This window comes from Vipera ursinii, assembly GCF_947247035.1.
Source record: "Vipera ursinii genome assembly, chromosome: 3".
NCBI classification, from domain to species: Eukaryota; Metazoa; Chordata; class Lepidosauria; order Squamata; family Viperidae; genus Vipera; species Vipera ursinii.
This window is the reverse complement of record NC_139516.1, coordinates 108,866,120-109,010,298: the sequence shown is the minus strand read 5'-3', so window position 1 is coordinate 109,010,298 and position 144,179 is coordinate 108,866,120. Positions and strand designations below refer to the sequence as shown.

At 41.4% G+C, this 144,179-nt stretch overlaps 1 protein-coding gene and 1 long non-coding RNA gene across 2 annotated transcripts; both read left to right on the top strand.

The window, feature by feature from the left end:
* Nucleotides 1-53,541: 53,541 nt before the first annotated feature.
* On the top strand, nt 53,542-108,007 carry LOC310638897 (centrosome-associated protein 350-like; the record flags this gene model as incomplete). The annotated part of the gene is given in 22 exon segments (XM_083360259.1): nt 53,542-53,778; nt 54,297-54,382; nt 55,167-55,189; nt 55,984-56,095; nt 69,230-69,353; nt 69,984-70,570; nt 71,215-71,328; nt 71,580-71,693; nt 72,972-73,118; nt 74,235-74,869; nt 75,680-75,801; nt 79,253-80,241; nt 80,653-80,806; nt 86,056-86,210; nt 88,572-88,770; nt 97,211-97,416; nt 97,529-97,692; nt 98,470-98,574; nt 101,747-101,891; nt 105,974-106,698; nt 107,660-107,692; nt 107,696-108,007. Coding segments are annotated over 21 exon segments (5,238 nt in total). The 5' UTR covers nt 53,542-53,778; nt 54,297-54,309.
* Nucleotides 108,008-109,975: 1,968 nt separating this feature from the next.
* LOC310638027 lies at nt 109,976-113,167 on the top strand. The gene is made up of 2 exons (XR_014492014.1): nt 109,976-110,609; nt 110,705-113,167. It is a non-coding gene; the product is annotated as an uncharacterized lncRNA (long non-coding RNA).
* Nucleotides 113,168-144,179: the final 31,012 nt, after the last annotated feature.

Below are 144,179 nucleotides of genomic sequence, written 5' to 3'. Positions count from 1 at the left end.
GGACTGACTCTGCGGCAGGCCAGCTAGACAGGCAATGGGAGCCGGCCTGGAAGTGTCCGCACCACTTGCTGGGCAGGATCTGGCCAACTTCGTGAGTCCATCCTGAGCGCTCAGAGACCCAGCCGAGTCCCAAGCAGCACAAGGCGGGGGGGGAGGGGAGTTGACCTATCCTGGCCAAGTCCCAGCGCCACTGTGGTTACCCAGGAGACCCTCGGCCCTTTTGACCTTCAGCTGAGGGCAGGGCTGGCTCCCTCGAAGCCCTTCAGAAAAGAAGTGGAGAGGGGATGCGACGCTAAGGTACCTGTCAAAGATAATTTTACCTATGCTCCGCCTAACCTTCCCCGCCTAGCCTTCCCTTGACCTGAAGTGAACCTAAAGGCCCTCCGCTTTGGCTCCCTCGGGGCCTGTCTGGGAAGACTCAAGGTTCCCTAAGGCGCTCCCTCCTTCCGGCCAAAGCGCATCCGCGAGGCCCTCCGTAGGCCACGGCGTTGAGACAAACTAGCGGAGGCTGGCAGCCCGCGGTGGAAGTCCTCCCCTCTCCAGGGCGACAGTCTGTTAGAAGCGCCGCACCCTTCGGGTCGCAGGCGGCTCCTTCTGCCTAGAAAACGGAAAGGTCCCATCTGCACCGTGTACCGGTATGTATTCCTGGCTTGCTTAAGCGGTCCTCGCAAAGCAACTAATTTTTACAGAGGCCAAACCCTGGCTCTTTCTCCAGGAAGAAGTTTCCCGAATTCCCTTCCCCCCCCGCCCCCGAAGCAACCTCTTGGAAGCAAGGTTGACGCACCTCTAGGAAGGCACTTCTAGGAAGGCGCCTCCGGGAAGGCGAGCAGTGCCTGGGAGGGCTCTTTCTAAAGGTCCGCCCCCGTTTAAATCACAAAAGACTTGAGAATCGATGAGCAGATCCGCCAGGAGTCGGGACACAAGGAAGGGGAACCGAGGCCAACCGAAACTTGTTGCTCACCAAGGCCCAATTCATAGCAGAGCTCAGGTTGCAAAAGTACACCCATCGGAGGAGAGAGGTGGGCACAGGAGATATTCTCGAGAGACCCCCTACCCTTTCCCCTTATTCGTTGCATGCGTGTGCCTTGAAGGCCACCGGTTTTCAATCCACTTCCCGCTTCCTTGACGCACCTCGTGGGATCCGCGGAACCTCCAAGGGGAGATTTCAGCAATTAACTCTTCCCCTCTTTGCAGGGTGAAAGAGATGCCTTCTCACGACGCAGCATAGATGCTCCTCATTTTCTCCAGGCTGCAGCAAATGCAGGCCCGGCTGTTGCGATGAGCGACCGGTCAGGGTTCTGGCTTCAACTCTTAGAGCCCCTTAACAGGGGTGGGAATTTAGAGGGACCCTCACAAGGGTGATCACCTTGAATATGGAAGGATCTGGCCCTTTACCACCGACCCAGCATGCCGGAAATTCCAACGGTCATACTTGGGAACTGCGATAGTTTAGAGCAGAGTCCTAGGACAGACTGAGACACCAACACAAGTTTGCTCAAGGTGAGAGCACAGAGTGCTCGGGGAAGATGTTATGCCCCAGAACAGTTCTGGCGACCCTCTTTTATTAGGCTGTTTCATTTGGGAGGGGGGAAAAATACTCATGGAAGGTCAAAGGGGAACATAGCTTATGGTATACAATTGCTAATGAAGAAAGCAAAGGTCATTACAGGAAACAATAATGCATAGCTATCTTATACAAATGTTGACAGGGATTATTGCAGGAAGACATAACTTGAGGCAGAGATATACAAATGCTAACAGGGAAGACAAAAGGTTATCACAGGAAGACATGACTTGAAAGACATAATCTTGAAACAGAGACAATTTCAGGAGACAGAAAACTATATATCTTGAGGCCTGGGCAATTTAAATGAAACAAGTCTTTGTTGTATACACATGTGAATCAGAGACAGGAATGTGGTTGTAAATAAGAAAAGAGTTTTATCATCAGAGGCAGAGATGGAATGTAGGAATGTGACTTAATCGATTACTAATTGGGGAAAAGTTTGAAGTGTTGAACTTTTTCAAAGAAGGTCTTTTGCAGGCAGAGGAAAGCAGATTTTACACTTGCAGAAATATCATCACTGGAGACAGGAAGGGAGAACCTTGTAATTTTTAATATCTTTTGTAGGTCTGGGTTCTCTACAACTCCTCTTTTTCTGTTTTTTAAAGCCAATTACTGAGAAGGCCCCTCAAAATCCAAAACTGTCTCTTCTAGGATACTTACGCTGGAAAAAGAGAAATCCTCCGACAACTCCTGTGCCGGCCAGTATTCCTTTCAAAGAGTGTTGGTGTGAGGGTGCAGCAGTCTCTGGGTCAGAAGTGAATTCTAAAAGAGGATGTTTGTATTCACTGTCAACAGTGTGTTTCATCAACAGAATGTCATCGCTAATGCTGCTCAGCCTTCGTTGTAGAAAATTTAAAAGTTTACCCATAACACATGGGCCAATTGCACATGCAAGTAATAATAAAATTAAAGGACCAGCTATAGCTGAGAAAAGGGTGGTCAGCCAGGGAGAAAAGTTAAACATTCCTTGATACCAAGTATAATTCTGCCATGGAGTCAAGCACAATCAAAGAAATACTGTTAGTAATACTTCTGATAAAAATAGGCAAGACACAAGGTAAAATAATACATCCTAATACAATCATACTAATAAAAGCTACAATAGCTTGTAAACCAGGTACTTTGGGAAACCAGGAGCCAAGTAATTCCTGAAAGTTGAAACCATTTCAAGTTTGGACAGGAACATGAGCTACAGAGTTCACATAGATGATGATAGTAGACTCGTTGTTAACAGGTTGTTCCCTCTGGGTCCATGCGATAGGCAAAAACAGTGTGAAAAGAGTCATTTTTGACTGGAACCAATGTCAAAGGTATGAGAGGCGGCAAGACTTTGACGTCTGGGGTTAGCTTTCAGATGGAATTGTGTTTTAGCAGCATCAGTCAGTGGTGTTAGAGCTGAAAAAAGTCACAAACCATGCTGTCATCTTTAATGGGTTCTGCAGTTGTGTTTGTGGAGGCATGATACGAATGAACGTGGTGACCTGGGATCCACAGCACTTTGTCTGGCAGTTGAGCAGCTGCGTAGCCTCTTCCCCAAGTGAGAAGGTCTGCAGGGCCTTTCCAAGTTAGGTCTGGAAGTTGGCGATACCAAACCTGTGGCTTAGGGGGATCTGAAGAAGAAGAAGAAGAAAAATGCTGCTCTGCAGCTGTGGTTAAGGGATAGCCAGTCAAGTTAGAAAAGTTTAGAGTGTAGAGGCAAAGATTTTGCACTGCTGGGAGGTTGGGGTTTCGTTTTCCCCTGTTCTGATTTTTATAGTGATCTAAGGCATGTTTCAAGGTTTGGTTAACCCTTTCCACCAAGGCTTGGCCTTGGCTATTATATGGAATTCCAAATTTGTGTGTGATTTGCCAATGATGACAAAATTTTGCCATGGCTTGACTGCTGTAGGCAGGGCCATTATCTGTTTTGAGTTCTTTTGGACATCCCAGCACTGCAAAGGTCCGAATACAATGATTAATGACATGTTTGGTGGCTTCTCCCCTTTGGGGGGTAGCCATGATGAGCCAAACTGCTTTTGCAAAGCTTTGGAATTTTGATGAAAATATGAATGACTTTCCCAGGGGGTGAGGGGTTGCAAAGAACAGGCTGAAGGTCCGGAGGCAGCCTGATCTGCAACAGTGTTTCCCTCTTGCAAAAAACCTGGAAAAGGCTCATGACTACGAATGTGAGCAACAAAAATAGGATGTTGGCGTTCAAAAAGCAAATTTTGCAAGGTTAAAAAAAGTTGTAACAAATCTGGTTGAATGGATGGGGATAAATAAGATCCATAAATCACTTGAATTGTGTGATAAACATAAAAGCTATCCACAATAAGATTCAAAAGTTGAAATGAAAAAATTTGACAGGCCAAAATTGAAGCAGCCAATTCAGCTTTTTGAGCTGACCGCTGGGGTGTTGTTTGCTTGGTTATCCATTGACCATTTTCCAACCAGGCACAGGCGCCACACTCCTTGCTCCCATCTGCAAAAACTGTAACAGCCGAATGTAGGGGGTGAGGAGACAAGGGTGACAACCAGTCAATGGGTACAGTGCGAACAATTTGCAAACGATAATTCACTTGAGGTTTGAAAAAATGATTCCCAAATTTGCAAAGACATAGGCACAAAAAAAGTGTCTATCTCCAGGATTTTAAAAATCAATGGAGCTAATTGTGCTTCTCTGGTTAAAATAGAAACTTTGGGCGTATGGGATAAATGAATCCACTCCAAAATTTTCAATTGGTTAAACAATAGCAACATTCGACTCCCATCATGCAACGTCTACCTCTCACTTTCTACTACTTCCCATGTTTACATTCTTGTTCCTTCAGCATTCTAAGGCTTGTGTTAAGGCATACAATTCATGCATGCAATTCACAAATCTGTGCAAACCAACTTAAAACCACTTTTCTGTTTCTCCCTTCTATATCTATTCATTCACTGCCCTTCTGCCATTCTGGCCTAACTTCTGTCTTTTCTGCTTCCAGCTTCTATCAACGTTTGCATGAGCCAACTGTTTCTCTTAGCTATTAATCAATCCTTTTCATTAATCATATTTGGAGTCAGTGTATCTTTATTAACAATCTCAGAGCCTGTTGTAAGGCATAAAATAGTGCAGATTAAGGGAGGGAAATTCTCCCAGATATCACCTTCTATCAATGTGTCCTGCACACAGACACAAAAACATCAAAAACAAGAAAACAAAAACAAAAAACAACTCCACAAAAAGATCAGAGTAATTTCTTTTAGGTGAAGTTTAACTAAAACTCAAAGAATTCCAAAAACTTCTCCAGCAAAGAATCTCTCCTCTTTCGAGTAAAAAAAATTGCAAGCTGAAACTGCAAGAGTGGGCATCAAGCTTCACATCCACCCCCCCTTTCTCAGACTGGAATTCTAAGCAGAGAAAAAAAAATGGTTAAAAGAACCAGCCACCCCCCCTCCTTCTGGCTGTTTAGGATATCTTGTGGAAAGCTGCTAAAGCCCCTTCAAATTAAAAGCATCCCTTGGGCTTTGAGCCTGTTGGTCATTAGTAATGAATTGTCCCGTGCCAAATAATTGATCCCTATTTACTCCTTGAGGCAATCCAGCAAGAATTTTTACTTATTAAAAATCCTTGCACATAGTTGATCAATTCATGATGCAAGGGTGGATTGGTGAACCTCCGGCTGCTGGTGGTGGCAAAAAATTAACAAGATAACAAGATGACAAATCTTCCTCATAAGGAGGGGGAGGTGGAGAAACTGAAAAGGCTTAATGAAAAAGAGAATCATTAAGAGGAAAGGAACAAAAGGTGCCTCTTGAGTGAGGAGAGAGATTTGGAGAAGGAGGAGGAGGGAAGGGGGGAGGGGGGGGTTTAGAAATAGCAACAAGCTCAGAGGCTTTTTCCTCTTTGCCGAGAGCAGAAAGAGAGACAGGCACAGCAGGGCAAAAATAAAAGGCAGAAGGAAGATTCTCCGGAGGCAGAGCAGAGGGGGGGACATGCACAGCAATAGGAGGAAGTTTCTCTGATTTTTCATAGGGTGGGGGTGGCACGGATGAAGGCAGAAAATCAGAAGAGTGATCAAGAGGTTTAGAGATAGAAGATGTTAGATCTAAAGGAGATGGCAAGAGTTTTAATGCTGCCATCACTGCTTGCCATGCGGACAGAATGTCAGCAGGCACCCTGGGATGATTGTGAAGATATTTACCTAGCTTTTCCCAGGTTATAACAGACAAAGTGCCTGATTCTGGATAAGCCAGACAATTTTTGTTAATATATCGTAAAAGTTTTGTTAAAAGTCTCTTTCCTACAGGATGGACCATGGTGCCATTGTGTTTTTGAACAAAATTAGCCTTCTGCATTATATTAAAAAGTTTGTCCCTATGACCCGACGAAACTTTGGAAATTGGAGAGCCCGTTTACTCACGATTTGAAGCCTTCTCCGAGGTGCGTGAGAACAGGGAATGCAGGCAGCACACGCCTGGACAGGAGTCGTGCTGTGGAGTTGAAGCCGCGATCCAATGGACGAGCCCCCAGTTGTTGCGATGAGCGACCGGTCAGGGTTCTGGCTTCAACTCTTAGAGCCCCTTAACAGGGGTGGGAATTTAGAGGGACCCTCACAAGGGTGATCACCTTGAATATGGAAGGATCTGGCCCTTTACCACCGACCCAGCATGCCGGAAATTCCAACGGTCATACTTGGGAACTGCGATAGTTTAGAGCAGAGTCCTAGGACAGACTGAGACACCAACACAAGTTTGCTCAAGGTGAGAGCACAGAGTGCTCGGGGAAGATGTTATGCCCCAGAACAGTTCTGGCGACCCTCTTTTATTAGGCTGTTTCATTTGGGAGGGGGGAAAAATACTCATGGAAGGTCAAAGGGGAACATAGCTTATGGTATACAATTGCTAATGAAGAAAGCAAAGGTCATTACAGGAAACAATAATGCATAGCTATCTTATACAAATGTTGACAGGGATTATTGCAGGAAGACATAACTTGAGGCAGAGATATACAAATGCTAACAGGGAAGACAAAAGGTTATCACAGGAAGACATGACTTGAAAGACATAATCTTGAAACAGAGACAATTTCAGGAGACAGAAAACTATATATCTTGAGGCCTGGGCAATTTAAATGAAACAAGTCTTTGTTGTATACACATGTGAATCAGAGACAGGAATGTGGTTGTAAATAAGAAAAGAGTTTTATCATCAGAGGCAGAGATGGAATGTAGGAATGTGACTTAATCGATTACTAATTGGGGAAAAGTTTGAAGTGTTGAACTTTTTCAAAGAAGGTCTTTTGCAGGCAGAGGAAAGCAGATTTTACACTTGCAGAAATATCATCACTGGAGACAGGAAGGGAGAACCTTGTAATTTTTAATATCTTTTGTAGGTCTGGGTTCTCTACACCCGGCTGCTTCTCATTCTCCCCTCCGCTGACAGGAAGCTTTCCCCCCTCCCCACCAGCCCAAGCCGGAGGTGCCCCAAACGCAAGCAACATCCGGCCCAGTAAAGGGACTCAAAAGAAGACTGCAATTGACCTGAAGGGCAATGGAAAAGGGTCGGCCCGCCTGCTTCTCACAAGCGAGAGGACAGAGGCAAAGTTCTGGCCAGCCGCTGCTCAACCCGCCCTACTCCACGACAAGGCCATTCTCGTGTCTGCCCAACATCCTGATCATTAACCTCCTGCCCACCCCACCCGCTTATCTGGGAGAGAGAGAGACCCATGAAACTCAGCGGGACTCACTCCTGGGTGAGTAGAGTAAGCGGGGAGCTGCTGTCACTGGCCATCTGGCATGTTGGTGTTTCCAGCGCTGGGATTTATTGATCCATAAGGCAAAAAGACAACCCTGCAAAACAACCTGTCCTCCTCCTGGTCACAACCTTGGATGATCGCTTGCACAAAACAACACCCCCCCCCAAGAAGAGAGACACGCTAATGTACACAATATCGCCAGGCAGAATCTTCTACCCTCGTTCCTAACGTGGACAACGCAGCTCTTTTAATAGCTCTCCTCCCTGCACCACTCAAGCTCCCCAAATTGCACATTTCTTTATTATTAAATTAACGTGGACGAGAGAACGAGGGAGTAGGGAGAAAAAAGATTTCTTACGTTGCATTGGCACACCAAGAATTTCTGGAAGCGCCTTGACAGAGCCTTCCGTGGCGAGTGCTGAGCTTTGCATCATGTTAATTCAATGGACAGAAAAGGCGAAAACGCTGGGTGAAGGGGGGGGAAAACACCCAAGGGGATTGTTACTAAAATAAATAAATAAAAAACTCAGAATAAAAAAAAACGAAGTCTATTCGGGACCGATCCTTCTCGATTTGCAGAAGATTGGCCCCAGTTGGTTTCAAATCCCCTTGGAGTCTCCTGCTATTCCAGCTTGGCCGTATCCTGGTTGGAAAGTGATGCTGCAGCAGTCGCCTGCTTAGCCGAGTGCTGGTCCAGAGAACGCAGCTTTGATTCATTCACACTGCAGGGAGAGGGCGTGACGTCACTTTCCGCAGGGAAGCCCCGCCCCCACAGCCAATCCCGGTGCGCCTCCTTTCAAAAAATTCTGGGCGGGGAAAATGGAGCCCAAAGGATCTTCGAGAGTCCCTTGGATGCGAGCCGAGAAGATCCCCGCAAGCCGCGTCTTTTTTTTTTTTTTTGGCCTTTGGACTGCCAGCAAGAGCGTCCCGTCCCGCCCCGTCGGATCCCTCTTCTTTTCGTCCTTCGCATCACAAGCGAGGCGTCCGGAGAGACTCTGGAACCCTTTCCGGGGGGAAGGGGGGTGTTGTCGCCTTTCGATCCCAAATCTTTTCCCTGGATTTCCTCTCTTCCCGAGCTGCCCAGCCAGAGAAACCCAAGCCCTTTCCGCTCCGCGCAGAAGGAGGCCTCCGAAGCACCCCTTTCTTCACCAGCCCAGCTCTTCCAGCCCCCGCATCCGTAGTGGTTTTTTTAAGGAAGAAATCTAAACGCTCGTCGTAGCCCAGGACATCGGTGTAAACGCCGCACTTTGACGCTTGGTTGAAATGCAACGAGACTAAACTCGCCTTCCTTGCCCACCCCGCAAGGACCACCGCCGGCGAGAAGCGCTTAGCGCAGCCGGTCTCTGCCAGGCTCCGCGAAGGGCGTTTTTCCTTCCCTCTCGGCGAGCACGAAGTCTGAGCGTTTCGGCCTCTCCTAGGCCCTGAGCGCAGAGAAGCAGGTTCGCGCTGGGGAGCCTGGACTGTTCTCCGCCTCCTACCGACCTTCGCTTCGACCCCCCCCCCTTTCCCTTTCTCAAACCAGGCGGGGATTTGGACTGGACTAAGAAGCCTGACCAAAACTCTTGTTTAAGACTTTAAGACTTAGTCCCAGCTTTTCTCTCTCTCTCTCTCTCTCTCTCTCTCTCTCTCTCTCTCTCTCTCTCTCTCTCCTCTCTCCCTCTCTCCCTCTCTCCCTCTCTCCCTCTCTCTCCCCCCCCCACACACACATTCTTCGGTAAAGAGATTCACTCGATCCATGGTTTCAAGGTTGGGGTTGGGGTAGAGAAAATAGGTTGAGCCTATCCCGGTTTGTTTCAAGAAACCGGGGTGGTTTATGAGCCTATAGACTTTAGACTTTGCATCTTGTTTTGCTTCCTCAGTTCCCACGAAGCCCGAAACTCTTTTCCCCCCCCTCTGGCTTCTGCCCAACTGTCAACTCGAGGCAAAGCAAACAAACAAACAGAAAGCCCTTGCCTCTGGTTCCTGAGGAAAGAAAAAGTTGAGGCGAGAAGTGGAGAACATTCCCTTCTTCGCTGAAAGCTGAAAGCAAACGCGCTGCAAAATTCGTTCATCCTCATCCTCTCTCTCTCTCTCTCCTTCTCCCTCCCTCTCTCTCTCTCTCTGGCAAACGAATTGAACAGGCACCCAAGCTATCAGGTGACGGCGTTCACGCTTGGGTGTTTGCGCGGATCAGACACGGAAGGAGAAATTCATTTCTGCTTGCAATTCACTATCTCGGGCATCCCTGAGAGAAGAGAGCTTTTAAAGAAGCAGCCACTTCCCATCTTTTTCATTCTTAGTTCAACTGCAGGGACCGCCGCCTTTCGTTCGGATCCCCAGGCTCTTTTGCTGGCCGGGCTTCCTTTTTTTAGGGTTCCTGGGATTGCGCGGTAAATGCGCCTTTCCGAAGGGGAGTAAGTTTGGCTTACGCGCTTCTTTTCACCGTGTGGGATCGCCTGTCGTTTCAAGGGTTCTAACACAGCCTTTCTTTGCCGTTACCTTTATTTGTAACCCAGTTCTTTGTGTGTAACTGCTCTCCTCCTGTCTGGCTTTACTCAGCAGGGAAACGGAGGCAAGTACCAGGTAGGATGGCTGGATATGATCAACCACAAATAACGCTGCAATTAAATCTGCAGAAACTCTCCACCGGTGATGAGTGAACGAGGCTGGAAAGAACAGCAAGAACCAAGAAAAGACAACGGAAGCTCGTGAAACACAGCTTTTCTTTTTCGCAATCGAAAATCAGAACTCAGATGGAGGATTGGAAAATGAAATTTTTCTCTGGGCAACATTCTGGCTCCTTTGAACAATGCTGAGCCTCCGCTTCTGTTTTGTTTGGCTGGAACTGAGCTGGTGGGTTTAGGAAAATTGACAAGGGAGCAAAACCTTCCCTTTTCAATCAAAGGAAAGGGACATTTACTTCCGTGGTGTTAAAATGTTAAGGTCAATGGTTACAAATTGCTCGATTCTTCTCAGGCATTAGATAAGTGAACCAGGGGAGGCAGAAGTAGGATCTCCCAGAATAATTAAGAATTAAATTCTCAGAATATTTGAGTACCATAAGGAGACAGCAGGGAGAGGAACCTATGTGAAATAAATTTGCCAAATAAAGTGTCAACACATTTGGTTAAAAAAAAACAGTGACTGCTGTTTAGGTTTAGGTTTAGGTTTTATTTAATTTATATACCGCCCTTCTCCCTGGGGACTCAGGGCGGTTCACAGGGCATATATAATTACGATACAAAAGTTAAAATAAGATTAAACCAATGCCCAAATAAAAACAATAATACAATAATAAAAACAACTATTTTAAAAACCCATATTCCCCCATCAGGCCAGACCAGCTAATTCGAATAAATGGGTCTTCAGGCCGCGACGGAAGGTTCGGAGGTCTGATGTCATCTGGAGCTCCACCGGCAGTTGATTCCAAAGTGCCGGAGCGCCCACAGAGAAGGCCCTCCCCCTGGGGGCCACCAGTCGGCATTCTCTGACCGGAGGCACCCTGAGGAGGCCCTCTCTGTGGGAACGCACAGGGCGGAGGGGAGTTGACGCCGGCAGCAGGTGGTCCCTGAGGTAACCCGGACCCATGCCATGTAAGGACTTGAAGATCATAACCAAAACCTTGAACCTCACCCGGAAGACAACTGGTAGCCAATGCAGCTCGCGGAGCAAAGGTGTAACATGGGAGTACCGGGAAACTCCCAAGACAACTCTCGCGGCCGCATTCTGTACCAGTTGGAGCCTCTGAGTGGTCTTCAAGGGAAGCCCCATGTAGAGAGCATTACAGTAGTCAAGGCGAGAGGTCACGAGCGCATGAGTGACCGTGCACAGGGCATCCCGGTCCAGATAGGGCCGCAACTGGTGCACCAGGCGAACCTGGGCGAAAGCCCCCCTAGTCACGGCCACTATATGGTCTTCCAGGGTTAGCCGTGAATCTAGGAGGACTCCCAAGTTGCGAGCCCTATCCACGGGGGGTAAGAGCTCACCCCCCATAGAAAGAGATGGAACATTTTGAATGTCCCGGGATGCCGGAATGCACAGCCAATGTACTGTATAATTTTGGTTAGAAACAAATTAACTCTTTATCTTATTTTCTAAATTGATGCTTTCCACACAAATTGGAAGTAGACATCACTTTTTTCCCCAGTTTGGAATTAGTTGCAACCCCACTGCATCTGAGATCAAGTTGACAGAGTGTGTATTGCTATGTAAAATGATCAAGACTTCATTCAAGCTAGCCGTGGAAGAGCTTAACTTGTGCACACCATGAGGAAAAGTAAGATCTGCATTTATACACAGTATTTGTGAGCATATGATGTTCTTTTGTCCTAGACATTTGGAGAAAGTCTTGGTTTTTGAATGTACCATTCCACACCCAGTATGGCTCTAAAACACAGAAAGCAGGTCTTATCTAAATACCCCAGAGCCTTTTAATTATCCTAATGCTTGTTATACCAACTATAGCTTATAACCTATGGTTTGATTCTTATTTACGGAATACTGCAGCACATCTATTATCATGACAATCATCAACAATTTATTAGTAATATTGGGGTATTAAGATGGGGAAGCAGAGGTTATTATTTCCCAGAAGATATTTTCCCAAGCAAATACGGATTTATATTTGTTTTCTTGATACTGTAACTGATGATAGATCATGGGAATGCAGTCAATGAGCAAGCAGGAGTTGTGACATACAGAAGCTCATATTTCTGACCCTGGAAAACCACTTGGCAAAGCTGCTATTGTAGGTTCAGTATAGTTAATTGAAACATCTGTCAACTAAGGTCTTGGTAGCAATTAATGGATCGATATTGGGCTGTGCATCTAAGACATGCATTCCCCACGATCTAGTTATTTGAAAATCCTTAATTGTTTAAATGTACAGATCTCCCCATATGACTTTATGGTTGGCTGCCTTCCTTTTAACAGAAGCTGTTTGTCCTGTTGTCCTCTGAATAATTCAGTCTATTTTGTTTTTGTATTATCAGCATACGCAATTGTTTCATCTGTATCATTGAAGATTACACTAAACTCAGAAATGCGGAAACATGGGATTATGCTGTAGTTAGTACACCTGTCAGAGTTCGGAGAAGAGGCAACTTCATTTCATAGCTGGTTGCAGGTACTCATGGTATGCTCTGGTTAATCTCTGATCCATTCATTTTGGTTAAAAATCAAAGGCAATAATCCCAGACTGATGTTACTCAAAGCGGTTCAAGCTCAAGCTGAAATGGACAGTGAATTGCTACGAGAGACTCCTACAATTTGATAGTGAAAATTTATGTATCTATTTATTTTACAGATGTCTTATCCTGCCGCAATAAATAAAAAAGCAAATTATACAGAATATAAAAAACAGTTAAAGTATCCACAATAAACCTTTGACAAAACTATAGAAATAGCCAATGGTTTATTAAGTACAAACTTTGCTTTAAAAAAGCACCAACCAAACATAAGAATGAAAACAAGAAAAAAATAGTTGGAAATAGCATGATAAAATCAGGGAAGAACCCTTTGAAACAACGGTCTTTAGTAGCTTTGAAAACATTAGCAAACAGGGGGATAGCCTGATCCCTACTGGGTGGTCACTGCATAATATTGGCATTGCCATAGAATAGTAGTGCCTTCTCATCTCAACCTATGGGTCCTCTCCAAAAATGCAGGATCAATAACAATTTCTCCCTGATTGATCTAATAAGTTAGCCCAGAACTGTTTGCAATAAACCGTTCTGCAGATATTGGGGCTTCAAGCCATAGAGGGCTTTAGATGTTTTGAAAAACAGCATCTTAAATGGTAGCCTAAAACCAAGCAAAAAGCTATACAGGATTCACAAAACTAGCATTATGTGCCAGTGCCAGAGAGCTGGTAGGCTGCTGCATTTTGATCCAACTCTAATTTCTGAGTGGTTTTTGAGGGAAGGCTCAGGTAGAATGCATTACATAGTCCAACTGGTGACCACTTGGATCGGGGAAACTGTCAGTTCCTCATTGCTGGGGTGGAGTTCCAAAACCTTGAAAGAGGCTGTTTTATTGTATCTGGATCCACTTGCTTCAGGGAAGGTTGTAATTGACACACCAGCTGGAACTAGGCATAGGCCCCTCTGGCACACCTTCTATTTGCTGTTTCAGTAGGAGTCCTGGATCCAAAAAGATCCTCGAAGTGAGCTTGCTTCCTAATATCTATACTCTAACATAATCTTCATCTCAAACTTGGATCAAGGGATGGCTCTTTCAGGAGTGGGGGGGGGGAAAGACCACAGTCTCTTTCAAAGTTCTGGAACTCCACCCCAAAAATAAGGAACTGACAGTTTTCCATTCCCAAGTGACCACCGCTTTCTCCACTTTCTGAGCAAACCAGGAAAGGCAGGAGTCCAAATGGCATCTGCCAAAGGGCATGCAAGACAACACCCTATCCATTTCCTTAGAGGTCACAGACTAAAAGAAACCCCAGACAACAGGATGAGCTAACATCCCAGGCACCACAAGTGATTGACTTTGTTGACAAAATGCTATACAAGTTGTTCACTTATCACAGCTATCACCTCTCCAGAGGGGAGCGTTGAAAATAAGGAGTCCAAAAATGACATTTCTTTTGGAGCCAGAATAATTTGGGGGAAATACCAAACTGGGAGAGAGAGAGAGGTGATCTGTGGAGAAAAAAAAGCAAGAAAGGGAAGCTCCCTAATAGTGTAGAGTATTAACTGAAAAACTCAGCCCCACTGATTCCCATTGCTATGGAAACTTCCACTTAATCACTAAATGTGACGATAGAGATAGATAGATAGATACAAGATAGATAGACAGATAGATAGATAGATAGATAGATAGATAGATAGATAGATAGATAGATAGATGATAGATAGATAGATAATGGATGGATAGACAGAATTATATGCTGTATTATTTATTTATTTATTTATTTTATTATTTAAACTTGTATACCGCCCTATTCCCGTAGGACTCAGGGCGGTTTACAGGGAAAGATTAAAAATACATACATACAAAGTTAAAATCGATTAAAACTAAGATTAAATTAAGTCCCTGAATTTAAACTAAAACCCCATTAATAAATAATTAAAACCCCTCAGTCTGGGCCAGACAGCTCAAAAAACCAAGTTTTCAAATCCCTGCGAAATGAGCGAAGGTCGGGGGCAGTCCTAAGCTCCGTGGGAAGTTGGTTCCAAAGGGCCGGCGCACCCACAGAGAACGCCCTTCCCCTGGGGATAACCCGCCGGCATTCCTTGACCGGCGCTACCCTAAGAAGGCCCTCCCTGTGGGAGTGCACGGGATGATGGGAAGTTGATGCCGGCAGCAGGTGTTCCCTTAGATAATCCGGACCCAAGCCATTTAGAGCTTTATAGGTCATTACCAGCACCTTGAATCTCACCCGGAGGGCAACCGGAAGCCAATGCAGCTCACGGAGAAGAGGTGTTACACGGGAGTATCGGGAAACTCCCATAACAACTCGCGCAGCTGCATTCTGCACCAGTTGAAGCCTCGGAATGGTCCTCAAGGGCAGCCCCATGTAGAGAGTGTTGCAGTAGTCTAGCCGGGAGGTCACAAGCGCATAGGTGACTGTGCGTAGGGCATCTCAGTCCAGATAGTGCTGCAACTGGCGCACCAGACGAAAGCTGGGCAAAAGCCCCCCTGGTCACGGCTCCTATATGGTCTTCAAAATTGAGCCGTGAATCCAAGAGGACGCCCAAGTTGCGAGCCCTATCGACAGGGGGTAACACCTCACCCCCCCATCATTAGTGGTGGAACAACCTGGTTTATCCGAGATGCCGGTATGTACAGCCACTCAGTCTTGACAGGATTGAGACGAAGCCTGTTTCTCCCCATCCAAACCCGGACCGCTTCCAGGCAACGGGACATCACATAGAGTGCATCACTGGGTTGGTTCGGGGTGGAGAGAAAAAGTTGGGTATCATCAGCGTACTGATGATACCCCACCCCAAAACCACGAATGAGCTCGCCCAGCGGTTTCATGTAGATGTTGAACAGGAGTGGAAAGAGAACCGATCCCTGGGGGACTCCACAAATGAGAGAACTCGGGGAGGACCTCTGCCCTCCCGTCAACACCGACTGCGAGCGGCCCAGGAGGTAGGAGGAGAACCACCGTAAAACAGTGCCTCCCACTCCTAAACCCCTGAGACGCCGCAGTATGATACCATGGTCGATGGTATCGAAAACCGCTGAGAGATCTAAAAGGACTAGGACAGAGGAACATCCCCTGTCCCGAGCCCGCCAGAGATCATTCACCAGTGCGACCAATGCTGTCTCCGTGCTGTACCTGGGCCTAATGTATTATAACGGTTTACACACCATACACCAGGTCCCCAAGGCTCCAAAACAAAGGCAAAAATAGTGATTCCAAGGGACTTTCAGGGAGAAGATTTGAGTTTAAAGTGCAAGTAGATTGTCCTACAGAATGCAAGCAAGATAATAATCTGGAAGTCTAAGATAACAACTGTATTTGGAGAATAGCACAGCATATTTCTCTCTGGCCTAGGCAACCCAGGGAACAGTTCAATTCATTAGAGTAGAGGCTGGGGAGGAAGTGGTAGGAAGGGTCACAAAAAAGAGGCTAAGAACAGGCTCCTGGTTCTTAATGTAAAGCAACTTAATGGCTGGGGAATTCTGGGAGTTGAAGACCACACATCTGAAAGTTGCTGAGGCTGAGAAATGCTGATATAGAGCATCCTGGCATTGTAAACTTGGATCTGCAGCCCTTTCCAGAAGAAAATAATTATTTGATGTTAGACTGATGCCAAGAAAATGTAGAACAGCTACATATTTGCAGATTTCCAGTGCAGCTGGTTAAAAAAAAGAATTCCTACCCTGGAAAAAGGTAAATTTACAGGCACAATGGATAAATATGGGAGACAGGCTGCAAGAAGCTGAAATATTAAGAGATTGAAGTTCTGAATCTTCTCATAGTTTTTTTTTGCCAGTGATCTAGGTGATCTAGCTACAAACAGCAACTAACATCTTCTTATACTATTAGGATCTGTTGTGCTTTGGTTGAAGGGGCATTTCTTAATTGGTCCAGGGTAATCATGTTTTGGAGGTCTTACATATCAGATCTTGATACTAAAATCTATCGTCCTGTTTGTAGTATTGAAGAGTTTCTTTTTCAACAAATACTACATACATACTATGTGACACTGTATTTAAACTGTACTTCTTACAGTTTTTCTTACATACCATGGCTGGATTTACATTTACATTTACAACTTGTCTGACCAAGTTGCCTTCACTCAGCATGGTGATTTTGGTTAATTTTAACATTGGTTAATTGGGGGGGGGGTAGAGATAGTGTTGTGAAAACACAGACCTTTCAGTTAGTTAAATATTCAACAAATTAAAAATAGGTTAGTTCAGAAATTGAATTAATGGATTGATTCAGTAACTGAGTTAAGTATATTGCTCACCCATAGAGAAACAATATAGAGCAGAGAATCTGATAATATTGAGTGGCCCTGGCTGATGAGTAACTACAGCCAATCTTGCATTATGAGACATTTTTTTAAAGAAGAGTGTATTTCCATAGTAAAGTATTATTCTCAGTCCTAAGATTTTTCACTGAGATTAAACAACATAGTCATTAGCAAAATAAATATGATATGCTTTCACTAGGCTTAATATATCTATTTCAATTTTTTTTTAAAAAAAAGGCATTTCAACCTCACAAAAGCCAAAAATCTCATACCATTTTTAGTGATGTCGTCATGTGAGAGTCACACCCTATAGCTTTTGGAGCAAATATATAATGAAATGATTTTTCTCATGGGGCAACATTCCAATACTTTCTTGACAGTAGCATCCCCTCCGCTTATAATGTATTCTGACCAGGGTCCCCCAACCTGTGGTCCCTCCTGTTGCAGATCCACAGATCTACAATGCTCAGACTAAGCTGCCTAGAGATTGTGGGATTTCAAGGCCAATATCCTGGTAAGACCTAAGTGAGAGAAGTGCCCTTGAGCATTTCATTATCTTTTCTGCTCAGAGCTACCAAGGTTAATGGGTCTACTGTTATGGAGGAACATTTATACCTACTAGCTGCTGTCATGATTACAACCCTTGTGGGTATAAATGTGTTTTTGACCCTCCAGGTGTAAACAATCAGTTTTTATAGTTTATGAAATGGAAAGTAAAGGATTAAAGAAATTTTGGATGGATGGCCGTACATCTCCCTTTCTCCCTCCCTCCCACATCCACTTATATATCTCACTATAGAATGTAAAGTCTCTGACCTTTTCTTTTGTAGCTGGGTTTTGCAAGAATTTATCTTCCAGGGTAGGTACCATATTCTATGTAAAATATTACTGGTGTCAACGTGGGTTGCTCTGATGTCTTTATAACCCTCTGAGATCGATTTCTAGTTTTGTGCCATAGGAATGTATTTTAAGCTCATTCTATTTAAAAACAACAACAACCAAAAACAGGGCTATCAAGGGTCTCTGTACTCACTGTTGCCATGGTCTGATCTTCTGGATTCTTGCAGCCCAGATCTAACAACCCTATTTTTATACATACGCCTCCCTCTTCCCCCCCCTCTAAATGGCCACTTGGCTTATTTTGCAAAAGAGCATCTGGAATTCAGGCTGAAAACAGCTGCCAAACTCTTGAAAATTACATCTTTAAAACCCTGCATTCAATTGCTGCCTAATGAAAAAGAAAGGACTCACTGACTAGAGCATTCCCCACTGATGTATAGGATCATCATCCAGCCAGCATGAGAGCATCAAAGCTAATGACTCTTAGCCCAAGTCCGCCTCAGAGTCAAGGCATGCCAGTGGAGGCCCAGAGGGCCCAAAATATGAATCTACTGGGAATTGAGCTGCAGACTTTCCAAGCATGATGAGCTCTAGGAGTCAGCTATCCAGGGGAGGCCCTTCTCATACAACAGCCTCCTAAGTGTATTGACATATAAATTTAATTTATGTATCTATTACTTACACGCACACACACCACTCTGCAATAAGGATCAGCACTCCTTCTAATGCAGTTACATCTTGGCAGGAGAACTATAGTCAATTTCATAAAAGCAATCCTAGCAACAGCTATGAGAATTAGATAGCCATACTGGAGCTGATGCACAAGCCAAATCACTAAAACACAGTTGTCTAAGAAATAATGCTATGGCAAGTAGAACCCAAGTTCTGCACCCCCTGCTGAAGTTCAGGATTGAAAGAACAGGCTATTAATCACAATGACTGTATGTTACCTCCAGTATGAATGATAAAAAGTTTGTAATATCAGTTGCCTGGACACATTAGCAAGGAGGGTGCAATGGCAGCTTGGAGGCTACCAATTGCCATCAGCTCACTCACAGTGAGTAGAGGAATAGCAACTGTGTTTGATCCAATTAGCCTTTGTTTTTGGCCCTGAGAAAAAAGAATTTTTAAAAACTGCATGTTTGTATTTGTTCCATATGAAGATTATTAATCCTTTCTTATTCATGACTTTGGAATTTTTAGAAGGTATTGATCAGATCACAGAAGCTCATAAAGGCACCATCAAGATGAACTCAGACCCATTTTTTCCCCTGAGAATGCATTATTGAGAGTTATTTCATTTAATGTGAGATACTCAATATTTGCATCCAACAGAGGCAGGAGGTACAATCTGACGGATCACGTACATACTCTGGGAAAGCAGGAACAAGAAGAGATGACTTCATGGGACATTGGAAATATTGTCTTCTCAAAATATTGCTTCTCAAAATCATCCAATAGACCAGTTAAAGAATAAGTAGGTCCTCTTCAGTCTCCAAAGAGTTTTCTCTAGCCCTTTCAACATTTTAGGACTACTAATCCCAGAATTTCCCACTGAGCATATAAATTCTGAAAGTTATGGTCCCAACAGACCTTACAAGCTTATAGTCACCTGATACTATGTGTGCGTGCCTGTGTGGTGAACAGTGCTGGCCTTTCTCTATAGAGTGTGCTTTTAGCAGGCCTGTGGCAATCAAGCCTGGACTGATTCAAATGGTTGCTGTGAAAAATTAGTCTGATTTTTTTAGACATCAGAATTAATTAGAATCAAATAGACAAATCAGGCTGATACAATTCATGATGCTAAAAACACACAGGTCAGTGACTTTCCACAGAATATCTGAAATATTTATATAGTTCTGCTCTTACCCAGTTGTTCCTGCATTTTGGGGCCCATTCAAGCATCTTTTGTCCATAAGGAGCAGGGGCATAGAGGAGAACCTCCACACCCATTCTCTTCCTTGAATCAGTAAGGAAGGAATTGCAGTTGGAATGTGCGTGTCAGACACATAAGACAAAACTTAATTCATGGAGGGATTGGCTGACCTCTGATAAGATTCTGCATTCACTGACTGACAAATTTATTTAGAAATCTACAAAATTGGACTTCCGGTGGCGACGCGACGCCGAAAGACAGCCGTTTTCGGGCTGCCCGCTCCGCAGCTGTGTTTTTCCATCGTAAACAGCGCCAATCAGCTGTTTAGATGGATTTGAAGCCCCCTCCTCAGGAGAAGAGGAGGGGGTGAGGCCCCAGGTAGGGGTTGAGCTCTCTGGGGCCGCCTGAGCTGAGAGCTAGGGCGGCTGAAAGATGAGCCCCCCCCGAAGCCTGGGTTGCTCCGAGCTGTGCAGCGCCTCTGCTCTGGGATTCTTGGAGCAGAGCCAGGCGTTAGCAACCACCCCTGCCAAAAGGAAATACTTTTGATTATCAAGATGCAGGCAGAGCGGTACAGGAGGTCAAGGTGAAGTGGACTCTTTATCTTTACTCTCTAGCTCAATGGATTTTATAGCTTTAAAGTGAAAGTGCGTAATAAGTGAAAGTGGGGGAAGATGGCGGCTAAAGCTTCTAAAGCTCTTCGGAATGCGGGGTCTTCCCTGGTGCAAGAGACCTCACTGCAAGCTTTGCTTCCTCCTGCATCTCCCCCGGTATTGACGCTTAAGGATTTACAAGATGCTCTTGGAAAGCACGCACAACTGATGTCTGATATGATGGATGAAAAGTTGAAAAAGCTGGAGGAGAAATTGGAGAAGAAAATGGAGGAGAAAATGGAGAAATTGGAGAAGAAGATGGAAGAGAAGCTGAGAGCAATGAGGGTGGACATTTTGTCTATGGTTGAATCCGTAGCTGAATGTGTGCTACAGCTGGATATAAAAGTGGAGGATCTCAGTCAAAAGAACTCTATATTAGTAGCAAAGGTATTAGAAAATGAAAATATAAGGGATAAAATGGACGAAGAATTGAGCCTTGTTCAGTATAATCAGATGCAGAATGCTATTAGAATTAGGGGTTTAAAGGAGAATGGTAAAGAAATCTAAAGCAGCTGATTTCTGAGGCTCTGGAAGGGGTACTGGGCCAGTCAGCATCTGAAATTGAGGGAAATATGGACAAAGTTTTTCGTGTAAATTCATGGATTGCAAGACAGAGGAAGTTACCCAGAGATGTGGTGGTCTATTTTGCAAAGAGAGTAATTAGAGATGAAGTCATTCAAGCTGCTTATGATACTAATTTGGTAGTGGCTGAGCAAGAAGTTTTGGTTTTAAAAGAGATTCCTCCGAAGATCTTAAGGAGAAGGAAAGATTTCGCATTTCTAGTACAGGAACTTAAGAAACGTGATATTAAGTTCAGATGGGAGATTCCAGTTGGGTTGGTGACAACGCACGAAGGTAAAAGACATCGTTTGGTTACTGTGGCTCAGGCACGTGATTTTTATAGTAATGTGTTAAAAGCAACCCCCCTGTCATTTTTGGAAGCTGCAAAAGGATACGGTGTGGGAAAGTTTCAAGATGTTGCAGATAGACAGACAGTGGACAATGGTGTTGGAGGGGATCAAGCTACAGTCTCATCGGTTGCTGCAGGAGGCCAGAAGATGACGCGTGCCGCCCTAAGAAGAGCGAGACGAGAGCAAGAGCAAGACCAGCGGAAAGTTATGGAATCTTCAAAGTGTGCTTACAATGAAGATGTAGGAGGAGAGCGGTCTAAAGAAGTTTTGGGGGTCATGACAGAGGTGCTCCAAAAGTTTTGGGGCGTTAAGATTGCTGATTAAATTTTTAGATTAGAATGTCAATGGAGTAAAATTATTATAGAGGAGAAAGAAAGTTTTTTTTTCTTTTTTTTAAATATTTTATACAATTTAAGATTGATGTTATTTGCTTGCTAGAAAAGTATATTAGGGTTATGGACTTAAAGTATGTGTTGAACTAAGAGTGGGTATGTAAACTCCTAATTAACAACAAGTTGTCTTAGAGATTGCCTAATTTTTTTTTATATATACTCTTTTTATTTGAACTTTTATTTGAACTTAAGGATGATTTGGAATTGTGAGACATTTGGCGTGATATATGCAAGAACTATTTTTGACTATAGTTTAGTTTGGTTGGAGATTATTAAGATTAATAGAGATAAGCGCTTTTGGTGCGTAACTGAGAATTTGTTTGGAAATTAGAGAAAGGTGGGAGAATGCAAATAGCAGGTGAAAGTTTTTTTTTCTTTTCTCAATTTATTTTGAGTAAAGATCTTTTTCTGTTTTCCTCTTTTTCTTTTCTACTTTATTTGTAATATTAATATTGTTTGTACTCATTTTATATGAGCTAGAGAGAGATAGAATTTATAGTTTATTGTTGATAATATAGGGGTGTTTATGTTTGTTTTTTGATTTTATGCCCTGTATTTAGCTCTGGGAAGTCGGGGGGGGGGGGGAGTGGGGGAGAGGGATAGGGGTGGGGGAGGGGGGGATTAAAGTCAAAATGTATTGTAAAACTTTTTAAATAAAAAAAAAAGAAATCTACAAAATTGAAGTTCTGAGGTAAGAGGCATAATCATCATTGGCATCCTTCAGTCTCGAGAGACTATGGTATCGTGCTCTGGAAAGAGGTCCTAAAGCAGCATCTGGTGTGGCTAAAAAGGCCAATTCGAGAGTGGCAGTCCCTTCCACAGTGAGGACTGGTACAATCTGTCCCCTGTCCAGCCCCCAGATTTTGCTGGTTCCGGGACTGCCTCTTTGCCTCAGCCTGCCGCACAAGTGTCTCTTCGAATTGGAGGAGGCCATGCTGCGTCTTTAGCCTCCAAGCTGAGCGATCAGAGGTCGAGGTTTCACAGCTGTTAATGTCCATTCCCAAGGCCTTTAGATCCCTCTTGCAGATATCCTTATATCGCAAGTCTGCTCTCCCTCTGGGACGCTTTCCCTGCACTAGTTCTCCATACAGAAGATCTTTCGGAATCTGACCATGAGCCATTCTCACGACATGCCCAAGCCAGCGTAGACGTCACTGTTTCAGTAGTATATACATGCTAGAAATTCCAGCACATTCCAGGACTGCACTATTTGGAACTTTGCCATGCCAGGTGATGCCAAGATTAAAGCGCATATGAAAGGTGTGTAACTTTCTCTCCTGCTGTGCGTAAAAGGTCCAAGACTCACTGCAGTACAAGAGTGTGCTCAGGATGCAGGCTCTATAGACCTGGATCTTTGTATGTTCTGTCAGCTTCTTATTAAGCCATACTCTCTTTATAAGTCTGGAAAATGTGGTGGCCACTTTACCAATACATTTATTCAGCTCAGTATCTAAAGAGAGAGTGTCAGAGATGGTTGAGCCGAGGTACACAAAGTCATGAACGACCTCCAGTTCTTGTGCAGAGATTGTAATACAGGGAAGTGAATCCACATCCTGACCCATGACTTGTGTCTTTTTCAGGCTGATTGTTAGTCCAAAGTCTTGGCAGGCCTTGCTAAAAACAGTCCATAAGTTGTTGAAGGTCTTCGGCAGAGTGAGCAGTAACGGCAGCATCCTCAGCGAAGAGGAAATCCCGTAGGCATTTCAGCTGGACTTTAGATTTTGCTCTCAATCTAGAGAGATTAAAGAGTTTTCCATCTGATCTGGTCCGGAGATAAATACCCTCTGTTGCAGTTCCAAAAGTCTGTTTCAGCATGACAGCAAAAAAGATCCGGAATAAAGTTGGCGCGAGGATGCAGCCATGCTTCACCCCACTTCGAATGTCAAAGGAATCTGATGTTAAGCCATCAAAAACTACAGTGCCCTTCATTTCCTCATGAAAGGACCTGATGATATTGAGGAGCTGAGGTGGACATCCAATCTTGGGGAGAATTTTATAAAGGCCGTCCCTACTAACCAAGTCAAAAGCCTTCATAAGATCTGTGAAGGCTATGAAAAGTGGCTGTCTATGTTCCCTATTGAAGTTCTGAGGTAAGAGGAATAATAATAATTAATTTATTCAATTTGTGATGACACCCAACTCTCAATGACTCTGGGTGGCTAACAACAATCAAAGAAACCAAAGTAAAAGTTGGCAAGCGTGACCGACCAGATGGAATGAAGCAAGGGGTTTCATTCACCCTTGCCAAAGGGCTGGGTGAACAGCCAGGTCTTCATGACTTTTCTAAGAAATATAGAATGGGGATCATCCTTTTCTCGGGGAAAACCTCATTCCAGAAAGTGTACTTCCAGGATTACGATAAATGACATTATTTAATGAAAGAAAACCAGAATCTGCAGAACTGAATTGGTGGGCAGATGCTAACGGGGGCAAGCAGTCCCTCAACTAAGCCATGTAGGGCTTTATAGATAACAACCAGCACCTTGAATCACATCCAGAAGCAAACTGGAAATCAGTGCAGCCTGAAAAGCTGATATGTTTCATGGGCATATCAAAGCATGTCCATCACTGCTTGTGCTGCCACCTTCTGAATTAACTAAAGCTTCTGGGAGGCTTTCAGGGACAACCCCATATAGAGCATGTTGCAGTAGTCCAGCCATGAGGTAATTAGGGCATTACTATCTAAAGCCCCCCAAATCTAGGAAAGAGTGCAATGGGCACACCAGATGGAGTTGTGCAATGGCCTTTCTAATATATGCAACTATGGTGCTCTAATGAGAGGGGGGGAAAAAGGTCAGAGTGATCAACCGTCTTTTTCTTTTAGACATGCACAACCAGGACTACCATAACTTGGCTGAAAAAAATCATGCAACCACTAGATGGCAGCAAAGAGAAATGGGCCATTTGAACTCCCTGCTGCCTTCTAGAGTACATCCTGATTTTGCAGCACACATACAGCAGTTCAAATGAACATATTTAAATGATGATATCAATATTGCAATTTACAAGAAGAGATTCATTTTCTAAGAGAAGACATTTCTGCAATGAAATGGAGTTAAAAAGAAGTCAGCAAACCAGGCTGAGTGGCTATACTGCCATTTTTTCTCCAGTATGCTCATTTTCAAATATTCACTGTTGCTAGGGTCAGGTTTTTGGTTTTGTCCGCCCAGATTTAAAAATCCATAGTGATGACCACTACAGAAAACTTTATGAAACTCATGGTTTTTATTTTTACTTCCAACCAATATCTAATGTGTGTGTGTGTGTGTTTGTGTGAGTGTGATCAGAAAACACACACAGAGACATATATTTAAAATAGCCATAAATCAGATCCAAGAAATATTATGAAGGGTTACATTTAGAGAAGGTGGAAGAAAAATCAGAAGAGTAAAAACCATACCTCATTCTTCTGCAGTGAAGGTTCTTGCCCTTTACTTGCGTATGGGGGGGGGGGGGAAATCTCCCTTCAAAGCTAGCTCCTCTGCAGTATTGCACTCCTGGTTGCGGTGAGTAATATGGACCAGGGCAGAGGGTCTATATCAATCTAGCAAAGCAGAAAAATGAATGAAAATTGAATTCCCCTGGGAGAAAGAGGAAGGGGAGGAGAGAGCTGTGCTTCAGACAGAAAGATAAATCAAAGGATGCTGGGAGGAGAAGAATGATGAACCAGCTCCTAGGCAGAATGGAATAATTAGGGGAAACTGGTTGGAAAGGCAAAGAGGAGGGAGAGATGGGAAAGGCAGTGATTGTCCATTGTCACAGGAGAGGGACACCTTTGCCCAGAAGATCCTTTCAGTTTTGATTTGGACTATATTAAGACCACAGAAAGATCATCTCTGAACTAACAGAGAAGGTACAGCATGGTATCTATACTGTTCTCTGTACCTAGCCGCCAGAGAAGTATCTGAAAGTAGAACACTCTCCCTCCAGATTGATTATTTTGCCTGTGCTGGTGCCAGAGAAATAGGATGTGTGTATGTGTGTGTGTGTAGGTACAAATACAAAAGATACACTTTTATAGTCATTCCTATGATTCTCCCTTGAGGCTGCATACCTGTTCTAGAATTTAATTTGCTGGAGAGCTGGGAATATTTTAACTATACTGGGGGAAGAATTGTTCTCCACAGCTGCTAATTCATCTGTCTTTCAATATTGCTTTTCAGAATCAGAACAGATCCTAACCTTTTCACCTTTTCTTCTTCCCAGGCAGACCTCAGGTTTAACAAGTCACTAGATTAAATGAGTTTCCAGGGGATAAATCTATCAATGAATATTAGGTAAACACTGACCCTCCATGTTCAGAAACAATGCCCTTCTGGATCCTAAGTACTTTGAAAAGTGAACTGTGTCCACAAGAACGGCTAATTTTGATGTTATCTGCATTCTGAAGTAGAACAAACCTTGATCAATTTGAGCAACACAATTCTTACATTAAGAATTACATTAAACCCATGCCTCCCAAGGCAGTTTTCGGGAAGGACCGGATGACACTGTAAGCTGAGATTTCCTGATTTTTCTGTTTGCTTGTTTTCTTATCAAAGGAAAACTGTTCAGCAAAGAGAAGGCAAAACAGAAGTAGAATCCTTCTGCGGGAGTACTATATATAGGACAGTGCACAACTGAACCACAGAGGAAAAAGCAATTTCATGGAAGGTACCTACCCTTGGTTGGGATAATTGTTTTCTGTTATTTATCCTGCACTTTCTACTTCAAAGTCACTTTACTTCTAGTTTGTATCCTAATCCTGGCCAGCACAATTTGCAAGCAAGGTTGGTGTCTACACAACCCCAAAGGCAAAATATAAAGCCATTTTTTTTTATAAAACTCCTGATCAAGAAAAAATATTTTAAAGACTTATGCATGAACCACATCATTTTGTGTCCCTTATGCTCCATTCAAAAATGTATTATCATGATATGCATGTAAGAAAAGAATTAACCTTCACATAAACTATGAATTCTTGTATGGTTAAAACCAGTTTATTTTATAAATTAAAGATATCAAAATCATTTTCTTTTCTTTGAAAGCAAATACAGTAAAATATTGAGAAAATATTTTATGAATTTAAGTACACCAACATCATTACTTTAGGTTTCTCTCTGAATGTTTTACTTTGACGCACATTGGCTATTTTTTCCAAGAGACAACATTTCCTCATTTGTACATTAGTTCATTATTTGAAAAAGCTATTTTTCCTTTCCATTACAAACTCTCAGAAACCGAGTACAGTATAAACCATATATAATCATGTTTAAAAAAGTAAAGCTAGATAACTGGGAAACCACATATTGTAAAAGTGTTTTCAAAATTTAAGATTTTGGATTCTATATTGCCCCTTCTGCAATTCCTCCTTCTCATACTGTAATTAATCTACCTACCTATGAAAAACCTTAATTTAAGATCTGCAACATAGAAAATAAACTCATTTTCTTTTATTATTAATTATTATTGTTAAGGAATTTATTGTGCAGAGGTCTCCTTGTGCTACCAAAGAGTTGCACAGACAAGGAATGGTACTGAGAGCAGCAAAAGTCACACAAGAATACACTGAGTTATAAAAGTAAAAAATAGTTTACTTTTGAGGTGGTGTAAGAACAAAAATGCACAGTCAAAAATAAACAGTCCAGGTCATAAACAATAGCAACAGTCCAAGGAGTAATCCAAACTACAAAGTCTTCTTACCAGTCCAGAGGTCAATACACAGTTCAGGTTTACAACAGTAGTAAACCAACAGCAGAGCAAAAACAGTAATAGTAGAGATCAGTGAATTCAGAGAGAGAGAGAAGCTACGTTCCTAGCTTCCTCTTATGGCCATGAGAACACTTACACACCCATTGGCCAATTAACTTCTTAAAGACATAGCATTATGGTTAATATATTTTCAACCCAACATTGTAGGCTAACACCATATGCCTAACATTCTCCCCTTTGGGTAGAATAATATATAACTCTTACAATCTTATGCACATTCTTTCACAATTAGCATTGTGTTTCACAGCACTTTGTACCTTCGTAAAATGGCCTGCAATATTTACATCAGATGAACAATACTCTAGCTGTATTAATTTGTCCTTGATACATTGTCTGACATTTAAATAACGAAGATCAGTATATTTAGATCTTGTTCTTACTGCAGCATTATTAGCCATCTTTATCGCAGCTTGATTGTCCTCATATACAATGAATGGATCATTTACATTTAAACCCATATCTAACAATAATTGTTTGTACACTAGCAGTTCTGTACTGATAGACATGAAAATTCAGCCTCCATTGTAGATAAGCTTATGTGTTTTTGCCTAATGGACTTCCATCCAATCAAAGAATCACCCAACATTACAGCCAATCCTGAAGTAGATTTACGAGTGCTTGTATCAGAGGCAAAACTCGCATCTGCATATGCTGTGAGGATTAACTCACGATTTGGCTCTAAATATAACGAGTAGTGAATAGTTTGCTTCAAATACCTTAATACTCGTTTAGCTGATTGCCAGTGTCTAACAGTTGGATTATTGTTGTACCTGGCTAATTGGTTTACACAGTAAGAAATATTAGGTCTAGTCCAATTACTAAGATACATAAGACTTCCTATCAAAGATTGGTACATAGTCTTATCAAATACAGGACTCTCAACATTAGTGTCCTTAAAATCCATAGCCATCGGAGTTTTTGCTGGTTTACACATTTCCATATTGTATCTCTTTAATAACTGAGATATTTTACTGGCTTGCGACACCTTAAAACCCCTATTCGTTTTCACAATATCTAACCCCAAATAGTGGCTTATTCTCCCAAGATTTCTAATTGTGAATTTATTTTCCAATCTTGAAATGATAGTTTGTGCTTCTAACTCAGTTTTTGTTATTATTGCAATATCATCTGTGAATAATAAAATAAAAGATAATGCTCCGTTGTGTTCTCTTCTAAACAAACAAGGATCAGCATTACTGGCTACAAAACCTATTGCACTTAACTCATTTACTATACATTTGTTCCACTCATAGCCTGATTGTTTCAATCCATAGAGGCTTTTCTTTAACTCCCAACAATCATGGTCTCTATCATTGGTCAATCCTGGTGGTAGTCTTAAATAGTATGTTGCAATGGAGCATGTAAATATGCAGTTTCAACATCTACATGGTTAACCATATATTGGTTTTTAGCCGCCCATACTAAAGCTGCTCTTAAAGTAGTTGCCCTCAGACTGGGTGCAAACACCTCGTCATAATCCTCAGTAGTTTGGGCAAAACCTTGTGCAACCAAACGTGCCTTATGGGTTACGGTCCCATCTACACCCTTCTTTATTTTATATATCCATTTGCAAGCTATAGCTTGCTCACCAGGTGGCAGTTTTGCTTTCTCATAAACTTTAAGATCCTGCAAAGACTTCTATTCCCTGTTCATTGCAGCTTTCCATGATGCCTGTTCCTTTTCAGGATACATCCTGATCTCATCATAGTTAGAAGGCTCTACACTAACTTGACATATACTAGCTTCATAGCGATCAGGTGGATGTCTGATACGCGTTGAACGCCAAGGAATTACAGGGCTTTGAATTTCTGACACCTCTCCTTCCTCTGATTCATCTATTATCTCCCCTATATCCTCTTCATCTTTTATATTTACAGGAGATGTATTATCATTACTAGTTACGTTATCAGAGGAGTCCTCAAACACTAGAGGATCAGTATTAACGGTTTCTTGCTCTAACCTATCCCAACCAATGTGCTCAAGGAATTTTGCACTAGAACTGTTATATACATTAGTTGTGCCTCGTTCCCAGAAACGATATGATCTGTGGTTAGCTTCGTAACCTACGAAGTATAATTGCCTAGCCTTATGTTGGCCTTTACTCCTGAGTTGTGCAGGAATGTGGACCCAAGCTGGGGTGCCAAACGTGTGCAGGTAATCAAGGTTTGGTCTTCTACCATGCCATATTGTATATGGTATTTTACCAGTAGAAGTATTAACAACTAAATTCAGAACATGGTTTGCACATTTTGCTGCCTCCCCCCACAGTCTATCTGTTAAGCCAGAATCTTTTAACATGGTTCTAATCATGGCTTGTAACGTTTGCCCACGTCTCTCAACAAATGCATTATGTTGAGGCCTCTAAGGGGCTGAACGTTTATGCTCAATGCCAGCAGATTCTAACATATCAACAAAACGCTTGTTTGTAAATTCAGTACCATTATCAGTAATTATGCACTGAACCTTTTTCTTTGTTTTTCTCTCCACGAATTTCAGCCAGTTTGCAAATTGTTGGAAAGTGTCTGCCTTTGACTTAAGCAGATAACAAAATCCATAACGATAGTAGTGATCCAATATACTTAAAATATAACATGACCCTCCTAAACTTGGTTTCATGGGTCCAATTAAATCAGCAAACACAACTTCCAAAGGTACAGTTGTTTTGAAGCCGTTTAACCTGTTTGCAGGAGTTGCCTTACTCTTTTCCTGATTACAGGCATTGCAATTCAAATACTTACTACATGGCTTCAGTTTAATTCCTTCTACTAACTCAACTGTTTTACGTAGTGAGTTAAAGTTTACATGTCCTAACCGCCTATGCAATAAATGTATACATTCATCATGTGGCTTCTTGTTCTCACATATTGAGTTTGCTTTAACTGTACTAACCTGGTTACTTGTGAGAACGAATAAACCATTTTTCAAATTAGCAGTTACACAGGTTCCATTCCTCTCAATAGTGCATTGCTCCCCTCTGAATGTTACCACAAACCCAACTTTAACCAATTCCCTTACAGATAACAGGTTGAATCTTAGTTTAGGTATATATAACATAGGTAACTGTTCATCAATGCATGGACAATAGGAATTACCTTCACCAGAGGCCTTCATCCTCCAACCGTTTGCCAGTGAAACATATTGGTTGCTGTTTTTCATATTAATAAACCTCTTTTTCTCTTTAGTAATGCATTGTGAAGCCCCATTATCAACAACCCACAATTCATTATTTCTGGATGTTGATTCATCAGAAATAGCCAAACCAATGCTCTTCTTAGCCTTCCCACTGCTATTCACATTCTGTTTTTTACCCTTTCTACAGAATTTGGCTATATGCCCTCTAGCCCCACAAGAATAACATTTCTTGATGTTGTAAGCAGTGGTGAATTGCTGCTCCTCTTGTGGCTGTGTCTCTCTCAGCTGGTCTCTGTCATGCCTCCTTCTGGACTCTTCCAGCAGTCTCCCAGTAATGTTGGTCAATGTCAGTTCCTCTCTGGTCAGGACTTCCAAAGAAGAAACATACCCATCAAAACTCTCATCCAAAGATGACAAAATGATATACACCTGATGCAACTCTGAAAAAATCAGCTCCTTTTCATGAAGCTCTTGAAAAGTTGCCTTCATGTAATTTAAATGGGTCAGCATATCTCCATTCTTCTGCAAACGAGCCCTAAACACCTTACGTGTAAGGTGTATATGTGCACCCACACTGTCACGAACATAAAGCCTTCGCAAAACGCCCCAACACCTAGCAGCAGACTCCTCACCATGAATATGGACAAGCTGCTGGTCATTCAGTGTTAGTCCAATAATGCAAAGAACTTTCTCATTGCTTCTTTTAAAGTTGTCTATCCTCTTTGCATCCTCTTCGTCATCTGGATCCCATGCAGTAGTATCTGGTGGGTTATTTACAACAGTCCATAGTCCTTCCTTGCGCAAAAGCAAGCAGCATTTCGTGGACCAGGAAACATAGTTTGTCCCATCCAACCGGGTTATCCAGGAGATGCCTGACAACAGTTCTTGTGCAATTTTACACCAAATAGCTAACACAAACTCAGCTAGGAATACTGTGTGTACTAACTCTCAGTACAGGCCTGGGCCCATAACCAGTGTTAAGGAATTTATTGTGCAGAGGTCTCCTTGTGCTACCAAAGAGTTGCACAGACAAGGAATGGTACTGAGAGCAGCAAAAGTCACACAAGAATACACTGAGTTATAAAAGTAAAAAATAGTTTACTTTTGAGGTGGTGTAAGAACAAAAATGCACAGTCAAAAATAAACAGTCCAGGTCATAAATAATAGCAACAGTCCAAGGAGTAATCCAAACTACAAAGTCTTCTTACCAGTCCAGAGGTCAATACACAGTTCAGGTTTACAACAGTAGTAAACCAACAGCAGAGCAAAAACAGTAATAGTAGAGATCAGTGAATTCAGAGAGAGAGAGAAGCTACGTTCCTAGCTTCCTCTTATGGCCATGAGAACACTTACACACCCATTGGCCAATTAACTTCTTAAAGACATAGCATTATGGTTAATATATTTTCAACCCAACATTGTAGGCTAACACCATATGCCTAACAATTATTATTAATTTTATTTGTATACCGCCCTTCGCCCGAAGGACTCAGGGCGGTGAACAGGGCAGTACTTGTTAAAAGACAAAAGACAAAATACAAAAATACAAAAATTAAAAGAGAATTAAACAGAATGCCCACAATTCTTACAATTAGTTAAAACACATTAAAATAGGTTAAAACACATTAATAAAACCCAACCCCATCCCATCAGGCCAGGCCAGCTTGTTTGAAGAGGTGAGTCTTTAGATCGCGCCGGAAGGAGCGAAGGTCGGGCGCCATCCGGAGCTCTACCGGAAGATGGTTCCATAAATCCGGCGTGCCCACAGAGAACGCCTTCCCCCTGGGGGCCACCAGTCGGCATTCTTTGACCGGTGGCACCCTGAGGAGGCCCTCTCTGTGGGAACGTACTGGGCGGAGGGAAGTTGATGCCGGCCGCAGGTGCTCCCTAAGGTATTCTGGACCCATGCCATGTAGGGCTTTGTAGGTCATTACCAGCACCTTGAATCTCACCCAGAAGACAACTGGAAGCCAATGCAGCTTGCGGAGCCGAGGTGTAACATGGGAGTATCAGGAAACTCCCAACACAACTCTCGCGGCTGCATTCTGTACCAGTTGGAGCCTCCGACTGGTCTTCAAGGGCAGCCCCATGTAGTAGTTGCAGTAGTCCAAACGAGAGGTCACGAGCGCATGAGTGACCGTACGTAAGGCATCCCGGTCTAAATAGGGCCGCAACTGGCGCACCAGGCAGACCTGGGCGAAGGCCCCCCTAGTCACAGCTACTATATGGTCTTCTAAAGAAAGCTGTGAATCTAGGAGGACTCCCAAGTTGAGAGCCCTATCTACGGGGGGTAATAACTCACCCCCCATAGAAAGAGATGGATATCTTGAATATCCCGAGATGCCGGTACGCACAGCCACTCAGTCTTGTCAGGGTTGAGTCGAAGCCTGTTCCTCCCCATCCAGACCCGAACCGCCTCCAGGCAACGGGTCATCACGTCGAGGGCATCACTGGGGTGGTTTGGGGTCGAAATGAAAAGCTGGGTATCATCAGCATACTGATGATACCCAACTCCAAAACCACGAATGATCTCATCCAGCGGTTTCATGTAGATGTTGAACAGGAGAGGCGAGAAGACCGACCCCTGAGGGACTCCACAAGCGAGAGGCCTCGAGGTCGACCTCTGCCCCCCTGCCAACACCGACTGCGAACGTCCCAGGAGATAGGAGGAGAACCACTGAAGAACCGTGCCTCCCACTCCCAATCCCCTGAGATGCCACAGGAGGATACCATGGTCGATGGTATCGAAAGCCGCTGAGAGGTCTAATAGGACTAGGACAGAGGAATATCCCCTGTCCCGAGCCCTCCAGAGATCATTCACCAGAGTGACCAATGCCGTCTCCGTGCTGTACCCGGGCCTGAAGCCCGATTGGTACGGGTCTAGATAATCCGCTTCCTCCAGAACCAGAGGGAGCTGATGCGCCATCACGCTCTCAACAACCTTCGCAAGAAAGCAAAGGTTGGAGACCGGACGAAAGTTATTTAGTACAGCTGGGTCCAAGGCAGGCTTCTTGAGGAGAGGTCTCATCACCGCCTCCTTCAAGACGGCAGGAAAACTACCCACACTCAAAGATGCAGATATAACTGCCTGGAACCAGCCTCGTGTCCCCTCCCGGGCCGCATAAACCAGCCAGGAAGGGCACGGGTCCAATAAACACGTGGTGGAGCTCAGCCTCCCCATAATCCTGTCCATTTCCTCCGGAGTCACAGGATCGAACTCTTCCCAGATAACATTGACAAGACCACCCATGTCCTGATCGTCAGACTCTGCCCAGTCGGAGTCCAAACCGGTCCGAATCCGAGCGATTTTGTCCGACAAATGTTGACTAAACTCCTCGGCATGCCCTTGCAAGGGTTCCTCCCTCACCTCCTGATTAAGGAGGGAGTGGGTCACCCTAAACAGGGCGGCCGGGCGATTATCTGCGGGCGCGATAAGGGTAGCGAAGTGATTAGACCTCACCACCCTTATCGCCGCGAGATAAGACCTAATATAGGTTCTTAGTCGCAATCGGTCGGATTCAGATCGGCTGGATCTCCAACAGCTCTCTAGGCCCCGTCTCTGACGCTTCATCTCCCGGAGCTCCACGGAAAACCATGGATCCTGCTGGGATCTGCACCGGGTCAGGGGCCGCAAGGGTACAACTCGGTCAAGGGCCTCTGTGGCCGTCCTTTCCCAGGCTTCCACTAAGGCATCTGACGAGCTGTGAGCAGAGGAGGCAGGTGGGGACCCCAGCGCTGCCTGGAACCTCTCAGGGTCCATTAAGCGCCTGGGGCAGAACCATCTATTTGGTTCAACACACCCACGGTGAGGAGCGGCAAAATGGAAGACCAGCCTCAGGAGATGATGGTCGGTCCATGACAGGGGCGTAACAATTGGAGAGCCCCCACCAAGATCATCTAACCACTGTCCGGATAGAAAAACCAAATCAAGGGTGTGGCCTCCCACATGAGTCGGTCCATGAATTACTTGCGTCAGGTCCATGGCCATCATGGAAGCCATGAACTCCTGAGCTAACTCAGAGGATCCTCCCAGGGATGGCAGATTGAAGTCACCCAAAACCATAAGTCTTGGGAACTCAATCACCAGCCCCGAGAGGGTATCGAGAAGCTCAGGCAGGGCTGCTGCTGTGTGACTAGGCGAAAGGTACACCAACAGCAAGCCCAACTGCGCCCTAGGACCGCATCTCAGGAGAGACTCACACCCAACTATCTGAAGAACGGTGGCCTCCTGCGGACACAAGGTCTCCCTCATAACTACTGCCACTCCCCCACCCCTACCCTGAGCCCGAGGCTGGTGCAGCACCCGGAAACCTGGTGGGCAAAGATCAACCAGGGGGATACCACCCTCTGGGCCCAACCAAGTCTCCGTGATGCAAGCCAGGTCCGCATGCTCACCCTCAACCAGATCCCGGATGAGAGGAGCCTTGTTAACAACGGACCTGGTATTCAAGTACACCAGCCGGAGCTCAGGTGGCTGCACATCCCCGCTCCCAGAACCTCGGGCTGAACACAGAGGGTTGGGGCGCCTCACCGCTTGTAAGTAGCGGAGATGCCCTCTGTTTGTACACCTGCCGCCATTCCCTAACGTCGTGGGAATAGGTAATCCCACGACCTGCTCCAGAGCTCCGGAGGCAGTTAACCCCGGCTCCCCCCCTACGCGATCAATCCCGGACTTGGCCTGGACAACAGTTGGTGGATTACCCCCCATTTCCAACCAACCATGACCCTCCCCCTCCCTAACCCCACAAAAAATTTAACTAGAAAAGTAACCAGGTGTTTTAAAGACATCAAAATGTGAAGTTGTCATAGTGTTCATACTCAAGGTAGTAAAGATCTACCACCTTGGTTAGAGCACATCACTCTATGTGTCACTGAGAAATTTGCTAAAGTTAGTCTCCATTCTGTTTATTTAATTTGTATCCCCACCTTCATTGTTTTTACAAATAACTGAAGGCAGCAAACATATTCCAACATATCTTCCTCTTCCTAGTTTCCCCAGAACAATAACTCAGTGAGGTCGGTTGGGTTTAGGGAGAGTGACTGGCCCAAGGTTACCCAGCTGGATTCGTGACTAAGGCTAGATTTGAACTTACGGTTTCCTGCTTTGTAGCAAGATAGAAAGCACTAGACCAAAATGGCTTTCATAGATATTTCATAGACATTCGATAGAGGAGGATATCCATCCCTTAAGAGAAGAAGCACATCTGGACCAAATATGCTACAAGACTTTAAACCAGCAACCCTGGCATATATATATATTCAGGGCCTTGAACCATTCATGCTCATCTTTATCCTTTTATTAATTAAAGCCTCCTGAGATTATAATTTGAGGAAAAAGACTGGAGCCACTTAGATGTGAGACTGACTTGGGGCAGCAGGAAGAACGTTGGATACAGAAGAACAAATCCCTGGTCTAAATTCCTGTTAAGCCAGGAAATTCCCTGGGTGTCATCATCTCTCAGTCTTCGCTTCTTCACATGGCAGGCCTGTGAGCATGGGATTACTTAGCATAATTAGTCTAAAATTCATTAGTGTACTTGATTATTAGTATTGCTCATAGATTTCTTTTCCTCCCTGGCCAGCAGCCATTAATTCTCTCTCATCTAAAAAGGCTGCAGCACACCTCATGTCAGCACTGAGAAATAATTTCAGAGAAATTGGTATGAAGATTTGGCAGCTGATGGGATCGTTCTAGTTGTTTAAAAATGCTTCTTTTGCTTTAACAGAAACCAGGGACCTATTTCTTGAAGGTCTTTGGTAAAATGATTGATTGCATTATATTGTTTCATAACAAAGTGCTTTTATTCTATTTTCAGTTTGTGGAGTACTGCCTTGGTGACTTTATCAAATGGACGTGATATAAAATACAAATATAAATATAAACCAAGCACCATCATCCCACTGGAAAACCTCCTAACAAGGAACACGTGCAAATTGAGCAATAGCAATGCAGAGGTACAGAAAATGCTAAATACTACCTATTATGAAAAAATAATTACATCTCAGTAAGCATCATATAACCATGTCCAGTCCCAAACACCACAGAAAAGATCCCCAGATCTGAGGCTGTTCCCCTTGGTCTTCATACAGGAGGAAAAATGTCACAGAAACACATTCAGAAGCAAACCCAGAAACACGCACTCAGAAGCACACTAATACAGGCATTTCTGTAAGCCTTTTTGAAATACAGCCTCCATCTTTTCTTTGTAAGAAAAGTGCAATTACTTGCTGATAGAAATATGGAGCTCAAACCATCAGGAAATTCTTCTACACTGGCTCCATCCAGAGCCTAGTTTTGGTACAAGAACACGCCTGTATTTCTTTCTAAACTTGATGCCCCTCAGTTTAAATGGTTCCATTCCAGAAAACTTTCAGGTGTCCAAAATTAGCTATACGTAAATAAGAATGGCTGTACTTACCAGTGATAAAAGGAAGGCAGGTCTTTTGTTTCAAGATATGTAGAGGATGATGATAATCTAACCTTGAGAAGTGAAACTTGTTTGCATGCCAGACCTACTGCCTGGCATTTAATTCCCCTTCCCCACCGGGTGGGCTTGTTTTCTTGGACAGAAATTATGAAGGCACAGATTGATATTATGGGGGAGACTCTGACTTGAAAGGGGAAGAGAAGCCAAAAAGTGTGAAAGAGGAAGAGGCAAAAGGCGTCAAGTCTCCCTGCTGAAAAGGTGCTGTGATCTCCACTGTGTAGAGTGGAGAAAGTGATTCTCTGTGTGGGTCAGTAGAAGAGAAAGAAGGAGGGGGTGGAAAACAACCTCTGAGAAAATTAAATTGCACTTGAGGGCAAATTCTATTAGGGAATAGTGACTGTCTCTCAACAGCCTGCATCCATTTAGGTAATTAGTTGCAGGACAGGAATAGCCATCCAGGAGTTGGTCCTGCAGGCCTGGTTTGACTGATCACAGGCCTAGCTTTGTCCTGGCTTCAGGGAGGCTTTCCACCCCCAGCCCCCTAGTTGCTACCAAGGAGTTATGTTTGGTTTAGGAAATCAAATGCACCCTACTGTAAATTATAGAGCCTGAAGTCTAAATTTGTCTCATATGGTTACAGACCCAGTTGCCAGCGTTCCATACTTAAGTTTCAATTAAACATCTGCATAAATTAAACATTAGTGGGATTTTTATGTCTTTCAGATTTTGCTACAGGGATTGGCCATTTGTTGAAACTATCCCTGCAAAATGCTTAACTATGATGCAAATAGCCCAGGCCTCTTAGTCTGTAAACTAATTTATGTCCAAAGGGTCCTTCTAGAATTGCCTGGAAATGTCTTGGTAAGATTTGTTCTAGTGATCTTTAGGTTCTGCTCCACATGGTTGGTTGAAGGTTACCCTATCAAGGTAAAAGAGATCACGAATGGCACTCATTTAGAGTTCTAGTTGCACTATATTCATACAACATGCATAGCTCGGTTATTGAATAAACTCATTTTTAGAAGGATTATACAATTCTTTGAACCGAGCAAGAAGAATGGAATCACACAACACATTAAAATATGTGCCACAATTCAAACAAGTTTCATAAGTTGAAATGTAGTTGCCTGATTGCTAATTGGCCTGATTCAGTGTGTTCTGCAAATACACCCACATGTAGGGCGGGAGTTTAAAATGGCACTGCTTTTAATCTCAGGTTCTTGCTCAGTGTGTTATATCACCCAATCTTTGATCCTGTAAAAAGTGATTTTCTAGCCCTTCTTTTACTAACCCACTCTCGCTTGCGGAGTTCCTCAGGGGTCGGTCCTCTCGCCTCTCCTGTTCAACATCTACATGAAACCGCTGGGTGAGATCATTCGTGGTTTTGGAGTTGGGTATCATCAATATGCCGATGATACCCAACTTTTCATTTCGACCCCAAACCACCCCAGTGATGCCCTCGATGTGATGTCCCGTTGCCTGGAGGCGGTTCGGGCCTGGATGGGGAGGAACAGACTTCAACTCAACCCTGACAAGACTGAGTGGCTGTGCATTCCAGCATCCTGGGACATTCAAAATATTCCATCTCTTCTTATGGGGGGTGAGTCCTTACCCCCCGTGGATAGGGCTCGCAACTTGGGAGTCCTCCTAGATTCACGACTTACTCTGGAAGATCATATAGTGGCCGTGACTAGGGGGGCTTTCGCCCAGGTCTGCCTGGTGCGCCAGTTGCGGCCCTATCTGGACCGGGATGCCCTGTGTATGGTCACTCATGCGCTCGTGACCTCTCGCCTGGACTACTGCAATGCTCTCTACATGGGGCTTTCCTTGAAGACCACTCGGAGGCTCCAACTGGTACAGAATGCGGCCGCGAGAGTTGTCTTGGGAGCTTCCCGGTACTCCCATGTTACACCTTTGCTCCGCGAGCTACATTGGTTGCCAGTTGTCTTCCGGGTGAGGTTCAAGGTTCTGGTTATGATCTTTAAGTCCTTACATGGCATGGGTCCGTGATACCTTGGGGACCACCTGCTGCTGGCGTCAACTCCCCTCCGCCCTGTGCGTGCCCACAGAGAGGGCCTCCTTAGGGTGCCTCCGGTCAGGGAATGTCGACTGGGGGCCCCCAGGGGGAGGGCCTTCTCTGTGGGCGCTCCGGTGTTATGGAACCAACTGCCGGTTGAGCTCCGGATGGCATCGGACCTTCGCTCCTTCCGGCGCAGGCTGAAGACCCACTTATTTGAATTAGCTGGTCTGGCCTGATGGGGTTAGGGGTTTTTTAATGGGTTTTTAGTATTTTTATTGTTATGGTATTTTAATTGGGCATTGTTTAATTTTCTTTTAACTTTTGTACTGTTATTTATATATGCCCTGTTAACCGCCCTGAGTCCTTCGGGAGAAGGGCGGTATAGAAATCGAATAAATAATAATAATAATAAAATAATAATAATAATAATAATAATAATAATAATAATAATAATAATAATAATAATAATAATAATAATACTCCTAAACTTAAACTGCAGCCTCCTTTAATTCCCTTGGCTCCCGCCCTCTATATTTTGCTATCCAGAATTCCTGCTTCCCTTATTTTCTGGTGACAAATCTTTTTGTCTCTGTGAGCACACTGATAAGTTAAACATATGCCACTGGGCAGTGCCTTGTGAGGGTGGGTGGGTGGTGGTGGTTCACAGAATTCAACGTCCCTTTCTTTATACATTTCTATAGAAAGACGCTTGCCTCTTTCTGCATATATCTTTACTCCTGAACACTATCATAGTTCCACATTTCTCTTATTGATATAGAAAGGGAATCTGGCTGAAAGAATTAACTCAAAGTTTGGTGCTTGCTTGATTTATTTCACAAAATCTTCCAACATGCAATATGTGCCAGCATTTTAAAAAAAGTAACCACCCTTTCAGATTTAGTAACTAGTTGTCCCACTTTTAACTGCAGCTAAATGCTTCCTGTAATTGGTGATCAGTTTCTCATGTTGCTAGGTTCCTTCTTGATTGGCAAAGTTCAATTTACTAGAGTTTTCTGCGTATGGTGTGAACTGGTCCTGCTGCATGTCTAGGCAGATTAATCAGTAACCACCTGGTAAAAACGTTTACTTTTTACCTGTGGACAGTGCAGCCGGGGACAGTCCTACCCATTTTCCCCAACCAGATAGCTGACCAAGTTCCAGATCCCTTGCTTCCTTTTGCTAATGGCAGTAAGCAAGCAAGGTCGGTTCACTAGAAAGGAGAAAGCCTGTTGACCCGTCTTTCAGTGGCCCTACACAGAATAACTGGTTTCCTACCATAGAAAACCCTTTGAAATAAAGAGATTAAGCTCTCGGCATTTTTTCTATGTCCATAAGAGTGGGGGAGAAGAGATAATTGAAAGACACATTGACCTGGAGATGCCAAATAGCCACTGCAGCATCTCAATCTGAAAGCTTGGAAGGTTCTTTTTAATGCAAGCTTCATTGAGTTATTAAAATGCGTGTTAGCAATGAGAGCCGGTATGAGTGTGTGTAAAGGACATATGATTATTTCTTTAAAAAATTAAAATTAAATTACTAAATTAAATTATTATTTAAAGTCCATCCTGCTTCACTTTAACTTGGCATTGATCTTTTCTGCTATAGTAAGATATAACTAGATCTTTCCTACTCTTCGAGAACCCAGCATTTGGATCTTTCTGAAGACTATACGGGGTAGGGCAGGGAAATTAAATATTTTCAACTGTGTTATCATTTAGCTTGCCAGTAACTATAATTAGACCTTCAATACATGATTGATTGGTAGGATATAAATTATAAGATTTTAAAAATTAATTTTGTATTCTTTTAGAATGCAGCAACCCAATTCAATTCAGTGGTTGCACAGAGAAAATAAGTCATCCCATCAGATGCCGAAAACTTTGGAGTACAGGTTTTGGTCAGCTTTATTGATGTTTTTGGGGGAAATGCTGGGACCCACATTGTTGGTTTCACCATAATGGTTTTAATCTTCACAACTTCTCTGGGTTGATTTGCAGAATTAATTCAAAGGCAGTTTGATAGAACGTCTGAATCAAAAGATTTGATTCAATTTGAATCCTTAATAACTGAAAGGAATGCCTCTGGAACCATTTGATTTGGCCCAAGTCATTTGCCACTAGACCACATGAGCCCAACAATGCCTGAACCAAATTCAAGCTTATCACATTACTAGAGAAGAGAATAGAGGGCCTGGAAGAATATCTGGCCATACTCAGCCTAACTGGGGAAGATGATGACTTCCTTGACAAGGTAAAGAAAACAGAAATCCTAGAGGAAAAAGCCTGGCAGCACATAATTCAGAAGACGAAGAGAACCAAGAGACACTCTCGGTGAGTGAAACTGTGTAGTCAGTTCTAGGTCTTCCCCTCGGAGAACGACTTGCAGGCCCAAAGAGAAAAATGCATGTGGTGATGATGGGTGATGTGATGCTGAGATGAGCAGAGTCTGCAGACCACATTGGATATAATGGAGAAGCTGACCTGACTAAACAGACATACTGACCACTGTCCCTTTTTTAAATTTCATCTTGGAATAAATGACACTCCCAGAAATAACCTGGAAAGAATATCAAGGGAATCCAAAGAAGTAGACAGGAGACCAAAGAGTGTTTTTGTCTACAATTTTGAATGGAGTTCCTGGCCCAGGAAAGAACAGAAGATTCTGGAGGTGAAACACTGGATCAAGAGATAATATTATTAAGAAAATACCAGATTCCTGGACAGTCAGGCATTCTATTGAGAGGTAGACTGTCCCTCATAAAGTCTGTGAAGAATCTGTTTGGAAGATTATATTCCTCATATCGTCTGGTAGGGGGCGGGAATCATGAACACATAGAACCACTCTGAAAGAATAAACTCCAAGGCAGTAAACCTTATAACAGGGAAGGAAGTGATCAGAAGGAAGGAATGCTCAGGAATACACCAAGAAGTACAGCAGCCAAATCTATGAAGCCAGTTGCCTGTACACCAACATGCAGAGTATGAGGACCAAAAGTGGGGGGAGGAGCAGACAAAGTTGACATTATTAGTATTAGTATTCCTGAAACCTAGCGGAAGGAACTCATGATTGAAATACAGCATTAGAAGGAAGTAGTTTGTTTCACAGAAACAGAAGTGGAAGAAGTGGGGGGAGGACACATAATATATAAATAATGTATACTTTGATGGACATTCATTACATCAAATAAAAAACCATGCCAAAGATTTCTGGGTGAATATCAAGGGTAAAAGAAGTGATAATGGCTCTGTTGATATATTTTAAAGGCCAGGCGAATGATAATGAAATATTAGTTAATTACATGTTTGAGATATTGATTTGCTGGTTGGAGAAGTTGCCAAGATGGTGAGAGAGAAAGTAAGAAGGTTGAAGTGCTTAATTCCTGTTTTGAATCTGTCTTTTTGCAAAAGTTAAAAAAGGTCCTCTAAGAACTTGCTCAATGTGGGGCAGGAAAGAAATGCATGTCAGCCTTGGCAGCTTGAAGAGGGGTGGACTCAACCTTGGCAGCTTGAAGACAGGTGGACTTCAGCTCCCAGAATTTCCCAGCCAGTTCCAGTTTTGTTCTCCAAAATACAAAAAGGATGATGAGGAGCTGGAAAGAGTGCAAAAGCAATTAACAAAGAAGTTAGGGACTTCTATGATAAATCCAGGGCTTTTTTTTCTCATAGAACGCTCAGAACGGAGTTCCGGCACCTTTTTTGGATGGAACCTTGTAGGGTAGGCTAGGCGGGTTGTATGACATGTGTGAGTTCCGGCACCTTTTTCTTTTACAAAAAAAGCACTGGATAAATCCCATGAAAGAACTGTAAGAACTGGGTAGTGCGTATGGTCAGTCTAAAGATTACAAGGCCAAGGAGAGACATGGTAGCAGTCCTCCAATGTTTAAAGAAATGCCATAGGGATATGGGCATTGATTTATTCTCTGTAATCTCCAGGAGCAGAACAAGAACCAATGGGGGCAGCTTTACACAGAGAGATCGAAACTCGAAACAAGGAGCAATTTCCTCACAAAAGTTTGGACAGCCATTTGTCTGGAATGCTCTGAGGATTCCTGCCCCAGGCAGGAGGTTGAACCAGGAACCTTCCAATGTCCCAAAGATTCTGTAAGTGACAATCAATAAACATGAAAATGAGGGGGCGGGGATGTCCCGGTCCACTTTTAATTATGTAATAAGCTTCTGGCATTTGCTAAAACTGGTAGAGGCTCCCTGTTACCATTACTGTAGGGTACTGCCAGGGGAGAGATGTCTTAAATGTGATTACATCAAAAGGGACTCTTGGCACGTTTATTCCTGACCACACAGACCTAGCATTCCAGAGGACTACCGATGTATGAAACAGGATGATGGAAATTCCACTGATTAGACTACTTTTCTTTCCAATTTCATCTTTCCTACTTGGTTAAATCTCAGTATTTCACAGTCTTTGGGGCCAGAATACCTGATGAAAGTTAGCCTGTTTCCTCTGCTGTTGCTGCCTGCTTTTTTGTTCTCTTTTTCGTAACTGCTGTCCACTCCTCTAAGCCTGTATATTCAAGGTATGTAATAATTACTCTGAGAAAGCCATAAACTATAGTAAGCCTATGCCTTTTAAGGTACTATGCACACCTAACTTGGAATTCTGGATTAAGTGTTCGGATGCCATTTAAAAGTGTATATAATTTTAGAACAGATCACAAACAGGGTGATTACCAAAAAGCATGGATTTGTCAAGAAGACAGCTGCCAGGCTACTCTTCTCCCAGATACACGATAGGAAACATGACCACGTGAACTAACTCTACTTTATTAGAAAAACGCATCAAGAGAATCTTACAAGTCTGAAAGTACAAATCTCCCACCAATTCTTTTTAATGCCTGAAAAGTCAGGGAAGTTGTTATGTATGCAGGCACCTGCATAGCAACAGCCACCAGGGGGCGTTGGCCTGAACGGTTTTGGCGGGAAACCCAGTTTCGGCGGGAAACCTAGGGCCAACCCCATTGGCTGTCCGCTTACCTGGCTAGGTATTTAAGGAGGCCAGGTAACCCTCACTCCCCAGTACGCTACCCCCTTCCAAATAAAGAGCTGAACACGTACTCCGGCTGGCGTCTCTTCCTTGCTTCGGACCCACTACACAATAGAAGTTACTTTCTGATTTTCTTTCTCTTCCAGTTACGCAGCTGTGCTCCCCGCCACCCATCAGTTGATTCTCTAGGGCAGGGGTCTTCAAACTCGGTCCTTTTATAACTTGTGGACTTCAACTCCCAGAATTCCTCAGCCAAGTCCACAAGTCATAAAAGGGCCAGGTTTGAAGACCAGTGCTCTAGAGACCATTTCCTCCCCCAATCCCCAAAGTCATTTATTGATTATTTATTTGTATCTCACCTTTATTATTTTTACAAATAACACAAGGCAGTGAAGATATCTACTTCCTCCTCCTATTTTCCCCACAACAACAATCCTGTGAGATGGGTTGGGCTGAGACAGAGTGAGTGGCCCAAAGTCACCCAGCCAGATCTGATGTCTAAGGTAGGACTCACCGTCTTCTGCTTTTTAGCATGGTGCCATACCATATTTGCACATATTTGCACATATTTGCACACTTCCTTACTAGATTGTGGGAATGCTGGTGGTATAACCTGATTTCAGCAAAGTATTAACAAAGTACTTCCTGATAATTAATCTAATTAATTAATTGATAAAATAAGATTTTTTGATGCCACATTTATACCAACTCTTCAACAAACCTATTTTGGTGTTATTTTAAAAATAACCAGATTCCATAATAATATTTATTATTTCCTAATAGTTAGAGGTGCTTAAGTAAAACCCAGTAGAAAAATATGCAGTTTTTAGCAATAGGACATAACAAACTATGACATCTTTTGTAAGAAAAAAAAGGTTGGCAGCTACAATGTAGAACTTTCATTAAGATTTCATTTGTACTTTTTCTTATGTATGACTTAGACCTAGATATAAAATTCATAACACATCTTGATAGTTTACCAAAATGGGCTGAAAAAAAACTGTATGGAATTTACAGACAGGCAAGTAGAAAGTTATTCATTTAGAAGAAGGAAAATGAGATGCAAGGGAAAAAGGACGGGGGATGTTAAGAATATTTGTGAAAATGATCTTAAAATTATCATTGATGTCAAACCAATTTGCTAATAATTCAAACATGGGCAATACTGAATAGGGAATATGTATATCTGTAGGAATTTTGATTTTACATTTCTGGGTTTCCTTTTGAAGTTTCCATTAGTCGTATCCAATTTCAAATCATAATAACACTAGGCGGATCTGTGGCTCTATGTATTTGTGGATGATCCTTAGTCTGGCCTCAATAGGTGGAGGCATGCTTTCCCAAAATACCATTAGACCTCCTTTTATGCTGCTCTTGTATCTTCTTTGGTTTCAGCTATAGGTACCAGCTGCCTCATCTATTTTTAGGAGAAGTGTGCAAGAGTACTATGGAGTGGAACATTTTCCACTGCCCTTCTCTAAGTTGTAATAAATCTGACTCATGTAAAATGATAGCATGTTTCTTTACATATCATCCTTCTCTCCCTTCTACTCTATTCCTTCTACTCTCTGGTACATGTTATTTTAATTTTCCTGGCTGTGAGTCACTTGTATGTAAGCCTGGTAATAACTCATTAAAAAAGATTTAAAATGAGAGGTCATTTGGTTATCTTCCTTACCATCTCAGATTGTCTCCAGCAGGTAAAAGTTTTAATGTGTTTTACTACGGTATGTTTTATATTTTAAAAAGATGATCACAAAAAGAACCTTGCTAAGTGTTCCATGATCTTTTTTTCTTAATATTTATACCTTGGTTTCATGCATTAATTTTAAAAAACTAAAATATTAAGAAAAGGAGTTCTATGGCTACCTCATGGAGAGGCTTCAAAGAGGGAAATTGGAGAGAAATTATGGTGATTTTAGGTATGTTGTTGAATTAAATTTAAAACTGTTTCTGGTGAAGAAGTTAAAATCAAGAATACAAATTATCGCTGGACATGGAATATTTAATAATAACAGTAAGTAGGAATTTAGAATGTATACGCTTTCAATAGTGGTATATATATGCATATGACTTTTGTTTAGAGTACTTGTTCTTTTTTAATAATGATTATTTTGATGTAATTTTATTAAAATCCAATGTGTATTTTGTGGCAGAGCAAATTATACAGCACTTGGTAGAGCAGCCATGAAGGCATTGTAAACCACAGCCAAGGGGAAAAAAATCCCAAACAAAGCAATCCAAAGTTCTCGCCCAAGGCACAAATAACTAGGTTCTTTAGAAACCAGATTTTTTTCTGCAGAATTTAAATTATAACTTTAGTAAATGTATATGGAAATTTTCAGTTATCCAGATCATGGTTGTCCCCAAAGTGCTTTGTTTGGTGGGGGGGAGTGCCACCATACACCAAATTCTGGTTATTCGCTGTACTAAGTATTAAAATTATACTAAAGATGCTTTTTAAAGAGGCAACTGGATTTTTCGTTGCCTCTTGAAAGAAGGTCCAGTTTGCCTCTTGAAAAAGCATCTTTAATATAACTTTAATACTTAGTACAGTGAGTAACCAAAATTTGGTGTATGCTGGCACTCCCAAAAAATACTGAGGATGACCCCAAATGCTTTGTTCTGTTTATAAGTGAATATTGGTAATTGTGCTTTGTGACCTAGACTCCTTCAGATTTAATGGTACGAAGGGGTGGTAGAGCATGCAAAAGCATTCATGTTTAGCAGCTAGCTAGATCTTTTCTCTGGATTCTGATGGTTGCCCACCACAGCATATTTCTGGTAAAGGACATATTTGTTTAAGGAACTGAAGGCTGGTTCTGTGTAACCAGCTACAGACTGTACATCTCAAAGAACCTTGTTATATTAGAATCTCAGGTGGTGTACAGCCCTGTTGCACACGAATGTCATTGTGTAACCAGGTTTTCACTTATGCCTTGTTTAAAAAGTTTTCAAACACCAGTTCACCAGTTTACATTAGACTTATACAGTAGAATGTTAGAAAGCAGGCAATATTAATGGGAATTATCTCAATTTTATGTTTCATTCTAGATATAGTATATAAGTCATTTTGTGGATATTTACTATTTTTTAATTTGTTTTATAATTTTAGAATTGTAAGCTGCCCAGAGTTGCTTGGTTGAGATTTACCTATGGTGCTGGAGAAGACTCCTGCGAGTCCCTTGGACTGCAAGGGGATCAAACCGGTCAGTCCTAGAGGAGATCAACCCTGACTGCTCTTTAGAAGGCCAGATCCTGAAGCTAAAACTCAAATACTTTGGCCACCTAATGAGAAGGAAGGACTCACTGGAGAAGAGCCTCATGCTGGGAAAGATCGAGGGCAATAGAAGAAAGGGGCGACAGAGAATGAGGTGGCTGGATGGAGTAACTGAAGCAGTAGGTGTGAGCTTAAATGGACTCCAGAAGATGGTAGAGGACAGGAAGGCCTGGAGGAATGTTGTCCATAGGGTCGCGATGGGTCGGACACGACTTCGCAGCTAACAACAACAACAAGAAACTGAATAACCAAATAAAGTCATGTGCAATATGTTTTGTTTTTGCTCAGTTTTCGTTTTTGTTTTATAAACCATGGCTTATAGCTTAGTATAAAGTGTGTATTCAAATACTTCAGCATACAGCAGTTTAACTTCTGCATGCCACTATCTACAGTTTTTACTTCTCAATATTTTTTTGTACTGAGGGACACAGTAATGTAGAGGACATAGGCAACAAGGAGAACTACAAAATACTAATGGAATAACTGCAAGGGATAGAAACTGGAAAATCACTGGTTTCCACCTGGCTTGCTACTAAACCATTTTCTTTTGAAAAGCAATATAGTGCTCAGGCATTGCTAGTTTAAACATAAATGAAGAATAAAATCCAGGAGGTTGCAGTATAAGGTGTTGTGTCTGTAGATAGTTGCAAACATGTAAATAGCAGGTTGCAAAAGAAGGTTCTTGAAGCGGGAGATTCTGGTGCAACTATTGGTTAAAGTTGCAAAGAAGCGGGAAAATAGCGATTGATGATTGGTTACAGTTTAAACAGTTCTAGTATAAAAGCTTGAAACATTTGACAGTTGTCAGTTGACTTATGTGTATTGAATAAACTCTTTCATTGTAAACCGCTCTGAGTCATTGTCTACCTGAACCAAACAACTGGCGACGAAGGTGGGATAGACGGCAGACCAGAGTAGGTTCGGTGGAACAGCTGCGCATAGGCGGCAAATTTGAAAAGAAGTCACAGTCAACCACAAGCGGCCGCGGCGGAATCAACAATCCTCCGAATGGCGCAAATCGGGTCCTTGAAAGAATTCGACCCAAGCTTCCCAGAGGACTGGGAAGAATATGTAGGACAGGTCGAGGGGTTCCTGCTTGTTAACGGGATAACGGATGACCGGAAAAAGGCGGCAGCTTTACTGACCATATGCGGCACACCAGTGTATTGGATCGCTGTAGGACTTTGTCAACCACAGCCGGTCTCAAGCGTACCGTATGCCGATCTGTTAGCCAAACTAAAAGTGCATTTCACGCCAAGGAGATCCGAACTCTTTTGGCGTCGTATTTTCGAAAAAAGAAATCAGAGACCGGGTGAATCGATCCAAAAATTCGTTGCTGCAGTCAGAGAAGCCGCAGTACGTTGCAAGTATGACAACTTGGAAATCAGAATTCGGGACTGAGTGGTACTTGGCTTGCGAGATGAGCATCTACAAAATAGAATTATCGCCAAGCCCACTGGCGATTTGCAAGAAGTACTGGACGAACTATTAACTTATGAATCCACCGGGTATCGCGACCCCCCCCGTAATAGCATGGCTGCGTCTGCCGAAATTAATCAAGAAGGCCTTGTGGACTGCGGGGAGGTGGACCAGCAATGGGAAGCTGACATCGCCGAAGTCACCAGACGGTTTGGAAAAATGGCGGCAAAACCATCCCAAAGCAACGGGCCTGAACCGAACCGCTGATTCCAAACCTCAACACCGCAACGACAAGCAACCGCGACCCAACGACAATGGAGAGACACCGCAACGAGACCGTGCGACAACGACAACTGATGAGGCAGCTGCGGGGGCAATCATCCCCGTGCAACTTGCAGATTTCGTACCGCCAAATGTAGATTGTGCGGGAAGACCGGCCACATTCAAGCCATCTGCAGGGGTCGTGCACGCAACAATCGCCTACATGAAGTCGACGTTTGGCCCGAAGGTAAGGTAACCCCTTACTATAGTGGCAAAGAGACCCCTAGACCGTGGGCTAAATTTCCGAACCGTGGGGAGGTGGCGCGAGTCAATCATAGTAGGAAGGGAAAAATTAATAATTTTCCGGAAGGAAAATTAAAAATTATAGTCCAATTGCAAGGGGTTCCTTGCAAAATGGAAATAGATTCAGGGGCCTCAGTGTCCATAATATCTAGTGAAACTTTTAAAAAGATTGAACAAATAAGTGGCAGAAAAATTCCACTTAGTTCAACCAAAATCCAATTGACCGACTTCCAAAAAACCCCAATAAAAATTAAAGGGAAAATTACCCTTAGTGTTAAATATAAGGGGTTTAAGGGAGCTTTAGATTTAATAGTTACTGAAGGCCATAGGACTAGTTTAATAGGCCTTAACTGGTTTCCTGCCCTGGGGATCTGGATAGGGGGAATAAACACAGTTATTAAAAATAAGACCCTCGAATCAGTCTGCGATGAATTCGCAGACGTATTCGATGGGTCTTTAGGTAAATATAAAGGGCCCCCAATTAATTTTAATTTAGATCCGTCGGTTAAACCCATCCGGCTTAAGGCCCGAAGGGTGCCTTTCGCCCTTAAGCAAAAAATCGAGGCCGAGCTCGATAAGCTTGTAGGCCAAGGCGTCCTAGAACCAGTCGAGGGTGGTTTGTGGGAAACGCCGATCGTCACACCCCTTAAACCTAATGGGGATGTGAGGATCTGCGCTGACTACAAAGCCACCCTGAACCTTGGAATGAAAAAACACGCTTACCCGGTCCCGACGGTGAAGCAGGTCCTCGCCACGATACAGGACGGCGCCATATTTGCCAAGTTAGACTTGGCGCAGGCGTACTTGCAATTAACTGTTTCTGAAGAGGCTGCTGAAGCTCAAACTATAGTTACCCACAAGGGGGCGTTCCGAGTCCACAGACTGCAATTTGGTATTGCAGCAGCTCCAGGGTGATGGAGAGGACCTTAAAGGGCATACCTGGTGTATGCCCTTATTTTGATGATGTTCTGATAGCTGGAAGAAATGAAGAAATATTAGCAGAGCGTCTGGAACAGGTATTGGAAAGGTTTAGGAGGGCTGGACTTAAATTAAAAAAGGAAAAATGTTGCATTGGGGTTAAGTCCACTGAATTTCTAGGATTTAGGATAGACAAAAATGGAATTCATCCTACCCCTGATAAAATCAAGACAATTAAATTGGCACCAGAACCAAAAAACAAGGCTGAATTACAAGCCTTCCTTGGATTAGTTAATTTTTACCACACATTCGTGCCACACAAAGCTGCCATAGCAGAACCTCTTCATAGACTTTTAGATAAAAAAACCCCGTGGCAGTGGCTTGACAAACATAGTTAGTTTCCAAACATTAAAAAATATTCTTTCTAGCCAATCAACAGTAACCCATTTTATTGAGAATAAACCAATTTATTTAGCTTGCGATGCTTCACCTTATGGTGTGGGGGCTATCAGCCACTTGGACAGTCATGGTGTTCAAAAGCCAATCGCATATTATTCCAGGACGCTTACTAAAGCAGAGCGGAATTATGCACAGATTGATAGGGAAGCATTAGCAATCGTGGCAGGAGTAAAAAAGTTCCATGATTACCTTTATGGTAGGAACTTTACCATACTCACTGACCATAAGCCATTATTGGGACTGTTTACCACTGATAAACAGACACCCCAAATAATGTCGCCCAGAATGCTGAGGTGGTCAATTTTCCTCTCAGCATATTCATTTTCCCTTCAACACAGACCAGGCAAGGAAATGGGACATGCAGACGCCCTTAGCAGACTGCCATTAAATAACACTGAGGAAGACCCTGCTCCTGTGGGACAAATAATGTCTTTACAGGACATTCCTGAATGCCCCTTAACTGCTAAAGATATAGCTGAGGCAACCAATAAAGACCATATCCTAAAAAGAATTATGGCCTGGGTCCTTAGTGGGTGGCCAAGTACTAACCCGGATGCCAAGTACATTCCATATTTTAGAAGAAAGGATGAACTATCATCCCATTTGGGATGTGTTCTGTGGGGAAACCGTGTTGTCATTCCTGAAATCCACAGACCTACAATTTTATTAGAACTACATGAGGGTCACCCTGGAATAGTACGTATGAAGGCATTGGCTAGAAGTCACTTATGGTGGCCAGGACTTGACAAGGACATTGAAGAATGTGTTTCTAATTGTTATTTGTGTCAGCGTTCTAGACCTGAGCTGCAACACACACGTACTCATAAGTGGGAGTTGGCCAGGAATCCTTGGTCTAGGATTCATATTGATTTTGCTGGACCTTTCCAAGGGTTAACCTTTCTAGTAGTAGTGGACAGTTTCTCTAGATGGCTAGAGGTAGTACCCGTCAGTTCAATGACTTCAGGTAAAACAATACAAGTCTTAAGGGGCCTCTTTGCCACTCATGGGTTACCTGATGTAATTGTGTCAGATAATGGGCCCCAATTCACCTCTGTTGAATTCCAGGATTTCCTCAGGGCCAACTTGATTAGACACACGACATCAGCACCCTTCCACCCGTCCACCAACGGCTTGGCTGAACGCAACGTGAGAACCACCAAGGACGCATTAAAGAGAATCATCCGTGGCGATTGGCACCAAAGACTGGCAGAATTCTTGCTGACCCAACATACGACCCCTTGCATGGCTACCGGGAAAAGCCCAGCAGAAATGAGGTGGGGGAAAAGATTAACCACCAAACTGGACAGGTTACATCCTGACAGACTACCATCAAGTGCTGAACCGGATATTCCAAACAGATCATTCAAAATTGGGGACCTAGTCTGGGCCAGGAATTATGCACAAGGGGACAAATGGGTCCCAGGGGTGGTCACTGAGATAATGGGACCTTTGTCTTACACTATTGAGGGGGAAGGGAATAGGGTTAGCAAAAGACATATAGATCAGCTAAGGAAGAGAACTATTGGTAGCATGCCAGTTGATGGGGATCAAAGTATACACGGGGGGAACATTGCATCATGGCTTATTGATAACAACCTGCCAGTTAGTGGGGAAGCAGAAATTCAAACCAGTCCGTCCACAGCTAACCAACAACAACACAGTCAAATTGACTGGGAGCTGCCCCCTTTGAGCAGGCCCCGCATTAGCTGAACATCAACATCAAACACAACAACAACCACAACTTGTTAGCAGAGAAGCATCTGAGCCAATTAGTCAAGAGTCCAGATCCACCAGTGTAAGCCAGCCAAGCAGACAATCTGATAGAGATGACTTAGGTATCCAAAGCAATAGATATCCATCAAGGGTCCATAGGCCACCCAAATACTTAAGAGACTATGTCAATAAATAACAACAACTGGGGGGTAAGGGGTGTTGTGTCTGTAGATAGTTGCAAACATGTAAATAGCAGGTTGCAAAAGAAGGTTCTTGAAGCGGGAGATTCTGGTGCAACTATTGGTTAAAGTTGCAAAGAAGCGGGAAAATAGCGATTGATGATTGGTTACAGTTTAAACAGTTCTAGTATAAAAGCTTGAAACATTTGACAGTTGTCAGTTGACTTATGTGTATTGAATAAACTCTTTCATTGTAAACCACTCTGAGTCATTGTCTACCTGAACCAAACATAAGGGATCTCAAGACCAAGGCATTGATGTTCATCTCAATGTTTTCCCATCAAACTCTGTTATTTTAGGCTGGTCAATTATCTAGTTCACCTATCTTCTAAGCCAGGGGTAGGCAACCTCGGCTCTTTTATGACTCAGGAATTCTGGGAGTTGAAGTCCATTTGTCATAAAAGAGCCGAGGTTGCCTACCCGTTCTAAGCCAAGGTTTTTTTCCCCCTCACCATGGCTCTTTAAATAAAATACAATTGGTCATGTTTGGAGTAATCCACAGTATCAAGCCATCATATGGTGTGTGTGTGTTTGCAGAATATTCAGCCAAAACAACTTTATTATCGTTAGCCTGGCATGTAAATTCAGCCTGAGTTCAGAAGCTAGGTGTTTGCCTTAATGGAATTTCACGTTGCTTATTACTGAATAAATATTAATAGGATTACATTGACTATAACTGTACCACAACTTAACTCAGAGGCAATTTCCCCATGCCCGTTACTAGCATAAATCTCTGAATTCGGTGATATTTTAAAGGCATACACTGACTTAATTACAATTCAATTTAAAAATAAATCTTAATTACTTTTTACAGAAAACAAGATTCAAAAGATTCAACAGAAATTTTTAATCGAAGAGTTGATAATCATGTTGTACCCCTTTTATAGTAATCCATATACCGAGATGCACCCCACCAATCCCACATTGACACATTCCTTTGCTGTTTCATTTTTTTAAGGAAACCCTGGCCGGTAGGGACAATGGCATCAAAGTGATGGAACCAGGCATTTCTTCTTTCAGTGAATCTTTAATATTCCCCTACTTTCAACCACAAACCAACGTATAGGTTTTCCCCGCATTTCATGTCTATTTAGCGGGGGGCGGGGGGGGGGAGAGAGAGAGAGAGAGATGGGCGGAGTGTATTTAACTCTACCACACTCAAGATGACCGGAGCGCACAGAAACCGACTCGTCGATAGCCATATTTGGGAGGTCTATGACTTCTCTTAGGACATATCGCGAGATTTCCAAACGCAGCTCCCGCCCTATTGAGCGCCACTGGTATTCTGAAGCTTGAGTCCCGGCGCTCGTGTCTCAGTTGGCGAGCGGGTTGTGGGCGTTTATGCCGTTAAAACGACTTGGGGGGGGCCACGCCTCCGCTTCGCCGCAGCGTTCTATTCCGAAGACTTGCGGGATGAGCCAACGAGCTCGGTCGCCGCGAAGAAGGAGGAGAAGGAATGGAAGCGGCGTTAGAGCAGGTGAGGCGGCTCTCCAATTGTGGGGAGCCCTCCAGCTGAAACCCAATTGGGGGCTTATAGGGAAAGCGAGAGAAACTTGACAGGATTTCCTCATCGCCGCGATGATTGCCAAATGAATAAATAGGTAGTCTTTTTCTTCTAAAGTATATAAATTTGTAAGTTACCATACTATTTACTAGTTTATTATATAAATGTATAAAGTAGTTTAAAAATGCTTATATAAAGTATTATATTAAAAAATTAAAAGCTTGGTTAATGGCAGGATTATTATAAGTGAGACTTCATATAAGCAACATAATTTTGGATGCTGGGTAAAAATTGAACATTAAATATAATTTGGTTAGTGTGTACAGTTTTCACACTGAATAATCTGTTGAATTTGACTTGAAGTAAAATGTTTTGCAGGTTCAGATTTAGCTTTCTATGCTAATAAACTTCAAAATAATACTGATAACTTACAAGGTATGTGTATGAATTTCTCTTAGATATTTCAGTAATCATTTATCTTTATGTTATAGGTGAAGTAATAGAATGTGGAGGAACAAAACAAATGAGTTTCCCTTACGCAATCCAAAATTCCCCCAAAACAGGAATTCCACCAGAGGTACAAATTTATTTAATTTTTATCTCACTGGGTGCAAAGAATTTTATCTGACTTTCTAAATTTTAACAGAACAAAAATTTGTGTTAAACTGAAATGATATCTGTTGGGAAGAATGGTCAGATAACAAGATCTTTCTTATTCCCTAACTTCTGCTAGCAAACATTCTGGTTTCTATTTGCAAATTTGTTAGGTAAAGGTAAAGGTTCCCCCGCACATGCGTGCTAGTCGTTTCCAATTCTAGGGGCCGGTGCTCATGTCTGTTTCAAAGCCAAAGAGCTTTGTCTGAGGAAGTCTCTGTTGTCATGTGGCTGGCAAGACTAGACACCAAAGGCGCACGGAACGCTGTTACCTTCCCACTGTACTGGTCCCTATTTTTCCTACTCAACCTTGGCATTTTCTTGACCATCATCACAAAAACACTTCAGCTTGGGACAACCTTATTTTGTCTGAATCAATGCTTCTGAAACATCCATATCTCAGTTTTGATGTAAACCACCTGAAACAAACTGTTTTATATACAAAATCATTTTGTTCGTGAACCATTTTGTTTTGCCCTCGATTGGGTTCATACAACATAGTAACCCCAAACCAGATAAACCTACATTATGGTTTATTGTGATGTGTAAATCTGGCCACAGTCAAGTAAGTATATTCAGAGAAAAAAATAATGTAAATATATTGTTTTAAATAGCATATAAAACTTATTGAACCTTGCAATATGTTTATCACACAGGTGATGCTTGAATTTATTTAATAAGTGCCTCTTTTCCATTTTTTTCTACAGATTTTTCACAAACAAAGGCAGCAGTAAGTAGTATTTTAGCATTGAGTTAAATTAAAAAGAAGCCATACAGGAGACTGTATTTAAAAATGAAAAATGTTAAGTGTTGTGCTTATCCTGGAAATGTTCTAGGACAGTAAAAGATTAAGATGCTTTTTCAGTAAAATACAATCACTATCCTCCTAAAATGCACATAGAAGTAAGCCACCCAGTAGTTTGTCCTATCTGGACACTGAGCTCTTTTTTATGATCCTAGGATTCCCAAAATTAGGAACCTACTGTCTTAATTCCAACAGACACTCTCTCCTCTTGTGTATACAGTTGCTGAAGTTTTTTTTCCTTTTTCTTCCTTGTTTCTGTCAGTCACCCAGATTTTAATGCTAGTTATCTGAAAATGCAGTTGATCTGCTAAGCTAAGGCAACTCTTCTCAATTTCTAATATATAGTTTGCGTTTACAAAAAAATTACTGTTAAGGAATTTGCCCAGAGTTTTCCAATATAATGAATTTGATGTGTTTGGTCTGATACATCACATTTTCATTTATCCTTCTGGTTTTCATTCATTTTCTTTTTTTCAAGATTGAAAAATGTAATATAAATTGTTTCCTGCAAAGAAAAATGTTACATTAATGTGTTTCACAATTGTGTGAAAATATTTTTGATTGTAGAAAGATGAATTTAAAATCTGAGCTCATTTTACTTGGGTTAGGGAATGTTTTATCCAATTTTTGTAAGCCTTTTTTTACTTTTTGTTTTTTTAAGTGGCGATATAACAAATTTAAAATGTTGATACCTTTCCTATCCCGTTCAATCTATCTAGTTGCGGCATATGGAGAACAAATTGGAAGTAGCTCCTATTAGCATAGCCGGATTGGATTCTGTCATGGAAAAAAAGCCATCAATTAGTACTACCAGGAAAATAAGCAGGAAAGGTATGTATTAAGGGCTTTTGAAAAATGAGCTTTCAGTTGCTCAGCATTTTTAAGTGGAGCATTTTTGGTCTGCAACCAGCAAAATCAGCAAATTACAAATGGCAAAACTTGAAAGTTTTGTTTGAGAAACAGAATTCCTGCGTGATGGCTAGTAGGGTATCTTAAGTTCTCGCAGTGAAAAAGTTCTACACTGAAAATAATTACGGATGCTGCTATTGCTGATGTGCATGTGAAGAATAAGAAGAGATGGTTTCTTGTTTTTGTAACCAGAAGTTTGCCTTCATAATATTTCCAGTGGTGTTGCATTTTGTTATTAGTGTTATGCACTGCATCATTTTAATTTAGGACGAAGTGCTTTGAGTACGGTACATAGTCATAAATCTGTTCCAGCAGTGCTACATAAACATCCCATTATCATCCTCTCCATTCCATCACCATCACCACCCTTTTCACTCTGCATCATGAACCCTTCTACTGCAGCCCTGGATATGCTCTCGACCCCTCCATCAAATATAATCCTTGGCTGTGACAAAATTGTCTCTCTTTTATAGACCTAAGCTTTGGGGCAGCAATTACTTTAGGCCAGATATCCTGAGGATTGTTATTGTTGTTACACCATGATGGGATCTCTCAGGAACTGTCAGAACTGTTTTTGTTCTCCTTAATGAAAATGCTTTTTTAAATTCCCCTTTTTGCTTCCTCTCATTTTTTGTTTCTTCATTTTGTTGTTAAGGAATTTGTTGTGCAGAGGTCTCCTTGTGCTACCAAAGAGTTGCACAGACAAGGAAGGGCACTGAGAGCAGTAAAGGTCACACAAGAATACACTGAGTTATAAAAACAAAAAGTAGTTTACTTTTGAGGTGGTGTAAAAACAAAAATGCACAGTCAAAAATAAACAGTCCAGGTCATAAACAATAGCAACAGTCCAAAGAGTAATCCAAACTACAAAGTCTTCTTTCCGGTCCAGAGGTCAATACACAGTTCAAGTTACAACAGTAGTAAACCAACAGCAGAGCAAAAACAGTAATAGTAGAGATCAGTGAATTCAGAGAGAGAAAGAAGCTACGTTCCTAGCTTCCTCTTATGGCCATGAGAACACTTACACACCCATTGGCCAATTAACTTCTTAAAGTCATAGCATTATGGTTAATATATTTTCAACCCAACATTGTAGGCTAACACCATATGCCTAACATTTGTCATTTTGGATATTTCAGGAATAAGGATGCCTTTTGTGGGTTTTTTTCACCATATCAATACTCTGTCTTTCTGTTATAAATTTTTGTCTATAAATCAAATTTTGTTCATTTTTTCTGGTGGTGACATATTGCAAAATTTAGTTTATTTTGTTAGGCATTTACAAAACAGATCAAAAGACATAAGTCATTAAAACAGACTACTATTATAAAAGAAAACAATTTGAGTAACATAGTTGTTAAAAACTGATCAGAGAGAGATATGATTTGGTGGAGCAGTGGGCTAATGCCTCCTTAAGTAACACCAGCTGCCTGCAATTAGTGCAGGTTCGAGTCCCACCAGGTTCAAGGTTGACTCAGCCTTCCATCCTTCCGAGGTAGGTAAAATGAGGACCCAGATTGTTGGGGGCAATAAGTTGACTTTGTAATAATGCCGCTTGGGGGGGGCGAAAGCCCTAATAAGCAGGCATATACATAGAATGAAGGCTATTGCTAAGCACGTTGATTTGTGCTTTAGATTGTAAGCCGCCCTGAGTCTTAGGAGAAGGGTGGGATATAAATGGGATTTTAAAAAAATTATATTTAAGATTTTACATAAAGTAATGTTGTGATTCAGGGTCAGCCTGTGGGTTCGGCAGTTGGGTCAGATGATTCAGAGGAGGAGGAGGGGGGTGTTGGAGAGGTTGCTGAGGGTGTTGGAGAGCTTGCTGATGAGAGCCCTCAGCCAGGCCCCTCCCACCTGGTTACAACGCAGACCCAGCTGTGTGAGCCTGACAGCGTGGATGAAGATGACCCACAGCTGGCCCTGTTCAAGGACGCCCGACGCAGGAGGCAGTCAATCAGGAGTAAACAGAGGAAGGCAATGGGGCACCTCGGAATGAGGGAGAGAGAAGCCACGCCCTGAACTGTTTAAAAGGGGAATGCATGGGAGGGCTGGTTTGCTGAAGGCAACCGTTTGAATAGCTCCTGTTTCATGGTTCGTGTCTTGTTTTTGCTCTGTTTGCTTTTGTGTCCATAAATTTGGCAGGCTTAGTTCCAGCCTCTTGCCTTCTTGTAAAGGGGTTGTCCCTGCCTTATCTGCAGGGCCGGTAGTAGGCTGGTACAGAACAAGTAAAAAATCTAAACAAAAAGAAAAATCCAAGACAAAAATTAAGAAAGAAAAGCAAAGTTAAATGTCTATGGAGATTCTTAATCATCCAGGTCATAGTTACTCAAAGATGCTTTTTCACGAGCCAACTGGATTTTTTTTGTTTTTCTTTAAAGACATTTCGCTTCTCATCCAAGAAGCTTCTTCAGCTCTCCACCATCCAATCAGAACTGAAGAAGCTTCTTGGATGAGAAGCGAAACGTCTTCAAAGAAAGTTCAGTTACCTTGTGAAAAAAAGTATCTTTGGGAAAAGCAAAGTTATGAAATATAGTGATTTCCAACCTCTTCAGTAGATACTGTTATTAACAGACCTATCATTTCTCTTCCCTCTTAACTCTTCCAGAAATCTCTTCATCCCCTTATTTAATTCTCTTCTGTTTGAATCATTAAACACATACATCATTTTATTGTTTTCTTCTTTGAGCAAAATGTTTATAGAAGATTTCCATTCTTTTAAAAATATTTTTATCTCCTTTTTGCCATTTCCATGAGTTCTGACTTTTTTATTAAAAAGTTTTACAATACATTTTTAAATACAAAAAACTCCCTCCTCCCCTCCCCTCTCCCCAACCCTTCCCTCCCGTCCCCTCCCCCTCCCCGACTTCCCAGAGCTGAATACAGGGTATAGTGATACAAACATAAGCTAAAATATGCTAACAAACAAAAGTAAAACATTAAATTCTATCGCACTTTAACTCTCCATACTCATAATATTAATAAAATAACAAATAACTAATTATGCATCATAAAAATCCACTACTTATTCAAATGCTAAATGAAACTTTTTAGTCCTATATTTATTCTGAATATATTCAATCCATCTTCTCCATTCCATGATATATCTCTGTTGCGATTGGTCTTTCAAATATGCTGAAATCTTTGCCATTTCCACCAAGTTACCCCTGCGTTAGACAGTTGGAGCTGCTATTAAGAGTTACTTTGTAAAGCGTTTCTCCGTCCTTATTGCATGCGTGGATTGACACCTAGTGGCATTGTTTAAAGTGATCGGGCTCTCCTGGATAGATCAGGCTTGGAGGTTTATCTGCAAGGCTGCTCAGATAAATATGATGGACATCAGTCAGACAGAATTGCTTACATCTGCTCCCAGTTGAATACCAGTTGTGGGGCAGGACCTATAGGATAACTAGAGTATAGTCTTGCTTAGTTATTTGGGAGAAGTTTGAACCGGTTGAATCTGATGAAGTGGCCAGTTCTCACAATTGTGAACTTGGTTATCTGTGTACTAGATCAATGCCTTCTGGCCGACTAAGGCCTCCAGGGAGGTGATATGTGGTTGAGTTTTTGCAGAGGTACATTTTTTTGAGAGAGGGCCATCCCACCATCCCTTAAAGAGGTGGTGGTTCACCCTCTCCTCAAGTAGCTATTGCTAGACTGAACCAGACTGAACAGCTTTTACCTTTTTACGGAATGTAGTTAAAAAGATTCCAGAATATCTAGAAGAAACAGATTATCTAGACTCTTTCAGCCTGGTTTCAGGCTTTGATATGGGACCAAAACAATATTAGTTGTAGGAGGCCTTTCTGCAACTACTTCTTGTGCACCAGTTGTACCTGTCACTGGACCAAAAGACTCAGCTCATAGCCACTGATACCCTCCTCGCCTCCCATATGGATTATTGTCATGCACTCTACATAGGGCTGCCCTTAAACAGCACCCAGAAGTTAAGCTGGTTTCAGAATGGTGGCTGTGCAGGCACGCTATAGTGCTCCTTCTATCAACAAACATTCCATCTCTACTCTGTGAGTTGCATTGGCTACCAGAACATTTCCAGGTTCACTTCAAGATAGTAGTGATTCCATATAGAACCTTTCATAGCACGGAACTGGGTTATTTGAACGATTGCCCCTTCTCAGTTGCATTTATCCAGCAGGAGAGGCGTAATCTAGGTCCTGTCTACTAGGAAATACTTTCTGCTAGGTTCAGGAAAAAAAGCCTTTTCTGTTGTGGCACCTGTCCTTTGGAATATCATTCCCTGAAGAGAGCAGATGGGCCCCAACACTATTGGCCTTTTGCAAGGCCTTAAACGTGTGGCTTTGTGACTGGGCTTGGAAAACCGGGTGTGCAGTAGAGCCTTCTGCAGTGCTTATGTTGACTGTTGTTTGATTTTATAACTTGGCTGGGGATTGTGTTATATTGTTTTCTTATGTGGTTTTCTATGCTTTTTATATTATATTAATATTACTTTTAATGGTTGTAAGCAGCCCAGGGCCATGTACAGATAGTCCTTACAGCCATTCATTTAATGGTTACAACAGCACTGAAAAAGCTGACCTACAACCTGTCCTCACGCTTATGACAATTGCAGCATCCCCATGGTCATAAGATCAAAATTTGGGCACTTTGCGACCAGCATGTATTTACTACAGTTGCAGTGTCCCAGGATCACATAATCACCGTTCACATCCTTCCCAAGGGACTTCCGACAAGGAAAGCCGGTGGGGGAAAGGCAGATTTGCTTAACAACGGCAAAGAGTCTCAGCAAAAAGTTGTAAAATTAGGTGCAACTCACTTAGTGACTACATCATTTAGCGAGGGATGTTCCATTTGTAAGTCAAGGACTTTGAGGTGGCTTTGAGATAGGCAGTGATATCAATTGAAATAATATACAAACACTGGTTTAAAAATCTACTGAAATGTATCAACACTAAAATACATTTATTTAATTCTCTGTAAATAAATGCCAATATACTTATTTTTGCTTGTTTGCTCCACAATTTTCCTGCATGGGATCAGGACGTCCTGCAGCGAGTATCTCTCTCCTAATCAGTATAGAGGCTAACTGGAGAAAGTTTTGACAAACACATATATTCATATTCTCCTTCTCTCTCTCTCCCTCCCCCCCCCATAGTTGTCAATAAGAGTGGAATGGGTTACATACCCAGTCTGGATACTTTTGACTGACCATACAGAGCAGTTAAAAGGGATGCAGTGGCTCAGTGGGTTAAGACACTGAGCTTGTCAATCAGATGGTTGGCAGTTTGGCGGGTTGAATCCTGAGTGCCGCGTAGCAGAGTGAGCGCCTGTTACTCGTCCCAGCTTCTGCCAACCTAGCAGTTTGAAAGCACGTAAAAATGCAAGTAGAAAAATAGGGACCACTACGGTGGGAAGGTAACAGCGTTCCGTGCGCCTTTGGCATCTAGTCATGCCGGCCACATGACCACGGAGATGTCCTCGGACAAGTGCTGGCTCTTCAGCTTTGAAACGGAGATGAGCACCATCCCCTAGAGTTGTGCGGGGGAAGCTTTACCTTTACCTTTTACAGAGCAGTTAGAATTCTACCTCACTTCTGCCCCATACTAGAGGGTTAGGAAAATGACTTAGATGGAGGCATGTAACCTCTGTGCCAAAGCAACAGATAATGCTTGGAGATCTTTCAGACAGATGCTTTCTTAATTCACTGGAGTATAAGAAAGGGAAGGAGATACAACACAATCAGTTTTGCAAGATTATTGTCAGCTCCACAGATCAAAAAATCAATTCCACAGGAAGGCTGCAGTCAAGTGAAAAAGTAAGTACACCTGGTTTTATGTATCAGGACATCATAAAAATCATCTGGTCCTTAGCATTTTTTAAAAGTAAGTAGATACAACCTCAGATAAACAACAAAACATGAGATATCACAAGACTTTTGGAAAACTGTCCTTTGGACAGATGAGACCAATGTGGAGATACTTGGCCATAATGCACAGTGTCACTTTTGGCAGAAACTAAACAGCATATCAGCAGAAACATTTCATACCAATCATCAAACACGGTGGTGGAGGGGGTGATGATTTGGGCTTCTTTTGAAGACACAGGATCTGAGCACCTTGTAGTCATTGAGTCGACTGTGAACTCCTTTGTATACCAAAATATTCTAGAGTCAAATGTGAGGCCATGTCTGACAGCTAAAGCTTGGCCGACATTGGGTCATGCAATACAACAATGATCTTAGGCACCCCAGCAAATCTGTAACGGAATGGCTGAAAAAGAAAAGTATCAAGGTGTTGCAATGGCCCAGTCAAAGTCCAGACCTCAACCCGATTGAAATTCTATGGTGGGACCTCAAGATTGCTGTGCATAAACAAATACCAACAAACCTCAATGAACTGAAGCAATGTTGTAAAGAAGAGTGGGCCAAAATTCCTCCAAAACAATGTGAGAGACTGATAAAGTCATACAGAAAACAATTACTTTAAGCGAAAAATGGTTCTTTACAAGCTCTTGAATCATAGGGTATACTTATTTTTTCGCACATGGCTTTTCCATTTTGGCTTTCTTTTTGTAAAATAAATTGATGACATGGTGTGATATGTTGTGCGTTGTTCATATGAGTTTGTATTTACCTAGTTTTAAGAACTGCTAAGGACCAGATGATTTTTACTATTGTGATTGGCTATTTTAAGAGAATCTTGCGAGTCTCATTGCATTGCACCTCCTCCCCTTTCTTAGAAAATGTTTGACATTTACAAGACCCTTCTCATGGATAGCTGTGATAAGTCTGTGTATAAAATATCCTGCTTCTGCTAGAGGAGAATAGCACATTGAACTTAATATTCACAAATTTTCTTTTTGCAAAGTAGAGACAGAGCAAGTAGCCCTATCAGGCATTAAAAAGAAAAAGTGAGAGGGAAATTGACATTATCAATGTTTGCAACCAAAGGGCAAAATCTAATATTTTTTTACTTCTCCCCCTATGTTTATAAAGTTCTTTACCTTTAAGCCCTCTTTTCCCTGCTTTTCATTGCAAAATTAAAGGAACAGTTTTCTCCCATCAGAATCATTGCTGCAAGCTTTTTCTAGCCCTATTTCCAAACTGGGAAATACTAACTGCAGGATGGGTTGTCTCCATGTAGAAAAAAGTCTCTCACGGTAATTCTTACCATTGCTTATAAAGCTGGCTAATACAATTGGCTGTCTTATTTAAGTTAACTGACCTAAATGTAAAAAAGTATATAGTTATGCACAATGTATCTATTATGAGGGTTTTATGTGTCTTCAATCATTTAACTTTATAGAATTAAATTTCTCCCCCAGTGAGTGTTGATGAGGAACATTTCTTGATCCTTCTTGCTTACTGTTGGAAGAAATATAAAACCCAATTACATGAGTAAACAATTGCTCATGTTATATTTATTCAATACATTGTTTTTTTCAGATAGCATACTGCAAATTTAAACATACATACATATTTATTTATTTATACATTTACACATCTAGGTAAAATTGAAGGTGTTGGTTATTATCTGTAAAGCTCTTCATGGCATAGGGCCAGATTCTTTGAAGGGTCACCTGTCCTCCATGGTTTCTTCCTGACCAGTAAGATCAGACAAAATAGATGTGCTTTGGGTGCCTTTGATCAAACACTGCTGTCTATCTAAACATAGGAAATATCCTTTCTCTATTGCAGTGCCTGCCCTCTGGAATGGTATTCCCTCCCCCCCAGAATTTTGTGTGGCTCCCATTCTGAGGGTTTTTCTGAATCTGGAAGACTTCAAAAATATGGCTGCTCTCCCAATCCTTGGGGTAGGGTGGTTGTGGAGCTCCTTTTGGTTGGACTTTGTATGTATATGTGTGCGGTATATGTAGTGTCGTCTGTGTGGATGTAGGTGTTCTTTTTTCCCCTTTCATTTCCTACTTTTTTTAAAGTGTAAACTGCCCAGAGTTGCTTTGAAGCCAGGTAGCTTTTACATTTACTGTAGTAAATAATAATAGTCATTAAAAGTTAGTCAGCATATAATTTATTTTTAAACTGTGTAATGGTCAGTAATTGAACTTAGTATCTGTCTGTGTCAGGGGTAGGCAACCTAATACACTCAAAGAGCCACTTGGACCCGTTTCCCACTGAAAACACTGGGAGCTGCAAAACCCTTTTGACATCTAAAATGAAGATAACACTGCATATATTGTTTTTTTACCTTTATGCTATAAATGCAGCACAATAGTGTGCTGCATTTATAAAATCAATGAACTGCTACAAAGAAAACAAATTTTTATTTCTGCATGCAACAAGCATTTTGAACTCCAAAAAAAAAAAAGACGCTGGGTCGAAGGTTAATTTCAAATAAAATATTCAAATGTCTGAGTCCTGCTCTTATTCATGAAATAAAAAGCCGGTGCAAACTATAAAAACCAGAAACAGAAATACAGAAAAGAAAAAGAATTGCTGATGATCGTGGGTCCGAAGCCAGGCCATACCCAGGACCAACGGTAGATGGAGGTCCGCCGTGATGTAGAACTGAATCGCCTCCTCATGTGCCCCAATGGCTAGGTGTAAAGGCTGGGTGGCAGAATTAATGGGACCCGAAAAAAGCTCCCGCCCATCAATGGTCTCTACCCTCAACGGAGCGTCCACCGGAGTCAAGGGAATGCCAAAATGAGCTGCAAAGGCCTGGTCCATAAAATTGGTCCTTGCCCCCGAATCCACCAGCGCATGCGCCTGGATCCTCCCTGGTCGGTCAGACAAAAAGACCCGAGTGTCCAAATTCAGATGGCGAGGGGTCCAGAGTCCATGTCTGCTGTTCCTGGCAGGGGTGTAGTGCGTACCCGGCTTAGGCCGCTTTCCTTGCCGGAGGTCTTTGATGCATCTGGCTACAGTCTGAGTGCGGATGGGGTCCTCATACCTGAGCCTCATGTGTTGCCAGAAGCCCTGGTAATCAGTCAACAAGGGGCTGTTCTGAGTCAATAACGGTATGGCCCATCGAGCGGCAGAGCCAGAAAGAAACCTGATTACAACCCCCCCTAGCTCAGTCATCAGGGAAATCCTCCGGCCTCATAGACATAAACAATTGGCACTGTCCCATGAAGGTCGAGAACATCTCAGGCTGTCCAGAAAACTTCTCCGGCACTGCTACCGGGCATTTCCGACGGAGAGGAGGGAGTGCAGGAGCATTCAGCAGAGCGAGTTGTGCAGACAACTGGCCTACCTGCTGTTGTAGGAGTTGATTGTCTGCCTGCAGCTGCTGCAGCTGCTGCTGCTGCTGATCCATCTTAGGTAAAAGATGGTTTGTCTGTTGGGGTGATGAAGAAGTTGTTCTGTTCCCCCAAGCAGGCACGACTCGCAAGAGTTAATACAGGCTTTAATTAATTGCCTACTGATAAGGTCTTGGCAGCAACATAAGCTCGTTACCTCAAACTTCAACTGAAATGAGATAATGTCCAAGCAAAGAGTTCATTAGCAGATGTACAGAAGTGTTGCCAAGAATGCAGACCAAGGTTTCAAACAAGCAGAGTTCCCAAAGACATGACCTGAAGTTGTTGAAACTATTGTTCATCATAAAGTTCTGAGCGCAGCCACACCCCCTATATACCTTATGGGGTGTGGCTCAATGACTCAGCTACTCCCTGACCCTCCCCAACCTACGTTGCTGCAGACGCTTGGCCCTGTGTCTTTCTCGAGGGTCTAGCCATGACTCATCTTCGCTAGACTGCTCCTCTCGGCCTCCTCTCGTTCCTCCCCATCATCCTCAGAGTCCTCATCCTCAGTTAAGACAGGCGCAGGGGTCGGGGCCACAACAAACACTCAACACTATGTGTGGAGAAAAAAAGGCACAGCACACCAACATCAAAACCTTATCCCCACTGTAAAACATGGCGGAGGGTGCATCATGGTTTGGGGCTACTTTGCTGCCTCAGGGCCTGGACGGATTGTTGTCATTGATGGGAAAATGAATTCCAGAGTTTATCAGGACATTTTGCAGGAAACCGTACGACCATCTGTCCACCAACTGAAGCTCCGCAGAGGATGGGTGATACAACAGGACAATGACCCAAAGCATACAAGTAATTCAACAAAACAATGGCTTCAACAGAACAGAATACGCCTTCTGGAGTGGCCCAGTCAGAGTCCTGACCTCAACCCAACTGAAATGCTGTGGCATGACCTTAAGAGAGCGATTCACACCAGATATCCCAAGAATATTGCTACACTGAAACAGTTTTGTGAAGAGAAGTGGTCCAAAATTACTCCAGATCGTTGTGCAGGTCTGATCTGCAACTACAGGAAACGTTTGGTTGAGGTTATTGCTGCCAAAGGAGGGTCAACCAGTTATTAAGTCCAAAGGTTCACATACTTTTTCCACCCTGCACTGTGAATGTTTCCATCTTATGTTCAATTAAAACATGACAACAGCTAATGTTTGTGTAGTATTATTTTAAGCAGACTGTGTTTTTCTATTGTTGTGACTTACATGACGTTTAGAGCGCATTTTATGGCCAATTCATGCAAAACTCCACGTAATCCCAAAGGGTTCACATACTTTTTCTTGCAACTGTAAAAGGCTGAGCACCAAAGAATTGAGGCCTTTGAACTATGGTGCTGGAGAAGACTCCTGTGAGTCCCTTGGACTGCAAGGCGATCAAACCGGTCAACCTAGAGGAGATCAATCCTGACTGCTCTTTAGAAGGCCACATCCTGAAGCTAAAACTCAAATATTTTGGCCACCTAACGAGAAGGAAGGACTCACTGGAGAAGAGCCTAATGCTGGGAAAGATTGAGGGCAATAGAAGAAGGGGACGACAGAGAATGAGGTGGCTGGATGGAGTCACTGAAGCAGTAGGCGTGAGCTTAAATGGACTCCAGAAGATGGTAGAGGACAGGAAGGCCTGGAGGAACGTTGTCCATAGGGTGGCGATGGACACGACTTCGCAGCTAACAACAAAGCTTCCGTTAGTGGTTCACAAATATATTACTATTTTTTACTAGTTTCATTTTTAACTCTAAGGTTTTAAAAACCAAAAAAATAAAAATAAAACAAATTTAATTTTTTAATATAAAGATTATAAATAACGTTCAGTACTGAGGCTCTTTCAGTTACCACGCTAATTAAACTGGGCCAGCGTAAAAATCTTTCACCAAGACATTAATGTGTCTAGGAAATTTCTCTGTTGCTCCCAATTCTGTATAAGTGAACTTATCCCAAACTTGTCATGTTTTTAAAACCCAGAAATGTTATAAATTTGAGAGAAAATGATAAGACTAGAAGTTTTCTACTGGAACCCTCTTCAGAAGAATTTATAATTATCTCTACCATGATTAACAAAGCTACTCTATCACAGCAAAATTCATTGCAAATAAAAATTAAAAATAGAAAACCACATTCAAGCCTCAGTTGAAAGTGACTAGGTCTCTTAAGTATTTGGTTCAGATGTTTCCTACCATTGTTTCAAAAACTTTAATTGTAGCTGGAAATAAATGAAATTCCACAAACCCCCCTTCCAAGTTCTTTCATCTTTGAAATTTTATTTTAGCTATTATAATATTGCTAGCACTGATTTGTGTTTGTATGTGTTTCATTGATGCATTATTAAAAATAAACAGGAAGAAGGAATAGCGTCATACTTTGTCATTACAGGTAGTTCTCATTTAATGAACATAATTGAGATTGACAGCTACAGTGCTAAGCAAAGTGATCACTAAGTGTGCTTTCCAGCTAGAAAGAGACAAAATTTTTGATGTTTAGAAAAACGAACAACTTACTCTGTTGTCTGACAAAGAAGAGATTGCCTATAGCAGTGATGGCGAACCTTTTAGAGACCAAGTGCCCAAACTGCAACCCAAAACCCACTTATATGTCGTCGGGTGCCGGGTGGGCGTGGCTGGGCGTGGCCCATTGGCTGGGCGTGGCTGCGGTGGTAACGGCAGACTGGGTGGGACTAAAAAGTTTAATCAATCAATTCCAACTTTGTGCGATCTTTTTTTTCTGGTGAGAAGTTGAAATTGATTGAATGAACCTCTTTTATTTTTTTGCACACGGCAGTGGAGGCCGAAATCAAAAAGGTTTTATAAAACTTAGCTGAAGGCCTAGTACTGGGGCGATGGCATGTGTGCCCACAGAGAGAGCTCTGTGTGCCACCTGTGGCATGTGTGGCATAGGTTTGCCACCACGGGCCTATAGAAATAACTTGTTTCTCCCTACACTCGCACACATAGCAGACAGAGTACTTGCGCAAATGGAGCTATGCGCACCAGCTGCTTGCGTGAAACCATCCCCTCTCCCCCTCGCCCACCGTTGCCGATGGTCTGCAAAGCCAGAAAGGTTGAAGACCATTGCTCCAGTCCTGAGCTCCTGCATGATTGCATTGGTTGTGATATGTAGAAGAGCAAACATATCTCTTGCAATCTCTTCCTCTCCAATCACTGTAGAAGGGGGGGGGGAATCATAAGTCAACCATAGGCACAGGACAATATGTACTGACTATAATAGAGATCATCATGTGACTGAAGTTGTAAATGGTTGTAAATTAGTTGTAAAGTTATTTTTTGAGAAACATCAGAACTTTGAATAGTTGCTAACTAAGTGGTAAGTAAGAAAGCACTACCTGTCCTTTGATTATCGTGTTTCATTGCGATGAGGTAAGAGTATGGAAGTGCAAAACAATTGAAACTGAGTAGAGTCCAAACTTCCGGACAAATGTAGAGTAAAGCATAGAGCAGCATTTTGAAGTTAAATATGTCTTTTAAGTTCCAGACACTGCTAAATTTGAAAGCAGTGTTTTGCACACTGGAAACAGTGTTCCCGCTACCACAAGCTTCTAGTAGTCACAATATATATAGCATAATAACTTATCCTTTATTGTGTAACTGTCTTGTTTGTAATTTCATGAAAAGTCTCAAATTTGTGCGTGTAGTTGTGTATAATTAATGTAGCTCTTTTATCTATTACTTTTCAGTGGGTATTCGCAAGCTTGAAATTATATTGAAAGTCTATCTAATGTTAATTTTTACCATAGTTCTTGACTTCGTATTGAATCCTTAGAGATGCATGAAAGACGTCTTGATTTTTGTTGCAGAGTGCAGGTCTTCCAGTCAAAACAAGGAAAGTTGTTTCTGCAAGCCTCTTCGTGTTACCGCTTTGGATAGCAATGTGAGTACGAATGGACATGTGGAATTTCGTCAGCCCCTGGCTTCTTTCAGGTGAGTTTGATTAGCTTTGTCATTTTACTATTGCAGGGATTATAGAAGTAAACTGTAAGCATAATTATTTACTGTTTTTGAAGAACTTAACACACATTGATAACGATTTCTGTTTCACCTTGAGAAGACAATGTTTTTACCAAGTTACCATGATACTAGCTGCATTGTAAAGACAGTAATCACCTCTATTCTAAGAGTGAGGGAAAGGCGTTAATGGTTCTTGGAAGAGGAAAAATAAGAGATGTGCTTAGTAGGTCTACATGAACTGCAATTAAGGAAGTTACTATGCTGTTTCATACTGTTGACCTAGAAAGGTTACTGAAGGGGGCTTTTTGGTTTGGCTTTTTATAGCCAAGATCCTTTGGATATCTGATAGTGAAAATGCCAGTCCATGTTTCTGTGTTCGTGAAATCTTGGAACTGGAGAGAAAAAAGGAATTATTATCTATCTTAGAATTATAGTTTCAAAATGAAAAGGCCTGGATGACAGGACATTCTCAATGACAGGAGAAAAAAGATTTTCAAATTGCTTATTTCTTTCTCTCAAGTTCAAAGTTGTTTTTGTTTTATGGCAAACATAGGTTTGTTAGAGTTCTTGTTTTCATTTTAATGTTTAATGTGCTTCTGTTAGAGATTCTCGGTGGTCACCATCTTACAAAACCTCTTGCCAATTGGCCAGACGTCTGAAGTATAAAGAAGCAGGGAATAAAGCAGAAGGAATTGGTATGAATTATGATAAAGGAGAACCAGATTTGCATGGCAGAGATTTGAAAAGCTCATCTTCTACAGATGAAACTGTTGTTCGCTATTTGAATGACCATCCAGCAATTAACGCTTTGCAAAGTTCAGATGTGGTGAATCCTACAAAATTAGAAAAAGAAAAACGTGAGGAATCCAAAGGCGATGAGTATACAAAAATATTTCCAAGTTCATTGATCCAAAATGAACTAAAAGTATTACAATTGGTAGAATCTTCTTCTTCTGCCAGTACCTCAAGTGCCCATAGATTAGATATTTTAAAGCAGCATCAGCATGATGATAAACTGGAAAAACTGAAAGAACGAATTAGAAAGCGATGGGAGTGTCCAGAAGAACTGACTACCAGAGGACATGATCCTGAGCATTCTGATCATCCTATAACTGTTGCAGCTCCTGAAAATATAGTGACTCCTAAAGTCAGAAAAGTGGCAAAAGCACCAATGGTTCCCTCCTATAAAGGTACATACTTTCTAAAGAAAATGTATGTATGGGAAAAAATCTCTGGGTTGTGTAATAAAGGCTAAGATTTCCACTGTTCCCTTCTCGGGATCGATTAAAAACCCACCTAACATTATTTCAAAATTAAAGTTTTTAATTTTTTTTCTACCTTCCAAACTTTAATCTGTTGTCTAACATCATATATTTTCTCCTCTTTTTTGTCAATAATATATTGTGACAAACTCTTTGTGAATAGTATTTGTTGTTGAATTATATGCAGGGTTTTTTTAAAGTGTACTACTACTTCACCTAGAAAACTTTTTCCGGAATTGGTAGCTGAACATGGAACTGGTAACAAATAAATGGCTACAAGTGGACCACAGATGTATAATATAGTGGTTGTATTCTAATGGTTTTGTAAAGATTTGTTAATTGTGTGCATAAGGATTGGGAATTTATACTTCATTTTGTTTTTTATCTTTGTTTTTAATATTGAATGTTTTTAGACAGAAACTTCTCAGCTACTTTCAGGTAGTAGCGACTTGAAATCTAAATAGCTTTGTATTTGATAACCAATATATCAGATGCGCAAGATAAAACTAACTTCCTCAATAGAACGTCATGAGTATTTTAATCTGCTAAAGTTAAGTGTATTGTTCTTTTAGGTTTCAGTCTATCAGAAGCCAAAATTCGTACTCCTGATGGAAAGGTATGGTGTGAAGAGGAATTTCTGAACCTCAGTAGAGAGTTATGTCGAGATTTAGAATTCCAGTTGGCAGGTAAATAGCCAGAGTAATTTTGTGAGTATTTACATGAAAAGCAGTGCTTAACCCATGAGCCTGTAATTAATACTTTGAAGCCCTGTTTCTCAGAATTCCTATACATATAAAGAAAAAAATTCTTTAACTTAATTCATACCTTGTTTCAATGAGTTCTGATTTGAAAATTAATAATAGTTGCTATAATATCCTCCTGTAGTTTTGATGGGAGTTTCCTTGATGCACTAATGGTTCTTCAACACATTTTTCAGAAGAGGATTTGCCTGCAATAAAGATACCTACTGAAAGAAAAGAGAAAAAAGGACACAAACCAGTGCGGAAAACCCAGAAGATTGCCCAACTCTCAAGTCCTGATTTTAAATCAGGTGCATTTTATTGTAATTTTTTGTTTAAAGATTGTGAGCTACCAAGAGTCATTGACAGTCAGGTGGCATACAAGTTTTATCATTCATTCATTCATTCATGACTGACTGACTGACAATCATCAGCGTTGGCTTGTTATACTTTTCAAATAATGTACATGAGAGCTGCTTCCATGTGTCTGAGGACTACAGTCATATTCTCTCACTATCCTCATGCTTGCTTACTGTTTCCTCAAATATGACATATTAATAGCATGTGTCATGTTAACCAAGCATTGCAGATACATGACCCTATGCTAAGGTGAAGATCTTAAGTTTCACTGCAAGAGTTCTGTAGATTTTCTCAGTATTACTCTCTGTAGAACACATTGAAGGATATAAAGAGAGACTAAGCAAAGTAAGCAAAGATTAAAGGCAAGGATAGCTTTAATTTAAGAATGCAAGAAATTATTATTGTTATTATTACATTTAAAATACAAAGATAAAAAATAATGCTAACCAAAAAAATGCCGTGACCTGAAGGCCTGGTTGTTCCAACAAGCAGGTCTGGACTGACTACGATTTTTAATTAGGCTTTTTACTGGGTTAAATTGTCTAGTAATTATTGTATCTATTGTTCAATTCTTTTTTAAGTTTTTACTCTATGTTTTTTAATTTTTATTGTTGTGAGCCGCCCTGAGTCCTCAGGGAGAAGGGTGGCATATAAATTTAATAAAATCAAATAAAATCAAAAAAAGGGAGAAGGGGGAAAAAGTTACACAAGAAAATATTTCTCCCTTCATCAAGACAAGTACAAACAATTTCAGCAGGTTATCACCTTTCAGCCAAAGGTTTGCAAACAATTTCAGCCAAAAATCTGTTCATCTCATATCTCCTCTTTTATCATTTGCTAATAAAGCCTTGTTCTGTGGTCTCCTCATGGGGCCCACTGTAAGGAGCTCTTGTTCTAGAGGGGGGTTTGAGGAGCTGATCCATTCACTGGCTTCTCTTTCTGCCACGGTCATCAGCTCTGCTCTCTGTAGAGACGCATTCCGTCCACCACTGCTTCCCCGGAAGTCGGTAACGTTAGTTCAATAAAAACCCATGAAGAAGGAACTCTGGGAGAATAGTAAAAGAGTGCTACTAGCCAAGTAATTTCAGGTGGTGATGTCATTCTGTGAAAGGGTGAGACAGCAGTGCATTTCCTTTTCTTGCCACTTCTATCCATGTATTTGCCTTGAAAGATAGAGTAGTGGTGTGTTTTTCAATAAGAAATGTTAAATGTTTTTTTTCTTGGTTTAGATGGTGCCAAAACAATAAGTACAACATCCTGGCGAGATGGACAAAGACTAGCAAAGAAAATACTGGGTCCAGTGCCTAAACTAGAGCAGCCAAACACTCAGATATTGTCTAGTGACAGGAGTGAAAAAGATAAATCTATTAAATCTGGTAAGTTAAATCTCTCTCTCTCTCTCTCTCTCTCTCTCTCTCTCTCTGTGTGTGTGTGTGTGTGTGTCTGTGTGTGTGTGTGTGTGTGAGAGAGAGAGAGAGAGAGAGAGAATTTTTCATGCCAATGAATACAGTGAACAAAATGGAACTAATTCTGAACAATTATTCTTTAGATCATATTGCACACAGAATTCTTTAAATCACAAAATAAAAAAGTGGTAGTTTCACTTTAAAGGCTGAATGAATACCGTACGGCAGGGGTCCCCAATCCCCAGAGTGAGGTACTGAGCCACAGCCTGTTGGGAACTGGGCCAGATAAATGGCACGCAAGTGCATGTAGCTACATTTGCGCAAGCAGTGCATGCGAAACCATCCCCTCTCCCTGGAGCAAAAAAGATTGGGGACTATTGTTGTACAGCACAGAATTACTAATTCATTCCTTTTTTAAAAGACACAAAATGGTAAATGTAAATAAAACTTAAGATTTACCATGCTTGACCACCCAGCAATATTTCGTGAAATATTTTGCTACCAATAAAAGAATCTTCAAGGGAAAAATGTAAGTATTTTTACCATTTTTAGATGAAGGCACTTGTAAAGTATTTTTTTCTATTCCTAAAATAAATTATTCCATTGCTGATCACACCCAGTTTTGCAAAATTGTAATTTTGTAAGAGAAGCTGTATTCTAGAGCCTATATACAGTCTGATTATGCTATAAATAATTTCTGTAATATAGCAAACTCTCGTGGATGTTCCAGTTGAAAATCTGAGAACATGAAAATTATAGCTATAACTAATTCTCTCATTACCAGTTTCCAAAGTTCTATATATTCTTTTTCAGATAATGGTTAAAAAAATTACATTGCGGTTGCATATTATTTTATTACCCAACATTAATTCCAACCTTTTAAAAGCAATTTTTCCTTCTGTATTAAAGAATGTAGTTTCTGGATAAAGTGTTCAAATCTCGTAAAATCAGATAGATTAAAAAATAATGCCCATCAAATAATGTCCCACATAGTGGATATCGAGATGAATGTGCTAATTTGAATCTTAGTTACTTACTAATGTTAAATTCTGATCTTTTCCCTCCGCTTCCCTCTACTATCCTCAGCTCAAGTAAAAGAAACCGACTGCAATGTGCCCGTGGATGTAAAACCCCTCACAAAATGTCCTGAGCTTTCATGGAGCAAAATAAGAGCAAAGAACCTGAAGAAAAAAGATGTTGCTCCTCACAATGGGGGACTAGGAAATGATCATGTAAATAAGGATTTCTTGCCAGTAGAAATCCGTGGGATTCTTGATGATCTGCAACTGGATTCTGTAGTTCAGGATTCAGAGAAGAGGAATGAAGAATGTCAGAATCAGGAATCAGAAGCATCTCCCTTTTCTAGAAGTCACAGTCCAAGCAAAAGAAAATCAGACAAAGTTCCCATCAGTGAAGACACTCAGTTTATCTTAAAGAAACGCCACTATGATGCAGATGAAGTGCGCCAGTATATTGCGAGACAGCGAGAGGCTAGGAAGAGGAGACAAAGTGAAGAAAAGAAAGCACAAAAAGAGGCAACAGAGCAAAAAAATAAAAGACTCAAGGAACTTTACAAGAAACAAAAAGAAGCTGTTGCCAGTAAAACAAAGACAACGTCAACATCTGAAACGGTCACTAAACAGTTACAAGAAACTTATTCTAAATTGTTCTTGGAACAAACATTGCTGGAGAATCCAGCACTCTCTGTGCAAGAAGTTCAGGTATCTTGATAAGAGTTGGAATAGTTTCTGTATTTCTTCCATGTTACTTTTAAAAAAATGCATACAATAAGCAGAAATAGCTGTTATTTATTCATTTGTTGCATTCATTTGTTGCCCTTTCCTTGATATTAATGCCTGGGTACTTTTTTGAGATCTGAAGGTGAGTTATATCACATTAGGTAGGGTTTAGGTTTTATCCCCTTAATACTATTAAACTTGTTGAGGTAATTCAAGCTAAAAGAGACTAGTCAGAGTTATCTATTAAATTCCACGGTTGCCTAAAGACGGAATCAGGAACAGGGTAAGTAAGAATAGAATTAGCGAGATGTATAAGAATTGCCAACAGCTCTTGTAGTCTGCAACTGTAGTATAATATACAATTTTTAGCATAGCGTAAGATGTGAATAGACATTAGCCAGATTAAAGCATTTTTAAAAACGCAGACAGGCACAAAATAGATAAGGGCCCTGTATTCTTTCCTGGTCGTCAACATGTGTTAATCCTAGCTGCTCCTGCTCCTTCCACATTAAGGAAGTGTCTGAAGATTCATTCTAGATATGTTTAGTTGAACACATTTAGAAACCATCATGTCGGTGGAAGCCTTGATTATACAACTGTAATACTCATGGAGTATAAGCCTTGGCTATTTATTCGAGTCATTATATAGTTGTTACTTTATTTAATTATATTGAAAAGATTCATGTTCAAATCCTCAGTCATGAAAGTCATGGGATAGTATAGTTCATAGTCCAATACATTATTGATTCAGTTTGCCCTTATTGTATAAAACATGTCAATTTTTCTTCCCAGTCCAAACCTGGATATCAACCATCTGGAGAATCTGATAAAGAGAACAAAGCTCAGGAGCATCCTGTTAGTGCATCATCCACTAGCGATATGTCTCTCTCTGAGCCTCCTCATCCTCTTGTAAGGTAAGAAAGTAAGAAGGCATTCAGGACTAGGAAAGTGGTACACACTAGACATGTAATTTTACATATGATTTAGCTGCACAGCTTTTGTAGCAGCTGAGAATTTTGAAATATTTTTCCAAAGCTTTTGAAAATATATTTATTAAAATTCAGTGCTTGTAAAATTCTTAAATATGTCATGAAAAGCAAATGCTTCTTCATGGATCATTACAAGACAAGGATAATTTCTTCTGTATATTCAAGGCTATATCTGTACCAAGATTCTGCAGGAATGCAAATGAATAGTACAAGATTATATTGTATGAAGAATTCAGATTCACTTTAAAACATTCAAATTTGGGGCTGGTAATATGTTTGATGTTTATCTATACTGGGTTTTTTTCAGATTTTAGTTAACTATTTTTATGTATCTTTTATTAATTTTTACAGTAACAATCTTCAGTATTTAGTAAGCAACACATCTGGGTTTGTATGTTTGACATTAAAAGTAATACAATATCCATTCCTACCCTTTATTCTATTTTTCTAACCATTTATAAAAATTTTCCCATGTTTGAAAGTATTCTGAATCTTGCTTCCCCTTCATTTTCAATGTGAGCCTATCCATTTCTGCACAGTCCAAAATTTTCTTTATTATGCCTTCTACAGATGGTACTTCTCCTTTTTTCCAGTATTGAGCAAATGTAATTCTCGCTGCTGTTAATATATGTAATATTAAGTATACACATTTTTCATCATAATTTTCTGAGATTATATCTAAAAGAAATAATTCCGGTTTATGGTTTACATGCTCCTATTGTCTTTTCTAGCCACCTATGTATTTTTGACCAATAGGGGTGTCAAACTGCCGGCTCGCGGGCCGGACGCGTCATCCCAAAACCGCTCCCACCCCATTGCTGGCAAAGGAGAAAAAGCTCCAATACATTGCGCGACATGTCTGCTTTAGGGCATGTCCACCAAGATTTTGTCTGCATTTCCTAATATTGCTAGACATATTTTTAAACATTTTTGCTAGTCTTGTAGGTGGTGAATGCCATCTATACAACATTTTATATAAATTTTCTTTATAAGTAGCTGCCCTTATTATTTTGTAGTTTCTTTCTCAAAGTTTTGTCTTTTTTTCTAACTTTACATTGTGCCCCAAGCTTTTTGCCCAAGTTATCATTGTTTCTTTAGCTTATTCATCATCCATCTTTAAATTTAACAGAAAGCTGTAGAGTTTCATAATCAATTTGTCATCTGATGACAATAGTATCTGGTCTAACGCTTTCTGGTCTTTGTTAAAACCATATATTTTTGCATCTTTCTCATATCTCATTTGCATTTGCAGATGTGGCCACCATGCTAGCTCAAATTCTTTTAACCATGTTAGTGTGGTTGCAAGACCCAGTCTGGTAGCCCAAACCGTCTATTTTCTTTTGCTTCTTGTAACATTTTCAGTCTGATTCTAGCTTTTTTTCCTTGCCAGATAAATTTCAATATCGATGTATTTAATTCATCGAATTTTTTTTTGACAATTTTTATCGGTATTGTTTGAAATAAAGTAGTTTTGGTAAATGTTCATTTTCACAGTCGCTATTCTTCCCAAGATTGATAGTTGTAGATTTTTCCATTTTTCCAAGTCTAGTTTTATTTGTTTTAATAATTTTACATAATTATCTTCTTTTATTGTTGCACACCCTGCTGTTAAATATATTTCCAGGTATTCAACTTTCTTAAGTACTTGAAGGTCTGTTTTTTTCTGATAATTTTTTTTCTTTATCTGTGAGGTTTTAAACTATAACTTTAGTCTTTTCTCTATTGATTTTCAGTCCTGCTAATTCTCCAAATTCTTCAATCTTGGCTAATATTAGGACTTGTCTCTAACAGATCCTCCAATATAAAGACCAAGTCATCTGCAAATGCTTGTAGTTTGTACTTTTCATCTTTTATCTCCATTCCTTTGATTTCTGGATCCTGTCCAACATTCCTGTTCAACACTTCCAGATTTAAGATAAATAATAGTGGGGATAATGGACACCCTTGTCTTGTGCCTTTTTAAATGTTGAAACTGTGAAACTGTGAAATTCCCATTCACAATTATTTTGGCCATTTGTCTGTGATAAATTGTTTGGATTATACTCATAAAATTTTCTCCAAAGTCCATATAGTTGTTAAACCATAATTGCCAATTGACATTATCAAAGGCTATCTGTCTAAAAAACTCAAAGCCATTTGTTTTCCTGTGTGCATTTCATAATACTCCAATGTGTCTAAAATCATTCTTAAATTATTTGTCTCTGGTAAAATTCATTTTGGTCTGAATGTATAAATTCAATCAAGAATCTCTTTAGTCTTTCTGCTATTATTGAAGCAAAGATTTTATAATTCAGATTTAGTAGAGATATTGGTCTGTAGTTCTTTATCAGGGTCAAGTCTGAGTCTTCTTTGGGTATTAGCATAATATTGGCATCTATCCACATATTTGGTAATTTGGCTTTTAGTAATACCCCGTTACACACTTTTTGCATTGGTAAAATTAATGTATCTTGTAAATATTTGTAGAATTCTGCTGGTAGCCTGTCTGGGCCTGGTGTATTATCATTTTTTGATCTTTTTATACTCTACTGTTGTTAAACCTTATTTAAATGTTAAATTCATGTATGGGCTGTTGGTGGTCATGATGGTGGATGGAGTATTTAGTTAGTTGTACAGGAATGCTGAAGAGAATTGGAGGAAAACAAGAACCCTATAATCCACAAATCTATCTGAGAGTCTTTACACGTGGTGGTGGGCTATTTGTGTGTATCAAAACTTTTTTCCAAAGACACATTAAACCAGGGGTGTCAAACTCAATTTCATTGAGGGCCGCATCAGCATTGCGGTTACCCTCAAGGGGCCGTGTGGGTATGGCCAGGGTGGGCGTGGCCTACTGGGTGGGCGTGGCTAGAGTGCATATGGCCTACTGGGTTGGCATGGCCAGCTCTACATCGTTTGCATCAAGGGTGCCTATGGGGGCCTGGGCAGGAGTGGGACAGATCTGAGGGTCTCTGGCAGAAGGAGGGTCTCTGGGCCAGGACCAAGGCAGTGGGGCCATTCCCTCACTGTTTCCAGGATGGCTTCGAGGGCCACATGAAACCACTTTGCGGGCCGGATCTGGCCCCCGGGCCTTGTGTTTGACATGTCTGCCTTAAACTATAGTGCCAAATTTCAGTTTCCCATCATTTTTAGATAAGTGAAAAATAGAGTGTCAATAAAAACCAAATCCAGTTTTAAAAAATCAAGGAACTTCCTGCCCAAAAGAACAACTGATCAACAATCCACATAATTTTCATTGCCCTCTTCACTGAAGCCATTCCTCCAAAATACTTAAACCCTTGGCCACCATCAATTCTTACTACAGGTGACTATTTTATAATTAAATGTCTAAACTTTATTTCTGTAAACTGATGACAATTCAATGGGTTATTTACAGGGATAATACACTGGAGCCTTTAAGGATTCATCCAGAGAAGCTGAATTCAGTAGCACAGGTTCCTTGCTCAAAATCTGTTTTGAATGGAGCTCTTTTCTCTCAGCTTTTATCTTTGGATAACATGGGTATCTTGCAAAAGGATTTTGAATCTGTAACATCAAGCAGGAGGAGCCATAACACAGCTATGGGATCCATGTCTTTGACTCCTCAGCCATTTATGTCATCTACTGTACAAGCCACCATTAATCATTATAAACATAAATTGGACCGTATTGAAGCCCTAAAGGCAACTGCAGCCTCTCTTTCAAACAGAATTGAAAGTGAAGCCAAAAAATTAGCTGGGGCTGGCATTAACTATGAAGCAGCATGGGATACTGAACGTGACTTGTTGCAAAGAGATGAAGGTGAGACCTGCTGGGCAAAAGCCAGCAGCCCTCCTGTGAGAGAAGATGATGTCTTTTCAGCTTGGCTTCAGAAAATGTTGGCAACCTGCAATTCACACACAACTTTTGATGATAACCTTCCTGGAATGGGAAATCTCAATGAGTTTAAAAAGCTCCCAGAGACTATTAGTTCTCACACAGGTGCTCTCGGTCTTCCAGGCAATAATACATCTGAAGGAATATTGGGAAACCTGTCTCAAAAGCAAACATGCCCTGCTGGGCCTGAAAACAAACCTGCGGTTCTGAATGATAGTGGGAGTTCCTTAAGTGAAGGTCTACTCAGCACTGGCTTTCTCTCTGAGGAAGAAGGTGAAAAATCTAATAATCCATCCTTGAAGATTGCCGAGGCATTAAATGAAAAAGAGTTCTGTGTTGCAGATAAAACTGCTTATGAACCCATAAAAGAATTTCAGAAGGAGGCAGAAAATTATTTACCTATTTTCACACAGATTAGGAATGATCCAAAACCATGGGAAGAACTTCTCAAGGGAAGTCCACATAGTGTCATCAACATCTTTATAAAATATTATCAGTTGTGTGGAAAAGGTGAGCAAATGCAAATCTTTTGATATTTCTGATTTTTTGTTAGGTAAACAATTAAATGAATATGTGTTGAAGTCCTGTGTTCTATATGCAATACCTGAGCCTAGTTTTGCTGATATCAGTACCTGCCAATATGTACAACATTTTTAATTTGTTTTGGAAATGTTGGCTGCTATACTTTTTTGGAATGAAGTCAATCATTTGTTAAAAAGTTCCACCTCTTTGCATTGCCAGAGAAAGAATCTTTTTTAGTTCTTTGTGTAGGCGTTTAGAATTTTCCGAGTTGTTTTGTATGATTGGTCTTTCGGTCATGATCATTTTACCTATTTGCATACTCTATGTTAATCTTTTTGTTGAAATGGAAATTCTTCTGAAATATTGGTTGTATTTCATTTTTCACTTTCCTCCTGCCAGAATCTGAAGAACATGCAGGGCAGGGATCATCAACACATCGACCTTTACTTCCTGCCATGAGCCCTCCAGATAGTATTGCTTCTTATGAGGATGGGTTCATCTCATCACAAGGAAGTGGTACATCGATGGACAAAAAGTCTACCCCTGAGCACAGGTATATATTTTTCAAACGGGTAATGAAGCTATAAAATAAGAGGGGAAAAGTTATTTTCATTGGATAATATGTGGTTATATATATATATAAGTGTATAATAGCTAATGTCTCAATACTCTTAGTCTAGTATTCTTTAATGATACAAATTGCTGTCTGAAAATTCTGAATTCTCAGGTTTAAAATTTTGGTATTTCAACATTTTTGTTAGGATGTTTTAAATTGGGACTGCGACAGGTAGACCTTGACTTACAGCCAGCTTTTTAACGACCATTCCACAATAATGACTGCCTTGGAATGGATGCCTTATGACTCATAAAGCACTTCTGGCCATCGAAAAACATTGCACTCCCCCCCCCCCCGGCCTTTGGTCACATGTTCACATTTTGGGCTGTTGGCAATAAGTTTCCAAGTGCCTGGCAATCCTGTGATCAGCATTTGCAATCTTCTCTTGTCGGTTTCCCGAGAAAGCCAGGGGAGAAGCAGGCTGGGGAGACTTCAGGCGGAGGGGACGTAGGATTTGCGGTCAGTTCCCCGAGTGCACCAAGGGATTTCTCCTCTTTTCTGTGCAAGGAGAGGAAATCTTCCTGCACACTGGAGGAATGGAGCTCAAATCCAGTGGGAATGGTAGGGAACACAGCGAACGCCTGTGGTGATTCTCAGTCAGCCAGGTGATAGTTGGTTGGAAGGTGCTTTTATCAAAAGGCAATTGGACTGTGTTTTTCTTTCTCCTTGAGGAAGAAGAAAACATTTCACTTCTCATCCAAGAAGCTTCATCAGTTGTGACAATGGAGGGATAGAAGGATAGGTAGTGAACACAGTGGTCTCATGATTGTTCTTGCTGATGGAGTGAGGAGAGGGCCCAGACCTCCTGCATAAGGTGGGAGGCCTGTGCCTTCTCACTGCCTTATCGTGCCCTGGAGGCTGCAGCCCTCTCCCTGATGCTCTGCTTAACAACCGAAATCATCCTTTAATGACCACAACTGAGAAAGCTGAAATTGCAGTCGCTGAGCAAAGCGGTCATATTTAATAACCATTTCACCCAACAACCGAGATTCCAGGCCCAATTGTGGTGGTAAACGGAAGCCTGTTTGTATACTATTTATATAAATATGGCATTATGAAATTCCAGCATAAAACCCTTTTTGAGGATTCTGGAGCATGAGAACTCACACTTAAAGAAATAGAAACTAGTGCATGCTTTCTACCAGATTAAAGTATTCAGTATTTTTTTTATCTTGAACAGTTCCTGAAATGGTATAAAATTCAGAATTTTTATATTTTGAAAACAGTTAAAATATTTGGCATGATATTATAAGAGATTATTAATATAAATTTATAAAAACCTGGAGGCCACAAAGTAATGAATGGCAGATCACCAGAGAGCACTTTTCTCTGAAGTCCGTAAATGGCATCTGCCAGGACTCTCTGTAGAACTGGGGCACAGAATTCTTCCCTCAATGTGACTGTGGGGCTCCCATGTCAAATTGTAGATCAATCGTGACCGCCTGTAAGCTGAGGGCATATACCAATCCATTATCTGATTTTTTAAATATAAACGATGCTGCGCCTCAGTGGTTAGATGGCCTAGACATTGGTATTTGAACATACCGTATATACTTGAGTATAAGCCGAATTTTTCAGCCCACTTTTTGGGCTGAAAAATTCCACTTCGGCTTATACTCCAGTCAACAAAAAAACTTACCGAGGACTTGTGCCCGGCCGAGGCTTTGGTGCTTCCGGGATCGCGCGCACCTCTCCCAAGCCACCGCCATCCGGAGACCTGCCGAAGTTTGGGGAGGTTTGGGGAGGTGCGCGCGCACCTCACCAAACCTCACCAAACGTCGGCAGGTCTCCGGACCTCCGCGCCTTGCCTGCCTGCTTCTTTCCGCAACGGAAAGAAGCAGGCAGGCAGGCCGCGGAGGAACGGAGACCTGTCGACGTTTGGGGAGGTTTGGGCGCCTCCCCAAACCTCCCCAAACCTCGGCAGGTCTCCGTTCCTCCGCAAAGACCTGCCGACGTTTGGGGAGGTTTGGGCGCCTCCCCAAACCTCGGCAGGTCTCCGTTCCTCCTGCCGACCTTTGGGGAGTTTTGGGCGCCTCCCCAAACCTCCCCAAACCTCGGCAGGTCTCCGTTCCTCCTGCCGACGTTTGGGGAGGTTTGGGCGCCTCCCCAAACCTCGGCAGGTGTCCGTTCCTCCGCGCAGACCTGCCGACGTTTGGGGAGGTTTGGGCGCCTCCCCAAACCTCCCCAAACCTCGGCAGGTCTCCGTTCCTCCTGCCGACCTTTGGGGAGGTTTGGGCACCTCCCCAAACCTCGGCAGGTCTCCGTTCCTCCGCGCAGACCTGCCGACCTTTGGGGAGGTTTGGGCGCCTCCCCAAACCTCGGCAGGTCTCCGTTCCTCCTGCCGACCTTTGGGGAGGTTTGGGCGCCTCCCCAAACCTCGGCAGGTCTCCGTTCCTCCTGCCGACCTTTGGGGAGGTTTGGGCGCCTCCCCAAACCTCCCCAAAGGTCGGCAGGAGGAACGGAGACCTGCCGAGGTTTGGGGAGGCGCCCAAACCTCCCCAAAGGTCGGCAGGAGGAACGGAGACCTGCCGAGGTTTGGGGAGGTTTGGGGAGGCGCCCAAACCTCCCCAAAGGTCGGCAGGTCTGCGCGGAGGAACGGAGACCTGCCGAGGTTTGGGGAGGCGCCCAAACCTCCCCAAAGGTCGGCAGGAGGAACGGATACCTGCCGAGGTTTGGGGAGGTTTGGGGAGGCGCCCAAACCTCCCCAAAGGTCGGCAGGAGGAACGGAGACCTGCCGAGGTTTGGGGAGGCGCCCAAACCTCCCCAAAGGTCGGCAGGAGGAACTGAGACCTGCCGAGGTTTGGGGAGGTTTGGGGAGGCGCCCAAACCTCCCCAAAGGTCGGCAGGTCTGCGCGGAGGAACGGAGACCTGCCGAGGTTTGGGGAGGCGCCCAAACCTCCCCAAAGGTCGGCAGGAGGAACGGAGACCTGCCGAGGTTTGGGGAGGTTTGGGGAGGCGCCCAAACCTCCCCAAAGGTCGGCAGGAGGAACGGAGACCTGCCGAGGTTTGGGGAGGTTTGGGGAGGCGCCCAAACCTCCCCAAAGGTCGGCAGGAGGAACGGAGACCTGCCGAGGTTTGGGGAGGTTTGGGGAGGCGCCCAAACCTCCCCAAAGGTCGGCAGGAGGAACGGAGACCTGCCGAGGTTTGGGGAGGTTTGGGGAGGCGCCCAAACCTCCCCAAAGGTCGGCAGGAGGAACGGAGACCTGCCGAGGTTTGGGGAGGTTTGGGGAGGCGCCCAAACCTCCCCAAAGGTCGGCAGGAGGAACGGAGACCTGCCGAGGTTTGGGGAGGTTTGGGGAGGCGCCCAAACCTCCCCAAAGGTCGGCATGAGGAACGGAGACCTGCCGAGGTTTGGGGAGGTTTGGGGAGGCGCCCAAACCTCCCCAAAGGTCGGCAGGAGGAACGGAGACCTGCCGAGGTTTGGGGAGGTGCGCGCGCACCTCCCCAAACCTCCCCAAACTTCGGCAGGTCTCCGGACAGCGGCGGCTTGGGAGAGGTGCGCGCGATCCTGGAAGCACCGAAGCCTCGGCCGCGCGCAAGTCCTCGGTAAGCTCCGGGCGGTCACTTGCTTTGCGTCTCCTGAGGGAAGGGGGGGCGATTGGAGCGGGCGTGTTTCCTCGCCTGCTGGGCGCCGCGATTTGCCCGGGGAACGCGCGGGCCCCGAATGGCAGCGTGGAGCGAGGAAGCGGACAGCCAGGGCTTCCCCGAGAGCCGCGGCCACACAGGGTATTCCTGTGTATTCAGGCTTGCAAAATGGCGGATCGAGCCTCTGCTGGCGGCAGAGGCTTGCAGAATGGCGGATCGGCTTATACTCGAGTCAATAACTTTTTCCAGTTTTTGGGGGTGAAATTGGGGGTCTCGGCTTATACTCGAGTCGGCTTATACTCAAGTATATACGGTAGATCTTTTTGACATTTATATTTTATTGTGTTTTACTAATCGAGGTGACATATTGCTAACCTTGTAAGCCGCCCTGAGTCTTCGGAGAAGGGCGGGATATAAATGGAATTAAAATAAAAAATAAAATAAAAATATTAATATATATTGTTATGTCATATGCTACATAAATAAATCCAAAGTGCTTTCTAAGTAGGCTTATTAGTTTGAAAATTATACTGAGGGCAAAGCAACTTCTAGGTTCCAGACCCCTGAGTGTTCTTTGTTTTTTATCATATTGGGTTTGCCTTTCAAAAAAGGAACGATCATATTCGGAGAACACAAAGCTTCTCTACAAAATAGATCATCTGACCTGACCCTTACTCTAATAAATATGCAGAGACGAAATGCAGGACTGTGAGGCTATGGTTAGGAGAATATTGTAAGGAAGGGTTTTTATAAACAAAGCAACAGGCTAGAACAGACATGTCAAACACAAGGCCCTGGGGCCAGATCCGGCCCGCGAAGTGGTTTCATGCGGCCCATGAAGCCATCCTGGAAACAGTGAGGGAATGGCCCTCACTGCCTTGGCCCTGGCCCAGACCCTCCTTCTGCCAGAGACCCTCAGATCTGTCCCACTGCTGCCCAGGCCCCCATAGGCACCCTTGATGCGAACGATGTAGAGCTGGCCATGCCCAGCCAGTAGGCCATACGGACTCTAGCCACGCCCACCCAGTAGGCCACGCCCACCCAGGCCATACCCACTCGGCCCCCTGAGGGCAACCGCAATGCTGATGCGGCCCTCAATGAAATTGAGTTTGACACCCCTGGGCTAGAAGGAAAAGAGACGATGGACTGTGATTGCTATTCCAATATAGCTAGGAGCTCCAAATGCAGTTTACAGACTGCTAGTGTTTTGTAAGATGTCACGAAAAGTCAGCAAGGTCATTTTCCTTATTGAAATACTGGTTTTAAATTTTATTGTAAATCTCCATTGTATACAATTAATTCTTTTTTATACACTTTATTGTAAAGTTCATTTGATATATAAGTTAAATTTAACAGATAAAAGTAACTGGTACATTTATTTCTTATTAAACTCTTAACTCCAATTAAGTCATTAGTTTTATTCATGGTGGGGGTTCCATAATACGTTTCCATTTCAAGGGAGCTATGATATCAAAGGGTTTGAAAATCCCTGTGTAAAGGAATTGATTAGTCATAATTATATTTATTCACAAAAATCTAGATGGATTTCACCATGAAAATAAAAATATTAACGATGTGTAATTCTGTGCTTGAATTGGCAGCGGCACAAGTAGTACCAGCCTGAAAGGAGAGCTTGCCAGTAAAAAATTGCCTTATGAACACCAAACTATGGAATTAACCCATCATTCCTCAAGATCGCCATCTTCAGGTTCTTCTCGTGCATCCACATCTTCTAAAAGAAGAGGAAGAAAAGAAAGTAAGAGCTTTTCATCTGTTTGTTTATTACAAAGATAAGTTTGCTGACCAGTTCATCACAATATGCATACATCAAAAAGGCTTTCAGGCCAGTACCAATTACAAAGATTAATTAATCTAAGTCAAATATTAAGGGACCCTTAAGGTAATTTTAAAGGGACGCGGTGGCTCAGTGGGTTAGGACGCTGAGCTTGTCGATCAGAAGATCGGCAGTTTGGCGGGTTGAATCCCGAGTGCCGCGTAACAGAGTGAGCGCCTGTTACTCGTCCCAGCTTCTGCCAACCTAGCAGTTCGAAAGCAGGTAAAAATGCAAGTAGAAAAACAGGGACCACTACAGTGGGAAGGTAACAGCGTTCCGTGCGCCTTTGGCGTCTAGTCATGCCGGCCTCATGACCACGGAGACGTCCTCGGACAAGCGCTGGCTCTTCGGCTTTGAAACGGAGGTGAGCACCGGCCCCTAGAGTCGGAAACGACTAGCACGCATGTGCGGGGGAACCTTTACCTTTACCTTTAAGGTAATTTTAGTATTTGTGGAGAATCCTACCACATTCCAGACATCCAACTTCACAGATTTTGTAAAAAATTTGGAACGATTATTAAAATCACCACAAGCAATCAGAGGAACACTATCCAGTTACTATTTTTTGTTTCTAATGTTACTACCATTATATAATATCATTCTGGCCTGGTTTGATGGGTTTAGGGTTGGATCTAATTTTAACATAGTTTTAATTATTGTATTATATCGGGCATGATTATTTAATTCTTTTTAACTTCTTTTAACTTTTGTATTTATATTCTGATATTTATTGCCCTGTACACCGCCCTGAGTCCTTCGGGAGAAGGGCGGTATAAAAATTTAATAAATAAAATAAATAAATATCGGGTTTGGTAAAATGTATTGTTAAATTTCACTTTTTGTTTGTTGTTGTATGAAGAGTTTTATCATGATTTGAACCATAATCCAGTACAAATACAGGTAGGCTTCAACGTAGGACAACTTGTTCAGCAATCTTTCAAACGATCATGGTGCTGAACCAAGGGTCCTATGATCCATGCCCAAAGTTATGGCTGTTGTAGCAGCCACATGATCAAAATTCAGCCACTTGACGGCCCACCTGCACTTAGAACTGCAAGGGTGCTGCAATTCCCCCCACTCACCTATCTCCCCCCACTTATGCTTTTTTGGCCCCCTGCCATCCTGCACTTCACAACCCCAGCTGACCTTTTCTGCCATCTTCTTGTCTCTGCTTCTAACAAAGCATGCCTGGTCTGGTTGCTACGCCATATGAGGCTGGCTTTGCGCTGTAAAAAAGAGGAGAAAGCACAGAACAGCCCCTCCTTGAGGCAGTCACTCCTTTGTGCCTCTTCCTGCACCTTATGGGACTGGCTTTATGATGGAAAAAAAATATGAAAAAACAGAAAGCCATCCCGTATGGCTCAGGAGCATGGTGCCAAAAGGATATTTTGGCATGCTCTGGCTTCTTAAAGCTGCTTTGTGGGGGGTTTTCCCCATTGCACAAATCGGCCCCATATGGTGGCTAGGCTGGCACACCTCGCCAGCAGCAAGAGCAAGAAGATGGTAGCAGAGCACAAGGCAGCAGAGGTCTTGGAGTGCAGGGTGGCAAGAGCAACTGGGTCTGTTACGGTTGCAGTTTCCCAGGGCATGGCAAGAAGCCCCAGACCCACGTGGTTCTGAGGCTGTTCGGGACTCTGTAAGGCAGGGTGCAAGATGGCCAGAAGGGCAGAGATTGGAGGAGGTAGGTGGGGGGAGTCCCTTACCTGACTGAGGCTCAGAGTTGGGAGGGATCAAGCCCAGAATGGCTTGGATTGGGGTGGATCTTTGGCTAATGATTGGTAAAGTTTGCTTAATGATGGCCACAGGGATTGCTGTGATAGTGGCCACTAAGCAATATGGTCTTGTGGTATCTTGCTTTACGACTGCACTGCTTAGCAGCTAAAATTCCAGGGTCAATTGTCGTAAGTCAAGGACTACCTGTTAATGTAGACTGTGACATTATTTCTTTCAGACTTTCTCTTTCTTGCCAAATATTGCTTTTCTTTAGCTATTATTAAAATCTAATCTCCTCTTCCTCTCTCTGCTTAATTTTTGTTCTCACACTGAATAAAATAGGTTAGGCGGAGAACGATTAGTTCAAGATAGTCAAGGAAGTTTTATGAATGGGATTTAATGGGAGAGTGGCATAACTCTCAGATACAAATATATACTGCACCTCTCTAGTTCTGGCTTAGAATCTCATATTTTTAAAATCTAAAAACATTCACTGTGTTTATCAGTTGGTGGTGGAATTCTTATTTTTTGTATTCACTTTTAAACATGCTTTTCTAAAATACATTACAGAGACAGAATCATTAAATGGATTTCCAAATGCCTCTCTCTGGGAAGAAAGCAAAGTGTCTCCAACGTGTCCCCAAAGTGACTATGGTTTGGAACAAGCAAAGCACTTGCTGTCTAGTAACACAGTGACCAGCAGAGAACAAGAAGCGAACCCAGATTCTGACAATAGTTTAGAGGAACTATCTGGTCACTCATTAATGAGGTAAAATACTATCACCAACTTTGACTTTAAATCATATAGCATAGTTTATAATTCAGGTAAGTACTGTAGTAGTACAACAGCATATTATATGGATAATATTTAGGGAGTAGGAACCAGTGTTTTTGGAACATTAGACATAATTTACATTTCCTTTCCTTATGCAAGTTTTCAACATAGTCACGTAAGTTTAATACAGCTTTCACTGATATTTGTGAAAGCAGTGAGTGGCTTAAGGGGCCAAGCTCTGAGTGCAGAATTTTGCATTTATTTGGTTGATTGATCTGGATCTGATTTGATCTGTAATCAAAAACATTTTTGCAGTTTACAACATCCATCAATACAAACAATAAAACATCCACTATAAAATCATAAAATAATAAAAGAGATCTAACATACCCAGTGCTTAAAAGATTATTTATTTATTTATTATTGGGACTTATATGCCGCCCTATCTCCCAAAGGACTCAGGGCGGCTAACAACAATAACATACAATAAATACAGAAGTTAAGATAAAATTAAAATTAAAGGCCTCTGTACAATAAATTAAAATTAAAATTAAAATAAATTAAAAATTAGAGTTAAAAAATTAAAAACATAATTAAAATCCCTGTCAGTCCAGGTCAGCCAGGTGGAAAAGGAGTGTTTTGAGGCCGCGGCGAAAGGACTGGAGATCTGGGGCCATCCGAAGCTCATGGGGGAGCTGGTTCCACAGGGCTGGCGCTCCCACAGAGAAGGCCCTCCCCCTGGGGGTTGCCAGCCGACATTGTCTAGCCATGCCTTCAGATGCTACCTTATTCAACCAAGAGTGTCTGCAGGATCTTGTTGCTTTTCTCACACTGATGAAAGCACTGAGGTGGCATCATATCACAACACGTCCCTCTTTTGGACAAGTGTGTAATATCTCTGCATGCATAGAGAAGGGGCAGGGCTGGCATAGGAACACTTGTCAATCCGTCCCTCCGTGCAAATGCCACTGGATCTACCATTTTGAAAGAAGCAAACCAAGCCTATCATTTGATTGCAACATAAAGTCAATTCTCAGAATAATAAAGGGCAACTTATTCTAGAACCTGATATCATAATTTGGGACTGTGTAACTCTGAACTCACTTTTCATCATTCAGAAAGAACATGTCAGCTCGGGCCATGGTGTCCAAAATGAAATATTCAAAGCCAGGAAACTTGTGGTAGATCTGGTAAAAGAAAACAAAAAAAGATATTTTCCATTCCTGAAAACTCCTTTGTCAATAAGAAATATCTTGATTTAGTTATTTATTTACAATGATTATGTGCCACTTCAGTGAAACTGACTCTGAGCAGCATGCAATTCCCATCTTCACAGATTCAGATGAAAAGCAAAATTAAACATATAATTGAACAAAAAAAAAAAGAAAGTACCAGAGAGATCCAATCTAGAAGTAAGGAGAATTTTTTTGACAGTGAGAACAATTAATTAATGGAATGGTATAAGGTTTCCTGCCTTAGGACTAGAAGACCTCTGAGGTCCCTTCCACCCCTAGGATTTTTTGTTGTATATGGGCATATCAAAGCATTCACATAACTACTTGAATTACTGCATTCTGGAGTAGCTATATATATCATATATCAAAGACTTTATGAAAATGGTTCAGTTTTAATAGCTTACAGAAATGCATAAGATATGGCAGACTGAATTCGAAGAGAATAAAGCTATCTCAAATATCCCAAAATTCTGAATTTTGAGTTAGTTTGATTTCTTTAGAATCATTACTGAAAATAAACCCTCATCCTAACTTCCGTTGAGTGATATGACAGACAAAATAATTGTCAATATCAAATCATAACTATTCCCTCCCTTTTTTATTGAAAAGTTTTACAATACATTTTGAATACAAAAAATTCCCTCCTCCCCCTCCCCTCTCCCCAACCCTCCCCTCCCCGACTTCCCAGAGCTGAATACAGGGTATAGTGATACAAACATAAGCTAAAATATGCTAACAACAAAAATAAAACATTAAATTCTATCGCACTTTAATTCTCCATAATCATAATATTAATGAAATAACAACTAATTATACATCATAAAAATCCACTACTTATTCAAATGCTAAATGAAACTTTTTAGTCCCATATTTATTCTGAATATATTCAATCCATCTTCTCCATTCCACAATATATCTCTGTCGCGATTGGTCTTTCAAATATGCTGAAATCTTTGCGATTTCCGCCAGGTTAGAAACTTTCAAAGTCCACTCTTCTATAGTCGGCAGTTCCTCCTTCTTCCAATATTGCGCTACTAAAAGTCTCGCTGCCATAATTAGATTCAACATCAACTTAATGTCTATAACAGTAGTATCTGTAATAATACCCAATAAAAACAATTGCGGAGAAAACTTTATCCTTTTCTTAAATATCTTTTGCATATTCCACCAAATTTTAATCCAAAAAGCTTTAACCTTTTTACAAGTCCACCATATATGAAAATACGTTGCATCCTCACAACCACACCTCCAGCATTTGGGCTGGCAGTTCGGATACATACTTGCTAATTTTTTAGGGTTTAAATGCCACCTATAAAACATTTTATAAAAATTCTCTCTTAAATTTTGGTCCTGCGTAAATTTTACATTTCTAACCCAGATCTTTTCCCAAGTATCCATTGTTATAACTTCTTGAAAATTCTGGGCCCACTTTATCATACAATCTTTAACAAGTTCCGTTTCTGAGTCAATTTCTATCAATGCATTATATATCCTTTTGATATGTGCTTGACTTTGATCTCTAATTTGTTTTACCAAATTTTCATCAGTCATCGAAAATTCAGCTTTCTGATCCTCTTTCCATCTTGCCTGTAATTGCCCATACTGGAACCAAGTTTGTACAATCTTTTCTTCTTTTAAAATATTATATGGCTTTAATTGCCATAAATTCCTTTCTAAACTTAAAATTTCCTTATATGTGGTCTCATCCTGTTTGAATCCCACATTTATATTTTCTATTGCATGTTTAGGTATTGTCCAAATTGGTATCTTAGAATTTAACTTATGTCTATACTTTTTACAGACTTGCAACAGAGCATACCTTAAAATATGTATCTTAAACACATTATCCACCTTCTTATCATACAATAAATATGCATGCCAACCAAATAACAAATCATGACCCTCAAGATTTAATAATGTCCCTTGTGTTAAATTAAACCAGTCACTTATCGATGACAAAGCAGTAGCCTCATAATATAATTTAAAATTAGGCATTTTAAGACCACCTCTTTCACGCGTATCTTGCATTAGGGTTAGGGTTAACTCATGGCTTTTTCCCTGCCCAGACAAATTTATTAATTCCTTTTTGCCATTCCTCCAGATTTAAATCCTTTTTAAGTATAGATATCATTTGAAATAAAAATAAAAATTTTGGCAAAACATTCATTTTCACTGCTGCAATTCTTCCCAATAAAGATAATTGTAGTTTTTTCCAACTATCTAATTCTTTTTGTATTTTTCCCCATAACATTTTGTAGTTATTTTTATATAACTTCACATTTGAGACTGACAGATATATCCCCAAATATTTAATCTTTTTAACTATTTCAAATCCCGTTAGCTCTTCTAAAATAGCCTTTTGTAATACAGTCATATTCTTAGACAATATTTTAGTTTTTTGTGTGTTTATCTTAAATCCAGAAACTTTCCCATATAACATTATTATCTCCATCAATTCTACAACTGAATAATCCGGCTGAGTTACTGTAATAACCAGGTCGTCCGCAAACGCCCTCAATCTATAATCCTGATCTCTTACTTGAATTCCCCTAATTTTATTTGAATCTCGTATTTTAATCAGTAATATTTCCAATGTTAAAACAAACAATAAAGGTGACAGCGGACACCCCTGTCTTGTACCCTTTTCAATATTGCATGATTCTGTCAAACTGTTATTTACTATTATACGGGCTGTTTGCTTTTGATATATTGCCCTAATAGGTTGTAAAAAATTTTCCCCAAATTCCATTTTCTCTAATACTTTCGTCAAAAATTGCCAATCCAATTGATCAAAGTCTTTTTCAGCATCCAAAAAGATCAGCGCTGCGGGGATCTGATTATTTCTTTCCAAAAATTCCAATAGATCTACAATGTGTCTCACATTATTCTTCATTTGTCTACCACTTATAAATCCAGTTTGATCACTATGAATCACTTGTTGCATTACCTTCATTAATCTGTTGGCTAAGATTTTTGCAAATATCTTATAATCAGTATTTAAAAGCGATATTGGTCTATAGTTTTTGGCTTGGTTAGCATCCTGATCTTCCTTCGGGATCAACAAAATAAAGGCAGTTTTCCACGATGGAGGCACCCCTCCTCCCAATTGAATTGTTTTAAACAATTCCCTTAAAGGTTCCACCATTTCTAACTGTAATTTTTTATAATAAACGGCAGTCAAACCGTCAGTTCCTGGCGGTTTACCCACTTTTAATTGTTTAATTGCTAGAAAAATTTCTTCATCAGTTATCAATTGGTTCATCCCTTCCTTTTGTTCTTGCGTAAGAACAGGAATATTGGCTTTCATCAAATATTCATCTATATCTACATCTCTAATCTTATCTCTAGCATACAACTTAGAATAAAAATCAACAAAAGTCTTTTTAATAAAATTCTGCTGATACACTACTTTACCCTTATGTTCTATTCTATCTATATTACAAGCTCTTTGCTTCTTCCTTAACAAGTAAGCTAACCATCTACCCGGTTTATTAGCATTACAAAAAGTGTTATGTCTAGCATACCGTAAGTTAGTTGCCACTTGATCTGCCATTAACATATCAAACTGACCCCTTAATAAAGTAATTACCTCTTTGATCTTCCCATCAGATGGATTCAGAATTAAAGCCTTTTCTTTTTCCTTAATTTCATCCTCTAATTCTTTCCTCTTAAATTCCAATTTACGTCTACGTTTATTGTTCAAATATATTAATACACCTCTCATATAAGCTTTACTTGCATCCCAAACCATCTCAATAGAAGTACCTTTATGCATATTAATTTTAAAAAATTCTTTCATCTGTTTTTTACACTCTTCCACATTTTCCTGGTATCTAAACAAATTTTCATTTAAACGCCAAGACTGTCTATCTCCATTATCTTTTTCTATCTCCAACCATACTGGACTATGATCAGATATAGTTCTTGGACAAATCTTGATCTTCTTAATCCTAGGAAAAAAATCATTAGTAATTAATACAAAATCGATCCTGGAGAAAGATTGATGCCTGTCGGAGAAAAAAGTAAAGTCTTTTTCTTGCAAGATCCTTTCTCTCCAAACATCTCTCAATTCCAAGTCATCTTTCATCTCAAAAAAAGATTTAGGCAGTTTAGCATGACTTGGCGTGCTTTTAAAAAGGCCTCCCTTGTCCATTTGTACATCCAAAACGCCATTCCAATCTCCCATAAAAATACAAGATTTATAATCCCACTGAATAATCTTGCTGTGTAATAAATTGTAAAAATCTCCTTGCTGTTGATTAGGAGCGCATAATCCAACCAAAAGCGTTTTCTTGCCTTCTATTAATAATTCAATTATAACATAGCTTCCTTGTTTGTCTGCTTCAATTAAATTCGCTGTTAAAGTATTCTTAACATAAATAACAACTCCATTTTTCTTATCAGGCGCGGAAGCAATAAACTGTGTGCCCAACCTAAAGTTTACCAAGTACTTTTGATCAACCGCTCGAATATGTGTTTCCTGTAAGCAAATAACATCGTTTTTAAATTGCTTTAGATATTGAAATACTTTCTCTTATGTGGTGAATTTAGACCATTAACATTCCAGGTTAGAAGCTTTGTCGCCATCTTTTGCGACCTGAAGCTTTTGGAGCGCCTCTTCCAAAATCACCTGCACTCTCTTTGGTCTCGCTCCTTCCACTGCTTCACTGTAAGTAAGTTTTTGCGATGCGATCATAACTCTCTGCTGTTCTTGCTCTTGTCTCATTCGTCTAGCTGCAGTACGTGTCATTCTTTGGTCTCTAACCTCCTCCGTTGGTACTGAAATCTGATCCACTCCTGTAACTTTCTGGAATTCTCCATCTTTCAACTGCGTAACTCCTTCAGCACCTTGTGTACTCTCACTTTGTGGTTGACGCTCTCCTTCACCATTCTTCCTTTTGAATTCCAGAAGTGGTGTGGGGCCTGCCTTCAGAATGTTGGCATAAAAATCATGTGCCTGTAAAACTGTGAGAAGACAGTATCTCGTGCCTGCGTGCATCACCACCACACCTACTGGAATCTCCCATCTGAACTGGATATCCCGTCTTCTTAATTCTTCTGCCAAAAAAGCAAATTCTTTCCTTCTTAAAATTCTTGGAGGGATCTCTTTTAAGATTAAAACTTCTTGCTCTGCAACTGTAAATTTGCTATTATAAAAGGCTTGAATAACCTCATTTCGAATTGCTCTCTTTGTAAAATAAACCACCACATCTCTAGGTAGCTTCCTTTGTCTTGCAATCCAGGAATTAACACGAAATATTTTATCTATATCCACCATAATATCTTCTGCTGAGCGCCCCAGAACCTGTTCAAGGACTTCAGAAACTACTTTTTTCAGATTTTCCTTAGGGTCTTCCTTCAACCCTCTAATTCTCACAGCAAACTCCATCTCTCTATGCTGAACCAATAATAAATCGTCATCAATCTTTTCCATCACCGTTTCAGCATCTGTCATTTTGGCATCTAATCTCATATTATTTTGGCTAAGTTCTTCCACTCTCTCATCCAAACGTTCAATACAAACAGCCATGCCTTGAAGTGCAAGTAAGATGTCTGCCCTTATTTCTGTGTTCTTCTCCTCAATAAGTTCAGCTAATTGCTGAGATTGCTTTTTCAAAGCTTCTTGCAAAACATCCTGCAGATCTTTTATTGTCAAGGCTGGTGCGGGTGCAGGTGCCGGGGGGGGGCATTAAAGCCTGTAACAAAGATTGCTGAACTGGCAAAGGCCCCACGCTTCTTTAGTTGATTTGGCAGCCATTTTCACCCATTTAATTCTATTGCGCACTTTCACTTTTAAAAGTCTCCACAAAGTTTACTGAGTTAAAGTTCATATACTTGCTCTGACAGCATTCTCCTGCACAGCTCTGCCTGCATCCAAGTAATCAAAAGTTCACTCTCGCTGGCAGGGATGGTTGCAGCGTCCTGCTCTGCTTCAAAGCCTTGAAGCAGAGGCATCCCGGAGTCCGGAGTGAACTCAGGCTTCGGGGGGGCTCAACCCTTCAACCACCAGAGTTTCAATTCTGGGGGAGCTCTACCCCTGCCTGGGCGCTCACCCCCTCCTCTTCTCCCGAGGAGCGGGCTTCCGAGCTGCCAAACAGCTGATCGTCGCTGTTTTTGGCGGCTCTACGGAAACAACGGGGCTGACAGCCGAAATGGCTGCCGTCAACGGAGCATTGCCACCCGGAAGTCCCTATTCCCTTCCTTTTTTATTTATATGCATAAAATGCTAAGAGCAAAACTCATTTGCTAAAATTGGTCTAGTTGGGTCAGAAGCAAATTTAGGTTTAACACTATATTTACTCAACAGTGAGCCATAATAAGTCCCTATTCTAATAAATGCATATTAATTGTACACGTTGATATTTATAGTTTATTTTAGATATATTCTTTAAAGCCATATAATGTGAAAAGAGGTGTCTTTGCCCTTTCATTTGTTCAATTCTCTTGAAATTCAACTAATGTATTTTCAAAGTTTTTATTCTTTTAAAACATATTGGTTGTAGTGCTGGAAACAATGGCCAAACGTAACACACCAAGGTAAAATATTTCAGGTTTTTATTGTTTCAGAAAGCCATACCTCACCATTTTGCCCAAGATAGAAACATTTAGTTAACTGATTAAAATCAGTTTCAGAAATCAAGATGTTTTGGCTCATTTAAAATTAAAGAAACTATGGTTAATTTACTGGTTTGCTTATGCTATAAAAAAAGAAATCTAGCTTAGGTTATTATTATGGTCAGAATAGCATATAGAACAGAGGTCCCCAACCTTTTGGGCACCAGGGACCGGATCTGTGGAGAGAGGTTTTTCTGTGGACCGGAGGGGGCGTGGCTTTGTGTGCTGCCTGCATCATGTGGATGGGGCTTTCCTTGTTTGTGCGGACCAGTTGCTGGCAAGCCGCAGCCTGGTACTGGTCCATGGACGGGGATGGGGACCCTTGATATAGAACATTGAGAAAAATAAATACACAGCATGAACAAGGAATCTAGACATTCTCTTGTGTTGCGTTTATTTGAAATACGTTTTCTCATCCTGTCTAGTGTATGAAAATATATTCAACTGATGAAAAAGCACAAATTTGTAATTTTTATATCAGTAGTTCTTTTCTAAATAGTAAATACCTTTAAACTATCATTTTAAACTGCTGCTTTATGTTTTTGAGCATAAATACTTTTTCTAATTAGCTTTTGTTTGTTTAGTGTCCCAGATAAAGTTAGATCACCAAGAACGATAAGCTCTCCTCAGTCTCCAAATATACAGAAAAAAATGGATCCTGTAGGAAATACATCAGAAAAACATAGATCTTTACATTCTCCCAGAAACATAGCTTCGGGATCTATGCTAAATCCAGCCTTCTCTGACCTAAGTATTGGAAACAACAGGACTGGAACCAATATTCCGAACGGTGAGCTGGCAAAGAATGGAAAAATGTATAGACTATGCTATATTTGATATATATGCTATATATTGAGCAAAATACATATAGTTGTTTACTAATTTGTGTACTGAATTTACAGGTTCCATGCGCTTCTCACCTGCTGGTCTCCAGCATCGTATGTCTGCAGAACTTAACTACCTAAGCACTATTGAAGAGTCGCTACACCAAATCTCTGATATAGAACGTGTGCGAGGAATATCACTTGCACAGCAGGAAAGTGTTTCTCTGGCTCTAATATTAAAGGTAAGATTAATGAATCTGAAATTCCTTAAAATACTTAGCATGTATTTTCAGTTTTTTTATCTTTTGGAAATTTCAGTTCTCAAACCTTTCACTCCATGTACAAAAAGTTTCTATTAATAATTGTAAAAGTAACCAAAAGTTGTTATTTTGGCTTTTATTGGTTTTGACACTCACTGCTAAGTATCTAAGCAGAGGATTAGAAGACTAATAGTAAGGCTGGGAGAATTTTATTTCGGGAGTATCCAAGATTGACATTGGAACTCTCTAAACTAAAGCAACAGAAAGTTTGGGATCTTTATTCCAGTAATTGTGTATTTTTGAAATCTAATTTTGCTAAAAAAAGATATAGCTATAATTTTCAGAAATGCTTAAAATATGTTAATTATATTTTGTGTTTTATCCTTAAATACCAGGGGTCGTATACTGTGGTTTTTGTATTTTAATAATTGTACAACCATTCAGAGTTACTATTTCGAGATGGGCAGCTATATGTATCCAATTAATTACATAGGTTATTCACTACGAAATTGGTACTAAAATGTATTAAAGTAGGAGCAGATGCTGAAATATTAAATCAAATTATTTTATAATTATTTCATTATATCTTATAATTATAATTAAATATCTGAAATATTAAAGCTACTTAATTAAAATCATTTAATTTTGGTAATGAGCCATTGCTGTTTTTAAATGATGAAAAATTGTATGACCTTTTCCATAATTCTATAAAAAGGAAAAATATAACTGAATAAACAATAACTAAAATTTCACCTTTAGTCCCAGCAGCAGAGGCATGAGAGGGACTTGGCCCTTCTAAAGGCAGAGCAAGAGTTGTTGCAAAACCAAAGGAATCTGGAAGAGGCAAAACAAAAAGCAGCTCAGGTATTGTAGCATTTTAAATAGCATGAAAAAACCCTGCAGAGTAGAATCCTTTTCCGTAGGGAAGTGGCTGACAATGGCAATGGATGGTAATTTAAAATGATAGGCAGTATATTGATATATTGGAACATTGTGTTAGTGGTGCATAGCATTAGTGATTAGCACAAGCATTTCTTCACAAAGTGCTGTATTTTGCCAGTATTTCTTTAAATTATTAGAACTTCCCTTGTTCAAGAATCAGGGTTTCAGCTTGATGATCTTTATTTCTTTTTGAACTACTTAACAGCTTAGAACTGAGATTGAAATTGAGATTCTGTTGATTTACTGCTCATGAAAACCTTCCTAAGCAGATGGAAGTAATCTTGAATGTGAAATTGAGAATCCCAAGAATAATAACTTTCAGTCATCTTAATATTCAAAATCTTATTCAAGGATCACATAAAACTATTCAAGTATCAAATTATTCAAGTATCAAAGTGGCATTCCAGGGTTGGTTTGAAAATTGGGTAGGGACAGGGCCCAACTTGGGACTGAGGTTCAGGTGTTTAACAGGTAAAACTGAATGCTTAAAAGAGACCCAAGACTTACAGTACCCAATTTGCTCCTTCATTCCCCATGGAGAAATGAAACTCCAAACCTTCTCTTTAGCTAAACCTTTTCTTTATTCCCCCCCCGCCTCTGTTTTCTTCGCTTTCCAAGATCCTTACCTATCCTTACCTTTTCTCTATGCTTTTCTTATCATTTTATATTTACTGCCTTCATTTTATTTATTTCTCTGCATTTCAGTTTCCTTCAGGTCTTCTTAGATCTAGGTCAAAAATAGCTGTTTTTAAGTATAGATGAAATGAAACTATAGATAGTCCTCAAATTATGGCTACAATTGAGCCCAAAATTTCTATTGCTAAGCAAGGCAATTATGCTGCATTTTACTAATTTTTCCTACATTGTTAAGAGAATCACTGCAGTTATTAAATGAATCATGGGGTTGTTAAGTGAATTTGACTTCCCGCATAGACTTTGCTTGTCAGAAGCCAGCTGGAATGATTACAGATGGTAATCCCATGATCCTGGGACAGTGAATCTGTCATAAATGCTTGCCAAAACATAAATTTTGATCACTTGTCCATGAAGATGCTGCAGCAGTCATAAGTCACTTTTTTCAGTGCTAGTGTATCTTCAGTCACTAAATGAATGTATCAGTTTTTCTGGACATGTCATCAAGGTCCTTTTCAGATCAAAGGGAAATGTTTCCCTGTGTGTTTCCCTTTCCGTGTCCAACTCTATAGCGCAGTGCTCATCTCTGTTTCTTGGCCGAGGGAGCCAGTATGCTGATGATACCCAACTTTTCATTTGGACCCCAAACCACCCCAGTGATGCCCTCGACGTGATGTCCCGGTGCCTGGAGGCGGTTCGGGTCTGGATGGGGAGGAACAGGCTTCGTCTCAACCCTGACAAGACGGAGTGGCTGTGCGTACCGGCATCTCGGGATATTCAGGATATCCCACCCCTCATTATGGGGGGTGAGTCATTACCTCCTGTAGATAGGGCTCGCAACTTGGGAGTCCTCCTAGATTCACAGCTCTCTTTAGAAGACCATATTGTAGCTGTAACTAGGGGGGCGTTCGCCCAGGTTCGCCTGGTGCGCCAGTTGCGGCCCTATCTAGACTGGGATGCCTTGCGCACGGTCACTCATGCGCTCGTGACCTCTCGTCTTGATTACTGCAACGCTCTCTACATGGGGCTACCCTTGAAGACCACTCAGAGGCTCCAACTGGTACAGAATGCAGCCGCGAGAGTTGTATCGGGGGTCTCCCGATACTCCCGTGTTACACCTTTGCTCCGCGAGCTGCATTGGTTACCAGTTGTCTTCCGGGTGAGGTTCAAGGTGTTGGTAATGACCTACAAAGCCCTCCATGGCATGGGTCCAGAATACCTTGGGGAGCACTTGCAGCCGGCATCATCTTCCCTCCGCCCAGTACGCTCCCACAGAGAGGGCCTCCTCAGGGTACCGCCAGTCAAAGAATGCCGACTGGTGACCCCCAGGGGGAGAGCATTCTCTGTGGGTGCACTGGATTTATGGAACCATCTTCCGGTAGAGCTCCGGATGGCGCCCGATCTCCGCTCCTTCCGGCGCGACCTTAAAACCCATCTCTTTAACGAAGCGGGCCTGGCCTGATGGGACGGGGTGGGATTGTTACTATGATTTTAATTTTTAATTTTAAATTTGTATTATTATGGGCACTGTTTAATCATGTTTTAATAATTTTAATTTTTTGTATCTGTTTTTATGTATTGCCCTGTTAACCGTCCTGAGTCTCTTGAGAGAAGGGCGGTATATAAATTAAATTAATAATAATAATAATAATAATTATCCAAAGACATTTTCTGTGTTCATGTGGCCAGCATGGCTATACGTCAGAGGTGCACAGAACACTCTCACCCTTCCCACAAAAGCAGTGCCTGTTGTTCTAATCGCATTTGCATGCTTTCAAATTGCTAGGTGGGTAGGGGCTGGGTAAGGTACGGGAGCTCACCCCATTGCACAGTGCTTGGGTCTCTAACCGGGGCTGTCAGCTCCCAACTGATCTCAGCATCTTTAACTGCTGAGCCATGGTGCCCCTGATCAAAAGAGTACTGGAGAAAAGGGGCCATATTGATTTTGGAACAATTCTAGAGGAGAATTTCTTTCCACTTCGGAGTTGCAAGCGTATGATTAGAATGTGGAAAATATCAGATATATATTACCTACTCCAGCTTCCAACCTTAGAAAAGATTCTCCAGGAATTGATTCTTGCCATTCTGTACAATTTTTAAAAGAAAGAAAGAATAGATATATGTTAGGTCCTAGACATAATAGGATTAAACTGATATCTTGGAAAACCAGAAATCCAGAAAGTCTCTCTTTCTAGTAGTATATGTCATAGGCAAGCATCTGTTTGAAATCTTTGCTTGGTATCTGAGAGGGCATCAGAGGCCTTGCCATTTTTTGTCCATTAGCAAGATTTCCCTAACTAGCTGGCCTCTCCTGCTTAAGAGAGACAGGATTCCAAATAAGTGAAACATTTCTATTTCCATGCTTGTAATTAGTGTGAGGGTTGTGTGTGTGTGTGTGTGTGTGTGTGTGTGTGTGTGTGTAATATATATTCCTTATTTACTCTTTTTCATCTTGATACAGTCTCCTTGCAAAAGCAGTGCATCCCTATCGAAGCAAGAATCAAACAAACAAACAGAGAAGTCTGGAGGTAAACAACTGTCATCTACAAAATCTCAGGATATATCTTATAGTTGGTCTGATGAGTCTTTATCCATGACCCAATCGGGTAAGTATTAGAGCTTCAACTTCCTTTTTTATAATTTTTAAATTATTTTTAATGAGTCTCGGTTTTCCATTGGAATTGATGGGGCTTGAATGCCATGTAATTACAGTATTAAGTGTAACATATTTGGAATTTTCCACTAATCTTCAGTTTTGGAAATGAAAAAGGCAAGACCTCTTATGAATATAAAATATTATTTGATGAAAGTATTACATCAGTTAAATCCTCTGATAGGCTGGGGAAAGATACACGGAAAGGTGATTCCCTGATTTCAGAACAGATTTCCATTTGCGAAGAGTTATCATATAGTAATCTGAGATCACGCCCCCGCTATTTTCGAGCTGTGGCATGCTCCGACCCTCTGGCTCTCACCTGCTGTCCTGGGGAAGAAGGAGGGCAGACACCTGAGCTCAGGCTGATCTATTTTAATGCCAGGTCTGTTGTGAATAAAGCTCCCCTCATCCATGATTTGATTGAGGAGGAAGACGCAGACCTGGCGTGCATCACGGAAACCTGGTTGGGCCTGGAGGGAGGGGTCCCTCTGACTGGTTTATGCCCTCCAGGTTTCCGTGTGCTGCATCAACCTCGAGCTCAGGGTAGGGGAGGTGGTGTGGCGGTCGTTATCAGAGAGACCCTCCATCCGCGGGAGGCCACTGCCCCTCAGATAGACGGATGTGAATCCCTCCTCTTAAGGTGGGGTCCTGGTGGTCAGTTGGGCCTACTTCTGGTATACCTCTCTCCAAGCTGCGCAGCAACGGTTCTACCCAGGCTACTTGACGCCCTCTCAGGATTGGCGGTTGAATTTCCAAGACTTATGGTTCTGGGAGACTTTAATCTACCTTCCCTGGGCAGTGCATCGGAGGTGGCCCAAGAGTTCATGGCTTCCATGACGGCCATGGACCTGACCCAAATTATTCAGGACCCGACTCACGAGGGAGGAAACATGCCTGATCTTATTTTTATCTCTGGGCAATGGCTTAATGGGCTGGGTGGGGTTACTCCAACATCTCAACCCCTTTCATGGACAGACCATTATCTCCTGCGGTTGGGCCTCCGTCATGTCACCCCCCGCTGTCAGGAGGCGGAACCGACCAGATGGTTCCGCCCCAGGCGCCTGATGGACCCAGATAAATTCCAGATGGCGCTTGGATTGATTCCCACCTCCCTCTCCCACAGCCCGGTCAAATCCTTAGTTAATGCCTGGCAACAGGCTGCTTCGGAGGCTCTCGACCGCGTTGTCCCTTTGCGGCCTCTGACCCAGCGCAGGTCCCGAATCGCTCCTTGGTTCTCCAAGGACCTGCGGGAGATGAAACGCCGGAGAAGGGGCCTAGAGAGCATTTGGAGAATCAGTCCGTCCGAGTCTGACCGAACACAGTTAAGATCCTTTTCTAGATCTTATCTTGTGGCAATGAAGGTGGCAAAGCGCGCTTACTTCACCACCCTCATTGCGTCCGCAGATAACTGCCCGGCTCCCCTATTTAGAGTGGTCCGCTCCCTTTTAATCAAGGGACGGGAGAGCACCCCCTACGAGGACGGGCTGAGGAATTTAGTAAATATCTGGTGGACAAAATTGCTCAGATTCGGGCTGGTCTGGACTCTGACTGGGCAGTATCTGACAAGAGGAAAACGATGAATCTGGCCGAGAACATTTGGGAAGAGTTTGATCCTGTGACTCCGGATGAAGTGGACAAGATCATGGGGAAACTAAGTGCCGCCACATGTTTGTTGGACCCATGTCCCTCCTGGCTGGTCTATGCATCTCGGGAGGTTACACGAGGCTGGCTCCTAGCAGTTATCAATGCCTCACTGAGTGAAGGGTACTTCCCTGCCGCCTTGAAAGAGGCGGTGGTAAGGCCCCTCCTTAAGAAACCTGCATTGGATCCAGCTATTTTAAACAACTTCCGTCCTGTCTCCAACCTTTGCTTTCTTGCGAAGGTCGTTGAGAGCGTGGTGGCATGGCAGCTCCCTTTGGTCCTGGAGGAAGCTGAGTATCTGGATCCGTACCAATCGGGTTTCAGACCCGGGTATAGCACGGAGACGGCATTGGTCGCGCTGGTGAATGATCTCTGGCGGGCCCGAGATAGAGGTTATTCCTCTGTCCTGGTCCTATTAGATCTCTCAGCGGCTTTTGATACCATCGACCATGGTATCTTACTGCGTCGTCTTGAGGGGTTGGGAGTGGGAGGCACCGTTCTACGGTGGTTCTCCTCCTACCTCTCGGGCCGTTCGCAGATTGTGTTAGCAGGGGGGCAGAGGTCAAGCCCTAGGCCCCTTAGTTGTGGAGTGCCTCGGGTCGGTGCTCTCGCCCCTCCTGTTCAACATCTATATGAAGCCGCTGGGAGAGATCATCTGTGGCTTCGAGGTGAAGTATCATCAATATGCTGATGATACCCAGCTTTTCATCTCCACCCCGAACCAACCCAGTGATGCCCTCGATGTGATGTCCTGTTGCCTGGAAGCGGTACAGATTTGGATGGGAAAGAACAGGCTTCGGCTCAACCCGGCCAAGACTGAGTGGCTTTACATGCCGTCATCTCGTTTAGTCCAAGAGGTTCCATATTTGATTATAGGAGGAGAGATGTTACCTCCCGTTGATAGAGCACGCAATCTGGGCGTCCTCCTAGATTCACGACTCAGTTTTGAAGATCATATTGGTGTCGTAGCTAGGGGGGCATTTGCCCAGATTCGCCTAATATACCAATTGCGCCCCTTTCTGGACCGAGATGCCCTACGTACAGTCACCCACGCACTCGTTACCTCCCGTATAGACTACTGCAATGCTCTCTACATGGGGCTGCCCTTGAAAACCACCCGGAGGCTTCACCTGGTGCAGAATGCGGCTGCACGGGTAGTGATGGGAGCTCCCCGATACTCCCATATAACACCTATGTTCCATGAGCTGCATTGGGTACCGGTTGCCCTCCGGGTGATATTTAAGGTGCTGGTACTTACCTTTAAAGCCCTACATGACTTAGGCCCGGGATGCAGGACCATCTGCTACCGGGAACGAATTCCCATCGCCCAGTACGCTCACACAGAGAAGGCCTCCTCAGGGTACCGCCAGTCAAAGAATGCCGACTGGTGACCCCCAGGGGGAGAGCATTCTCTGTGGGAGCGCCAGTCCTATGGAATCAGCTCCCCCCTGAGCTTCGGATGACCCAAGATCTCCGGTCCTTTCACCGCGGCCTCAAAACACTCCTTTTCCACCTGGCTGACCTGGACTGACAGGCATTTTAATTATGTTTACAATTTTTAATTTATTTTTAATTTTTAATTTTAATTTATTGCACAGATGACTTTAATTTTAATTTTATCTTAATTTCTGTTATATGTTATTGTTGTTAGCCGCCCTGAGTCCTTTGGGAGATAGGGCGGGATATAAGTCCCATAAATAAATAAATAAATAAATATTCTAATGATTTTGAAGAGTCTTTCTTAACAACAGATGTATCAAAAAGTGAGATAGTTCTTACTGAATATCACAGAGATATTTTTGATGCTTCTACATTATCTTTCAAACAAGATACAAAATCAGAGGGAGAGAAGTCTTTGTACACTAGACCTCCTAGGAGTGAATCCCCTAATTTTGGAAGTGATGATGAAATAAGTGAATGTCTCAGTGAAAACTCTTTGTCCGTAGCTGATAGCATTCATTCTGAAAGATTGTTAGAACTCAAATCACCAACAGAATTTGTGAAAAACAAAGAAAGTGGCAATGTGGAGAAAGTTCCAGCTGATGATGGTGATGATTCATCATCTCAGGCTTCCAGTTTCAGGGCATCATCAGAAAAACAAGAAGAAGATATATTGCTAGGTTTCATCATTGGTGACAGAGTTCTTGTGAGTAATGTCCAGCCTGGAACACTGAAGTTTAAGGGTCGGACAAATTTTGCTAAAGGTTTTTGGGCTGGACGAACTGGACGAACCTGTAGGTAATAATAATGGATCTTACAATGGTATTCAATATTTTGATTGTAAAGAAAAACATGGTATTTTTGCCCCCTCACGAAAGATCTCTCGTTTTCCAGAAAGTTTTGGTAATGAGTTAGATTCAAATGAAAATTCTTTCTTTAATCATGAACTAGATAATCAACACAAAACAAATCAGAAAGGCTTAGAATGTCTTGAAGAAGAAAAGAATAAAAGAAATTCAAATGAGAAATCTCCAAGAGAATCATCTGCCTTAAAAGGCTTAATTGGAGCTGGAGATTATGTAAAATTCAATAAATCAAGCGACTATGTGGCAGTTATTAGTACTGTTGATGAGTTTGATCAGGAAACCGGTGACTTTGACTCTCCCAAATCCTCTAAAAATGATAATGGTATGTTACCTTCTGCCATTTCTAATATCCATAAAGAAGATTCTGCTATTGAAGTAGAAGGGATTTTGGATAGCAGCTTTCCTGAGAAATGGAAAGAGCAGTCTGTTTGGCAAGAGCAAACAGAAAACCGATTTTCTCCCACTAATCTGGAGAAATCTGCAACGCCACTTCTGGACTTGTTGACAAAAGAAAGAAGCCAACTGGAAGCCCAGCTTAAAGTCCCATCCCAAGAAAAGGAAGATCTACTAGATCAACAGGAAAGAGTTGGTTTGTTGGCTGACAGTCTCTTGCAAGGTTTTGTGAAAGACACAGTCAGTCAATTTCAGCAAATCAAAAAGGCAAGGAATGAGAAGATCCATTTTAGCAATCAAGAACTCGGTGCTGTCCAAGAAAAGAAGTTGGCAACTAATGAACAGCAGAGGTTTTTAGTCGCATATGAATTGGATGAAGGAGAAGAAGTGTCTTCCCCAGATATGTGTCCCAGACCAGTAAGTATAGTTCATAATTAAGATAAGTAAGACTAGACTAATGCTTCAGTCATGAAGTTTGACAGGCTTTGAGCTAGGGGCTCCACCTGCCTATATAACAGTAGGCGTGAGTCTACAAGGATCCCAATATTGCAAGTATCTCCTTTCTGGGGTATCAGAAATCCATCAAGAGACAATATGGGAGATGACAGCATACAAATATCAACAAATTTTCTTTGGGCAATTATATATTTTTTGTAAAAAAAAAAAGCTGATGACAATAAATTGAACTCACTGTTTTAAACAACAAATTATACATGCCACAAACTCCTTTTGGAACTCTAGTGTTTCAGACGTGATTTATTAAAAGGCAAAAAGAGTCTTTGAGAAAATGAAATATAAAGATTTCATTGGATATTTTATAGTAGGTTTGGCTTGACCTTTGGGTTTAGAATATTTGCTTTACTTTTTTTCAATTTGGGATCCTAACAACTGAGCTCACATTCCTATATTTCCATCTAGTTATATCCTCACAAGAATACAATGAAGATAATGACCATTCCAAAGTAGGATAATAATATAATTTAATGTGGGTCATTGTAATTCTAGTCAGTATACTTTTCCATGTTCTGTGTTTTAGTTTTCTGGGTATAGAACTGTATTCTTGAATATTGTTTCTCTGTTAGGGATGCAATTCATGAGTTACTGCTGTTGTACCATTTCCATTTATCTAATTGGGGCTTCCACATGTGACTTGGTCTGTATGGTTGCGTACCTCAGGAGCTCTCCTAGAAAAAGCCATTAGACTTTCTCTATATCTCACTTTCTTGCACTCTAAGAACAAAAAAGAGTTTTAACAACCGGAAATATGATTATATGTCATTAAATATTAAAGCATTCATGGATAACACATATCAAAATCAGGAACATAGTGCAGGGAATATTTAAGGTTCTAAGTAATAATTGCTTTCTTATTGTTTAGAAAAGTCCTGTATTTGGTGCGAGTGGACAGGAATAACTTGCCAAGAGGCTAGCAGAACTGGAACTTAGCCGGGAGTTTCTGAATGTGTTAGGAGATGACCAGGATTGGTTTGATGAGGATTTTGGCTTGAGTTCACACAAGCTCCCTCAAAACCAAGCTGAAGAATCAGCAGTGTTACCTAAGATAAAACTGCCAGAAGTGTCCCCAAAGCCATGTGAAGAACCTTTGGCTGATAGCAATTCTCAGATGTTTTGGTCTCAGGACATCTTTAAATTCTTAAAAATTATGGAGGACCCCAAAGAGCTTTGGTTTACATGGGTTATATTTATTGGCATTTACTGTATTTAAAATTGAGAAATTTTAAAAGCTTTATTTGTCTTCATGGACCCTCTGAAAGGGTCTTGGGCACTCCCAGGAGTCCCTAGACCACGCTGACAACTACTGGTCTAGACTCTAGAACTTAAGGTAGAATGTGAAGTCTGGTGGAGTTTTATTATGCATTTTTATCTGAAAACTAATTTTCTTACGCCATCAGTCATATTCCAAGATGAGTGTGCATGTGATACCATCTCTCATTTTTCCACTATAGTTTCTTCTTACTGCTGATTTCGCTTAAATATTAGTTTGAAATAGGATATGGATGAATGCTTCTATTTCTTAAAACTAAGAAAGGCTTTAACTGTCACTAATACTTAACACTGTTCCAGTTAGAAATCCATCCAAGAAGGCCTACATCTAACATGTAATATTTTTTAAAAAAATACAATGAATTAAAATTGTATATAATGAATTAAAATTCTCCCAATACAACAACTAATGATAGCTATCCCTGAATTAATAGGTCTGGGTGCGGGGAAATAGTTCCAAAAAGTGCCTGATGCTGCATTTATCCATATTCTGGAATGTACAAGAGTTGAATCAGTGTCATAATTCATAATGAATTTCATGGATATTTCTAGAGTTAGCTACCAGGTTGCTTTACTGTAGTTGTAATTGCCTAGCAATACAATGTGTTTTCTGTTGCATATATGCCATGTCTGTGTCCTCACTAGAAATCTTCTCCCTGAAAGCTGCTTGTAGAGATGGTGTTGCAACTAGAGAAAATGTATTTAGTTAGCATTCATTATTCTTTTATTTCTCCTTTATCCAAGGTGTTTATAACAACTGAAGTTCTAAAGCTCTTAAATTTGAGAAAGGAATCAAATAATAAAACTGACAGAAAATGATGAAATTTGGACGAAAAAAAAGGATAGAGTGGATCACATATTGGTTAGTAATTATTTTTTCTATTATGCGTTGTAGTCAGGCATAAATACCTAGCAGCCTGCATGGTTTGAAAAAAATGGGTTAGATCTAATGTTGCTTACATATTAGCTTGTTCTTCTCTCCCAGATTTGCTTTCAGCCCTCCTAAGCAGAAGGATTGTAGATATGGGAAGAACTCCATTCCCCTATTGGGCAAACCATATTTTTCCTTATGTGTACTCATCCATATAAACTATGGATAAATGTCAACTAAAATTAGGCATTTCCAAATTTAGGTCTTTAAGCAGAATATGTGTGTGTGTGTGTGTGTGTGTGTGTGTGTGTGTAAGCAGACTTGTATTATTATTATTATTTACAAGGGTATATAGACCACTTCAATCAGAACCAAACTAAGCAGAATATATTATAATATATTTAATATATATAGCAGAATATAACCTCTAGGCCACAGGCTCTTTCTCGCTTTGTTAGCTGAGAGGCAAGGGAGATATGTGTTAAGTATTTGTTAAGTATTTTAGAATACCTTGCCAGGCCCAAATACAGGCCAAATCTTATTGCCTGTATCAGCCTAACCTAAGACCATCCACAAGCTGTAGTCGCAACTGTGACAACTCATTATTTGTGTAAATTTTTTGGATTGCTAACAAAGAATTAAAGGGAGAATGATATGGCCATTTCAAACTCATTTGTTCTCATCAGTCAGCCATACCCTTCTGAGATTCGAACCTGGGCCGATTGCACCTGCCTGATGTGCAATCTCTTCTCATTGGCATCTGTCAGTCTCAAGAGACTATGGTATTGTGCTCTGGAAAGAGGTCCTAAAGCAGCATCTGGTGTGGCTAAAAGGGCCAATTCGAGAGTGGCAGTCCCTTCCGCACTGAGGGCAGGTACAATCTGTCCCCTGTCCAGAGGGATCTAAAGGCCTTGGGAATGGACATTAACAGCTGGGAAACCTCGACCTCTGATCACTCAGCTTGGAGGCTAAAGACACAGCATGGCCTTCTCCAATTCGAAGAGACACTTGTGCAGCAGGCTGAGGCCAAGAGGCAGTCCCGGAACCAGCGAAATCTGGGGGCTGGACAGGGGACAGATTGTATAATGTTGACTCTTAGTCACCTCATAAATAGTGATAAAGTCCTATTTTTACATTTTTGTTTAACTGTATTATATCTAGGAATTATTATTCATTTTCTTTTCTTTTCTTTCCTGTGAGTTATTGAAAAACCAAACGACCCCTGTAGCTTTTATATAATGATGGTTATATGGTTTTACAATAATAATTTTTATTATATATGTTTACAGAGTAGTATATTAATAGTGGTGACTTTTCTTTCTCCCCTTTCTAATTCTAAGGTTCAAGAATTGCATGAAGAAGAGGCTCAATGGGTGAACTATGATGAAGATGAGTTGTATGTGAAGATGCAACCAGCAGATGGCATTTTTGAGGCCTTAATTAGAGAGACTAATGATCTCCTCAATCAGATCACTGAAAAACGGAAATTGTTGCTTGTCTAACATCAAATCATATATTTTTTTCCCAAAATGATTTTCCCGGAGTACAGTATGATCCTGAGATTGGCTGAGAAGTGACACAACGTCTCCTCTTCCTGTGCTGCCTTTGGATCTCCTACGCTGGATTTGTTCCAAAAAGGCTCCCCCTTCCCCAACATGCTTTTGCCAATTCAGTATGTACAATAATACTTGGCACTTGTTCTTTCGATATCGGCAGTTTTTAAATGGTTGGGATGGAGCACCAAGTACCCGACGATGGAAACTCAAGTTACTAGTAAACATTCGTTTTAATAACTGCTCTACTTTGTTTTATATGTAATTTATAACTCTGTTTTCCAACTTAACAGTGTATATGTCAGTCCAACCAAGTATCTATTCCTCGCTCTGATGTAATTTAAATCTTTTTGTCTCATTATGGATCTACTGTCATTGGATTAATGCATGCAGATCTGAGGAGTCATGCTCCCGTTTTTCAGCTACGTTTTTATTTCCATTTCTTAAATGATTAATCTAGGATACTTTTTCTACTTTTCCACTATATTTGTTTTTCCTCAGTAAACCACCAGCTGCTCCTAAGTAAATGGTACTCAGGATTCTCTCAGGATTTTAATATGTGAGAGATAGGAAAAAATGCTTACATAATGTGGGCCATTGATCCCTTTGATTCTTCCCTTGCTTACCACCTTACTGTAATGTACTGGTGAAACCATTACTTGAACTAGCTAGGGTTAGGAGTGTATGTACCAAAGAGAGTGATACTCAGTGCTTGACTCTGGACCTGATTTTTTTATGCTTGTGACATTAACACTGGGATTCTTGAGAAGGAAATTCCCTTTTGGCTCAAGTGCAATTACCTAATCACATCTTGCAATTGAATAGACTGGGTGAAGAGGGTGTCTGCAAAATGAGAAACCGAGTAAGGAGGAAAGAGTGAATAACTACTTGCCTTAAATAGTTGTTCTGGGCAACCCTCTTTTGCTCTTTGCACTGACACATTAAGGATGTGTTCTTCCCCAAATCCCCTTTCTGCTGCCTCCATTCAGATGACCCCAAATATTGATGCCTCTTTGTCTCCCCCCCACTAGAGAGAGGGGTTATATACTGAGGTTCTGTTATCATAAAAAAGGGCTGGAGACTTGCACTCAAATACCTGTTGATTTCAGTGATTATGGCTACCAGATTCAGCCTTTGTACCATCGTGCAGAAACTTACTATTATAGCTTTCTACAGTGCTTAATTATTCCTGCAAGTGAGATTGGAGGGCCATGTAGCTACTCTGGAAAAAACACCTGAAAACATTTTTTAGGATTTGCTATAATACCTCCAGCTCACTTTCAGAAAACCTATGTGTGTATAAATATATAATACATGCTCTTGTCACCCACAGATTCATGCATTCATATACCCTAGTGTCATTTCCCATTTTTTAATTTCCGTGCAAATACAGGCACGATCATTGTGTATACTAAATGTAATTTAGTGTAAAGTGAAATTTTAGCACAGTGCCCAGTGAATCCTTTAGAAGCTTGTCCTTTTTCCATCAGAGTTCAGAATGGACTTAAGCAGCATAGAGGAGTTAATTATGACAAAGAATCACTAATTGTCTTGGAGAGTATATCCTGATTATATTATATTATGCCCAGCCATCAGAATTCACTTTGGAGAAAAACACTGACAATAATATATATATAGCACAGCTAGAAAATATGGACTGTGAATGCTGTTTTATTCTGTATTAAATGAATTTTTGAGGAAAATTCCATACCTCAAAATGTATGCAAATATAAAGAGCAACAATCTTTGTGGATCTGTTCCTGACCTATAGATTTAAGATAAAATCCTCAAGATGTCATATTAAAGCTCAATTTAAATGTAAAACCATCACCAAGAAAACTATTTTATATGCTCTTGTATAATCGCCATTTACTTCAAAGGGAGGCTTGAATAGGAAAGTGGTTCCATGGATTGTAACCTGTCGCCTTTTCAGTGCTCCAGTATTTCAGAAAATTTAACAGCAAGGTTTTATGGCCTGTTTGGCAAGGGGGAGGAGGACAAATTGATGATCTTCAAAAAAAAACGTGGCCTTAGCATTTTTGCAATACTTGAATAAAAGTGTGTATTCACTAAAGAAATACCATAGCACAGCATTCAGAGACCTTTGATGTCACTGCACAGTAAAGCCTTTTTTTCAAGCAAGTTTATTAATCAGAATTGAATTATGTTCCAGCAGCAAAAATAGTTTTGATGGTTGTAAAGTAATTCTTTGTAAATTGTACATTGTCAATATAAACAGGGAAAACTCATCTGAACTAATTTAAAATCTCATGGATAGAGTGAAAAACTGTACATTATAACATTATAACAAATAAAAGTTTTGAGAGAGCCTTTGCTTACATTTTCAAGGTTGTCTAGGAGAAAGTATTCTTCCATGCATACTGTGCTGTGCAGATACTGTTCCTGCCTATGTGTTTATGTAAGTAACTTATTCATAGGTTTCCAGGCCAATTTCAGCCAATGTACACACTTCTTTGTGTAGTACGGCTTGGTAGAATACAGGGTGTTAAGGTTCATGTAATTTTGAAATGTAAAATAAACCAGAATAGTCTCTGGGTACACCAATGTAAATACCTTTGTTATTTTGAGATGTACTTTAAGAGTATAAAGTCTGTAAATGGTTTATAAATTATACAAATAGTTTATCGGTCTTTAAAATAAAGTATATTTATTCATATGCTGTTTGTTCTGGGTAAATGTAGGTCCCAATTCCCTTAAAAATATTCACCAGTGACAAGTGTGTTTTAATTACCCAGATTGTTTTCTTGATCAAACCAGTGTCTAATTAATCCAGTATCATGTTTCCAAGATCAAACAAAGACCTCTGGACATTCCAACATGAAGATATTTGATTATTCCTTTAATAATGGAGTCTCCTATATGCAGAAAATATGTTTACTAATATTAGCAAGGATTATTTCTTCTCAGTTGCCACTTAAGGTTCTTTAAGCCTAGAAAAGAAACAGAATATAGCAAAAGGCCACATTGGTCTTCATAATCAATGTTCTGAGTCAATATTCTGAGTTTTCATTACTAATCATGGCTTAAATTAATAAATACAGACAAAATTCTTACTAAAACAAATTTATTGTAAGAAGCAGCAGACAGTATATAAAATGAGAAAAGGTAATGGGATGTATCGTCATTTGTAGTACATTGCTATACAGTCACAAAATCACTCAATATAAACTTTGTTCAGAGTATTTCAATAAGAGATTACCTGGTTCCAGCCAAAGCAGCAAGTAGAGGTATCATGGAAGAAAGGCTGAAGGGTAGAAGAAGAGTATTGGTTTTTTCCCCAAAAGTAAATATTCCTTATTTGATTTTAAAATTTATTTTCATGTTATTCAGGCCAGTTAGAGAGTGCATTCACCTGCTCAGATGAGAAGTTAGCCTACTTAGAGTAGTCATATTGGGAAGTCCATGGGGGCAAAGGATGTGAGTCTTCATACACATTCCTAGTACAGTATCTGATACGATTAAGCCAACACATAGCTGAAAGAACAAACTCAGAAGACAGGATGGGGCAAACTTGCATTTTCCCTCATACCTTGGAAGTCTGTTATTGAAGGGTCCTTAATGCTCTCTGAGCTTGGTTGTTTTCTTGCAGACATTTCATTACCCAAATTAGGTAATGTTATCTAATTTGGGTAATGAAAGGGGTCTGCAAGACAACCACCAAGCTTAGAGAACACCAAGGACTCCTCATTTCAACCCTCAGCTACAAATATTTTCCTTTATTGATAGGTTTCTTATTTCCACAATATTTTAAATGGATGACCATTTTCATATCTTATTATATGAAGTTATTTTCTCTTTTTGAGTCTGAAAACACTCCCAGTTAGGCTGCTTAGATGGCCTTTAATTCTAGAATTACGAAGAAAAAAAAGAAAAGGAGTGAAGCAAATCCAGAGTTTATAAAACAATGGTCCAATCTCTGAACATGCAGGACTTCCAGATTTGGATTAATTTCACAGCGAAATTGATTTTTTTTCCACATCCAGCTTTCCCCCTCCATTGGTACTTTATGTACTGAAATATGATTTCTATGCACTCATGAATATCATAGCTTCTATTCTTTTTATCCATATTCAGTATTCTTATCCCACAATGCTGAATATGGCATACTACGGTACTGTTTATGTGATTAGGTAAGAGGGGAAGACTATCACCAAAGCTGAATTCCTTCAAACAACTATGTGTGTCTAAGAATATATTAAAATAGTCCCTTAGTCAGAAAGGTGTTTTCTCATTTATAGTAGAAAATAAGTGTTAAGAAATACTGTGTTGGGTACATACCCAGATATTAATTAGAAAGAAGATCTTAGGGCTGAGCTGAATGCAGATCCCATGAGTCACTCTAATACTGATGGAAACGAAGGAAAATATTAATAAATGTACGAGAGCAATTCGGAAATAACCCTCCGTTTGGTTATCAATGACAGACACTCGCAGATACAGAACTTTTATGATATACATTAGAAAACTATAACATTACTTTTTGACATTATCACCATTCAAATTGAGGTGCTTGTCATAACATCTTACAAAGTTTGAAATTCCTTAGCTCAGTGCCAAATCTGGGCTATGGAGGGGGAGGTGATCAAAAACATCCCAATGGAACTGCTTCGAAACTCCTTGGGTGCGCCTAGCGGTGTGTGGGTGAGTATTGTTGTGAACCAACACCACACCAGAAGTGGTGCCACAGAAAATCCCATCAAATGTGAAGATGCCAAAGGAGTACTGCTAGTGAGGTTCATGGAGCGTAGTTCAACCATTAGTTCAGTAGTCTACTGTGAAATGTTACAAAAACTCAGACAAGCCATCCATAACAAGCGTTGGGGCATGCTGACTCCTGGTGTTGTGTTGGTTCACGATAATGCTCGCCCGCACACCTCTAGACGCACACAAAATTTTTTGAAGCAGTTCCATTGGGATGTTTTTGATCACACACACACACACACACACACACACACACACACACACAATTAGCCCAGATTTGGTGCCGAGCAACTACTACTAAAGAATTTTAAACCTTGTAAGATGTTATGACAAGTGCCTCAATTTGAACGGAGATTATGTCGAAAGTAACGTCGTAGTTTTCTAATGTGTATAATAAAGGTTCTGTATCTGTATATCCACTGATAATTTATTTCCAAATTGCCTTCATATTTAACTGATAGCCTGTATTTGCCTCATCAAGGGCAATCTTAATTCCTTCAGATTTCACTATTTTCCCCCTGTTGATGGTCAGTGTGGCACATTTTTTTCAGTCTAAAAGCCATTGCAATATCTTGGTTGTATATATGGATAATGTTGAGCAGCGATTCCATTTCAGATGATGTTTTTCCATATAGCTCCAGATATTTCACATAAAGGAGGTGGGATAATCTGGCAGACATTTTTAATGTTTGATGGCCATGGCCTGACTCACATGACTTTCAATGACTCTGGGTGGCTCACAACAATTGAAGAATTTGCAATAAATTAAATAAAAGATAAAAGATGCCAGGTTCCTTCAGATTGTGCTCATAAAGATATCCTCAAGTCCTTGTGTCTTTTGTCACGTTGTTCTTAACCTATTCTGACATATCAATATCGTTTTGATAATTTAATATTTAGAACTGTACACAAAACTTTAGGTGTGGGATTACTACTGCAGAATAGAAGGGAATATGAACTCCTCATATGAACTACATCTTTGATACAAAGCTTCTTTTAACACATCCCAAAATGGCATTAGTTTTTGTAGCAGCTATTGCACATTGCTGCTCATGTTCATTTGCTTCTAATGACCTACTTAAGTTCTTCTCAGATGTGTTTGCAAGTACTGAACTCCCCTTCTATTATGTTTTATTTTTCCTCCCTGCATGTAATATCGTATATTTCTACATGTTGAAAGACATCTTTTTCCTTTCACCCAGTCTTCCATCTTGTTTAGATTAGATTACAATCTCATTCTACCATCTTAATTGTTGGCCAAATCTCCTAATTATATGATGTAGTATCACACATTGTTTGGACAGTTTAAATGTATGTGCTACAAGGAAGGGAAAACTCTGTCAGGCTTTCAAGGTTCTCTTACTATAGACTGTCAAAAATGGATCTCCAGTATTTTTTATGGAATCAGTTTCCTGACCTGACCTACCTCAAAGGGGTAACCTGAATTTTGATAACTGGCAGTGTTGTACCAAAGAGAATCAAGGCAGGAATAATTTTCTACTGTTCCATTGCTTAATAATTCTTACTATTAGGAAACTCCTCCCTATTTCCAAGTTTGGATCTGCCTCTGACAAGCTTCCACTCTTTGCTTCTTGTCCTATCTTTGGGTGCTATGAAGAATAAATTGACACCATCTTCGCTGAGGCAGCCCTTCAAATATTGGAAGACTGCTATCATACCTCCCCTCAGTCTGCTCTTTCTTAAGCTAAACATACCTAGTTCTCTTAACGGTTCATCATGTTCATCATTTAGTTTCTAGACCCCTTATCATCTTTGTTCTATTTTTTATCTGTATCACCTTGAAGATATTTAAGCAGCCCTTCCACTTCTTTTGGGGTTATAAAACCATATGGAGATATAACCTATTCTGAAATTCATGTTAAGCAGCTGGCAAGGTAATACAGGATCCAATCTGGGTCAGTCACCGGGACCATGAGGTTTTGTCTTCCTAGCTTTCGTACTTGTACTGGAGCCCATTTTCAGGGAACTCTCTAGCAGAATGTGTGCTGTTCTGTGTGCGATATTTCTAGTGCCTGTTGTATGTGGCTGTTTAGATGTTGATTGGGGTGTATTGATGATTGGCTTTTAAGTCACTAACTGTTGTTTGCTTGTATTGCCCAGCTCTCACCTTCTAAGTACTTGATGCATATTGCTATGCATGCTCCATCAGCCATGTTAAAATCTCTTTAGGCTGAGCAATTATAATTACAGTATCAACAGCAAATAAATTCATTTTATGTTCTTGTGCAGTTATTTCTGTACCAAATTCTGTTATTTTGGTGTAGCTGAATTTCCAGTGGTTCCTGTGCCAGTAAAAACAAAACAAGAAAGGGAGGACTTCCGGGTGGCAAGGTTCTGGTTGATGGCGGCTGTTCTGGCCGTCAGCCCCCGCTGCTTTCCATTGGAGCCACTAAAACAGCGATGATCAGCTGTTTTGCAGCTCGGAAACCCTCTCCTCGGGAGAAGAGGGGAGGGTGAGTGTTCAGGTAGGGGTAGAGCTCCCCTAGACCCCCAGAGTTTAAATTCTGGGGGTTGAAGGGTGAGAGCCCCCCCGAAGCCTGAATTTGCTCCGGACTCGGGGACTCCTCTGCTCCAAGGCTTTGGAGCAGAGCAGAACGCTGCAACCATCCCTGCAATCAACAATTAATTTTGGATTACTTGGATGCAGGCAGAGCTGTGCAGGAGAATATTGAAATAGCAAGTATTTGAACTTTAACTCTGGTTTACTTTGAAAGAAAAAGTTGCAAGTGGTGTGGAAAGTGAAAGTGCGCAACGGAAATTAACTGGGTTTTAAGATGGCTTCCCCCTTCATGGATTACTGCCTTGTTGTGGTGAAGGGGCTTCCGTAATTCAATGAAGCTATGAGCTATGCCGTGCAGGGCCACCCAAGACGGACAGGTCATAGCAGAGAGTTCTGACAAAACGTGATCCACTGGAGAAGGAAATGGCAAACCACTCCACTATCTTTGCCATGAAAACCCTATGGACAGTTCCAAAAGGCAAAACGATATGATGCTGAAAGATGAGCCCCTCAGGTCGGAAGGCGTCCAATATGCTACTGGGAAAGAGCAGAGGGCTAGTACTAGTAGCGCCAGAAAGAATGAAGCGACTGGGCCAAAGCCGAAAGGACGCTCAGCTGTGGATATGTCTGGCGGTGAAAGGAAAGTCTGATGCTGTAAAGATTCTTTCTCCATAGGAACCTGGAATGTAAGATCCATGAATCAAGGAAAGCTGGACGTGGTCAAACAAGAGATGACAAGACTACACATCGACATCTTAGGTATCAGCGAACTAAAATGGACAGGAATGGGTGAATTTAATTCAGATGACCATCAGGTATACTACTGCGGGCAAGAATCCCTCAGAAGAAATGGAGTAGCCTTCATAGTCAATAAAAAAGTAGGAAAAGCAATACTGGGATACAACCCTCAAAATGACAGAATGATCTCAGTTCGAATCCAAGGCAAACCATTCAATATCACAGTAGTCCAAGTCTATGCCCCAACCACCGGTGCTGAAGAGGATGAAATTGACCGGTTCTATGAAGCTCTACAGCACCTTATAGAACTAACACCCAAAAATGATGTCCTTATCATCATGGGAGATTGGAATGCTAAAGTAGGAAGCCAAAAGATAACTGGAATAACAGGCAAGTTTGGCCTTGGAGTACAAAATGAAGCAGGGCACAGGCTGATAGAATTTTGTCAAGAGAATATGATGGTGATAGCAAACACTCTTTTCCAACAACCCAAGAGACGGCTTTACACATGGACATCACCAGACGGTCAACACAGAAATCAGATTGACTATATGCTCTGCAGCCAAAGATGGAGATGCTCTATACAGTCAGTAAAAACAAGACCAGGAGCTGACTGTGGCTCAGACCATGAGCTTCTTGTTGCAAAGTTTAGGCAGTGGCGTAGCGTGGGTTGTCAGCACCCGGGGCAAGGCAAGTAATTTGCGCCCCCTAACCGCACTGCACGCCTGGCACCACCCCTCCACAGTGGGCGGCGACCCGGCGGCTCGGATCGGATTCGCACAGCCAGCACTGCAGTGAGAGAGAGTGAGTGAGCCAGGCAGGGGCAGAGAGCTGTGAGTGCGAGCGTGCCCCCCCAGATGTTGCGCCCGGTGCGGCCGGCCCCCCCTGCACCCCCCACGCTACGCCACTGAGTTTAGGCTTAAATTAAAGAAAGTAGGGAAAAGCGCTAGGCCAGTTAGGTATGAATTAAATCATATCCCTGTTCAATATACAGTAGAGGTGACAAATAGATTTAAGGAATTAGATCTGATAGACAGAGTGCCTGAAGAACTATGGACAGAGGTTTGCAACATTGTACAACAGGTAGCAACCAAAACCATCCCAAAGAAAAAGAAATGCAAGAAAGCAAAATGGCTGTCTGAGGAAGCTTTGCAAATAGCTGAGGAAAGGAGGGAAGCGAAAGGCAAGGTAGAAAAAGAAAGATACGCCCAATTAAATGCAGAATTCCAAAGAATAGCTAGAAGAGATAAGAATGCCTTCTTAAATGAACAATGCAAAGAAATAGAAGAAAACAATAGAATAGGGAGGACCAGAGATCTTTTCAAGAAAATTGGAGAGATGAAGGGAACGTTTCATGCAAAAATGGGCATGATAAAGGACCAAATGAGCAGGTACCTAACAGAGGTAGAAGAGATTAAGAAGAGATGGCAAAATTACACAGAAGAACTATACAAGAATGAGCTTAATGTCCCTGATAATCCCAATGAGGTGGTCACTGACCTCGAGCCAGACATCCTAGAATGTGAAGTGAAGTGGGCCTTAGAAAAACTGAGCAACAACAAAGCTAGTGGAAGTGACAGTATTCCAGCTGAGCTATTCAAAATCTTAAAAGATGATGCAGTAAAAGTGCTACACTCAATTTGCCAGCAAATTTGGAAAACTCAACAGTGGCCACAGGATTGGAAAAGATCAGTTTACATTCCAATTCCGAAGAAAGACAGTGCCAAAGATTGTTCTTTGTTTGTTCGCACCATTGCACTCATTTCTCATGCTACTAAAGTTATGCTTAAAATTCTACAAGCTAGACTCCAGCAGTATGTGGATCAAGAACTACCAGAAGTACAGGCAGGATTTTGAAGAGGCAGAGGAACTAGAGATCACATTGCTAACATACGCTGGATCATAGAGAAAGCTAGAGAGTTCCAGAAAAACATGTACTTCTGCTTCATTGACTATGCTAAAGCCTTTGATTGTGTGGATCATAAGAAACTGTGGCAAGTCCTTAAAGAGATGGGCATACCAGACCATCTTATTTGTCTCTTGAGAAACCTATATGCAGGCCAAGAAGCAAAGTGAGAACTGGACACGGAACCACTGACTGGTTCAAAATTGGGAAAGGAGTCCGGCAAGGCTGTATACTGTCGCCTTGCCTATTTAACTTATATGCAGAGCACATCATGAGAAAGGCAGGGCTAGATGAATCCAAAGTTGGAATTAAGATTGCCGGAAGAAACATCAACAACCTAAGATATGCAGATGATACCACTCTAATGGCAGAAAGTGAAGAGGAACTAAAGAGCCTCTTGTTGCGAGTGAAGAAGGAGGTAGTGACAGATTTTATTTTCCTGGGCTCCAAGATCACTGCAGATGGGGACTGTAGCCAAGAATTTAAAAGATGCTTGCTCCTTGGGAGGAAAGCCATGGCAAATCTAGACAGCACACTAAAAAGCAGAGACATCACCCTGTCAACAAAAGTGCGTATAGTCAAGGCTATGGTCTTCCCAGTTGCAATGTATGGCAGTGAAAGCTGGACCATAAGAAAGGCTGAGCACCAAAGAATTGAAGCCTTTGAACTATGGTGCTGGAGAAGACTCCTGCGAGTCCCTTGGACTGCAAGGCGATCAAACCGGTCAGTCCTAGAGGAGATCAACCCTGACTGCTCTTTAGAAGGCCAGATCCTGAAGCTGAAACTCAAATATTTTGGCCACCTAATGAGAAGGAAGGACTCACTGGAGAAGAGCCTAATGCTGGGAAAGATTGAGGGCAATAGAAGAAAGGGACGATAGAGAATGAGGTGGCTGGATGGAGTCACTGAAGCAGTAGGCGTGAGCTTAAATGGACTCCAGAAGATGGTAGAGGACAGGAAGGCCTGGAGGAACATTGTCCATAGGGTCGCGATGGGTCGGACACGACTTTGCAACTAACAACAACAACAAGATGGCTTCTAAATCAACCAAAGTTCCTAGAAGTGCTGGTGCTTCACCAGTTCAGCATTCTTCATTACAAGGTTTGAAGCCTCCCTCCTGTGGCACCCGCACCCGCATTAACATTAAAAGATTTACACGATGCTTTAAAAATACAATCCCAGCAAATAGCTGAACTTATTGAGGAGAAGAATACTGAAATAAGAGCAGACATTTTAGCTGCATTTCAAGGGCTTGCAGTCTGTATTGAGCGCCTGGATGATCGTATGGAAGAGCTGAATCAAAATAATTTGAGACTGGATGCTAAAATGTTGGAAGCTGAAAATGTGATGGAAAAGATTGATGATGATGTAGTTATGATACAATATAGAGATATGGAGTTTGCTTTGAGGATTAGAGGATTGAAAGAGGACCCAAAGGAAAATTTGAAAGAGTTATTGGCACAAGCCCTCGAACCGATTTTGGACCGTCAAGCAGAAGATATTATGGGGGATATAGACAAAATATTTCATGTCAATTCTTGGATTGCCAGACAAAGAAAATTACCTAGAGATGTAGTGGTTTACTTTACAAAGAGATCAATCAGAAATGTGATTATCCAAGCCTTTTATAACAATAGATTTAAAGTTGCTGAGCAAGAGGTTTTAATTCTGAAAGAGATTCCTCCAAGAATTTTAAGGAGAAGAAAAGAATTTGCTTTTTTGGCAGATGAATTAAAGAAACGGCAGCTTCAGTTTAGATGGGAGATTCCAGTAGGCTTGGTGGTGAATTATGCTGGCACGACATATCGTCTTAATACAGTTTTGAAGGCACGAGATTTTTATTCTAACATATTGAAGGCAGGTCCTTCACCATCTCCAGAATTCAAAGGAAGGAAGGATGAAGGAGAGCATCAGACTCAAGTGGAGCGTATACAAGGAGCTGAAGGAGTTATTTTGCAGAAGGTTAAAGAATCTCAGCAAATTTTAGAAGTTGAGCAGTCCCAGACATCGTCAGAAGAGGTTAAAGAACAAAGAATGACACAGGCTGCAATTAGACGAATGAGACAAGAACAACAGAAAGCTACAATCATATCTCAAGAACCTACTTATAGTGAAGCAGTGGGAGGAGCGAAACCAAAGAGGCAGGTGCAGGTGGTTTTGCAAGAGGTGCTCCAAAAGCTTCAGGTCGCAAAAGTTGGCGACAAAGTTTCTAACCTGGAATGTTAATGGATTAAATTCCACGCACAAGTGAAAGAAAGTATTTCAGTATTTGAAACAATTTAAAAATGATGTTATTTGTTTACAGGAAATGCACATTTGTGCAGCTGATCAAAAATATCTGATAAACTCTAGATTGGGTACACAGTTTGGTGTCTGCTCCAGATAAGAAAAATGGAGTAATCATTTACGTGAAAAAGAATTTAACAGCTAATTTAATTGAAACAGATAAACAAGGAAGATATATTATAATTGAACTGTTAATAGAAGGCAAGAAAATACTTTTGGTTGGATTATATGCTCCTAATCAACAGCAAGGAGAATTTTATAAACTTTTACATAGTAAGAAAAAAAATTGCGCATGCCCAAGGTGGCGGACGTGCTGGGCTGAGCTTCGTGGAACGTTCCCAGTTTTTGGCGTCCTTGGTGGTCTTTTGGGGGTCCGACGGGTCCGCAGAGATGTTCTTTCTCTGTGTAGAGGTTCGGAGGGACGAATGATCTGAGAAGAAAGAAAGGTCGGCATTTTCATTGGAGTTGCAGCCCTCCATTTCAAATTCCATCTGAGAGCTTCGGCACTTTTTTGGAGGTCCCGGTGGAGCTGGGAGGAGCCGCAGCTTGGAGGGCTCTGAGCAGTGGATCTTCGGAGCCGATAGAGCCGCGGACTAGAGTGGCCTCCGGAATTGCTGTATGCCTGTGAAATGGAAAATGGCCCGGTGTTGCTGTGGAGTGGCAGGCAGTGAGTTGAATGGGAGCGTCATGCCGGTTTGTGGTTTCTTCGCGGTCTGTTTTCAGTGGTTATCTGAGGCTGTTTTACACCTGTTTTCGGCCGGGGAGACCTACGGCTGGTGTTGGACTGTTGGACTGTTGGCGCTGTGTGTGGCTGGCCGGACGACACGGGTTAGCTCGTGCCTTCTATGTTCTGGCCATCTGGACTTCAGCTGCCTGCTTTGGGGTCCATCCATCTGCTGTTCAGCCTCTCTTGTTCTCCCCGCTTTGAGAAGAACCGTGCTCTCCAACTTGAACATTGTCATCTCCAGGTTGTTATGCCTGATAATTGCTGCTCTTTTTTCTCTTTCCCCCCATGGACCCACTGGACTTAGAAGGTCTTGGATGAGCCGCTGTGAGAGGGTGGCTCGGATGTACTATCATCTATACCAACCTATACCATCTGCTGCCTCCCTAGAGGTGAGAGATCTAGGGAGGTATGCCTTATTTGGGTTGGTATTCCGTCCGCTCCAAGATGGATTTGGGCCCTCCGTGAGAGGGAGGTGCCCATTCTACTTTGGAAGTTACCTCAAAGGTACCCAGCTCAGTGGCAGGGAGCTGGTGGACTGGACACTTTCGACCTTCTATTTTTCATCTTCCTGACTGACTGACTATGGGACTGCCTAACTGGACCTACCTGAACAATGGTCCATTTGTCCTATTCTAGCACAGACTTATTTGTGCTCAGGGGTGCCCCCCCTTCCTGGGCGTGACCCGCCTTTGTTTCCATTGTTCCTCTTGATGACGGGCCCAATTATTGGGACCCCGAGAGATGGTTGGGCAGGGACAGGAGCCTCTATCACAAATTTAATAGGAGGCCCCTGTTGCACTTTTTAGCAAAAAATTTTGTGGGGTTAGGGAGGGGGGTGGGTTCACAGGTTTGGTTGGAAACTGGGGGGGTTCCACCAACCGTTTCTCAGACCAGGCCTGGGATTGATCACGCCGTGACAGGGCTTGGGTTGGGTGCCTACGGGGCCCCGGAGTGGGGTGTGGGATTGCCTATTCCCACAGCGGTAGGGAATGGCCGCAGGTGCATGAACAGAGGGCCGTATCAATATCTGGGAGTGCGTCCCCGCTGTCTCCAAGCAGTGATGCACTCCGACCCTCTGATTTTGGCCCGTGGTACCGGGAGCGAGGATGAGCAGCCACCTGAGCTCAGGCTCGTGTATTTCAACACCAGGTCTGTAATGAATAAGGCTCCTCTCATTCGTGAGTTGGTTGAGGAGGAGCATGCGGACCTGGCTTGCATTACGGAGACCTGGTTGGGCCCAGAGGGCGGTGTCCCCCTGGCTGATCTTTGCCCGTCAGGTTTCCGGGTGCTGCACCAGCCTCGGGCCCAGGGTAGGGGCGGTGGAGTGGCAGTAGTTGCAAGGGAGACCTTATGTCCGCAAGAGGCCACCATGGTCCAGATAGTCGGGTGTGAGTCCCTCCTCCTGAGATGTGGCCCTAGAGCTCAGATGGGCTTGCTGCTGGTGTACTTTTTGCCTAGTCGCGTAGCAGCAGCCCTGCCTGAGCTTCTCGATATCCTCTCAGGGTTGGTGATTGAGTTCCCCAAACTTATGGTTTTGGGTGACTTCAATCTACCATCCCTGGGGAGATCATCTGAGTTAGCTTGGGAGTTCATGGCTTCCATGACGGCCATGGACCTGATGCAGGTTATTCAGGGCCCAACTCATGGGGGGGTGTCACATGCTCGATTTGGTTTTTGTATCCGGACGGTGGTTAGATGATCTGGGTGGGGGCTCTCCAATTGTTACACCCCTGTCATGGACTGATCATCATCTCCTGCGGCTGGTCTTCCGCTTTGCCACTCCCTGTCGTGGGGTTGTTGAGCCAATGAGATGGTTCCGCCCTAAGCGCTTGATGGACCCTGAGCGGTTCCAGGTGGCGCTTGGGTCCCCACCTGCCTCCTTTGCCCACAGCTCGGCCGATGCCCTAGTGGAAGCCTGGGAAAGGGCGGCTACAGAGGCACTCGACCGAGTTGCACCCATGCGGCCCTTGACCCGGCACAGATCCCAATGGGCTCCATGGTTCTCCATGGAGCTCCGGGAGATAAAGCGTCAGAGATGGGGCCTAGAGAGCTGTTGGAGGTCCAGCCGATCCGAATTCGACTGGTTGTGACTAAGGTCGTTCACAAGAACTTATCTCGCGGGAATGAGGGTGGCAAGGTCTAACCATTTTGCCACCCTCATCGCATCTGCAGATAATCGCCCAGCTGCCCTGTTTAGAGTAACTCGCTCCCTCCTTAATCAGGAGGTGAGGGAGGAGCACTTGCAGGGTCGTGCCAAGGAGTTTAGCCGATATCTGTCGGACAAAATCGCTCAGATCCAGACCGGTTTGGACTCTGACTGGGCAGAGTCTGACGATGAGGACACGGGCAGTCTTGTTGATGTCATCTGGGAGGAGTTCGACCCTGTGACTCCTGAAGACGTGGACAGGATCATGGGGAAGCTGAGCTCCACCACGTGTTTGTTGGACCCGTGTCCCTCCTGGCTGATTTATGCGGCCCGGGATGGGACACGAGGCTGGCTCCAGGCAGTGATAACTGCTTCTTTGAATGAGGGTAGTTTTCCCGCCGCCTTGAAGGAGGCGGTGGTGAGACCCCTCCTCAAGAAGCCTGCCTTGGACCCAGCAATATTAAACAACTTTCGTCCGGTCTCCAACCTTCGCTTTCTTGCGAAGGTTGTTGAGAGCGTGGTGGCGCAGCAGCTCCCTTTGTTCTTGGATGAAGCTGATTATCTAGACCCGTACCAATCGGGCTTCAGGCCCGGGTACAGCACGGAGACGGCATTGGTCGCGCTGGTGAATGATCTCTGGTGGGCTCGGGACAGGGGTTGTTCCTCTGTCCTAGTCCTATTAGACCTCTCAGCGGCTTTTGATACCATCGACCATGGTATCTTGCTGCGACGTCTCAGGGGGTTGGGAGTGGGAGGCACAGTTTTTCAGTGGTTCTCCTCCTACCTTCTGGGACATTCGCAGTCGGTGTTGGCAGGGGGGCAGAGGTCAAGCCCTAGGCCCCTTAGTTGTGGAGTTCCTCAGGGATCGGTCCTCTCGCCTCTCCTGTTCAACATCTATATGAAGCCGCTGGGTGAGATCATTCGTGGTTTGGGGTTGGGTATCATCAATATGCAGATGATACGCAGCTTTTTATTTCAACCCCAAACCACCCCAGTGATGCCCTCGACGTGATGTCCCATTGCCTGGAGGTGGTCTGGGTCTGGATGGGGAGGAACAGGCTTCGGCTCAACCCTGACAAGACTGAGTGGCTGTTCGTTCCGGCATCCCGGGAAATTCAGATTACTCCATCTCTTGCCATGGGGGGTGAGTTATTGCCCCCCATAGATAGGGCGCGCAACTTGGGGGTCCTCCTAGACTCACAGCTCTCTTTAGAAGAGCATATTGGAGCTGTGACTAGGGGGGCTTTTGCCTAGGTTTGCCTGGTGCACCAGTTGCGGCCCTATCTGGACCAGGATGCCTTGCGTACAGTCACTCATGCGCTTGTGACCTCTCATCTGGACTACTGTAATGCTCTCTACATGGGGCTGCCCTTGAAGACCACTCAGAGGCTCCAACTGGTGCAGAATGCAGCTGCGTGAGTTGTGTTGGGAGTCTCCCGATACTCCCATGTTACACCTTTGCTCCGCAAGCTGCATTGGCTGCCGTTTGCCCTCCGGGTGAGATTCAAGGTGTTGGTAATGACTTACAAAGCCCTACATGGCATGGGTCCGGATTACCTACAGCAATACCTGCGGCCGGCATCAACTTCCCTCCGTCCAGTGCGCTCCAACAGAGAGGGCCTCCTCAGGGTGCCTCCGATCAAAGAATGTCGACTGGTGGTCCCTAGGGGGAGGGCGTTCTCTGTGGGCGCACCAGACCTGTGGATCCGCTTGCCGGTCGAGCTCCGGATGGCCCCCGACCTTCGCTCCTTCTGGCAGGATCTAAAAACTTATTTATTTGAGCAATCCGGCCTGGTTTGATGGGTTTGGGGGTTGGGGTTTTAACATGGTTTTTAATTATTGTATATATCGGGCATAATATTTAATTGTTTTTTAACTTTTGTACTCTGTTTTTTAATAGTTATTGCCCTGTACACCGCCCTGAGTCCTTCGGGAGAAGGGCGGTATAAAAATTTAATAAATATAAATATAAATATATAATTCAATGGGATTATAAATCATGTATTTTGATGGGAGACTGGAATGGTGTCCTGGATACACAGAAAGACAAAAAAGGTCTTTTTAAAAGTATACCAAATTATACTAGATTGCCTAAATCCTTTTTTGAGATGAAAGATGACTTGGAATTGAGAGATGTTTGGAGAGAAAGAAATTTGGAAGAAAAAGATTTTACCTTTTTTTCCGATAGACATCAATCCTTTTCTAGGATTGATTTTGTATTAACTACTAATGATTTTTTTCTAGGATTAAGAAGATTAAGATATGTCCAAGAACTCTATCAGCTCATAGTCCAGTATGGTTGGAACTGGAAAGAGAGTGGAGATAGGAGGTCTTGGAGATTGAATGAAAATCTGTTTAGATATCAAGAAAATGTGGAAGAATGTAAAAAACAGATGAAATATTTTTTTAATATAAACATGCATAAGGGTACTTCTATTGAAATGGTTTGGGATGCAAGTAAAGCTTATATGAGAGGAGTGTTAATATATTTGAATAATAAACATAGGCGTAAATTGGAATATAAGCGAAAAGAGTGAGAGGAGGAAATTAAGAGGAAAGAGAAGGCTCTAATTTTGAATCCATCTGATAAGAGGATTAAAGAGGCAATTACTTTGTTAAGAGGTCAGTTTAATATGTTGATGGCAGATCAAGTGGCAACCAACCTACGGTATGTTAAACATAATACTTTTTGTAATGCTAATAAGCCGGGTAGGTGGTTAGCTTATTTGTTAAGGAAGAAACAAAGGTCACGTAACATAGATAGAATAGAATACAAGGGTAAAGAGGTGTTTCAGCAAAATCTTATTAAAAAGACTTTTGTTGAATTTTATTCTAAGTTATATGTTAGGGATAAGATTCAAGGTGTAGATATAGATAGATATCTACCAGAAGTGAATATCCCTGTTCTTACACAAGAGCAAAGGGAAGGGATGAATCAACTGATTAATGCTGAAGACATTATTTTAGCAATTAAACAATTAAAGGTGTGGAAAGCACCAGGAACAGATGGCTTGACTGCCGTTTACTATAAAGATTTACAGTTAGTAATGGTGGAACCTTTAAAAGAATTATTTAGAACAATCCAATCTGGAGGAGAAGTGCCTCCATTGTGGAAAACAGCTTTCATATCGCTGATTCCGAAGGAAGATCAAGATCTTACCCAAACCAAAAATTATAGGCCAATATCGCTCTTAAATACTGATTATAAGATATTTGCAAAAATTTTAGCAAATAGATTAATGAAGGTAATGCAGCAAATGATTCATAGTGACCAAACAGGATTTATAAGTGGTAGACAAATGAAGAATAATGTGAGACATATTGTATATTTATTGGAATTTTTGGAAAGAAATAACCAGGTCTCTGCAGCGCTGATTTTTTTGGATGCTGAAAAAGCCTTTGATCAATTGGACTGGCAATTTTTATTTAAGGTACTGGAGAAAATGAAGTTTGGGGATAATTTTTTACAACCTATTAGGGCAATATATCAGAAGCAAACAGCTCAAATAATAATCAATGGTAGTTTGACAGAAATATGTAATATTGAAAAGGGTACAAGACAGGGGTGTCCGTTGTCACCTTTGTTGTTTGTTTTAACATTGGAAATATTATTGATTAAGATACGAGACTCAAATAAAATTAAGGAAATTAAAATAAGAGATCAAGATTATAGATTGAGGGTGTTTGCGGATGACTTGGTTATTACATTAAGTCAACCGACTTACTCAGTTGTAGATTTGATGGAGATAATATTGTCATATGGAAAGGTTTCTGGATTTAAGATAAATACACAAAAAACTAAAATATTGTCTAAAAATATGACTATAGAACAAAAGGGTTGTTTTAGAAGAATTAACGGGATTTGAAATAGTAAAAAAGATTAAATATTTGGGGGTATATCTTTCAGCTTCAAATGTAAAATTATATAAAAATAATTATGAATTGTTATGGTTAAAAATACAAAAAGAGTTAGATATTTGGAAAAAATTACAATTATTCTTATTGGGAAGAATTGCAGCAGTACAAACGAATGTTTTGCCAAAATTTTTATTTTTGTTTCAAATGATACCTATACTTAAAAAAGGTTCAAATTTGGAGGAATGGCAGAAAGGTATTAGTAAATTTGGGCAGGGAAAAGACCAAGAGTTAAATTTAAGATAATGCAAGATGTACGTGAAAGAGGTGGTCTTAAAATGTCCAATTATAAATTATATTATGAGGCTGCTGCTTTATCATCAATTAGTGATTGGTTTAATTTAACACAAGGGAGACTATTGAATATTGAGGGTTATGATTTGTTATTTGGTTGGCATGCATATTTATTGTATGACAAGAAGGTGGATAATGTTTTTAAGACACATATATTAAGGTATGCTCTGTTGCGAGTTTGGAAAAAATATCGACATAAGTTAAATTATAAAATACCAATTTGGGCAATACCTAAACATACAATAGAAAATATAAATGTGGGATTTAAACATGATGTGACTACATATAAAGAAATTATTAGGATGGAAAGGAATGTATGGCAATTAAAGCCATATAATATTTTAAAAGAAGGGAAAATAGTACAAACTTGGTTCCAGTATGGGCAGTTACATGCAAGATGGAAAGAAGAGCAGAAAGTTGGTATTTCGATAACTGATGGAAATTTGGTAAAACAAATTAGAGATCAAGGTCAAGCACATATAAGAAGGATAGATAATGTACTGACAGAAATAGACTCAGAAACGGATCTTGTTAAAGATTGTATGATAAAGTGGCCCAGAATTTTCAGGAGGTTATAACAATGGATATTTGGGAAAAGATATGGGCCAGAAATGTAAAATTTACACAGGCTCAAAATTTAAGAGAGAATTTTTATAAAATGTTTTATAGATGGCATTTAGGTCCTAAAAAATTAGCAAGTATGTATCCGAACTGCCAGCCTAAATGTTGGAGGTGTGGTTGTGAGGATGCAACGTATTATCATATATGTAAAAAAGTCAAAGCTTTTTGGATTAAAATTTGGTGGAACATGCAGAAGATATTTAAGAAAAAGATAAGGTTTTCTCCACAGTTATTTCTGTTGGGTATTATTACAGATTGTACTGTCATAGATACTAAATTGATGTTGAATTTAATTATGGCAGCAAGACTTTTAGTAGCGCAATATTGGAAGAAGGAGGAACTGCCTACTATAGAAGAGTGGACTTTGAAAGTTTCAAACCTGTCGGAAATGGCAAAGATTTCAGCATATTTGAAAGAACAATCGCAACAGAGATATATTGTGGAATGGAGAAGATGGATCGAATATATTCAGAATAAATATGGGGCTAAAAAGTTTCATTTAGCATATGAATAAGTATTAGTTTTATATGATGTCTTATTAGGTATTCATTATTAGTTAGTTATTTAGTTATGTTTAAGGGGAGTTAAAGTGTGATAGAATTTAATGTGTTTTGTTTTAGTTAGTTAGCATATTTTAGTTTAAGTTTGTAAAAGTTAATACCCTGTATTCAGCTCTGGGAGGTCGGGGGGGAGGGGAGGGAGAGTAAGTGGGGGGGAGGGGGAGGGAGGGAGTTTATGTTTTTAAAATGTATTCTAAAACTTTTCAATAAAAAAACAAAATAAGAAAGGGAACTCCCTTGTCTTGTCCCCTTGGATTTTGCACATTGCTATGTAATAAGATTATTAACAAAAATGTTGCCTTTTTTCTTTATATATGCTCTGTACCCATGGACAAAAATTACGGTTACAATCTGGGTTTTTTCTTCCAAAACTACAAAATAAAAAGGCAATTCCAAATTGCCAAAAGCTTTTTTCAGCATCAAGAAAAGTCATAGCCACTTTTTTTATTTTTCTGATTTACCTTATCAACAACAAATATATTTCAAAGAGATACACAAGAATCTAATATTATATCTTCTATAATTCTTTGAAATAAAGGCCATCTTGTCAGGATGTATCATTTCAGTTAAAAAGCCATCTAGTATCTTAGTAAGAATTACTGTTAAAACTGTATAATCCATATTCAGTAAAGAGATGGGCTTCAGGATGCATTGAATCTTTCCCTTTTCTACAAATCAAACAAATGAAAGCTTCTTTCTAATGAGAGGCTGACCTCCAAGTAGCTTTAAAATTGTATTTTTTAGGTAGAATAGTATTCTTTATTGGCCAAGTGCGCTTGGACACACAAGGAATTTGTCTCCAGTGCATAAGCTCTCAGTGTACATACATGCAACAGTGATAAGTCATAGATCATAATTCATAAGATACAAGCATCAATTGATAAATTATAATATACCAATAGGAGAAGGTAGTAGGAAAAATGAGAGGTGAGAAAGAGGAGATGACATGGATAATAGCAATATAGTTCTACTACATGGGTAAAATATCTTTAGGCATAAGTCGGTGCTGTGGGAGTTAAATGTTCAGCATAGTGATGGCACAGGGGAAGAAACTATTTTTGTATCTAGATGTTTTGGTGTGCAATGCTCTATAGTGGCATCCTGAAGGGACAAGTTGAAATAGATTTATGTCCAGGATATGAGGGGTCTGTAGATATTTTCACAGCTTTCTTTCTTGCTCGTGCAGTATACAGGTCCTCAGTGGAAGGCAGGCTGGTTGCAATTGTTTTTTCTGCAATACTAACTATTGAAGTCTGTATCTATCCTGTTTGGTTGCTGGGCCAAACCAGGCAGTTATAGAGGTACATATGTAGGTAGAATTAGCTGATTAGTTATGAGTTATGGTGAAAGTTAAATGAAACTACGATAAGAAATATCCTGAAAATCAGATATTAAAAGCAACCATTGGATGTGCTACTTCATACTACTGTATATTTCTGAAATTTCCAAGGAAGCTACCTGGCTGCTGGTGAAGGACAATGTTTATTAATAGTAAATCAGATGAATTTATTTTTGTGGAAGAACAGAAATGTCCTTTCAAACCAGAGGGTTAATCAGAATGACAAACTCTGCCTCTATTGTAACACTCATGCCAAGATACACACTTACCAAAGGAACAGACTAGATGCCACAGTGTTGCAATGCATGCTTCTCCCTTTCCTCCCTCACAGTCCCCCCCCCCCGCAGATGCCCATTTTTTTTACACTTTTGCCTTCACCCCAGCATAGTATTCTAGCAAGAAAAAGTATAATGAAGTCATGGATACTTGTCTTCAGTTTCTATCCCTTATCTCTACAGACAACAAAAGAGATATTTTGAATTCCTCAGTTCCAGGGCCAAAAAAGCCTTTTGTAGAGATGTCCCCAGCAGCTATGCTGTGGGATATGATGCCAAATCACTGAGAGAGGAGCAAACATTGGTTTCAAATCTGCAAGGAAAAGCAACAGCTGCAGTCAAGATTTTTAGCCTAGCTTGGAATGTCCTTTGGCTGAAGACCAGCTTCTGATTTTGGCACAGACTGAATCCATTTGGAGAAGAAATTAACCCACATGAAGCTTTATTCTTGCTCAGCTACCTGAAAATGCAGCAGGGAGCAAAGTTCATCTTCAAAACATCTTCACATTTCAACAATAAGGAGAAGTGAAAAGTTCTAGACCAGTTCCCCCCCCCTTGGACTATGACAACTGAGAATTAGGAGAAATAAAATCCATATCATTCAGTGTTGCAGGTTAGAGAGTGACTGCAAATCTCTGCCAAACGTTGGATTTGTTCCTGAGCTCTAAGGTGAATCATTTTACCAAGACAATTTATAACAACTCTTTTGAACACACCAATAATATAATGGGGGATAGCAACAGCCTAAAAAGAAAGAAAAAAGGTCTCATGTGTCCACTGAATCTGTTGTTGTTGTTGTTAGCTGCGAAGTCATGTCCGACCCATCGCGACCCTATGGACAACATTCCTCCAGGCCTTCCTGTCCTCTACCATCATCTGGAGTCCATTTAAGCTCACGCCTACTGCTTCAGTGACTCCATCCAGCCACCTCATTCTCTGTCGTCCCCTTCTTCTATTGCCCTCGATCTTTCCCAGCATTAGGCTCTTCTCCAGTGAGTCCTTCCTTCTCATTAGGTGGCCAAAGTATTTGAGTTTTAGCTTCAGGATCTGGCCTTCTAAAGAGCACTCAGGATTGATCTCCTCTAGGACTGACCGGTTTGATCGCCTTGCAGTCCAAGGGACTCGCAGGAGTCTTCTCCAGCACCATAGTTCAAAGGCCTCAATTCTTTGGCGCTCAGCCTTTCTTATGGTCCAACTTTCACTGCCATACATTGCAACTGGGAAGACCATAGCCTTGACTATACGCACTTTTGTTGACAGGGTGATGTCTCTGCTTTTTAGTGTGCTGTCTAGATTTGCCATGGCTTTCCTCCCCAGGAGCAAGCGTCTTTTAATTTCTTGGCTACAGTCCCCATCTGCAGTGATCTTGGAGCCCAGGAAAATAAAATCTGTCACTACCTCCATTTCTTCCCCATCTATTTGCCAGGAATTGAGAGGGCCGGATGCCATGATCTTGGTTTTCTTAATGTTAAGTTTCAACCCAAGTTTTGCACTCTCCTTCTTCACCTGCAACAAGAGGCTCTTTAGTTCTTCTTCACTTTCTGCCATTAGAGTGGTATCATCTGCGTATCTTAGGTTGTTGATATTTCTTCCGGCAATCTTAATTGCAACTTTTGATTCATCTAGCCCTGCCTTTCTCATGATGTGCTCTGCATATAAGTTAAATAGGCAGGGCGACATTATACAGCCTTGCTGGACTCCTTTCCCAATTTTGAACCAATCAGTGGTTCCGTGTCCAGTTCTCACTGTTGCTTCTTGACCCGCATATAGGTTTCTCAAGAGACAAATAAGATGGTCTGGTACTCCCATCTCTTTAAGAACTTGCCACAGTTTGTTATGATCCACACAATCAAAGGCTTTAGCATAGTCAATGAAGAAGTAGATGTTTTTCTGGAACTCTCTAGCTTTCTCCATGATCCAGCGTATGTTGGCAATTTGATCTCTAGTTCCTCTGCCTCTTCGAAATCCTCCCTGTACTTCTGGTAGTTCTCGATCCACATACTGCTGAAGTCTAGCTTGTAGGATTTTAAGCATAACTGAATCTGTGCTATTCCTTAAATGGCCCCAATTTTTTCAGGTGTCAAGGGAGACCAAAATACTCTTGTAGCTGCTCTAAGAGTCACAATTGAATCTTAAAACAAAATCCCCTTCTTTAAGTTCAGACTGCCATATTCTACCCCATGCTCAATAGAAAGGAAGCAAGGAAGAAAAATACAGGTAATCCTCAATTTATAACCGTTTGTTTAGTGACCGTTCGAAATTACAGCATCATTGAAAAAAGTGAGTTATAGCCATTTTTCACACTTACAATGGTTGCGGTACTCCCATGGTCACGTGATCAAAATTCAGACACTTGGCAACTGACTCATATTTATGACGGTTGCAATGCCTTGGGGTTGCATTGCCTTTTGCGACTTTCTGACAAGCAAAGTCAATGGGGAAACCAGATTCACTTAACAATCATGTCAATAACTTAGCAACTGTAGTGATTCACTTAACAACGGTGGCAAGAAAGTTGTAAAATGGGGCAAAATTCATTTAACAATTGTCAAATTTTGGGCTTAGTTGTAACTATAAGTCGAGGACTACCTGTAGAAGCCAGTTGTTGGCCTCCTACTCCTGGCTTCTCAAGAAGAGAGGATGCCTAACAACCATTCATTGATTTGTTTGTTTGTTGATTTATTTATTTATCACCCATCTGGTTTCAAAGCAACTTTGGCTTTGTAGGTGGCGATGCAAAGTCCATAAGCTCACATTTCTCTTGAGGACAGAACTTCCTCCAGCAAAAATATGGCTGGTTCTAAATAAATATAAGGCCTTTCAGAGCAGCTTGTACTACCCTGAAGTTGAACTGCAAATAAATCAGCTCAGCTTCTCAGCCCCAACAAAATACCCCACATGCTGCCACTTTCTGGCAAAAAACAATTTCAAAAAGGAAACCATTAGATTCAGAGTGGACAGAGAAGCTGTGGAGGCACAGCAGCTGGAATGCAGTATTGCAGGCTAATTTTGCCAGCTGCCAACAGTTCGATCCTGACCAGCTCAAGGTTGACGCGACCTTCCATCCTCCTGAGGTTGGTAAAATGAAGACCCAGATTGTTGGGAACCATATGCTGACTCTGTAAACCACTTAGAGAGGGTCGTAAAGCACTGTGAGGCGGTATATAAAGCTAAGTGCTATGGATACCACTGGGGTTGGTTGGGGCATATCCACACTTTTTTTTAACCTTGCAGTTTTATTATGAAACTTTCTGTATTATAATCAACATTTGCACACATTTTACTTGTCTGTGATTAAATTGTCATGCAATCAGATAGAAATCTGACTTTTTAAAAATGTAATTATTCATCACCTAAAGCAAATGTATTTTTAACTTAAAATATTCCCTGCAAACAAGATTAAGCATACTACCTAAGCTGCTCCTGTTCTGGGCTCATAACACTGATTCAAAATTGGCTTAAGAAAATCTTATATGAATTGAGGCCTTTAGAGCCAACAGGTTGCAAAGTATTGAGTTTCAATAATAGACTATCATGTCCTTTCCACATTTCTTTTCCAGGGAAAAAATAGCAATTGTTTTCCCTTCTTGTGGATGGGTCTTTCCAAAAGAAACCAGTTCAAAATCCTAAACGTTTTTCCCCCTCATTATTATTTTCCCTGACAGGTACTTTCCCTGCTTACTTTTGTTTTATGCTCCAAGGATTTATCATTATACTGTTTTCCTGTCCTGGGAGGTAGAAGAGTTTTACCTCCAGATCCCAAATAGCTCAAACAAACCTATGATCTACCTGAGAACTGGAAATGAAACCCTTCTACCTTGCATGACTACAAAAAAGATAAATCTGTGGACTTATTTTAAAAAAATACAAAGGAAAGCCCAGGGGAAGGTTACCTACTCAAAAAAGGGGGGAAATGTCAATTTTCTCTATGTTAGAGAAAGATCTTAATAGCTATGGTGTTTCGTCGGTACTGATGAATGGAAATATAGAAATATGATAAGCATAAGTTTAATTAAAAGGGCAGACGTTTTTTTTGGTCAAAACAACCAATGAACTATGGGGAGTAGCCTACAAACTAAAGGAATCTAACCCCAAAAGACAGGATCACTCAATATGACCTAACAGAGAAAAGTGTTCTTCAGAAGTAGAGCAGAGAAACATGCCCTAAAGTCATTTTAAATATCAGTATAGGTGACACCATCTATTTTTCATTTCAAAAAATAGTTCCCCCACCCCCAGCAACCCCCATTCTGCGATGGGGTAAATGGGCAGTGCACAGAAGTCCTTGATAAATATTACCAGAATTGTTGAATTGATTGGAAAACAAAAGTTATCATATACATGTAGTCCTTGACTTATGACCACAATTGAGATAAAAATTTACCGTAAGTTGCTAAGCAAGACACTTGTTGAGTGAGTTTTGCTCCATTTTATGACCTTTCTTGCTACAGTTGTTAATTGAATCACTGCATTTGTTAAGTTAGGAACATGGTTGGTACGTGAATCTGGCTTCTCGATTGACTTTGCTTGTCAGAGAGTTGCAAAAAGTGATCTCATGACCCCTGGGACATTGCAACCGCCGTAAATATGAACCAGTTGTCCAGCATCCAAATTTTGATCATGTGACCATGGGGATGTTGCAATAGTGATGTGAAAAATGGTTATAAGCCAATTTTTTTCAGTCCTGTTGTAACTTCGAACAGTCACTAGACATATGGTTGTAAATTGAGGATTACCTGTATATGTACTATTTTCAGATGAAACCCCCCCTCCCACAAAGCAGTAGTGGTCAAAAATTATGGTTCTCCAGTTCAGTCTATGACCTGCACTTGGGAATAACTTAAAATGCTGCACCTCTCAAGACTGAGCCTGTTCCAGACAGCAGAGCTCAAACACTTAATTTTCCAAATTTAAAAAAAAAACATAACTAAAGGAAGTTTCATAATTTTTTAATAAACATAATTAAGATTCTTATTTAGATGAGCTGCTAATATTGCAGAAGTTCTTTTGTTATGCTAATGCATGTATGTTGTAGTTTCCAAGAACATTTCAACATCATCCTCCGATTCCATTTTCTTTTTTTTTTCTTTTTTTACACATTGCAAAGGAGGCTTCAGTCTAACTGGCTAACATTCCAGGTTCTCCCCTGTTCATCCCTTTCTGCCTGCTATAGTTCCTGAATACCATGTGGCCTTTTGAGGTAAAAGCATAGCAGTTTTCTGTTGTAGACACTTACTTCCAGGAAGACAGTTCCCGATGTCAGAATCCATTTATATTTCATTTCTAACTCTCTTTCTGTGCAAACCCAAATCTCACCCCATCCCTCTTGGATTCTGCCATTCCCAAGGAGGAAAGGGAAGAAACATGGGAGTTTATTGCCTCCATTTCCTCTCCTTAGATGTAACTTTTTGTTTATCTAGACTGCCTGTTGCCCATTACAATAAGTTCGATGAGAGGCATTCTCTCTCTCTGATCTTACGAGCAACTAAGAAAGGGGGTGGGGAGATTCTGGTTTGTTTCTTCAGATGGAGTGTGAAGGGGAGGGAGTGATTGTGCTACGAATGGACTGATGGTTCTCCCTTTCCCATGAGGGGCTTACCACCTGAAACTTGACTGATCCAGAACTGACCAAATGAACTGAGGAGTGGGGTTTTGCTTGGGGACACTTTAAAAATATTGATCTGTGAGGAGATTTTTCAGATCTTGTCTACTATACCTTCTATCATCTATGTCTTTAAAAAAGTTCCTGCTTGGACAATCTTGTCTCCAAGAGTCTTTCTTTCTTAAGATGTGGATTGGAGTGGGTTCTGAAAGTTCCCAGTAAAGCAAGCCATAGGAGGTAAAAGGCTTAGCTTAACTTCTTTTCATCTTTTGACATTGTAATTGCCACTAAAAAATTACCTTCCTACAGCTGGCAGAACCTGTCATGCAGACTTACTTGGTGGAGTCTTAGGGAGTAATATGCTGAACGAATCAACACAGCTGAGGAAAGACAAGATGCACGAACAAGGATTAACAAGTCCCATGAGCACAATGGCTGGGTGGAGATGTTGAAGGACAGACTTGGGTGTTACCTTAGTCAGATCAAAGTCTCCCAAGTAAAGGGTGCACAATTAGCAAGAGCAAATCATGACCCAGGTAGAGAAACGTTGTGGGCCATAGGTGTCTTGGAAAAGGCTGGTACAGGACCAAGGAGAGCTACAATGAGCAAGTAATTGGACTGCAAACACTTTTTCAAAACATACTTGATCATGTCATAAGGATGATAAGAATGTGGCATAATGGATCTTTCAACATTGTTTGTATTACTGCATTTAGCTCATTTTAGGATTTGGGTAACTCCAATGGAACGTGCATGAATATATCAGAAATATATTTTGAAAGAATAATTTGCAATCAATACCTTAGAAATGATTCAAATGTTGTGACCTGAGTTGACACTTTATCTGACTATGGAGTTTAAAATGTGACTACATTTTACTTCCTTGCCAACTATTTCAATTATCTAATTATGGCAATTGAGAGAGACAGTTTGTTCTAGTCTAGGCTAAAAACCAGAGGACTGTGAGTTTTAGTCCCACTGTAGGCATGAACTCAGTTAGGTGACCTCAGTCTTAGCCTTAGAAATAAGGCAGTAACAAACCACTTACAAAATTAAGCAGTTACTAGCAATCAAGCTTAACTCAAAATCTCTCTCTCTCTCTCTCCCCACCCATCCACCCTCCCTTTCTCTTTCTATCCCCTAGGTCAGGCATGTCAAACTGCCAACCTGGGGGCCAGATGCATCATACTGAAACCATGCCCACCCCATTGCCGGTAATGGGAAAAAAGTTTTGATATGTCACACGATGTCACATGACATCACGAGTTTGACATGCCTGCCCTAGATGATCTGATCTCCCTATTGCTTAAAACATTTTTTGATTATACAACTCAAAATCATATTACTTTATTACTCTCAGACTATAATCTCATTATAATATATAAAGCTACTGTTTTGTGCTGGATTCTACAAAATCTCTGAGAAACTGATTGCAAATAAGAGCCAACAAAAGACAGTAGATTAAAATGTCAAACTATACTTTTGCATCTGTGTGTCACTAAGTCCTCTTAAGTTTTAATTTTTATTACCATCAATCTTCTCTATATCACAGCTGTTATAGTTGTAATATTAATTTTGAGTACTACATACGGTATTTTTTTTCTTCTGTTCAATCATGTCTGAAACTTGGAGATTGCCTGTACAAGTCTCTGACGTTTTCTTAGTAAGGTGTTTCAGAAGAGATTTGCCATTGCCTCCTTCCTAGGGTTGAGAGAGAGTGACTGGCCCAAGCCTGGCTTCCTTTGTGCACAAAAGGGAATTAGAGCTTTTAAAAATGTTCATACTTTGTGCTAGTAGTGTTATCATTATTTTTGTACTTTTGAGCTTAGTCCATTTCTGTATAGCAGTTGTTTTCTTACTGTTTAGTAAGTTGTTATTTTATCAATTTGTTACTATTGATTTTCTAACTGTAAACATTAGATATCAATACAGTATATAATTTATGAAGTAACTTTTTCTTCTATATAGTTTTAGTATAAATATTTAATACTAGCAGACATGTCCATCATTTTTTTACATTTTATAGCCAAACTTGATAAAATTACCGGTTTTAAATTTGCAGTTTTATGTTATTTTATGCTGGCCCATGACAGGAATGAAAATTATTCATGAGAGCTCTCTGACTAGATTAAGTAGCATGGATTTCTTTTTCTAAGAGCATCTGTAGACACAAGCAATTTGTACTACTTATATTTAAAATTAATTTCATATGGCTTTCACTTGCAAACCCACTGAGCACTGGGGAAAAGCTTATTCTTGAGGGAAACCTCATCTTCCATATTTACAACTGCACCACACAAAATGTGGGCCTAATTCATACTTTCAGCTATAATCCTCCTCTGAGAGGAAAAGTTACAGACATAATGGCTATGTTATTGCATTAATTCATAATGAAGTTTGTTTAAAAATATACCACTTAATATGTGTCTTTTTGGATAGAGTCTTTTAACTGGTTTCTTTTAATCATGATTTATTGTATCTGTCCCAAAGGCTGAATTCATAACAATGCTAAACCATAAACCACACTTTACAAACCACCATGACTAGATTAGAACATGTTAAGCTTAAACCAGTAACTGAAATGCAAGCCACAGTTTTTGCATTGATTCAGGGACTGAATGTATGAGGAGGCTGTAGTAGATATTCAAGCAATGAGATAATTTCAAATTGCAATCATTGGCACCTGGGATGGGACTCCAAGCTAACCTCTCCAATGGATTGGGACTGGTAAGCCCCATCTTGCCAGCAGCAGACCCCTTGTGTCTATGGATGGGTTTCCCAGGCCCTGCCCATGTGGAACCAGGGTAGTAAAGGAAGTTTTGGGTTTGAGCTCAAGGGCTGCTTTGGAAAGAAGGTGAAGGTGAGTACCTCTAAATTTTAACTTTAAAGCCCAGGGAAGTGAGAGAAATGTGTGTATGTGAGTGAGAAGACCGTTTTCCCAATCACAGTTGGATTTTGCTCCCTCTGGCCTTTCCTAACTGCAGAAAGGATTTGTTCAAGTGGCAGACCTTGGAAAGCCTGGGGGTTTGGCCACAGTGCAGGACCTTTTGTTAGGGAAAAGGGAGAGGCTGTGTGAAAAGGGAATGGAATGAGTGAATGAGAGAATTGCATTGGGGCAACCAGATGGTAAGGCCCTGTAAGCAAAGCTCATCTGTAGGAGGGGCTCATACTACTGCACAAAGCAGTTTTCCTCCTGAGTCTGAAAACTGATGATAGGTGAGGAAGAAGGAGGTGTCAGTACCTGTTAGAGCTGTGAGTAGCAGGTCCTCCCCAGACCCCTTTTTGGTCTGAAAAGTGCGGGCGGCGGAGTTCCCTAAGTAGGAGAGGCCCGTACTTCATTAGGGAACTGAAGTCCTCCTAGGCAATTTTTTTGTGTGTGCCCAAAAACTGACAGGTGGGGCAGCAGGGATAATGTTGCTAAGAGTGGCTGGGCAGTGCTGCTAGGACCCAACTAAGCCGATTGAACCCCGCATCGTAAGGGGAACATGGTTAGCTGTAGTTCGAGGGTGGGAATTAGGTCACCTATTGGAGATTTGCTTGAGGTGTGGAACGAGAGGCGAGTGCCCGTCCTGGATGGCATGAAAAACAAACAAGCACAGAAAATTTGTAAAGAATTGCCTTTGCTCAGGGTTTTGCTAGGAAACCAATTTGGCTAAATAAAGGTACTTAAAAAGGAAATTAAAATATAGAAATAGTGATTTTCTTTCTCTCTTTCTATGTAACCATGTGATATGTTTAAGATTTGTGCCTTCCCTAATTTGAGTTAACTTGAGATTTATGATGGGAATGACTAGGATGTGTAGAACTGAAATTTCTGTTTCCTTTTCTGTTCTCTTGTCCTTGTGTGTGTATGTGTGTCAAAGTCTTTCTGTGTGAGGTAAATTCAAAGCCTCAAACAGGAACAGGAAACAACCTCAAGAGCCCCAGAGGGTATAAAAACCCATTCATGTGCTCTCTCTCTTTTCTTCCAGAGCCATATTCCTGTCCGGCTCTCCTCTTCAATAAACTGCAACCTTCTTTCTAAAGCAGTCACCATGTTGTTTATTCCTGGCTTGGAGTGAACCATGGTGAAGACTTTTCCTTCAACAATACGTACAAATTTAAATTGAGCTATAAAAATGGCAACTGCTATAATTAAACTAAACTATATACTGTTTCAAACCGTATATAGAACAATTTGTGGTGGTTCAGAACAGCTCTAGAACTGTGTAACCAGCCTCATCTGAGAGCAGGTTTTTTATGCGTCTACTGTGATTTATTTAAAACTAATGATGCTGGTGCTTCCTTTACACTCCTGAAGTGTTGTTGGTTAACAAATCACACAGAAATAAACTAGACATTCCAGGAAAAGAAACTGTACATTTGGCAAAGATGACTTGGACTCAATGTTTGGCATATAGCAGCATTCACCAACTTTTGCAATTTGGTAGCCTGGCTGTGGGGGGGGGACAGGGCAACTGGGCCATGTGAGTGGTGGGGTGGTGCAAACAGTTTGACTTGCACAAGTGGAGGGCTGGTGCATAAATGCATGATTGCCCACAACCTGCCACTCATGCAAGTTAAGTGCGTGCACAAGCACATGCTCCAGCCAGCCACTCGCATGCCCAATTCCAAATAAGCCACGGCCTGGTAGTTGGGGACCCCTGGCATACAAGACAACCTGGCTCAGTGCTTGTAGAAAAAGCCACATCTTGAAGGCTCTCTTGAAGACAAGCAGGGTCAGGATATATATTTCTCAAGAGGGGATGCAGTTCCAGAGCAGACACATCTCTTGGCCTGATGAGACCCAAAGTCCATAGTTGGACATGAGCATTCCTGCAAATATCCATACACTATGCCATAGACTAGAGGGCTTTGTAGACAACAACTAGTACTTAGAATTGCACCTGGAACCCCACTAACCAGTGCAGGTTGTATAATAGAAATGTTACATGGTGTACATGTTACACTAAGGTTTATCCATCATTATTTGCACAGCTGCATTCTTGATCAGCTGTGGTTTGCGAGCGATGCTTGAAAATAGTTGAGCTTACAAATGAAACGATGGAAACTCTTGCCACATCCTGCCTCCTGGTTCCAGATTTTAAAGCAATCAATATTCTCTCCCTTCCAAGGAAATTCAAGCATACTGTTCTAGTATCTGCCCTTTGGCATTCTTCAGAATTCATTTCCCCATCTTTCTCATCCTTGCTACCCAAAAAACATTGCCAACATAGGAACACCTACTGTTCTGGGGAAATATTTGGTTGCAAAACTGTTGTTGGCTTATTCAGTTGTCATCCTAGTTTGCAGTAGCAGCAGGAGGAAAGGCAGCTTTTGTACCCAGAAAGCTTTTCCTCATAGTACCTGTCCCACGATGAAGATCATAACGATGATAATGACCATCATCATCATCATCACCCATTATCATGTTCAAAACCAGACAATTGTACACAGCAGGAATTTAAAAACTGAATGAGATGTGAGGAATTTATTATATTTCCCTTTTGCAGTTGGTGGAGAATGGAGAAATGTTTGTAATGCCAGAAATGGAGGCAGCATTGTATTCTATTGATTGTATTTTCTAATGATTGGCTAGAGAAAGTTTTCTAGACAACACCAGCCTTGCTCGTGGTTTTCTCCCTGCACTCATCCATTTGATATGGCAGATCTGAAGATGACTGCGAGTCAGACTTGAACTGCTTTGGGGAAATTGGAAACAGAAATAATAATTATGTGGAAGTGTCCATAATAGAATAACATAGAATAACAGAGTTGGAAGGGACCTCGGAGGTCATCTAGTCCAGAGGTCCCCAACGTTTTGGGCACCAGTGACAAGTTCCATGGAGAAAAGTTTTTCCGTGAACCGGAGGGTGCGTGGTTTTGTGTGCTGCCTGCATCCCGCAGATGGGGCTTTGTTTGTTTGTGTGGACTGGTTGCTGGCATGCCGCAGCCCACTACTGATCCACAGACCGGGGGTTGGGGACCCCTGATCTAGTCCAATTCCCTGCACAAACAGGACCCTCTATACCATTTCAGACATGGCTATCCAGACTCT